Below are 144,179 nucleotides of genomic sequence, written 5' to 3' on the forward strand. Positions count from 1 at the left end.
TCCAATCACCGAGCTTAAACCATAGCTGAGTATCTTGGGTAATCAGTTCAGTGGGTGTGTATCGCAATGATGCTCGAAATGTCCCATAGAGGCCTACGTCTGTTTCCGGATTTTTTATTTTGAAATTCAGTTCCTGACGGATGCCAAAAAAGCCAGGGATTATAGAATTAAACAAATAAATAAAAACAAGGATAATTGTGTGTTATTGTTGAGTAAACAACAGTGTGTTATTTAGAAAAGAATAACAAATTAGAAGGAAAAAAAGATTTGAAAAATACAGATTTCAGTATTCTGAGGCTCTGAGCCCCATTTCTTTTCCTCGCGGACGGCAAAAAAGGTCCAACATTATACGATTTAAAATAAAACAATAATCGTGGCTTGATATTGAGTAAGAACATGTTTTTATGAATCACACAGCTTCCGGTCTTCCAAGACCCGACCGGACAAAAAGACGTGTTGCAGGCATGAAACACACTACCAATAGAAATACATTGCTTTTAAAATCGTTCTGTGTGACACGAAAAAAAGGGGAAAATCGTGTTGGTGAGCACGAATCAATAGATTAAATGTCGTGACTATAACACGAAATGCCATGAGACTGGGTTGTCAGAACACAGCAACGGTAAGACTTATTTTCCGATTTGGTCCTGTAAAGCTAATCTTTTTGTTGTTGTTTGTTGTCATTTCACCGCGAGTTCTGATCGCTCAGTGATGATACTAATACCTGTATAATCTGTGGAATCCCAGCTTGCTAATCGATATCTTGTATGTGCAGATACGATAAGTAATAAGGGTATTTTAACGTGAGTTCTGTGCTAAGTGTGTTTGCATTCTTTCGCTCAGGACTCATTTAGACGCTTCTTGTGAGACTTGTGTTTTGTTTCGGTAAAAATTGTTCATATCGTCTGTTAGCTGAGTTTCTTCCCGTTAAGTGAGTATGGAACATTAATAGTTTCATAAATGTTAAGAAGCCCTGAGACACAGTTTTGTGAAAAACAAAAAACCTGCAGCCCCCGATATCGGGGGCTCTCGGGCTTAGCAGGTTAAATAAAACACAAAAGATGTACAATGACAATTTTCTACTTAAGATAAATGTTTCCACAGCTAGTCAAGACTATTCTTTCAGAACCTGCAGCATATCACTCATACTTCTTTAACACTAGAACCGCCAGGGGTCGCTGTACAGGCTTGGAATTTCGTCATTTTAGGGGCAAGGTCATTTGGCCTTCCCGTTCACATTTTTTTTAAGGGCACAAAGGCCACATGACAGGGCACAAAGGCTGTTTGGTTAAATTACGCTGGTCAATCAACATGACTGAAAAGTGTAGCACTAACGTCAACACCAGTCATTTTACAAACGGCTGAATATCAATAGTGTTTCTTAAACGTATACGTTAAGTTCAGCCATAAACCACATAAGTCAGTCAGGGGTAGACAGTAAGGGTAAAATTGTATTGTCACTGGCCCCACCATTGTAACCACTGGCCCGGAGCATTCGTCCACCAAAAAAAGATTGACTAATAATGAAGAAAATTAACACATTTGTTGCAATAATTTATGCACTAACTACATTACTACTTGTACTACAACATTTTAATCATCAGTTCTTCCTCATTTTCCTCAATTGTTCATATTTGGTTTATTAAAATAATGATATTGTGGTCATTGTTAAAAATGTCTGCTATTATTATGAGTATTATTATTTGTATAATGTGGTGACACGTTATGGGACATAATTCACCTCTCTTATTGTGTTGCCACACGGACCCTTTAGTGCAGGGGTGGGGAACCTCCGGCCCCCGGGCCGTATACGGCCCGCGAGACCATTTGGTTTGGCCCTCGAGGTAATTTATAAACACACGCAAAAAAAGAAAAAAATTAAAGAAATCTAGACCGCAAAATAATTAAACAAGCGAGTGCCTGTTTTTCCTGGCAACGGTCATGGTCCTTGAACACAACACGAGCCTAACGTGTCATCACGTGGTATATGTCTCGTCTGACAGGGGTGCAGTGCTGACGGAGAGCACCAGAACGCCACTCCGGGACTTCAAAAAAATTGCAGTACCCATAAGTCCGTAGGCTACACATGCTGCAGTTTTTGCGTGGCTGTGTCTTTAGCTGAAAGCCCAGTGGCGATCTGTTCATCTGTCATTCTGATCATACAGTCAATAACTGTGTTGTTATTAGCATCTGGTTAGCTAGCTATGCTAACGAATATAAGAAGCTTTTTATACAACCAGTGAGGTAAAGGCACATCTTTATATGATCATTATAGTTATCAAAAAACAAGAGAATAAAGTAAACAGGTATAAAATACTATATGACAGTAAAAACAAGTTGTTATTAAAGGAATGGTATGCTCATGACACTCATTTTTAAAAAATGATCATCCGATAAAACAGACCAGTCTCTGCCAGTCTCTCTTTTTTTTTTTTTAATCCGATGACATTATCAGTGATTTTAAACTGATTATATACCGAAATAACATCAACACTGTGGGCGCCGCCATTTCCCGGACGTGACGTAATCCATGCGTTTGGTTTTCGAAGACACGTTGATCTCCATGTTATTTACTGTAGTTTCTCTCTTCAAATATGCCTCACTGTATCGCGAAATATTGCCATAATTCGGATAGGAACAATCCACGGAATGCTCGGTTCCATCTGTTGCCAAAAGGTAAGCATAAGAAGTACATTCGGAGGCAGTGGCTAGCGAAATGTGGCCGGCCCGAACCGAGAGATTTACAGGCTCATGTATGCAGCGAACATTTCACATTTCCGGACGACTACTCTGAGAGTATGATCAAACATAACATGGGATTTAAAGAACAACCATTACTCAATTGAGATGCAGTACCATCGGTCTTTCTGGTGTCATCACCGACCAGGACACCAGTTCGGCCAGTAGAGAAATCGCCCTCTGCAAGTGTGAAGCGACGGAGGAGCAGAAGTAGTGCTCGGAGTAAGAATAAGGTATGTTATAGCGCATTTCCATTGCAGCGGCTAGCCCCGTTTTAACGTCCAGGCCAGGACAGTTTTTGGTGGCCTTTCCATATAGCGTAGTACCGACTAGTGTGTATTTCCCCCCAGTTTTTCCGGCCCCATAAAATCGTGATTCTATGGCCAGGGACAACGAAGCTGAGTATGCTAAACTATAGAGAGGGAATCGCTAGCAAGGGTGGTACTACATGCATACATATAGTATCTTATATCATCTTCCCATTATACACACATGCATTTTCAAACATTTGGACTACCTATGTTGCAAATGTATTATCTTTTCAATTTATACACGGCATCTATTGCACGTCTGTCCGTCCTGGGAGAGGGATCCCTCCTCTGTTGCTCTCCCTGAGGTTTCTCCCATGTTCCCTTTAAACTGTGGGTTTTCTTCGGAAGTTTTTCCTTGTACGATGTGAGGGTCTTAGGACAGAGGGTGTCATATTGTCATACTGATATGTATGGCTGAATTCCCCCATCCAATCTCTTCACATTGGTCAAAACTTGTTCCTCTGCTGACGAGTCCGAACTGAAATACTCCACCATGTTTCCGTGTGTTGACAAAGTGAACGCATGGATGACGTCACGACCATCACGTGACTACTGAAAATGGCAAACATGGCGGCGGCCAGACGGAATATACAGGTCTTGATAAAAAAGAGCTATAAAATCATTATTTACCGGGGAATATCGCTGATTTCTTCAGGGTATGGTTTAAACATAACGTTTCACTAAATACTGAAGTTTTGATTAATTATCTAATGAGTGGACCATTCCTTTAATAAACAAGAATACAGTTTGAAAGGAGAATGATTTGTAAAATATCCATAAAGAAAAAGTCAATCTGCTTACAGTTCTGTTTCATATGGATGTTGAGAGATGTTTCCATAGATCCCCCTTGAGGAGGTTAGGCCCCCCCACTTAAATCATGTCCATGGATAGGAAACTAAATACATTTGCACACATCTTGTGTCCATATCTTTCTGTTTGGTGGTCATGCCACACCGTGCACGTGAATGCATGCGCGAGTCATGGTAAAATATCTGGATTAAGAGGTTGCTTTTTCTTTGCACAGCATGAAAGAAAAGGCCAAATGAATGTGCTGTGATTTTTAAGCAGAGGTCAATCATTTGTGCGGCCCTCGGAGGATGTTGAAGAAATTGAAATGGCCCTTGAGAGGAAAAAGGTTCCCCACCCCTGCTTTAGTGGGAACACCTGGAGAGTTAGCCTCCATTCCTGCTAGCTCGTTAAGCAGAGCAGACGATGTGTTGACCTCTCTATAATTAATGGATAATAAAGATCGGAACTCCGTTCTGAATACACCGCCTCCGACTCCCTTTTCCTGGCGCTACACTGGTGACCCTGACGTTTCCGAGAAAGTTTCCGGAAAATTAACGAGCATGGCTGAACGCGATGTGTTCGTAAAGCTGCCGGAATTCTGGGAGCACGCCGCGGAGGCATGGTTCGCACATGTGGAGGCGCGCTTCGCCTGCCGACAGGTCCGTGACGGGGACCTGAAATACTACCATGTGGTAGCAGCGCTGGGCTGCTCTACGTCGTCCAGGTTGGTGGGATTCATCGCAGCCCCCCCACATCATGGCAAATATGAGGCGATTAAGGCCCTTCTCCTTAAGACATTTAGCTTATCTGCTAAGGAGAGGGCCCGCCAGTTACTTGACATTCAAGGCCTGGGAGACAGCAAGCCATCTCAGCTAATGGAGAAAATGCTAAATATGCTAGGGGGGGAAGATCCCCGGATTTTATTCACGGAGATTTTCCTGCGTCACTTGCCTCCCCGGGTCCAGACGGCGCTGGCCAACACGCCTGTCACGGAGCCGCGTGCCTTGGCTGAGGAAGCGGATCGTTTTTTCCTGGCTACACAACAGCCCGGTGCAGAGACGTTAGCCGCGACGCGCAGCAGCCCATCTGCAGTCAAGACAGCATGGCGGGGGCCGGACACGGCTGTGGCAAGCCGGCGTGGAGACACCGGAGAGTGCTCTTACCACGCACGTTTCGGGACAAGGGCGAAAAGATGCATCGCTCCGTGCAGCTACAAACCCCCGGGAAACGGAGGGGCCGGCGCTCGGTAGTGGCCCTGAGCGTCGGCGGCACGTGCAGGCTCCTCTTCGTCAGCGACAGCGTTTCGGGGAGCCTGTTTCTGTGTGACACGGGCGCTCAACGGAGCGTAGTTCCCGCGTCGAGTGAAGACGTCACCCGGGGAGGGCACGGACCGCGATTGATGACGGCTAACGGCGGTCCCATTCGCACGTACGGCGTGAGGCCTATGTGTTTGTGCATCGGAGGACAGCGTTTCAGCTGGGATTTCGTGACAGCGGACATTTCTTTTCCCCTCCTCGGAGCGGATTTTTTGTGTGCTCATGGACTCTTAGTGGACGTTAAGAATAGGCGTTTGGTTGATGCCTTGACGTTTTCTTCCCTCGTGTGCACACTTGGCAGCGCAGCGTACGACGGGCTGTCGGGCTCGCTGTCAGGGGCAGACACGTTTCTCAGACTGTTGGCCGAGTTTCCAGACCTGTCGCTGCCCACCTTCTCTGCGCTTACCACTAAGCATGGCGTGGAGCACCACGTCACTACCGAGGGGCCTCCTGTCTACGCCAGGGCCCGGCGGTTGAACCCTTCTAAGCTGGCTGTGGCGAGGGCGGAGTTTGCAACCATGGAGCGCCTGGGCATTGTCCGCCGCTCTGACAGTCCTTGGGCTTCCCCCCTGCACGTCGTCCCCAAACCGAACGGCGGGTTCCGCCCGTGCGGGGATTACCGCCGACTCAACGACGCCACTACGCCTGACCGCTATCCAGTGCCGCACATTCAGGACTTTTCGGCGCATCTGGCCGGTACAGGGGTGTTTTCCAAGGTGGACCTGGTGCGTGGATACCACCAGGTGCCCATGCACCCCCTGGACATTCCCAAGACGGCAGTGATAACACCTTTTGGACTTTTTGAGTTCCTGCGGATGCCTTTTGGACTCAAGAATGCCGCTCAGACGTTCCAGCGCCTGATGGATTCGGTACTGCGGGACCTGCCGTTTGTGTTTGTCTACCTCGACGACATACTCGTCGCCAGCGCTTCAGTGCAGGAGCACCTGTCCCACCTCCGAGCCCTTTTCACACGGCTCAACGAACACGGATTAATCATCAATCCGGCAAAGTGCCAGTTCGGGGTGTCTGACATTGATTTCCTGGGGCACCGCGTCACCAAGGGCGGTGCGACACCTCTGCCAGCGAAGGTGGAGGCTGTTGCGGCTTTTCCTCGCCCGCTCACAGCCCGGTCGCTCCGTGAGTTTCTGGGGATGGTGACCTTCTACCACCGTTTCATCGCCCGGGCCGCACACATCATGCGGCCGCTGTATGAAGCGTTGAAAGGCAAGACCCCCGTCCAGGCGATCGACTGGACAGCAGAGGCGGACGTCGCTTTTGCTGAGGTCAAGACCGCGTTGGCTCAGGCGGCTTTGCTGGCACACCCATCATCTACGGCTCCCATTTCCATCACCACGGACGCGTCGGACTACGCGGTCGGCGCAGTGCACGAGCAGTGGGTGGAGGGCGCTTGGCAGCCGCTCGCCTTTTTCAGCCGCCAGCTGACGCCCAGGGAACGCAGGTACAGCGCCTTTGACCGAGAGCTCCTTGGACTTTATTTGGCCGTGCGGCACTTCCGTTTCATGCTGGAAGGCCGTGAATTTACGGCGTTTGTCGACCACAAGCCGCTCACCTTCGCCATGTCAAAAGTGGCGGAGCCTTGGTCGGCACGTCAGCAGCGGCAGCTTTCCTACATATCAGAGTTCACTACGGACATTAAGCACGTGGCTGGGGGATTTCCTCCCAAATGCATCAGCTCCCTGGTCTGCCACGGCCCAGCGAGTTTTTCTGCGTGACGAGGCGGAGGCTTTCGCTCCAGTCCCGACTACTCAGCACGGTGCGCCAGGGTCTCAAGTTCCCGCGGAGCTACGCTCAGCTGGGCACGTCTTCATCCGTCACGACGCACACAGAGGCCCCCTGCAGCCCCCTTACGACGGACCTTTCCGGGTTTTGGAACACGGTGAAAAACACCTGGTGGTCGACATGGGCGGTAAGGCTGAGCACGTCTCGGTTGACCGGGTGAAGGCTGCTCACTTGGACGTGGACCGGCCGGTGGTGCTGGCTCGGCCGCCGAGACGGGGCTGACCCCCGGCTTTGATTCCTGTCAGGGAGTGTGGACCTGTTGTTCCGGTCCCTCCTCTGTCAGGGGCCGCACGGGCGGAGGTCGCTGTACCGACTCCGGTGCGCAGGTCTCGTGGGGGCAGGCGGATTGTTCCTCCCCGCCATACGGATTTTGTTTACACGTGAATTCTGGGGGGGCTTGTGTGGTGACACGTTATGGGACATAATTCACCTCTCTTATTGTGTTGCCACACGGACCCTTTAGTGGGAACACCTGGAGAGTTAGCCTCCATTCCTGCTAGCTCGTTAAGCAGAGCAGACGATGTGTTGACCTCTCTATAATTAATGGATAATAAAGAGTGGAACTCCGTTCTGAATACACCGCCTCCGACTCCCTTTTCCTGGCGCTACAATAATGCACTTTCTGCCTTCCTGTCATTAGGAGTTAGACATGTAATGGCTATATTTAATTGATTTGATTAGAGCCTTCATTATTCTAAACTGCTGGGACATTTCGCCAATACCTTTATATTGTCTACTCTTCACTTACTTGTCAGCATAGGTCGGCATTGATGTACAGAGCCGACAGAAGACCTTGTTTATATTGAGAGGTGCAGTGACGCGTCCTAAAACCAGGAAGTAAGCTGCTGGTTCCTTCCACAAAAAAGCAATGGAATTTCTCCACAGGGTTTTGGAAAATAGCTGGAAATAAGGTCTGTGGAAAACAAACCTGTTTGATAAATGCACGTTTTGTTCAGCCGGATAATCTCCACATGTCTACCCTACTTTTATAATTTTCGAATCATAAATCTAATCGATAGATTATAAAAGGGTTTTAGGACGTGGCACTGCAGCCAACTCCCTGTCACTCCTTTAACTCCTCCGGTGACTTTCTTTTATTAGAAGATTGTTTTTTGCACGGCGCTTGGCCAGTTACCGCTCGTATTAAAAACATTTTGGCGAATGGTTAGGTGGCGCGATAGTCTGTGTAGTGAAGAAGAGCGCCCTCCCGCTCACGGGAGCCTGCTCGCGCTGTGCTCCGCAGCAAACAGCTGTTTGCTTTCCCCCCCAACAACGACAACCGACTCACGAAACGCTATGTTGTAGCGTTGATAAACGAAACAATTTAACTAAATTGCTAGTCAAAATACCAATACCACAGGATATTTTTTTTTACGTTTGACAGGGGCACAAAGGCCACTTTGGCCGTGAATTGCATTTGTGCCATGGCCGTCGTGGCCGTCGTGAAATTCCCACCCTGTCGCTGTATACCTAACCGCCAACGGGTAAAATATACCCGCTATTAGAATACCTTTTTCAAGGTAGGTACAATGTTCTTTTATTTATCATACTAGAACACAGGGTTAACAGTGAGTTTTGATCACCGAGTGGTGACCCTTATACCAATAGCATCTGTGGACTCTCAGCTTTCATATGACATCTAGTGTGTGCAGATAGCATGAAGTATAAAATATCGCTACCGTGAGTTATGTGCAAAGTGTCTCTCTATCTATCTATCTATCTATCTATCTCTCTCTCTCTCTCTCTCTCTCTCTCTCTCTCTCTCTCTCTCTATCTTTCTATATCTCTATCTATAAGGAACTGCAGTAGAAAACAGGCGTTGCTATAGCAACATGTCATGTTTATGTTTACGTCCAAGATCAATCATAATAAGGTAAATGTTACCCGCTGGCGCTGATTTTGTTTGCCTTTTTTTCAATCTGACTTCATATTGACAACAGAGGGTGCTATATAACACACTTTCAGGAAAAGTCACAGACTGGGAGACTTGAATATTTTATTGAAAAAAAGTTACATACAATCAAAAAACAGCTGCGGTAAAATGTACCCGTTGGCGGTTCTAGTGTTAAACATTTTCAACTTTTGACCACTACCTTGTTTTGCATACAGTGGCGGCTGGTGGAAAATATTTTTGGTGGGGCTGTTGATAGAGTGAGTAAAACATTTTTTTTTGGGACAAATGACCCCTTAAATTAGGACTTCTGGTGATGTAATGGCGCGTTTCCAGTGCAGCGTGGAGCTCGCTTTAATGCTGCGTTCAGACCGGACGCGATGCGAATATTCGCTTCGCTCTAAACGCTCCTATCGCATCGCTCTAGTCGCTCGAGTTTCACCGCAGCTGTCAGCTGTGTTTACTCGCATCATTCAAACAAGACGCACTGGCTCGGGAGCTACAACAACATGAACATATTTTACCGTGATTAAATTGTAATACACGTTTCTAAATGATGCCGACGTAACAACATACTGATACCGGTTAGTAAAAACCATGAATTAATGCTTTGACAAGTCTGCAGACAGACGGCAGGCGAAAAACCTTTTAGAATGCTTGTTCCCTGAATGGAGCTTGGCTAAGCTAACGCTATATATGCTCCGACCGTACACACTCACAACAACGGCCTACAGACATAAATAAACCAGCGACTGTATTCTCCATGACCCAGACAGTCTGTGGTTTGTACTTGTTTAACTTTTGTCTAGTTTCTGAACAGATCGTATCTGTCCCCGGCTGTTTGAAGAGCAAGCATGTGAAACAAAAGATAGCATTTACCTGTTTGCATCCAGCTAGCCAGAGATGGAGTACTCGAGTCCTGGACTCGGACTCGAGTCGGACTTGAGTGCCGATTTTCGGGACTCGTGACTTGACTCGGACTCGCGCACTGATTGACGTGACTCGGACTTGGACTCGTGAATTCTCGCACAGGATGACTTGGACTCGGACTCGTGAATTCCCCCCCCCCACGATGACTCGGACTCGACTCGTACATTGACGCTCCGACTTGGACTCGGACTCGTGCACATTTTCTCTGGAGTCTGATGTCCTCTATCCTGTATGGCGAGTTCACGTACTGGGCCCCGCTATTCCAGTCTAGAGATGTCTACAGACACACCCCGCATCATGCTGTATGCTTTCACACATTCTGCTTCCACATTGGAAAAGAGCAAAATGCTCGTTATGTGGAAACAATATAGAAGAGAAGGCTCCGTAACACATTACTCTAAGGATCGAGTTCAGACATATAGGCTGTCTTGAACACTATCATCAGAGTAACGTGATCTAATCAATAAATAAAGATTCAGCCGATAACACGAAAGCACATGGCTACTTAACATGCATAATGACATCATTTTGCATGCTAAGTAGCCATGTGCTTTCTGGAGCTAAATCTTTATCTGTAAACTAATTTAACCCGTAAAAGTTCCTTCAAAATAAGAGTCCCAATCTTATTACTATCAAAATAAAAGTGCAAAACGAAAACTTTACCATAGGAAAATATTGGCATACAAATATAATCACTTCTCTAAAAGGTAACTCATTTTAAATATAGTTTATTTATATATAATAATAATATTAATATTAGAAATAAGCTTTATATTTGTATAGCACCTATTACAAGAATTGTAGCCAAACTCGCTTCACAGCAGTTCAATAGACAGGATAACAGCAATGTAGAGGAGCAGCTACATTTCAAAACATATATCCACGAATATTAATACATGAAGACTTGTGACTCGGACTTGACTTGGACTCTTCTTAAGTGACTCGGAATTGGACTCGGACTCGAACACAGGTAATGATGACTCGTACTCGGACTCGACTTGGACACTCCTTGGGTGACTCGGACTTGGACTCGGACTCGACTACGACTCTCCCTTGGTGACTCGGACTTGGACTCGGACTTGAAGAGTGGTGACTCGAGGGTGACTTGGACTCGTGAATTGGTGACTTGACTACAACACTGCAGCTAGTCATGTGAGAAGCCTTGTTGATACGTTTTGTCTTTTTCACGAGCCTGCTGTGATATATACAAATCGGGTTGGTCCGGTCCAAGGTCTTTAAGTATCAATTTATCTCCCAAACTTCTCCTTTCAAAAGGATTGGAGAGTAGCTCTTGGGCGGACCAAGGTTCCAGCGACTCCACCTGCACACCATTCTCATCCAAATACTGCGTCACCTTGGTTACTCACGAGTCTAAAAAACAAATCACGTCAACGCACGTAAGCAACATGGGCGCCAACGTGAGCGCCCACGTGACCAACATATTTGACGGCGCTGATTGGCTGAAATTATGTTTCGGCGGCACAGTTTACTATTGAGACTTTTGCAACCTGCTGGTTGCTGCTGTTTCGCTCGGGGGCTCTGCCCCGTAATGATAAACTAATGCCATGGGCAAGGCCAGGCAGGAAACAGGTGACTTATCAGTAACTTTAGACATCGTAACACAATTTTAAACGAGATTGTATTGTAGATTATACATTTTTGTGATACTAATTGTATGATATTTACCTTGTTCATTACAAATTAAAATATAAAATATATATTTTTTTTAAATATATTTTTTTTAAATAATATTTTTTTTTATTTAATATTTTTTTTTATTATTTATTTTGTATCTGGCAAGAGGTGGGGCGGCGCCCCTATGGGCCGGCCGCCACTGTTTGCATAGCCGATCCTGCTACAATGCATTGCAAGGTCATAAGCTCATACCTCCAAAACCTCCCTTTGCATTGCACTGAGTTCAAGGGGCTTAAACTCAATCTTAAAGGTCTCCTATTTTACTATTTTTCATCAATATATTATAGGTCTCAGATATATACAAACATGTCTCTGAAGTGTTTGGCTCGAAATACCCAACAGATCATGCATTGTAGCATCCCATAATCCCCTCTGTTTCAGCCCTGTTTCAAAAGTGCTGATTCTCTGTCTGTTACTTTAGATGAAAATAACGTGCCACTCCCAACGCCCCTCTGAGAGATATTTGGTTAAAAAGAACACAATGGTGCTCTAGGAGGAGATTCAGGTGATGAGGTCATAATCACTTTATGATGTCAACGTTATGACATCATAAAGTGGCCAACATTTGATCAGCTAATTTTCAGACAGGTTTTTATATAAATGGATCAGGACAAAAAGTGAGCTAATCTTTTTTCCTGAAACGTTCAGAATCTCTTTACAAAGAGGGGACACATGTTCATGTATAAAATACATATAAAAGTGGATTTTGCATAATAGGTGACCTTTAAATGGCTAGATGACATAGTTTAAGGATAAGTGTTTTTATCAATCGATCTGCTTTTATGCACATTTTAAATAGGTGCATTCTAAAGTTGTCATGTAGATTTAGAAAAGATGCAAAAAAAAATACCAAATGCAAGAATTTTCAAGTTTCATTTCATGTTGTCGTAAACTGTTAGATTCATCTAACAGCGACACCATGGGGTAATTTTTTTTGCTCTGACAATTTTCAATCAGTTTACCCTAAAGTCTTATTGGATGTTTATTCCAGATTTGAAAAGATTCCCTGTGGCATTACTGAGAAATCCTGTAAAAAAAACGGTCACAGCTCACCCAAATTCTAATCAGTTCATCCATGATTTCATTTGGATGTTTTCAAGGTGTTCCTAAATTGCATTCACAAGAAGGGTACCAAAGGACAGAATTGTACAGATATAGAACAAAAAATAAAACTACGGACAGAGTTAGTGTATGTTTATACTTTGTATCACGTCAGGTCCAATCCCAGTTAAACCATGCGGTCCAGTGTTTGGCATGACACAGCTTTGAACAAGTCAGTGATTAATGGTCTGTGTTAAAGTCTTCTGATGTGCTGATTACATCACTCTCTGTTCCTGTCTTTCTCGCCAATATGACACCTGATATCTTGTCAAACCAAAAAGATCATGTCACTGGCATCAGGGTCTAGTGTTTCATATGTTTCAGTATGGTGGTCTTTGATCCAATGCTGTCACATTGAAAACAGACTCTATGGACATAGCATGAGAACACTAGTCATAAAAAGAGCCATTTTACTGCTATTGCGTATGCAGGCTTGACCGCATGTTTTCCTTGACACACACACAGCATTTTTATAGTATGAGCATAGTTATATGCCGTGAGCATATTTCCTTATGAAAAAAACAAAAGCATCATATAATACAATTCAACACTGTTATTTAGATAGATGTTCTCTGCTGAGCGATCAAAACCACTGATTCATACAAAAAAATAGCTCTATTAAAATAAAGTATGGAACACATGACTGTCGATTACAATGTTACCTCTCCAAAGTGCAGTACAGTTAAATGAAAGTTGATTTTCACAAGTATAAATGTCAATACTTTTCAGTGTTATTTGAAGGCAAACAATGCAAATAAATGCTGATATATTTTATTATAAAAAAACGTTTTCTATATTCCAATTACCTCTAAATGTATCTCAGCATCACCAGCTATCATTCTTAATTATTTTATTCAAAGGATAAATAGTTTAAACTCTCTGACTCGCATTACGTCATTGGACAGTATAAAGAGCCACCATGCATTTTCGGGTGGTTGTGTACATCCAGGAAACCTAAATTCTACGTAATGCTTTGTATGAATGGAATGTTAAGAGCCTATGCCATTTTGAAAACAGAGTTGAGGGTGGAGCAAAACTGTAAAGTCCAATGTATCCTTCAGGTCACAGTCAGGTCTGGCATCAATTTCCCCACAGTGTGTAAAGTTCAGGCCCTGAGAAACCAAGCCAATTATGAAGACATAGCTGGAGTCGGAGACATTGTTGAGCCTCTTTTGGCCATGTTTTTTATTTGTATCCCACAGCCCTTTCTTCTTCCTTCCAACAGCCTTTGCCGGGGCTGCGTCAAAATATATCAGTCTGATTGGCTATTCAGTTTATGTAAATGAGTGCGCAAGAAGAGAAACAGATGCGAAGGAAACAAGAAAACATTGCATTAAGAAGATGACACACAGAGTCTCTTTTCATTTTCTATCTACGTCTCATTTGATCATGTAATAAACAGATATTTGTACAACATGGCAGTCTTAAATTAAGGTAATTGAGAATGACGTGAAAATGGTCGGAAAATAGTAGCCTACTTTGATTTAGTATTGAATCATAAAAATTGCATTAATATCGACATTCCTATGTTTTCCAATTTTAATTAGTAGTACACACTACCGCTGCCTGCTGTCGCTGAACGTTTTTTCCTGTCATCAAGTGCAGAACGTACTTGGTTATGATCTTTGCACTGTGTTCAAGTTTTTTGGGCTAGCTGCAGGTAACAGGAGGCAACGCAACACTCTGCTCCTTCGAAACTAGTTCTTTCTGTGTTGGTTTAGTGTATCAGGGCATTTAGCAAAAGCTAACTTTGACAATGTTATGTGGAACACAGAGGTAAGTCCCCATCTTAAGAAAACATAGGCCTACTGTTAAAGGTATGCAAGTATGTTAGCGAGTAAGTATGGTAGTCTATCATACCGTTTTTGCTAATTATGATAATACTCCCAAGCACTAACTAGCTCTAAAATGCAATAGCAATGCTGACTTATATTTGTCTTTTTATTGACCATCACTTTGTGAGGATGGAAAATGCTACTCTAGCCTCAGGCTTGTTATATTATGGAAGTAGACATCACTTTGTTAAGTGTTTTGCTTTTACTTGTAATTGTGAAGTAAATCTTGATCACAGTGCAGTGGCTGTAGAATAATGACAGCATTAAAGTTGAAATGGGTTTTTATGAGCCATGCTTTCATGACGCAATTCTGCCACTATAGGTAAGATATGCGTTACTGGCTGGAAGTGAGAAGCCTGCTTGTGTCTACCTCTGTCTAAATCCAGAATTTGAAGTCGTGTGAGGAAGAGAGAACTTGATAGGCCTAGCATTGGCAAGTATGTGGGCCAGGACTTAGTGAACCATCAGACATTAAGTGTGCTTTACTTTATTTCTGTCAGTGTTTTTCCCTCTGTGTGTGTTAGATGTCCTCCAGATTGCTTCTCCTCCGTCTGAGCGACTCTCTTAGAGACCACCATCTGAAGTGCTGCCTGCCTCCCTTCAGAGAGGCTCATCAGCGCGGGGCGAGGCAAACCGCTCTAGTGTAAACCTGTTAAGCAAACACAGCGTGTTGTGATGAAAACCACGCTGTCTCACTCCATGCCTTTAACAACAGTCAGCGTTATTACAGCTGAGGAATAGCTCTCACTCTATTCCTTCCTCTTCTCTCACTTGCCTCCTAACCCGCAATTCCCTCCTTTTCTCGCATTCAACTATACGTTCAGTTCACAGTTTGAACATGGCTGTTGGCCAGAGTATAGCAGAGGCCGCTTTGTGGGATCAAAGCCTATTGGCATCTTCAAGCGGATTTCTGCCATCCATCGGTTGCATCTCCTTCAGATTACAAAAGGCGTTTTTGTTGTGGGAGAGCTGGCTAGCGTTTAAAATGTGTGGTCTCTGAGGGGCAAGTGAATCACTCATTGACAGGCTGGATCCCCTAGGTGCTGCTCTCCCTTTAACAGCAACTCAACCTTTTTGCTAACCAACTTTTACTCCATCTGTGCAAAAGTTAGACTTTTTGGATAACCCATTTCAATGTATCAAGATATTTTTTTGTATACATGCAGTATTCACAACATGTGTCCAAACACATTTGTTAATGCGGTAAAGCTGTAAAACTAAGTGGACCGGACTGTAAAGAGCTGTTTTTTGCTGCTTTTCATTACAGCCAAGATGATTGCTGAAACATTAGGAGAGCAGTTAACTAAGCCCAACCCTTATTTTGCAAGGTCTCCATGGCAACTTAAATCTATATAGGCGCTGGAAACTACCTCAAGTTGGTCCCCATTAGTTTTTTTTATTGAGGGGAGTATGGCGGAGGAAGAAGTGAGAGAAAAAAAAGGATACAGACTAGAGAGACTTTAGGTTAACATGAAGGTAGATCAGAGTCGGGCTTTTGTAAGATTTTGTGTGTGTGTGTGTGTGTGTGTGTGTGTGTGTGTGTGTGTGTGTGTGTGTGTGTGTGTGTGTGTGTGTGTGTGTGTGTGTGTGTGTGTGTGTGTGTGTGTGTGTGTGTGTGGGGGTGGGGGGGGGTGGGGGGGGGTGTGTGTCATTGGTGGAAAGTAACTAACTACTTTTACTATTGGTATGTTAAATTCATATCAATGCCTATGCTTTTGTACTTCCATCAGAGTATTTCTTTAATGCAATTTTGCCATTTTAATGTAACACTGTGTACCCTAACAAATGTGTTCAGTTCTTGTCATCATTCCACCACCATGAATGGCATCTTCTCTATTACAGGCACGTCCAGAAAATATCTCAATTGGTGATCACCGTCACATAAATATACGCTTTTCCAATGCAGTCATATAACATGCTTGACTGTCATGCTACCAATGATTTATAGTTGTTTGTGATGTTTTTCCAAGAGCCTTAAGGCAAGTATATATATCACAGTAGAGGATACCTGGATACTGTGTTGTTCAGGAAGACCCTGAGAATAGGTTTAGGGTTAGGGTTATGGTTGTGGTTAGGGTTAGGGTTAGGGTTAGGTGTGTTATAAAGTGACAATGCTTTAGTTATAGGACATGACATATTATAGAAAGGGAAAACCAAGATGGATGAAATCAGACTTGTAGTGGTTCATATAAGCAGAACACTTTTAGTTGTATCTTAATATATCTGAATTTTAACTTGTAATATAACTAATATTGTATTTTATGTATGTTTCTTTACATTTTTGGGCCTTGATCTGGTGTTCTCGTTTCGGTTTCTTCTAACCCTAACGGGTTCATCCATTACATAGCATTAACATTGACAGTATTTACTTTACTCATTACATCAAAAGGATATATGTTTCTTGGAACGAACCTGAGTCTGAGCAGGTACAGTAAAGGACATTCTCTGTAACTGAACATGTAAAAACGGCTCAACATAACTCCATTAGTCAGAAAAAACACATTATCATGAAAGGACGACCCACTAAAAGCAACAAACGTCAAACAATTCATTTTCCTAGAATGGTAAAATCTGTCCGTCTTTGCCTGTAATGGAAGAACTTCAAGGCGAGTGGAGCTGCTAACCAAGGATTTGTAGGTCTTATGAAAGCACAAATTCATTTGTCACCCTTGGGATCCTCTTGGATCTCATCAGACTGTTTGGCCTGAAATGGTGTTTGGGAAAAGCTATCGTTTAGATCAGTGGTTTTCAAAGTGTGAGGTGCGCCTCCCTGGGGGGGGGCGCCAGAGAGCTTCAGGGGAGGCACAGCGTGAGAAAAAAGAACAAGAAAAAGATGAGTAAAGTGTCACTTGCACACTTGGCTGTCTGTGGAGACCGAGTTCCCCCACCTCGCCAAAAAGGCTGTAAAAGTGCTCATTCCCTTCACCTCCACCCAGGGGCGGACTGGCCATCTGTGTTCTGTGTGTCAGCGGCTCGGGTCGCTGACGGCCGGCAGCGCCCTTTATTTGTTATGTTTTTAAACGGCATCATTTAAGCTGCGCTGACAGGTCCGTTCAGTGGGCCGTTTCCCCCCCCCCCCCCCCCCCCCCCGTTGACAGTTCACGAGCACCCCCCCTGTTTTTTAGTCCCAGTCCGCCCCTGCCTCCACCTACCAGTGTGAGTGCGGGTTTTCCGTATTGACTTTGATCAAAAGCAATACCGGTCAAGGCTGTCTACATTGCATCCCCGCATCATCCGCCTGTGCGCATCAAAGACACATACTCATTGTTCCCACTAAAATAGGGGTGGGTGTAATAAGGAGGCAAGGTTGACGTTCAGTGTGTTGCCGGTGGCATATAAAGATTTATCCACAATGTTGAAAATGTTAAAAATGTTTAAAACATAAAGATGAAAAGGTTTTAAAAAGTTAATTTTTCTTATGTTCTAAGGAGGTTGATTGGCTACTCAGTCAGTGAGTCAGCACGATAGATTCAAACACACACACAGAGAGACGAGACAAGAAGAGAGAACCAGTCTGAGTAATTTCAAATGGCGTGCTCAAAAAGGAGAAAGGTAGACAGTGAAAACAGAGCATTTAATGACATTTTCTCTTCCTGGACCTCTTTGAAATGCAATTAAATACCCCTGCAAGATGGAGAGCGTTTGTCATTAGGTCAACTAATCAATCTTTGCCTGTGATAGTTATTGCCTTATTTAAAAGCAACATAATGCATAAATAAATCGATTGCATGGAATTATTTTAGATATTGCCTAAATGCTGTGTATTTTCCCCACAAAGACCCTTTGTTTAACAAGTGGTGACCTTGATGTATTTCCCGACCCCTTGGCTTAGCAAATGAACTTCATAGCCAGTTGTTTACAGCCCTCCAAATGCATTTAATTCCGCAACGCTGGTCATTTTGACTTTGCAGTTCAGTCAATGTAAAGAAAGGCCAACTTAAAGCCTCAGCGGTTCCCATGGACTGGGGAAAATTAACCCTTTATACTCATTAGCCACGTGAGTGGTGTCTGAATAGGTTGACAGTCCTCAGGGTGCAGAAGAGGAGGGGGGAGAGTAAATCAAAATGCACTCAGCTCTTGGCAGAGGCCTTGTCAACTGCTGTGTTGTTGTGCAAAGCAGATAATGTGATTTCCGGACAAGAGTTCCCTTCACACCTCCCTACAGCCACGGCCCACTGTGAAGAAAAACTCTTTAAGATGAACTCCAAGAGGGTGATTTTGTTAATAAATTGGACCAAATCTCACCTTCAATAGAGCTTGATCCATTCAGGAAGCGACAGGGACAGTCCAGGTCAATTAAAGGGTCTAAAGATTCAAACAGCGATGAAACAGGTCTATGCTTCTTTGCTTTCTATTTTTAAAGATGGGTGAGAAGATGAAATGGGGGGAGCATCTGTGTATAACCAATGGAAAAAAATAGTATTGCTGACTTAAGAAGGTTGTTCTAAATTCCAAACACATTAAAATCATATTTTTCATGTAGTGTCAAGAAAGCATCCCTCATACCTTAATATTTCAGATCACAGTCTTACTTCACCCTTGTGTTAATCATGGTTCCATGAACCTATTCCAGCCTGCCACACCCATCACATGTACTCGTTTTATCCAGTAATGGACATGAGGTCAAGGTAAACAAATTGACTATAATTCACGAGTCAGACCAATTCCTGCAAACTGGGTTGAAAAAACAAGAGTACATGCCAGGATGCATTGCTCACAAGCTTCTGATGCCTAAGGTCCCAGATGATTCTATCCTCTGGCTCAGTGATGGGAAAGTACCTTAGTACATTTACTCAAGTATTGGACTTAATACTTTTTTTGTCATTTTGTACTTAACTTGAGTATTTCCATTTGATGCTACTTATTTTTCTTCTAATCCACTACATTTCAGAGGCATATATCATACTTTTTGCTCCACTACATTTATTTAACACTCACAGTTACTCGTAACTTTGTATAGTATGCTGCAACCCATTTACATTGGAAGTCGGAGGTTGGACGAAACATCCGAGTTGACTGCCTTCCAGTAGCAATAGTCGGGAAAAGATGGATGCCATCAGTAGTTTGCCATACAGCTGTTACAGACACATTGGGTTAGTCATTGTGAGCAATACCGGTTGACAATTACCTTTTATTTTGTATTTTCTGAATACAACCATCCTAGCAACATATCAACAGATAGCAGATGAGCAGTACCATATGTACAGTTGATCCAATGTGACACGATCAGTGGCGTTTCTATATGTACAAAAGTGGTGGGGCACAAAAAACTTAGATGTCTATAGCTTCTGCAGTGAGGTTCATGGCTGGTGAGGCACTGGCACTGACTCTTCAGGTTTACAAATATATTTTGACCTAAAGGAAAATATAATATTATTTTCAAAAGGTTTTTTTGTCTGATGCTTCAATTAATTTTAAACAGACAGTTCAACAGAAGGATACCCAAAAACTGTAATTATATCATTTAAATATTGAATTGTTCTCTCTTAGTAAGATCCCATTTTCAATAAAATGGTGGTCTTACCTTGACTTGAAGATTAAGTCAATTTCCCTATCCTTCTGGACAAAAATCTCTATTACTTTTTTGTAAAAGTCCTCCTTATCTTCTTGTAGTTTCAAAAGTCATAAATCTAATCGATAGATTTATGATTCGAAAAGTATAAAAGTAGGGTAGACATGTGGATATTATCCGGCTGAACAAAACGTGCATTTATCTAACAGGTTTGTTTCCCACAGACCTTATTTGGAGCTATTTTCTAAAATCCTATGGAGAAATCTCATTGCTTTTTTGTCGAGGGAAGCCATGCGCAGCTTACTTCCGGGTTTTAGGACGCGTCTCTCTCCTCCTCTTCACCTGCTCTTCACACACTTTTCGCGGCACACGTACTTACAGCCAATCAGCTCTGAATTATGTGAGATGACGTATGGTGGGGATGGCAGCTCAGTGCCCCTATGGTCATTATTTTTTTGCCACACACATTAAATAGGAAAATATTCTGAGCATGCGCAGTGTAGTTTTTACAGTCACCGTTCACTTAGACAGTGAGAGGGAGGGGCAGGATCGGGTTTTGTCCCACATGGCTCTGAACAGCTCAATAGGCACACACTGTAGACACTAATTAGAAGAACACAGACTAAAATAGCAATGTACAGACCAATCAGATGATTAAACATGATCCAAAATATATTTTTTAATTTATTTTTTTGTAATCATTATTTGTAATACCTTCAGCTGACACTAGGTGGGGCTGTGGCTGCCCCTAATGACCAGTCGCCACTGGACATGATTAATACAGAAGAGCAAAATTATATATTATAAGTTTTCTCTTAATATTCATATGCGTTGGCTCCATTTTGAATGATGATCTCTGGTATGGCGAGGTATCTCTTAGTTTCCAAGTTGGAAGTCTGACCTCAGGGGGAGTTGAAATATCTGACTGGGAACTCGGATAATCCCACTTCCCAGAGTTACTTTATAACGCGTTACTGTAATAATATTACTTTTGTTGGTAACGGAGTAGTGTAATGCGCTACTTTTATAATTCAGTAATCACACTACAGTTACTAACATTGCCCGTCATCACACTGACAGACAAGAGGGGTTTCCGCCGCAGGTTTATATGTACGTAATCTGCACGATTTGTGCGTCTACATATCCACGTGCAGTGCTGCATAAACATGACTGAGCGATAACTTTCGAGGGGTGGAGGTATGCCCATTATTTTGAGTTCGTCCGAAGAATAGACAGGAATGTGACGGTGAGGTGCAAACTGTGTCCAGGCCAGAAGCTGTTATCCACTGCTGTAAACACCACGTCAAACCTCAACAAACACCTGCAAAGAACACGTGCTAAGGTGAAGCTAATAGCTAAGGACCCCCGAACCCAGAGTGAGGATGGCCGCCGACTCCGAAGCAGCAAAAATTAGAATTTGGAGGACCTGTAACCAAAGCAGAGATGGACAGGACAGGCTTGTAGCATCCTTCATAGTAGAGGAAATGTTGCCCATTTGCACAGTGGAGAGTGGAATCACCATCGTTCAGAGATACACTGCGCAAAATACAGATAGCAGGAGACAGAGGACAGCCATGGTCAGATAGGAAAACATTCAGGAGCTATCTGGCTCAGTCTATGCGACAATGGAAACTGAACTAAAGAGAACATTTGAAACTTTAGCAGTCTGTGTGATCTGCCTGTAGGGAGGGGCCCTGCGAGTAAAGTAACGAGTTACTTTATGTAGAGAGTAATGAAGTAGTGTAATATATTACTTCTTTTTTTTATAGTAATATGTAATAGATTACTTTTTTTTAGTAACGACCCCATCTCTGATGCTGACATGCTACAGTATAATGCAGTACTGTTCTACAAATACACAGTGTTTCAATTATCCAAACTTGGTTGAGAAGCTAAAACACTAAAATGCACTTAAAAGTTAGTGATACTAACAGGATCATGTAATAACCATAATAATATAATACTCTGAAAAGATCCATTCTGCATAAGGAGTACTTTTACTTCTTTTGATTATATAATTACATAAAAGCTGATCAAAAAATACTTTATATTATTCTGAAATGGGTTGTTGTGCAGAATAAAAACTACCTTTTATACTTTCAGTATATTTTGATGCTAATATGTTTGTACTTTTACCTAAGGAACATCAGGACTTGTACTTGTTATGGAGTATTTTAAGACACACATATTTGTATTTTACTTAAGTAAAGTATCTAAGTACTTCTTCCAACAATGCTCTTGTTTGGCTAATGCAGCTGCACTTCTTAAGGCATGTGTTCTGTCAAAAAACAAATCCATCTCTATATCTGATCCAGCCAAAACACTCTAAATTGTATAAAACTCCATAACATCTTCTGCACCCATTTGTCATAAACACTTTTAAATATTGGAATCCAATGAGTTTGAAAAAAAACGTAACTTAATGTGAATGGAAATTCATACAAACTCAAACTGAAATGTAATGTATGCAGTTTTACACATGTGAATTGCTGGAGAGTAGTTTATTTGTTTGGTTTTGTTTTTTTGATTCAGGCTAACAAGTGTGGAGATTTGGATGAAAACCCCAGTTCAGCTTTAGGGAAAGGCCTTTGAATGACTAGGACATTGTGTTTTTAGCAAATAGCTGGCTTCTTCTTCAATTTGAATCTTGTGATAGCAGTGCAGTGTAAGACAAATGCACAATACAAGTTCAATATTTCACTCCAAATCACATCCCTCGTTGGCGATAATAAAGTTTAAGGGGCTCTCCCTGTGAAAACAGTTGGGCCTTTCTGTGGCTCTGGAGGAGCTCTGTCAAGTCTGTCAAGTCTGAGAAGATAAAGTAATATCCCTTGGCAGGTGTGTCCAATGAGGAATGGCTAATGTTGATAAATTGAGTGAAGGAGAGAACTTTCAATTAATTATCCAGCCTTTTGGTAGCCTGCCTCCCCTCGCTACCCATTCCACCAACAGTAACATCAACATTTTTCCACCTGGACGATTCTTTTCCATTTTCTTGTATCCATGTACTGTAACTAATGTGTACAACAGTTATTCAAAATGGTTCAGTATTACGTGAGTTTGGTGTTGACAGCAACAGCTGAAGAGACTGTGAGTAATAGCCCGAAGCTATTTCATTGCAGTCACTGAACGTTTACTTTAAGAGATAGTTTTTGCCACTGATAGGCTAAGATTGTTATTGCTTCTGACAAAAGTATGGAAAGGAGTTTACTAGGAGTCCACTTTTAGAGGAATGACGTTGCAGAATTGCCCGAAGGATCAAATGGCAGCAAGTTAAGTGGCTACAAAGCTCTTGCTCAATACTGGATTAAAACAATTATTGTCACCATTAGTAAGGCACCATCAGCATGCTATACAACCCCATAAAGGGTTAGGGATTTTACCTGACCTTTTAAATCCAAGAAAATCAATGCTAGATCATTTTACTCACCCCTTTTAAACCTATATATTTTATCCAAATATGTTGAATTTATTAGTTGGGCCTCAATATGGGTAAAATCCTTGGAGTGACTGACGGTGTGCACGTCTGAGAGCCATCTGTCCAACAGAGCATCTGGCTCACTGGGCAGGCAATGGCCAGGCTGGGTGTGTTATTACAGTCCAGCTGGGATAACAGAGCTTGAATCAACCGAATACCAAAGTGGATGAATAAAAACAATTTCATCTGGGGTCATGCTTCAGTTGGAGCTGAGATATCAAGACTGACTCATCTCATGTGATAGAAGACTGCGTGGCACAGCAGAAATCTGCTATAACAGAAACTGCTGATGCAAAGGAAGACGTTCAAGACACAACAGATATCCATACAGTCCATCATTCAAATATGTCTAATTTACAGTAGATTAGTATCACTTAAAGAGCCTGTGACAGCATCCCAACAACTGTTGTGCAATGAAATATTGGGCTACTAGTAATCTCGAACCGTCAGTTTAAAAAAGAAAAAGCGATACCGTTCCGTTAAATATCAATAATTTCGAACATCGCGGGGAAATTCCTTCGACTCATTTTGAAGTTTTGGGGGAAGCCGGAAGTGACGTCAATGCGGGAACGCTTCGAGAGCCAAACACGGACAAAGTGTGTTGTCATGCGTAGAAATGGTGAATTACTGAGATTAGGCACGTTAATAACGTTTTAATGAAGTTGACTACAGTATTCATATTTGTCAGTGCTTTCATGTCAATTCGGCGACATAAACATAAATGATCGTGGTGAAGATGATGATTACATTAGGATTAAAAATCGGGAGTGAGAGCTGCTGAATTTCCTTCCGTCGGATGTGATATAAAAACAAATCGATTATTTTTGTGGTTGTAAACTCAAGTGGATGAAACTACATTTATTAGTGCTTTCATGTCAATTCGGCGAACATATGATACATTAAATGATCGTGAGGATGATGATTAAAAATCCTTTGTTTGAGCCGGTCTGCATTTCCTGATGAGAAAACAAACCGATGCTTTTTGTAGTTGTAGTACACCAACGTGGATTAAACGTGTGGTTTTTTTACCACAATGTTGGGGAAATTAATGGATAAAATGCACGGATTATTATTATTATTCCCACTCCGATCGGGACACTAGGTCCACCGTTTCCCCGCAGCGAGGCTCCCCCCGTTGACAGTTTACGTGGGCTGGGTGCAGTGGCGGACTGGCCATCGGGACGAATCCCGATGGGCCGGTACCGAAGTGGGCCGGTCGGATAAGTACAGTAACTAGCACATCCCCCATAAGCGGCGCGTGAGGCTCAGGTTTGAGAAGGCTAAATAACTTATTTTACCTGACGCTGCCCGCCTCCGGCGTCTATAGAAAAGAGATCAACTCAGTGTGCGGAGTTTAAATCTCTCAAGTCATATTACAGGATAAAGGAAATACAGTTTAAACTGCTGTATGCAGAGAAGACGCCGACGTGTCGCACTTATCATTCATATTACATCATCAATCAGATCATCGATCATATAATATCATAATATATCATATATTTCCTTATCTGAGTCAGCTTCTCCAGCCTCATCTGGCCGTGCAACACTCACAGTGTCACAGACTGTATGCAGAAGTATTATTTAACACATTATGTTGACGAAACACTCGAGACAAATGTAATTAAAGTCAGATCCACTCGTGTCTTAGACGTGAACGCGCTCTCAGCTGGAGAGAGAAACCCTGGCTTGATTTACCGAGTTGATAACCAGCGTCGTAGGACCGCTTAGCGAGATCTCGTTTGTTAGTTTGTTGTTGTTAGTTTGTTTGTTACTCAAACATATCCAGGGTCTGTTGAACTGGCTTCGTAGTACAGGGCACAGGTGGCTAGCAGCGCTAATGTCAAAGACACAGACATTATACATTATATTTGTATTTTACCAGGATGCAGTGACACAAATATTTACATATTTACATTTACTATCTACAGCACCCGCCGCCCCTGACATCCCCCACTCCCCCCGTGGACAATTTACTAGCGGTACCGAAGTGGGCCGGTCGAGAGTCCCGGGATGATTTGTAGTCCCAGTCCACCACTGGCTACATGACCGTATGATCGCCCATATTGACGCACCTCATTCCTAAACTTAGAAGATACAACATAAACCGATCCTTCAGCCTCATATGAGCTCTCAGACACGTTCAACATTAACCTGTCATCGCTGTCTGAGCTTGCTGCTGTGTGCGCCGTCGTGCGTTTACATCTGACTGTATATATATAAAGGTTTACATGCAGATGCTGGGATCCTGGACGGTGCAGCTGGAGCGCTGTGCCCGCAATGACGTCACCCATCATTTGGCGGGACTTGAAGAATCCGCGAGAAGATCCAGAAAATGGTCAACATTGAAGGCAGATTAATGGTTATCAAAGTACAAATATCCAAAATCAGTTCAGTAACGGTTTTCAAGGGGACAATATGTACTCAAATTGATGGGTTTGGATGATGGGGGAAAACCGTGTCACAGGCTCTTTAAAGTATCAGAACAATACTGTGTTTAGCGACTATCATGTGTGTTCTGCAGCTTCCAAAGTGACCATGTCGATGATGGGTGATCAGTGAGGCAGAGACTTTCTCATTGACTTTGCATTCAAAAGTATCTTTGACATTTCTGCCTCCTATTCAAAGATTAAAGCTCCTAACGGAAATATTTCTGACTTTGAGCATCTGGGATGACAGATGTACTATTTGCATGATTATATATGCAATATTTGAAAACCTGACTAATCAGAGAAAACATCAATCATGACTCAGCATATGCTTGTATTCTTATATATATACTTTATTTAATACAGCTAGATGCATGTATACATAGTATACAATACAAAAGACAACTGATAGCATTATCTGTACATGAATAAAAACCACCAACTGTACAATGGCACCTTTCAGACATTATAATTGGTCCTTTAAAGGGGACCTATCATGCAAAATGCACCTTTGTACGTCTTTTATAGATGAATATGTGTCCCCGGTGTGTCAGGGAACTCACCAAGTGTCAGAAAACACAACCCTCTCTCTTTTCCTCCATACCCAAATCTCTAAAAACGGGGCTGCAACGGATCTGATACAGACTGATACAGATTTAAAAATAGTCTGATGTCAGTGACGAGGTGCTCCGCCTATATGGCCAACTCTCCACCAATCAGGGGAATGAGAGTGGCATGGTAACAGCATGGTAACAGCATGGTAACAGCATGGTAACATGACGCTCGTAACTCGGCCCCCTCCTTTGCAGAGGGGCGTGGTCAGCTGCAGCGCATGCAAAGACAGGGTGGAGGAGAGCAAAATAGAGCGAAATGAGGCATGGCTAAAATGCATGATCTGTTGGGCATTTTGAAAAAGAAAACATATAAATATACCTTATAGGTATGGCCCTACAATATATTATTCAAATATAGTATGATAGGTCTCCGTTAAAACAAATAACACTGGAAATTAGGAATTCAATTGCATTTCTGTCGAAGGACGTCGTGGGTCCATCAGTTTAAAGTACCATCTTAAAAAACAAATAGTTATCTATTTTTCTGGGATGTTATATTTTAAGTATTTTGAAACTTTGAAATGTTCCATTCTTAAAGATGATACAATTTAGTTTCATTATTAAACTTTGTAAACATGTACAAGTCCAGACAGATGCCCTTGCACTTTAAGTCTTAGGGTGTGAAACCCAACGTTACTTTCACCAATTATTTTTAAGACAATTGTTCACCTGTAACCCTATATTTCTTTTGCTGTGTATATTAGTTTTCAAATGTAATCCTTTGATAAAACAACAAAATGAAATGACACCAATGGGTGTTTGATTGAATATAAGGGTGGGTGGTCCATTTAATTTGACCATAGATATGTATTATCAACCTTTTTCTGAAAAAAGGGCTTTATATTGATAGTCTGGCATGATGCAATATGTCTGTTCATTAAGGGCTGAAGGTGATAAAGCAGCTACTGTATGTACCCAAAGGGCTGAAGCCTATAGAGGTCGAAGAAATAACAAAAGCCAACACGTATCCATCACAACATATATTGAACTTTTTGCAAAATATAAGGTCTTCTAAAATGAAAAAAGAACATAGAGCTTTGAGGAGGGTAACCTTGCGTTTTTAGTCAAAATGTAATTTACGAATTAACCCTTATTCTATATTAGTATTATTATTATTATTGTAAGGAATATACCTTCTGAATATATAGATATTCAGTAGAGAAGTTATCAATTCTACAGAAGTTTTAATAATCTATATTTATCTTTACTATCTTCAAAACTGACAACAACCTATTTTTTAGAAGGGGCAAACTGCAAACCACCATGGTTTGGTCTATATCAAATGTTAAATAATATTGCGCAGTATCCTTTATGTAATGGGCAGACAGTGGGTTTTCAATGCTATTGAAGAGTAAAGAGCACACTAGCATTGGTCTGGTCCATTAACAGTATCATTTACAGGTAAGTTTACATGCTGTTTAATATGCTGCCTTATTTGATTGTTACGTTACAACTCTTTGGCCAAACAGAATCAAAACAGCTGTGCTCTAGTCAGTTTGGTTTTGCACAAATTGTCACAGACACATTGCGCCACTCTAACAGCGTACATTCAATAATAAGAATAGCTAACATCTTGACACATTTTCGTCTTTAAAAAAATATTCTAAATGCTTTGGTAACAAGTACAGTCCAGGAATGCTTTGATATTGATTAAAACTATAAAGATTGTATCAAGTACGTAGGGTATATTGTCGACTGTTTTCATTTTGTAAGGTTTGTAAAGCTATGGTCTGACTCAAACAGGCAGTGATTGGCTACTGACTTTGATTATTCACATCGGACAGTCAAACAGTCAATAGTACTGAATCAAGAAATAACTGCATGGAATACAGTTCTTGAATGTTGCGTGAATCATACAGTACCGCGTTTCACATTTTCATTAGTTTTTCAGTGAAATTAGAAAACTCCCAGGTGAGATATCTGCTTTTGATAAATGCACAGTGTGAGTGCTGAGGTTATATCTCACTTTATCTGTTTGTCCTGGACTTTTGTTTGCCCTTTTTTCAATTTCATCCCATGCGGGTAGCTTTACCAAGAAAGTATGTTTATGGGCAGATGTGTGTGTTCACTGTCTCTGCATCTTTCTCATTTGTTTCTGTCAGTATATGCTCAGGCATTGTGTCATTGTTCCTAGTCGAGGTAGACTAACCACAGGTCGAACCTGATGCGGATGGTTTGACGGTTCAAAAGAAGACTTTCCTTCTTTTCTGTTCTCTAGATGTCTGTCTTTTCAAACAATGAATGGAGATCCTCTCTTTCTCCATTGTGTTTCTTTGCTCTAACAGACACCACTTGAAACACTGTCAGGCTGCATCTGAGAGTACTTCCACCCAACCCAGTAATAGGGTCATTAAAATGCTGATTTGGTTTCAGGTTCATGTAAAATTGTCACTTTTACTGAAGCAAATAGGTCGTTGGGCTGTGCCTGTTCTGCTTTAACATGGCTTCAGATTGCAGAGGTCCAGTTCCTGAGGCTTCCTCCTTCCAGAGCAGTGGTCTCTTGGCAGATTCAAACCGTTCTCAGTCATACAGCGCACCGGCCGCCTTTTAAAACCCCTTCCACAGGATTTGGAGCAGTGAGACCAGACCCCTACATCCCACATGGGACATGGATCCCCACATGATCTCAATGCTACAGGTCTGTCAGCACTGTCACAGTCCACTGCTGGACGCCCCTCTATGCTCTGACACTCCACAAGCCTCTTCTGCAGCCCATTCCCACAAGTCACTGTGCACGAATCCCAACTTCCTGTTACCCAATGACTGACGGGCCTCTTTGCCATCATCAGCTTCTTAGCCTCTACCCGATTACTGTCTGCCAAGACACTATTATGCGCTTTGTGGCTTTTGTCCTCTTTCCGCAGAGTCTTCTCCTCCTTGCTCTCCTTGGAGATGTAGAAGGAGTAGCGCACCCTGGGAGGAGTCATCTTCCCTACAGAGAGAACCTCCACAGTGAGAGGCTCCTGCAGGGGTCTGGTGGCCTGAAGGATCTCTACAGAGGTGGAGGTGCCGCTGTAGCGCAGTAAGCTGCCCTTCACCAGCAAGTCTCGCTCAACGGCTGAGACCACGTAGTTGCCGTTCAGCAGGTACTTGCCGTGCCGATTCTTCACCGCTAAGTAGTTTTCGTCGCTGACCATTCCTCTGTAGCCACGCTGACGGATGTCAATGTTTGAAGCTCCAATGGGCAGCATCAGCACAAAGTTGTAGCCATGTCTGAAATAGATGTAAATGTAACAGTTTTTCATGTATTCTTAAACATCAGTAGATAGAGACAGAGTAGATAACAGTGTGTTAGTATACATTGCTATCTGATTGTGTTTTTCTTTTAAATGTGTATAATTACCATTAACCATGATACTATGGTCAAGTGAACTGTTATCGCCGGTGTTATTTCATTTCATTTCATTTGTTTATTTTATTTAAAGGACAGTGCACATTAATTCACATTGCTGTAAATGAGCCAGTATTAGCCAGCAGGCTAATTTTCAACTGTTGTCCTTGGCAAGATGTTAACTGACCACAACAAGACTAGAAAATAAAAACATAATTAGATAGAGTACAGCAGACAACATCAGTACACCAATAAATAAATAGCAGTACAACAATAAATAAATAGCAGTACAACAATAAATAGGAACAGTAGTACAACAATAGAGAGGAAGAAACACACATGCAAACAGATGAAATATCATCATACCTTGATTCAGTTAAAAGTGTTCACATTTTTGATTGTTTAAAAGCCTGTTCTTATGATTGTGGTTAAATGTATGATAAGAGGTGTTATTCCTGATCTGTATTGGTATCGTGTTCCAGAGTGTAGGTGCCCTCACAGAGAAACAGTGTTTGCCAAAGGAACTGGACCTAAGAGGGACTACACAGTCCCCTCTTAGGGCAGACCTTGTGGTTCTACTGTTTGAATTGTTCTGTTGTATAAAAGTGCAGAGTGGTGGGGGTGCCTTGCCGTTTAGAATTTTAAAAATGAGAAATGCATCAGTGTGTTTTAATATATTTTCCCAGCTGAGCAGGTTATGTTTGTCCAGGATTTTGCAATGGTGGTATAGCTTTGGTTTTTTGTCAAAAACTTTGAGAGCTTGCTTGTAAAGTGACAGGATAGGCCTTAATGTTGTGCTATTCGCCTGGGTCCAGCTGGTCATACAGTATGTTAGGTGGGGAAGGATCATGGCAGTCATATATAGTTTTGCAACAGGTGTTTGTATGCCGTGTTATTATGCCCACTGCACCTCGCGGGAGCGCACACAGCGTAAAGCAAATACTCACAGACATTTCAATGATTTCTACGGCAAAGTTAGGTTTGGAAACAATATAATTTCCTTTTTGGCGGGCATGCATAACACCGGAGCCTCGCTGCGGGGAAACTTTGCCGCTGTTCTGAGTTTGTTCTAATCTGTCAAAATGACGGACTGCTTTCAGATTTTTCCGTCATTGTTAAAAGAAATCCGTCAGACGGAAGAAATTCGCTTAACGCAACCACTGCACCAGCATTACTCCAACAGAATTGTTAAATATGTTAATACCTTTGTGCTTAAACAGTATCACTTAGTCTAGTTAAGTTGCCTTCACATGACCAGCGGTGAAACGGCTCTGCGCTGATGTTGTCGTTCTCTCCTTTGTAAAGAGCGATACCTTCTGCCCTTCCCTCTGCGTTGCACATTGCTCAAAATAGTTGAAAAGCACTCCACTAAAGCTCAAATGATTTAAACTTTGACCTTGTATACGGCTGACCTTTTGACTTTCAACCAATGAGCTGTCAGCTTTATGAAGCGGCGCAAGCTAGCAGGGGAGGTAACGATAGAATCAAAACATAACTAGCACAAAGCACTGCACCCGCTGTGAGCAGAGAGCAAATTGCGTATCATGTGAAAGGCAGCTTAACGCAATCGAAAAACATTCACGGCTGAATTGCAGGTGGTTGTTGGAAACAACATATAAGCTGAAACATTTTCTATATGATAGTCTCCACTTAAAAAAATATACTTGCCCTTTTACCAAGAGTCAAAAAGGAACATGACAGCCACCTTTTCCTTTGAGGTATTCAAATGTTCAAGGTAACTTGTTCAACCACAATGTTTTGTATTTGTAAATGTGTAAAATACGTCGAGGAAAATTTGAATGAACTAAAAGGCTTAGACAGGCTAAAATATCTCAGTTATCACCTCCCTTCTGTAGATCCAATTTAGCAAAGTTGACATCAATGTTGACCTCGACCTGTCCCGTCACCTCAACACTTAGAGGTAATACAGTATCTGCTGACGTGCGACTTACATAGGTTTGGTGAACATTCCTGAGACCTTCTTGCAGCCCTGGTTGTCGCCGCCACACACCCCGCACTTGTCAAACTTCCTGTTGGAGTCCAGCTTGCTATCGCAGCCTGCCTTGATGCATTTTCCTTGAACACATACAGCTGAGGTGTCAGGAGAGCAGGGGGTCCCATCCACAACCTGCAAGGATGAAGACATTATATTATGACAATCTTAAGATGCATAATAAAATGAAAGGCAAGAGTTTGTTGCCACATGTGGTCTTCCATATTTACATTGTTAAATGTAAACAAACATAATGAACTGAAAAGCTTGATAAAGGTCAGATGTAGAACCAGAGGAAGTGCACAGTATTCTTAAGTGGAAAAGAGATGTTGGCTTGTATTACTGCTACAAGCTTGTTTCCTTTTGGCTGAGTAAATAGTAGCTGACAAGCCCCAGCTGTGAAGTGATACTGTCCCTGCATGTTTCCTTTCCCACCACACCATCCATCCAGCAGCAGCAGCCACTCTCTCTACTGCCACCAACAAATGACCTGTCATTGCTTTGCTGTGGAAAGAACTAGCAGTCACTTCTTTCATTCCAAATAAGGGCCAAAAGATACAGGGAAATTACACGCCAAACCATTGTGCATCAGCAAGTAAAGTAGTTGATTACCATTTAGATCAGAATATTGAAACAATGTACTACAGTCAAGTCCAAGCTTTTAGACAGATACCATCTAGTGGCTACAAGAGCTTGAATCTTGCAATTATCATTCTCCGATCAGCATTCTGTCAAAGTAGTCAAGATTTCATTTGGCTATAATTTGTTTCTCTACTTTATTAACACGGCATACCCACTGGGTTGTAACATGGTTGGTTGTCATGTTATTGTAATCCTGGTTGTTCATGTTTTTGTAATACTTTTCATTTGTTTAATGACTAGAAAAGTAAACAGTTCATTTAAACAGGTGTTTGTAAATTACATACCTTTGGAGCAAGGACATAGAAGTACCCAGTACCGTTGGCGCGGCAGATAAGTTTGCATTTGTCCTTAGGAGAGATGCCTGAATATTTAGGAACCCAAACCGCAGACGGACCCAGTCTGTTGGTGTTCAGGTTTATTCCATTGAATGCCTCACACTGCTCCTCACGGAAACTCTTACCTAGAGATAGAAACAACGTCAGGTTAAATATAGATCTACTCCAAAATTGTTGACCTTACAGACTGTGGCTGGAGTTTTGAAATTGAACATTCACCAAGAGCGGCATAGTTGCTACTCATATAAATGATGTGCGTTTTTGCACAGCACATGCATTTCACTTATGATAATGGTGGAAGATTTCCGGCTTCAACTTCCAAGTAATTTTCAAAACTATGGGTCCATGATTCTTTTAGACAGTGATAGACAACAGAAACTTCTACTTTCCTGACAGTCTGTATCTAGCTGTAGCTAGCAGGCTAATTAAGCTAACGTTAACTTCAAGGGAGCTTAAATACACACTTGCTGTCTCCGTACATACTTGAATACATTTTAAAAGAGTATGTTTAACTTTTAACCTCACAAGAGAATAGTATTTCAGGATGAAAACTATCCAATGTCTTATATGTCAAATAACTGTAGCTGGGTTTTTTGGAATGTTGATTTTCCCAAACCAGTAGGAGCAGGAAACAGCTGCTAATATGCTACTCTCCAACATGGTGGGGAGGCTACACAGTGGATGTGCCAGTAATGAAATTAGGCTTTTCTTCACTGTAACTCCTACATCTTACTATTGGGCTTAAATTAATGCTTGGTTATGTGTTCTACCATATTGGTAAACTAATTAGCTACACCAAATTAAAACACTGTTCCATCCATTCCTTCCAATTTTGCTCAGTTGCTTTGGGTTGCTTCAACTGTTTCAGCATTCAGAGAAAGCTGAACTTGTACAGGCCTGGTGTGTGTAATTACCAGAGGTTGCGTTAATCGAATATATTTTTTAACAATGACGGAAAAATCTGAAAGCATTACATCATTTTGACAGAGTAGAACAAACAGCGCCAAAGCTTCCCCGCAGCGAGGCTCCGGTGTTATGCATGCACGCCAAAAAGGAAATGATACCGTTTCCAAACCAAACTTTGCCGTAGAAATCATTGAAATGTCTGGGAGTTCTTGCTTTACGCTAACAGTTCACGAGCGTGCGTTGACAGCTCACAAGCGTGCCCCTTCCCCCCCCCGGTTGACAGTTGTTTACGAGCGTGCTCTCTCTCCCCCCCCTCGTCCCGTCCCCCCCCTCGTCAGAGTTGTGTAAAGGTCGACGGGTAATAGTGGATTTTGACGGAAATGTTACGATCCTGTCCGTCAAGTCTAGCGCAACTTCTGGTAGTTACATAAGCTAAAGTAACTGTAACTGTAAAGTAACTGGACAGTTTTTGGGACATGTTTAGTGAATGGTCAATAACAGCCATTATTGTGTGTCTTTGTTTGTGAACATACTGGAACAGCGACTAGCGTACCTGTTTCAGGACAAGGGTTGAGGTTACATGAGCGATATTTGATGCGAAGGCCATAGCAGTATTTGCCTCCATTCTCAGGAATGGGGTTGTCACACGCTCTCTTGGCCAGCTGAACTCCTCCACCACAACTTCGAGAACAGTCCCCAAATAGTCCCCACTTCCCCCACCGACCATCCACCTGAGACAAAGGAAAAACAGACACAATGGTACATCAATCTTTACTGAAAAAAAGGAAGTTTGACAGTGCTGTCTTTCTGCATTCTCTCACCTTGATGTGCATGGTGGTGTTCTTATCAGTGCAGGTTCCTCTGAAGCATATTTTACCGTTACCACAGCTGGTGCCGTCCGCCCAGGGGAAGTGTCGGGTTTGGCAGACCAGCTGGCCGTGGGCCCTTCCGGTGCACCACAGCTTGGAGCAGGGTTGCATGTATGGGCAGGGCTTGGAGCCAGAGCCGAAGGCAAGCTCACATTGACGATGCAGGCTGTAGCTGGACCCAGGCAGGTTGTCGGTAAGAGACAGCTGCCTCTGAGGCTGTTCCAGCAGACAGTCTCCTGCAGAAAGACCAACAACATTGCAATTACTCACAAGTTGCACTTATTGATATGGTAATATTTACTATAAGGATGGGTACTTGGGGGTAATACGAGAGGTGTTGCTTTTGGAACCCAGAAAGAATTGTCACCAACTCTCCGGAACGTTTGTGCATCTTAAAATGCTTCCCCCCCCCCCTCTATTCCTGTCTTTCAGTCTCAGAACTCAAACAACAATGTTTCCAAGAGCAGCAGGCAGCTGTTTTCAGTGCAATAAACCCATTTAATTATACCTGTCCGGCACCAAACAACACACCGACACAGTTATTGACCAGCTGATGGGAAAGTCCTTATTGTAGTCAAGAGTGAATATTGAACTTTTTCTTGTGTATAGGCAACTCATAGATAATGTGGTTATATGCTCATTCTTTGTTTACAGCTTGTTACACAGCACCCATATGGCAAATAAATCAATAACTATAGCTTTAAGGACAACATTAAAAACCTAAATCCTTTCTTTAACAGCATTTATTTTTGCTAAATTCTTAGCTAACCAAAATGTCTTGCAGTTATACTCTCTTTGTTAGGGAAGTAACGAATGAATTGTTTGGATTGTTTGGTTGATCTAAGTTAATGTAAGGAAATACCAAAGAAAACAAATAATAATAATATGACTATTAAACTAGATATAACATTAAAATAATGATAATGAAAATAGTTGCTACAATATATTTGTCTTCAGTCTTTCAAAAGCAGACTCTTAGCCGTCTTTGAGACAGCACAGGCACCATATTATATTTAGATAAAGCAAATGAATCATGTAGAAAAGGACTGTTAGCAATGTAGTGTTTAATTTAGTAAATGCACATTTATTTGTTACAGTAAGTAGGCTGGTTGAGGGGAAGTAATAATGTGGTGGCTATTCCACAGAATCCACTCACAGTCACTTACGGGAGTTTACACACGGACAGAAAAAGACTTGGCACATAAGGGCTACTGCGGAGAAAGAAACCAGAATGATATATTCATTCACTTATGAATGTTATATTTAATTTGGATACTGGAAGTGGATACTGTCATCATAGTACAAAATAACATCGCAAGGAAAATACTTTCTTAGATGTTCTTAAGTGATTTATATTGCACTTCTTTTACATTTTAAATTTCTGCCTTTCTTGTGGAATCTGATATGTTCCAGGATTTTTAGTTTTTCTCTTAAAAAGCTTTATATAAATGTATAGGCTCTGATCAGCATATAACATACGCTGTTTGTCAGTTTGCACTTCAGGACTGGGTGCTGCATCACTTCGAGTTTGTTGTTAAAACAAAATAGTCAAGTTTAGAGAATTCTGATCCTATGTATGCCAATACTATTTCACATAGTGATTTGACAAATTGTTGTTTAAAATATGTATATAAGAACAACTTTAAGAAATCTGCTTTTTTAATTACATGGGCCTTTTTATGCTTTTGAGGTTTTCCCTTTCCTGTAGTGTGTTATATAGTAGGTTTGTGTGCATGTAAATGGTTTGCAAAGGCTAAAATCTTAATGTTCCCTCTTGAAAATTACCATTAAATGTCATCTTTAGTTAAGTTATTTGATGGACTCCCTTATCAACATACTGTAGATACAAAGTTAGACTTTGTAATACTAAACGTATGCAGTTTTATTCTCTTGATATTGGATTTATGTGTGTTATTTATTGTGAAGTTTGTTTTTAAAAGTGTTGAAGTACAGTAGGTTGACCCCAGGCTGAGTAATTGACTTTTCTATTCCAAGACCCCATTTTTGAAGGATAAGGATAAAAAAGTAACTCAAGAATAAACCTTCGCCTCGTCCAAGAAACATCTAACACAGCCAGCAATATACTGTATATTAACAAAAGTATCAGGGTTAAACATAAAATAGTTGTATGTGATCACTTACAATTAAAAACTGAAATTAAAAATGTAACCATGAGAAACCAAAGCCAAGGTCTGTTTTTGCGGGTACAATTAGATTAGAACCAGCTGAGCACATGAAGCCTGGACAGAATTAGTGGTCCATCTGAGTCCAGAGACATACACAGGAAGTGTTTACTAACCATGACCTCTGTCCAGGAACTCAGTAATGATGGCTGCGCTGCACACAGACCAGGGCCTGCTCCTGTCGATCTGAATCAGTGTGGGAGACATCATGTGGTTGTCCTTTAGTTTCCCAAATACCTCCTCACATGCCTTCACATTGTCGTGGGGCATGTTGAAGACGTGGCCTGAGGGATGAGAGAAGAGAGACAGAAGATTACCTCTTTGTTAGAGTCAGGAACCTCTACTGTTAGTTGTCCCATGATTTGAAACAAAGTTAGCCTTAAGGAAAAGTCATTGGGCAGATACTTCTGAGGGGATTTACCCAAAGAGAAACTCAGAAAGACAGCACAACACACATGTTTATATGGCTAAGCAAGCTCAACTTGGACTGATTTGAAGCTGATGTCATCGCACAGAGGAATGCAGTTATGCATGGGAATATACAGCATGGCGTTCGTCCATTTTCTAGACCAGGCCTGACAGGGGAATTTAGTTCCCAAGGAAATCATTTCACTCCCTAAATAGGAACATGTATTACTTTCCAAAAATGAAAATAAAATACATAAACTGTGTTTCGGGGTATTCAATCATGAGACAGGACCATGTTGGTAGGAAATTGTGTGATTACTTAACATAAGGGCAGTGTAAACCAATGCCTCTCTTGGGGGCTCAAGAGTGACTTGTGCATCTGGTTTCAGGCAAGAGTCTTACTTATTTTACAGCCCAAAACACTGATATTTAAAATATGAAAAAAGTCACATGTATTATTAATATAATCAGCTTTAATTAGACAGTGTTAGTGTGTCAAACTACAGTGTATAAAGTTAAGCACTACACATTAGATTTCATTGGAAAGCGTGATTAGCAGTGTTCAACTTCACCTCCATTTACTTAAATCTGCAATTTTTTATTTTGGGTTGGTGGAATAAAACCACATCCAAAGCCTTTTTTTTTTTCACGACACTGTGTCTCAAGGCATCTTAACATTTAAGAACCTAGTAATGTGTTATACCAGATTAACGGGAAGAATCTCAGCTAACTGACGATACAAACAATTTTTACCAAAACAAAACACAAGTCTCATAAGAAGCATCTAAATGACCCCTGAGCGAAAAAGGCTAACGCACTTTGGCACAGAACTCAAGATAAAAGATACCCTTATTACTTATCGTAGCGTCACATACAAGATATCCGATTAAAGCTGAGGTTCCACAGATTATTTAGGTATAGTATCATCACTGAGTGATCCAAACTCGCGACAGGGGAAGCAAACACAGACATCACAACACGTACCTTTACGGAGCTTTTACGGGAAATCGTCTCACCGTATAGCTGTCAATCTGATCAAAAGACGTGTTCAATGGCATTAAAACGAGAAAAAACGCGGCTGAATCGGTTAATCCATAGGTTGATAATGTTTCTGTGGATTTAAAAAAAATATTTATAATCCATAATTCCATTTTTATGTAAAAATCGGAGAGTAAAAATTAGCTGCTAATGGTAGCCACCAGAGTTATCGCAGCTTCCGGTTTTGGCTATGCGTCAGTCTCACACACACACATTACCAAATAAGCAGTATGTGGGAGTTCCCCTCGATTCCATTGGCTCTGACGGTTAGAAAGAGATGTCAATCAGCAAAATCGAGCAAGGGGGGCCAGAGATATGGAAAATCCACCCAAATGACCCCAGAAGTGTTTTTTTTGTTGCTAAATCTCTCTAAAAAGGTCAAATTTCACTTGTTTTGCATCAATCTTAATACAGGGTAGTTATTATATGTTGTAGTTTGGATTCCTAAAGCTTTTTGTCTACCATCCCATCATTCAAGGGTGGTTTTCACTAAGTTTTTTTTTTTTTGGACGGACACGATAATTTACATTTTTTTTACTGTGTTCAATCTGAATTTACTTTCAAATAAAAACATCTATATTGATTCTGACACTTCTACATCCAACTCACAGGTGTAACCTTGCTTTGAGAAAAAAGATTATTAATTTAACCCTTTTAGAAGGGAAGATATTTGTTGTATTTTTTCTGGGAATGTCATTTTCGAGCCTAAGACCTGAAAAACAGGCTCGGGGCTTAACAAGTTAAATCAGCCTAAATTCCAGATGAAAAGAGAAAGAAATGCGTCCCTGTGGATTTGTCCCAATTTGTCCAAATTTCCCACACAGACAACACACGCAGGGAGTAATAAATCCAATTTACACCTCCAGTTTAAAGTCAGAAATCTGGGAAACAAGAGCATGATCACTTACTATGATGACTGATGTAATGCCAATCAATATTTTGGTCTTACCTAGCTATTTGGCAAGGATATAATAGACTGTAATTTGTCATTTAAAATAATAATTAATAATTTAAAAAAGTGCTCTACTTGGATAGCTCCCTTAAAGTGAAAAGAGAGAATTGACATCAATCTGTTGGAGCTAGTATGTGGTTAGCCTAGCTTATCGCTAATTTTCAACACATTTTTTATCTAAGCAGATCTTCTGCCTTTCCTCTGTGCTCGTCCTTAATGCTAAGCTAGGCTAACCATGCACTGACTCCTGTACTTACAACCCAGTCTCACGGCATTTCGTGTTATAGTCACGAAATTAATCTATTGATTCGTGTTCACCAACACGATTTCCCCCTTTTTTACGTGTCACACAGAACGATTTTAAAAGCAATGTAAATAATAACAAATTAGAAGGAAAATAAGATGTCAGTATTCTGAGTCTCTGAGCCCCATTTCTTTTCCTCGCGGACGGCAAACAAAGTCCGACATTATACAATTTAAAATAAAAACAATAATCGTGGCTTGATATTGAGTAAGAACATGTTTTTATGAACCATACAGCTTCTGGTCTTCCAAGACCCGACCAGACAAAAAGACGTGGTGCAGGCACGAAACATACTACCAATATAAATACATTGCTTTTAAAATCATTCAGTGTGACACGAAAAAAATGGGAAAATCGTGTTGGTGAACACGAATCAATAGATTAAATGTATTTCGTGACTATTACACGAAATGCCTTGAGACTGGGTTATGTATATAGTCTTTTAAAGAGACAGTTAGGACTCAGAGAAAACTGTACATGTGTTATGTTGCCTATAGTTCAACCCCTTTTCCTTGCTAACACTTTCTTTCTCGCAAAAAAAGCCTAGCTGGAATGTTGAAGCTAATAGTACATGTGTCAGTATCATTTTATCGTGTGAAATAATTGATGATGCCTGAACTGTACCATTTGCAGCTGCCAGTGAGCAAAGTTATGTCGTGCAACTGTAATACCAAACATGAAAAAATCTCAACCTCGCCCAGAGACCTGCTGGTTTTGATTTTGCCCATCTAGCCAGGGATGGATTTTCAACAAGAACATGCAATTTAATAGCTGGTAGGTTTGAGACCCAGCATCGTGCTGGGACCAGGATGAAGAACCAACATCACACAGATTTTCATGAAAGTAGCAAAGCCCTCCGGCCAGGACAGTTTGCAAACTGATTGTGCGCATAAAAGTCTGTCAAACTTGAAGTTAAGTTATGCAGCTCTTGCCTTGAGCATCTGTCTCTGAGGCCAAGTGTGCATTAGCATGAATCCAAAATGCATAATGTGAGAGTTAGTCATCGTTAGATGTTCAACACATTTCCCAAACCACACAATTCTTACCAAGTTCATGGGCGGTTGTGAAGGCGGAGGGCAAGCCATCATCTTCGATGACAGAGCAGCTTCTCTTCGGGTCACACATGGTCCCAACATCAGCCATCCCCAATGTATCACAGGTTGTGGCCCCGCAGAGATCCTGGTGACACAGACACATAAATGTTCATTGGGACACGCCTTTCATTTCATTCTCATAAAAATGTTGGACTAGGACACTGTTCTTCTTGGTGAGGCTGTGCCTTGAGCTACAGATTGAACAGACCATGAAGAGCACTAATACAAAGCACATGGGACTGTGGTTTGTTTATTGTTGCTCTGTTCTTCAAATATATTGAAGCAAAAGGTCAGTGTTTAGGTAAAGAGAGTTTGGGAGCACGAGATAGGTCCCACCTGAGGTACACAGCCCAGGGGAAGTACAAGAACCATATCAACACGGTCATTATGTGTTTATCTGCAATTCTCTCAGTATCATGACTTATCTATTTACTGTACCTCCATTTGTACTTGACTGTACTTAGCTGGGTAAGTCAACAACACAATTGTCCCCCATTCCGTTCTGCTCATTGGATTCTTTTTGAATATATAACATTGTCAGGTAGTAAGACCATAACTTATAGGGCTGGAAGGAAATATTTAAACAGCTTTGAAACATACTGTATCTCGGAAAATGCATACAGACATTCATGATCACAAGAGGATGAATCTCAAAGATGTTGTTGATCCCCCAACTTTTATTTTGGCACTACAATGATGTTAAAGGACATATTATGCTAATTTGTTTCAGGTTAATATTTGTAATTTGTGTTTTTACTGTCTTTAATGTTAAACAAGTTATTTTTGTTCTCATACTGCATGTGCTGCAGCACCTCTGTCTAAAACCTGATTGGTTAGCTGGCCGGCTCTGTTGTGATTAGTCTGTTTAGGGATGTATTGGAGATGTCCCGCCCATTAGCCCATCACGTTCAATCTGTTGGAGCGCTAGCCAATAGAGGCGCGAGTGTCACACAATGATGTAATTATGTGACAGAAGTAAACAAAGGAGTACAATGGAGGTGATTTGAGCAAGGCAGTGTGTGAGAGAGACACTCCCTCTGGAGGGAACACTGGGTTTTAGCCTTTGCAGACCATTTACATGCACAAAAACCTACATAACACACTATAGGAAAGGGGAAACCCCAAAAAGCATAATAGAGACTCTTTAAAGGTCCCATGTCATGCCTTTCTGGTTATTACCCGTCCCCTTGTGTGTTATGAAGCTTTTCCTGCATGTAAACGGTCTGCAGAGTCACAAACCCTCAAAGTACACCCTGTAGCGAGTGAAACTCTAACACAGAAAAGACCTGTCTATGCAGCCGTTTAGGACAGAGAGTGAATACACATACTATACAGAGATTCTGTTTGAGAAACCAATGTGAGTTTGGAAAATTACACAATTTAAATCTATTCTAGTAGAGCTCAACAATGGAAATATCAGTAGAAATGGCCATGACATGGGACCTTTAATATATGTTTTGTTAGTATTGAAATTACTCACTATCGGTCCAAAGTGGACGATAAACTTGTTAACCCAGTGTTTCGATGAGGCCCGGCGATGCCAGAAGCCCCCTCTGCCAGCCATGTGTATTCCACACCACCAGCTCTCTATAACCTATTACAAGATTTTTTCCATCTCTGCAGCTGCGCTCATTGTGCCCTACAAGGACAACACCGCCGGACTTTCCTACATATAATTACCCTTAGTGTAAATAAAGGGATCTTTCCCGAGTACACTGTGATTTTTTAAGTCGTTTTGACCTTGAAATGTTTTTGTATGTTGCTGTGCAGTGAAGGAGAGAGGCCGTGTATCAGATGGCCAAACTGGACCCTAATGGAAAGCAGGCACCATGAAACAGGCATCAGTGAAGTTGGTGTAGGATGTACTGAACAATGGTTACAGCTCTAGTGGCCACATGGGATTATCTGACAGCTGTGACCACACTGAATGTCGTAGATAGTGTCAGTTACCACCACCTTGAATGGATAAAGAAGGAGTTTGGATTCTTGTGATTCATATTGAAGGTTCCTATATGCAGATAATGACCCAGTTCTTATTCTGCAGCTGCAGACAGAGGTGAAGACTTTTTATGGAAACAACTGGCTCTGTTGCTCTTTTACAGTGACTCGTTGAAATACAGAAGGAGGACTAGCAGGGCTGCATCATCACATAAAGGATGCCTAACCCCACAGGGCACAGACCTGTATGAAATTATTGCAAGTCAAACAAATGACTGCAAACATGCCTGTGTCGTGTCCCTGAGTGTTAGTTTGGTTCATCTGCAGAATATGACTGGAAGAGTAGTCATCTTGTGTCCTATTACTTGCATATTAGTCTTGCAACATTCTCTTGCACTATTTTATTTGTACTATGTTTCTTCTTGCACTATTTGTATTGTTTTTTTATTTGCTTTATTGTTTCATGTCTTATATATATATGTATGTTTCATTGTTGGAGGGTGGTAAGATGTTCATTGCCGTAACTACAGCTACTGTGCATGACAATAAAGCCTTTGAATCTTGAATCTATAGTCTGGGTTTCTTTCTCATTTGTAGAAGAGACAGGGGCCCTTAAATATGTGTGGCCTGGGGCCCATTGTTTTATAATCCACCTATGAGTGTATCATTTCTAAGTATTTCTTTCCCTGCTGATGCATCACATCTGTGTGTTGACTAAGCTCCCTCCTCCCCTGCTTACCTGTTTGGTGAACAGTATGGCAGTGTCCCAGTACTCTGGCTGCTTGTCATTGTGTTTATTCAATTTCTTCTGCCAGGAACAAAAGTTGCGCAGAGTCAGGGCTGCATTACTGGAAACCTTTGGTCCCTTGTCAGCGTCACTTATCACCATGAATCCCACCACCACTATGTTTATGGAGTTGAGGATGCTGGGGTGCTTGTAAAGCCTGGCTGCCACTGACATCAGGGTCAGGAGGTAATGCTTTAGGTCATCCCCGTGAAATGTTGCCATAGATTCGTCCGCCACCACCAGCACCTCCACAAACCTTGGGATGGAGGCAAATCTCTTGGACCTCCCCAGGGTTTTCAACACAGTTTCGGTTAAGCCATCAAACTCCAGTTGGCCCAAGTGCTTGTATTTCTCCAGGGAAATGTTAAAGTTTGAGTCAGGTGTAACTCCACACCTGCTGGTGAAGTTAGTACCCGAGTCCGCAGCGCGTCTCCGGCGGCGGATGATGTGCGTCCTGTCGAAAGAGTTTCCAAATCCTGACGCAGCGTCTTCACTGCCAGTCAGGCTAATGAAATACTCCATGCCGTTATAAGAAAACCCCCCATTGAGACCTTTACACAGGCTGAGCGCGGCGAATGAGTCCGGTTCCGCGTTGACATTCCCGGAGTAGAAGCATTCCCGTAGGTCAGAGGTTTCGTTGGATGCTGAGGAGCTGCTCTCAAGTGGCAAGCTGCCCGGTGCAAGGAAACTAGAGTCCGGCGTGAGTTGGAGGTAAAATTCCTGTTTGAATGCACTTAGTCTGAAAACAATCTGTCTTTCCTCAATCTCCTCCGCGCGCCGGTGCAGATGTTTCTCGTGCCTTTGATGATCCACACGCACAGGGATGCAAAAATCTACCTCCATGCAATATGCTGGGTTCAAATAAAGCAGGAACTTTGTTAATATAATCAATGAACTGATGAGTATAGCCATCTTGCTCAAGAAAGTTCACTCTATTTCAGCTTCGGTGCAGCAAAAAGTTATACGTAGTGGCACGGAGCGCAGCTTGCGTCTGCACTGACTTCCAGCGTCTCTTCCATCTTGCACCGTTTCCACTCTGGCCACCAACTTGTCTGCACGGCTGATCTTTAAATTCGCACATACAGTATAACACCGATGATGTATGTCAAAAGAAATCTGGGTTCGTGCGCAAGAGAGAGAGAGATCTCATTGGTCATGCGTCTCGGTTTGAGTTGCAGACCGCAGCCACTTGTAACTCTCCAAATATTATTGTTGCTGTACCGCATGTATGACAGGAGCTATAGAGCATCATTCCCCTCCCACCGCCTGACTCACTGTGAGGAAGACAGACAGTGAGCAAACACACAAGGAACAAAACCCAAAATACAAGAGTTTAAGTTTTTAAACGTGCATTTCAAACTAATCCACCTGCATCATAACTTTACACAATCTAAAAATAAATCGTAAAATGTACTTTCCATTTGTTTTTTTTCTTTCCAGAAAATGTATTTTTAGACGTAAATATTTGAATTGGTCAAATAAAAAATAAAAACATAAAAGGAGTATCCACTCACATGCACAGAAACACATACATTTTGTTCTGCATATCCTTATGCATAAGAACAACGTTTAAAGGCACATGCAAAGTGGAGTGCAGGCAAAGAGCGACACCTGTCTGCAGCACCTAATGTTCACTGCAGCTTCAGTTCCTCTGAGCGCCTGAACAGGTGTGTTGTACTCTGGCGCCACCTGGTGGTTAATGTGCGAACATGCACCTCCAGAACCATTGTTATTGTTTAAAGAGATGGCACTCTCCTTACACACAGTATCAATTTAGTGAATTACATGGTTCCAGGAAGAACACATTTTTATTATCGTAATACAGCAGTAGCCCTTTAGAAAAACCTTAGTTAGCATCATGAAGAAAAAAAGGAAAATCTGCAGTAATAAATCAAATATAATTTCACTTAAATCGATTTTGTTTCAGAAATTGCTCCGTGTTCTTGCACCTATATACTTTTAAGAATTGCTTGTCTATCATTTTTTTGTATGTTTGAATAAGTATGTTTTTATTTAGGTTTTGGTTGGCTTTTAGTTCCTTTAATTGTCCTCATGATTAAATTGTGTTCGTTTTTTAAATCATAAAACACTGTTGTTTTGAAAAGTGATATATAATACATAATTATTTTTATTATAATTACTGTGATTATTATTATCATTTAACTTTTTCTATGGGTTATGGTATATGAAAACATAACTAAATAATAATATTCTTTGTAACTGTATTTTTATAATAAGGTTTATATTATTATTATTATTATTATTGTTATTATTATATTTCAAACATGTGCTTTTTTGGGGGGTTATGGTTAATGAAAGAATAATAACATCATAATTCCTTTAGCTTTACCAATGTGTTTAAACATTTCCCAGGGTTCAAGGTGGCGGTCAGTTCCATGTAAACTCAGTTTCTCTGTCCAGCGGTGCTCCTTTGTGCAGGGATAAAGCAGACCGGCCTTGGGGGGCTCCGGGCTCTGTCGGGGCCTGCCACTCACACAAGGCTCCGAAATAACCCAAGCAGCGGACTTCCAGCTATGCGTAGTATAGATGTCCTGCCGCTGCGATATAGCACGCTGGGTTAATAATAGGAGCATGGTTGTCAAGCTATTTCAGAAGGGGGGAGTGTCGGCCTATTCTCATTGGATCCGTTTTATACGCGAGTATCTCATGAAGTGCGAGTGGGAGGAGAATTTCCAGCAAGCGAGGATATCAAAAATAAACCCCCTCATGTCCAGGGAAGAGCAGAAAGTATAAATACCCCCGATGTGTCCAGACTGCAGCGGTGCTGGTGAGTGGCACAACAAGACTTAGCTTGCTTGGTGAATTAGAAACGACAACTCAGACAGACTGAACTTAAATAGTTTGACCAAGATTTGCTTGCAGCGCTGGACAATCTATTTTATTTTGAAAAGATTCCCGACCTGAGGAGATATCGATTGGAGAAGACGCGCCACTTACCAGAGATCAAGGACATTCATTTTAATAAAGTATTTATTTTTTACCACTCGTCAGTGTAATTTCCATTGCAGAAGATGTGCTCCTCCACTGTGTGTTTGATGTTTTTACTCCTGGGCGTAATGAACGCTGCACTTTCAACTCCTTTTGAATCAGAGGATATTGTACCTGTCCGGATAAATGGAAGAATCAGTGGTCGCTTTTGGAAAAGGAGTGAGGAGCAGCCGAGGTTTATCCTCAGTGCATTTGGCAATGATTTGACACTTAATCTTATTCCAGATACCAGCTTTATCGCGCCTTCGTTCACCATACAGCGCATCAAAGCCAGAGATGTTGGCGCGTTACGCAGCGCTTCAGGTGCCCAGCCTGTCGCAGATCTCCACAAATACATGAACCAGACAGAGGAGAGTGAAGGACATCTTAGGAGCTGTTTTTACTCGGGGAATGTAGACCACGATGAGAGCTCGGTGGTGGCTGTCAGTTTGTGCGCCGGCATCTTTGGCTCCTTTATAACGGAGGGGAAAGAGTATTTAATTGAGCCCAAACTCCGCGGCGGCCTGGGGCCAGACGCTGCCGAGCATCTCCATGTCATCAAGAGGAGGACACTCACACACAGCCACGGTGTTCCCCTCCTGTTTGATCACGCGACGGCGGCGGAGCACAACGGGGAAAGGAGGGAACCTCGCCGGAGACGCTTTGTTTCCGCACCACGGTTCATAGAGACCCTGGTTGTGGCAGACTCAACTATGACCCAATTCTTCGGAGATGAAATAAAGGTCAGACACGATCAACTTTTTTCCCGGCACACATTGTTGATAGGAACCCACACAATCGTTAGATCTGTCACATAAACAAACGTTCCATCATCCTCCTTGCAAGTATTCAAAGCCAACACACAGTGCAGGAATCGGATTGTGTGTGCCTCTTTATGAAACACATGTTGGCATTAAGGGGGCTTGGGAGGAAACCGATGGGCTCCCTGATTTCAACAGGCTGAGAAAGAGGTCAGGCAACAAAAATGCAAACAATGCTGAAGCACATTCCTGAGAACTCGGTCACGATTTGGCAGCAGAGCCTCAGCGTCATGAAGTGACTATTCACAAGGCTTACACTATCTAGCATTTGGATGAACTCCTATTCATGACTTTGTTTAATTGATCCAAGTCATCCAATATTTACATCGAACAAATACGTATGATGGATAGTGATAGAATACAAAAACAATCCTGAAATGATCCTCCATCCATAATATCAGTCCTCTTTCAATCCAGAGCTTAACTCTAGATTTATTTGAACAAAAGTAGAACAATCTGTGATCCTGCCACAGTCTGGAGTCTGTTTGCACTTAGCAAACTCCTCAGCTGCCAGACCCTCTGCCTCATCCCAAAGTCAGTTATCTGAGTGAGTATCTAAAGGCTAGAAAACAGGTTCAGCTGCACAAAGGTTAGACGGACAAGTTGAATTTCAATTTGCTTTTTACAAATTACAAAACAGACTCGCTCAAATGTCATTACCTTTTGTTTTTGTTTGAACAGGGGTGTTTTAGTGATTAGAGTTCCCAGGCAAAAATCAACATCATGCGCACATGTGGAAAAACTTTTCATGCGGGAACGTCATCATACCCTAAGAGAAGAGTGAGTGCAGCTAGGCTGATGGAAGACGTTGCGATACATCATGGCACAGTCTCCCACATTGTGATTTACCAGCTCCCCACTAAAACAACTCTGACAGCTCTGTGGAAAACCCAGCCCGTCGGGACGGCCCATGACCCAATCATAGTGAAGTGCACAAAAAATGTGGAGGCAGAGCTTACAGATAATACAGCCAAAAAGTTACGCTACTGAATTCTTTACAGAAAAAGACAAGTTGGCCTAAATCTTGCATCTGTTGTCCTCAAACTGTCGCAAGGCGAAGTGACATGACTCGAGTGTGTCTAAACATGTCTGGCCATTTTAAAGCTTAAATGCAATACTTGTGAAGTAGGAGCAGTATACTGTACGGTGTATATATACCCATACATATCATGAGAGTCATAGTGAAAAAAATAATCATACTGTATACATGGAGATTGTTTATTTGCATTTATTGTTTTAAAAAATGTCTCCCTTGCATTAGGGTTAAAGTTAGGGTCATTTCTGATAAGAGGTGCTGTTCACTTGTGCCAGACAATTCTTTGATTACCAATTTCAAGTCTCTTAAGAAACACAACATGTTTGTCAAAGCAATTATCCTTCAGTCGAACACATCACTATCGACTGCCAAATGTGTTAAAACAATGGTGATTGAGCGTACGGCCCACTAATGAAAGACTAGCATTTGTATTATTTTGAACTGAGCAATGCTCTGTGGGAAGTTAGACCCAAACACTCAGATTATAAGTCTATTTGGAAACAAATAATGACTAATGATATACTATAACGTTTTGTTGCCCAAATATCATCATCTTACGACAGAAAACTTTCAATTGTTTGTTAATTGCTTTGGTCTGTTCAAGCAGAGATCCAGACATAACATTATGCAACATTGATAGAAGCAGGTCTTGGCCGTCATCCGTTTGGTTCTTTAAACAAACATGGATGTGAACACTGTTTAAAAGCCTTGAGCAATGACGTTCATGGAAGTTAAACTCTTTAAATGTTGTGTCCTGTCTCTCCCCTCTCGCAGCACTACATTCTAACCCTGATGTCAATGGCTGCCCAGCTTTACAAGCACCCCAGCATAAAGAACTCGGTCAACATAGTGGTGGTTAAGATGTTGGTGGTGGAGGAAGAGGAGGTCGGCCCGGAGGTCTCCAGCAACGGGGGGGTTGCTCTGAGGAACTTCTGCTCCTGGCAGCAGCTCTTCAACCCGCCGAGCCAGAGGCATCCAGAGCACTATGACACTGCCATGCTCTTCACCAGAGAGGTGAGGGCCAATGACAAAGCTGCTTTAGCTTCTTCTCAAAGCAGTAGAATAATGTCACAATCATTTGAGGAGAGACATTGGGGTGAGTTTGAGAGTTGATTATTCACCTCTGAGAGGTAGTTTGACTAAAGGTCTACTTAAAGGCCCTGACACACCAACCCGATTTTGGGAGTCAGAGGCCGTCAGAGGCTGTCGGGCATTCGCGGCGCCGTAGTCAGGTTGGTGTGTCCCGCACCGTCGACCGTGACACGCCTTATTTGGACTGCCAGACCCGATGCATGGCCGATTCAACATGTTGAATCGGCCATGCATCGGGTCTGGCAGTCGGACCAAATAATCACTCTGATTGGCTGTTCAGCTAGCAAATCAGTGCATGAGAAGCGAAGCGGAAGTCAGGGACGTAAACAAACGATTTAAGAAGGCACACACACACTGCTATTCATTTTCATCTCATCATGGCGATCTGGAATGATGCAAACGAAGACCTGCTCATCACCTTGATCCAGGAGAGGCCAGCTCTGTATGATATTACGGAGAAAAGATACTCTTCTTCTTCTCTGTCTTCCGGTTGTTGCCTCTTTTGAATGACGAATACACACTACCGCCGCCTGCTGGTAAGGAGAGTTATTGCCACTCATGCACTGAAGTCGGTGCGGTGTGTTCCCGTGCGACACATGGCCAAAACGCAGGAGAACACGGCCAGGCCACAGCCGACTTCAGCGTCGGCTAGTCCTCTGGTGACTGCTTGGTGTGTCAGGGCCTTAACGTCAATGCTTGCACTATCTTCTTCAGCAGATGCATTTGTCACATTAATTACATTGTTGCATTTGGGTTCACACAGGACACAGACTTTATCAGTCTTCACTTTAATTAAATGTATTATGTTAGTTGAAAGCCATGCTATTTAGTTAAATCAAAAACATAAATTAGGTTAAACTTGAATTCTATTGCTTTAACTGACCTGATTTGTTGACATAATACATTTGACTCAAGTCAGCATTTCAGTTTTCAGTGTGCGTCCTGGACTTCCTTGTTAACCCTTCCAAATGACTACATCCATAGCAAACATTAAAATGACACAGTTTAAAAAAAACTAAATTGATAGACTGTACCTGCTCAGCAATAAACAGCAGGCGGACAAAGTTAGTGGTAAATATTGTGTAACATTTAGCAAATAAAGAGCAGATATTTCCCTCGAGAGTTGGCAGAGACAAAAACAAAATAAAGTGAGTATTGGAATCACATTCTTTTGACTAATCGGTATGAGTAAAAAATATCTGATATGATTGTTGACTCTTTCTTCAGAGCATACGCCGGACTGTATGAAACAACACAAACAATGTTGTGAGTGCTTTACAGTGTACTATAAGATGGATAAAGCACTCACCCATGATAGTCTGGAATATTTTGTTCTCCATTCAGAAGGAAATAGCCCAAGGAAGCAAGGATGAGTCACAAATAAATCCCTGCTGGATTCAGTCCCAGGCCAGCTGTGGTACATAGTGTGGTTTCTGAACAGCAAACTAAACCACACAACAATGACTTGAAGCCAAAGCATTTTACAGTAACGCAGGTGCATTTTAGGGCAAGTTGCACCAGATTCTCTGCTTTGGGACAATTATAAACATATTTTCTTTAAGCTACCCAAAAAGGGAAACAAGGTGTGGTTAAGGAAAGCCTTTCTGGCTCTTTGGGTGAACTAAGGATGCTGAAAAGGGATCGTCAAGATGGAATAGTTGAAAACTTTTCCAAGCTGGGGAAATGTCAGCAGAGAGTAAACAGTGTGCTTTATGGATGCTTCAACAGGAAATAAGTTCAGCAGTCCTAAGGGTTGGACTTGTGATTGGCTTGTTATGACTGTATTTGGCTGCTTTTTTCCACCCGGTAAGTGCATGTGGACAAGGTGTTAGCACACAACACATCAGCCAAGTACATTTCTATAGCCCTGGATGCAGCTTGATTCGATGACAGGTAGAAAGACATTAGATCTGACCCGGGATCGAGCAAATGATGAATAGAACATATGGGCTTCTGCAGTCTTGTGCTGGATTTGTTGCCATCATTCACATGAACCCTGTTTGTGTTGGTTTTCCCATTTCAGCGGAGATGTGCTTTGAAATGTGGAGGACGGAAGGCTCCTTGTGGATGAGCTAACTTTAGTGCCGCCACAAATCAGCCATGACATGATTAAGGCTCTTTAAAAATGATCTGCTTGTCTGGGTTGAAACAGTGTGCCATATATCCCACTGTAAGAATGCTGCTGCTAATACTGGCTGTTTTGAAACTGTACACTCTGTTGCATTCAGTGGAAACTATAGGTTACTTACGTAACCCCAGACCTCAGAGTAACATGAAGTGAGATGTCTCACTATGGGATGCGCCTCATCGCAGAGCAAACAGAAGCATCAATCTCATTACGCCAATCCTGATTGGCTGGTGATCTTGACGTCAGCGTCAGGGAAATCACCCCCTATAAGTAGCTTGCGCCACAACGCATGCGTCATTCAAAATAAGCACCTCTTCTCGCTTCACCATAGCAAGGAGGGCCGTCTGGTGAGACATCTCACTTCATGTTACTCTGAGACTGGGGTTACGTAAGTAAGGCAGAGGTGGAGTGCCTCGTCCTCCTTCTTGTTCGTCTCACACCTCCTTTGCATGGAGGCGAGAGCGGAGCCGAAAATTCCCTCGGGAACGATGGGCATATCCAGCACATCCTCCTTTTCCCGGTCAGGGAGGGTGGTGAGGTTGAGCCATCTCGCTCTTTCCTGCACCACCATGATCCCAATTACCTTGCCCGTGGCCTGGACGGCGCAGCGCTGGACACGGAGGCAAATGTCCGTGACCGCTGCCATCTCGTCCAGAGTGGCTGCTCCCGGGCTACCCGACAGGTCCTCGCAGAGCTCCGCTTGGTAGGCGGTTAGCAGCGAGGACACGTTCAGGGCCCTGGCGGACAACGCTGCAGCTTTGTAGGAATTTTCAGTCATTGCTGACTGAAAGCGGTCCGACTTTGCTGGCAGCGTGGGGTTCCTGCTCGGTGACGGGCCCACCTTCGGTAGAAGGTGGGCCGCTACCAGCGGTTCCATGGGCGGTATGCGGAGCAGGCCGAGCTTCTCCATTCCGTCGCAGTCTCGGGAGGAGGCACCCTGGATTGGGACCTTGTTGCTGAAGGGCCAGTCTCTCCACGAGACCGACACCTCATCCAACATCTCCGGGAAGACCGGAAGGAGTTGCCTCTTTTTGCCCGCTGCTTGAGGAAGATGTTTTCCCTCGTAGCAGGACCTGGAGGTCTCCTTGGCCATTTCAGGCCACGGGACGTTGAGTCTGGCCGCAGCGCGTTTGCACACGGCCTGCAGGTCCATGCTCAGACCGGGCGAAGCTGGTGCGCTATCGCCCGGGAGAGCAGCCCTCGCTCCAGGCTTTGCAGCCTGGGCCGATGACATGAAGGTGTCCTCTTCTTGTTCATCCGACTCGGACAGGAGGAACGCCAGGGTGTCCTCCTCTTCATCCTCCTCGTAGTCCAACTCGAGGACATCCTCCACGGGTGAGACCATGGTGAGGTCTAACCGGGAGCCCCAGCTTGGTAAAGCGCGGGAATCCGTTCCCGCGTGTCTTGTCGTCACCGGGTCCCGGCCTGCCAGGGCGCGGGATTCCGGTTCTGTGGCCATCGCAGATAATGAGCCCCAGACCGACACGGAGAGGGGTTCACTCTCTGTGGCAGACGGGTCCATGGACATGGGGGGGTCCTGTTCCGACAGGCTAGCTTGTCGTGCTAACCGTCGGTGGAGGCTCTTGACAGTGAAGCGGACACAATGTCCGCATGAGCCGGGGTTGTCGATAGCGCCTCGGGCGTGTTCCAGCCCGAGGCAGGACGAACAGACCTGGTGTGTGTCTGTGCCCGAGATCTTCAACCCGCAGCCGCAGAGTCGAGACACCGAGTCCCTGACTCCTCTGGGGTGAGGGAGAGGGGCGTCCATTTTGTGGCGTGGAGAGGGCGGTGGGTCTTTTATTCCCGGAGAATACTGACTGGTGTGGCAGTATGCTCCTTTAATCCTTTTCCTCCTCCGTGGAGAAGAGAAAAGAAAAACCTTCCTCGCTACCGTGGTGTCGGTAGAGAGAGAGCGAGCTAGCAACAGGTGTGCTGCTAGCTTGAAAAATCGGACCTACCTTACTTTCTCGGGAAGAGAAGGGCGAGGTCGATTTTAAATACTAACAGCGTTAGTACTACCGTCTTCCTGCGAAGCAGAAGGAGTAGCCGGCGAGCGCCCGTCGACCGAAATAGGTATTTTGGTTCAGTCTGTGGACAGTGAAGCTTGCCCGGATACTGTGAGATGTGCTCTGAAGCGAGAAGAGGTGTTTGAATGACGCATGCGTCGTGGCACAAGCTACTTATAGGGGGTGATTTCCCTGACGCTGACGTCAAGATCACCAGCCAATCAGGATTGGCGTAATGAGATTGATGCTTCTGTTTGCTCCGCGATGAGGCGCATCCCATAGTGAGACATCGAACGGAGTGTTATGAATGAGAACAGTTATTCTTGTGCATTTTTGTGGTCTTATGCTGCATTCGGCAAATGTACATATGTCTGCTAAAGCTATACAAATGTAAATGCTTGTGCTTCGACCCTACATCTTACTTTGTGTCTGTGAGTGACCGATGCTATTGTGGAACAAGGTGTACGAACAGACGCTGAGCAGTGTTCAAAACGCAGCTCCAAGTCCAGATGTGTTTTGAATCACAGAGGGTTGTGCCTTGTGGGTTTGTTTTGGGCTGAGGCAAAGGCCATGGACGTGTCCGTCTTCGTCCAACACAGCCAGGTGTCTTATGGAGCAAGGAAGGATTTTTGATAAACCACAGTTAAGGTCATAGCTGCATGCTGAGTTTATTTATTTGCTTTTTTATGACGGAAACACTGAGCAACATGTTTTTGATTTGTCTCTTAAAGAGTGACAGAAAAACAACTGGACACAAATAAGCAATGAGGGTCGGCCATCCGAATACTTAAAATAACAATGAAAGGGCTGCCCATACTCTTAATATATTTAACATTTGACAGAATAATGTCTTAACTCTTTGATAGTTCACTTTGCCAGCTGTTTCTAAGCAAATGGGCACTCCTTTTAAGGGAGATAGTCCTTATTCAGGGTTAGAACAGTGGTTAGAGCCAATATTTGTGAAAGCTACACTGGTTGACCATGAAAATGCCCTGGCCTACACTGATATGAATTACATTGTTGAATTGGTTCCAATACAGAAGTGTCTCATCATAAGTCTATTCTACATTAAGTGATATGTTTGTCACTGTTCATTTTTGCAATGCCGCTGTGGTTCTACTGGCTTATGGTACTTAGCAATGGTATGTTACTCATGGTACACAGGCAGATACCATTCACAGTACTGTTTGTAATTGACATACTGTATGCCACTGGAGATTATTGTCCAACCCTAATCCTAACCTGTGCTGTGCTAAGTGTACATAGCCAATGTATAGCAAAAGCCCTATAGTAGCGTTCTGGCAAACACATTTGTTCTAGACAATAACCTTGAAAAGACATAATACAATATGGGTAAAGAAAAATGTTCAGTTTTAAGAAATGTCAAGCATACAAATCTGTTTTTGCAACGTAACCTCAAACAGTGGAGTAGTCTATGACATCTTACTGAGTTACTTATAGCAATACGAGTGAAGTGCAAGCCGCTGCAGTGCTGAATCAGTTTTAAAAATAAATAAAACACACCTATTCTCTCAGGCTGCATTTACTGTTTTTATGGATGTGTTCTTATTTATGTTATGTATTGCATTGAGAGATGCCAACTGAATTTCGTTGCACTGATGTGTGATGACAATAAAGATATATTCTATTCTATTCTATATCCTGGCTTTCTGCGGACTGCCCATTGTTCCAAAGGCCCAATATTACGAAACCACAATTGTCCAGAAAATGTCCTAATAGTCAAATTTTTCCAAAATCCCCTTGTTTTCTGAAAACAATGCCCATCGTTCCAAAGGCCCATCGCCCAGAAAGTCACTCTCTCCCTGCAACAAACAGAAGTCATCATTTGTATGCAGAATGACAGCAATATTTTTATTTCTTCATTCTTCATAATATCAAGCCATATGTTTTTCTGTTTGTTGTATGTATTATAGGTATAAGTATGAACAATGAATAAGAACAGTATGTATATATATATATCTTGTTTCTTCTATATGACCTTTCTTGCTCCAGCTTTGCAGCGCTTTGAGCACTGGAAAAGCGCTATAATAAATGCAAGGAATTATTATTAAATTATTAGTTTCAATGTTTTTTCTGTGTTATTTGTGTTGAAGGACATCTGCGGACAGAAGAGCTGCGACACGTTGGGTGTGGCCGATGTTGGGACGATGTGCGATCCCAAGAGAAGCTGCTCAGTTATCGAGGATAACGGCCTGCAAGCTTCCTTCACAGCTGCTCACGAGCTCGGTAAGCTTACATTTATTATTTAAGGGTAGGTATATGGCCTTAAAGTATTTTACAGTCATTCAGAACCACTTTTCTGTGCATCTGTGAAACTGTGTCTCCCATTATCACCATTGCAGGTCATGTGTTGAGTATGCCTCATGATGACTCCAAGACCTGTGAGAGGCTGTTTGGAGATCTGGGAGGTCATCACCTGATGGCTCCTCTGTTTGTCAGCCTCAACAAGACCGCGCCTTGGTCTCTCTGCAGCGCTCTCTACATCACAGAGTTCTTTGACAATGGACATGGTAAGACATATTTGAGGTTTTTTTCCCAGCATACTAGAAATTACACACTGATTACATCAGAAGCAAAGCAGCCAGTATGGGCGTCCCTTTCACAATACTGACTCTCTTAATAGGGCTGATTCAGAGACGAATAAACAATGTTATTCCTCTTCTGCTATAACTATGGCTTTCTTGTGCAAACATGTCGCTCCCCTCAAATGATTTTGTAGGGATAGTTTATCGTGCCCTCGATTTCCACATCCCCTTCTCCTAACTCCCTTTCTGTTTCTTAATGTAGCTTCCCTCTCTCCATCCCTGGTTGTGTATGTTACATTTGTTTGTATCCTTGCTAGACCTATCAGTGAACCTTCTTTCCCTATGAGTCATGCAACGGACTTCTTCCTGTTCTTCACCTCCTTGGCCAAGAGCAACAGCTGGTGTCAGCAAAATATGTTCTTTATCAGTTTGAATAAAAAACGTGTGTGTCTAAGAGTGTTCATTCCAAACTGCGGACGTCATTGAACATTCAAGAAACAAACGTTTATTGAATGTAACAGAGAATCATGTGAGGACAATGAAAGCTTTCTGATTTGAAATAGCGACCAAATGTCAAGATTCAAAACCCGAGGATGCCTATAAAAGTGACGTTATCCATTTTGGCCCTGAATCATTTCCCAATGTTGTCATGCCACCCAAAGTCCTTAATCCCCATAAACCACACTATAATCTCATGCAGTGTTTCTTTTCTTTGTGTTGTGACCATAGGGGACTGCCTGCTGGATGTAACAGAGAGTACCATGCCGTTACCGAGCGAGCTGCCGGGCTTCAAGTACAGCCTGGACCAGCAGTGCCAGCACATGTTTGGAGAGGAGTTTGTCCAATGCCCCAACTCCTCAGATAGTGATATTTGTAGCCAGCTGTGGTGTCAGGAGGACGGGACGCAGCAGTGCTCCACCAAAAACGGCAGCTTGCCCTGGGCGGACGGGACCCCCTGCAGCCTCAATGGGTCCTGCCTCCACGGAGAGTGCATGCCCACTCAGGACGTGATGCAGCCTTTGGTAAGTCTGCCTGTGTTCTTCCATATGTTGAAGTCATTAACGATAAAACTCTCCCTTGCTTAATTCAACACACTCTGGGGTTCGGTGCTACAGCTTTAGTTGGTCTGGTATGACTTATGGTGGCTAATGTTAGCTAATGTTCGCAAACTTAGAAGTTTGCTGACTTCTGAATTTCTTCCTTCTTGTGCTGTTATCCCAACTTTTAGCCCTCATAATTTTCCTCTAGACTTAAATTGTAGATACAGTGACAGCCATTCAATACAATGTACAAATCGGTGTTTTAGTTACGTACAAACTTTAAAACCATCTGCTATTTTTAGTCTGATAATGATATGACTCAGGGAACTACAGCCAATATTTTGGAGGTTCTGGTGTCTGTTTAAAGGATATTCAAGCCAAGACTGTGTCAGTCATTGATTAAGGTCAGATAATCAATTTAAGATGCTAGAATAAAGTTTGAGTTGTCAATGGGCAAAGTCTAAAACCGATTAGCTATAAGCTAATACAAAGCTAATTCCTCTTGAGACGACTGTAAACCTGGGCTGAAGTCGAATAGTCCATTTAGCTTAGGAACCTTCCTAAAGGAGTGAAATGACCCGGAAGTCCCTCAGTGGCAGCCATGATAAGTGCCGTTCGAATTCTCTAGAATGATGAGAATGAAAGGAAAGGACGTTTCAAACTTCCTTTATAACCTCCTTTAGCTTAGGAACCACTGGACCTCCCTAACCGACAGGAGAAGCGAAAATGCTGCCCCACAATGCCTTGCAGCCGCAGCATTTGCCGTCACTCAACAGTCGGCCGTTCACGGAAACAACCGATTATGACCGAGAAATTATATCATGAAAGTTACGGTGCTTATTAAGCATTTTAAAACATAGGTGGTAAGTGCTTTGTTTTGAACGTTAATCAGTATTATAATCAAAAAGAGAAATATGAACGTTAGTTTTCACTGAAATTATCAAATAAAGTCAACATTTCAGTCTTCACTGAGCTGTGTGGAGTTTGTTCAACTTTTAAAAGATGTTTGAATGGTGATATACTCAGTGATAGATGTTAAGGACTAACGTTTATAATAAATACATTTGTATTGATTTTAAGATCTTTAGTTCATACAATCATACGTATTGGGATCATTGGTATTAATGTGGACCGGAGGGAGAGGGAGACGAGCATAAGTTTCACTTTCCTTTTTTATTTCAATTCCAACTTTGGTCATGAAGAATATGTTTCTCTGTTGTCCACATTCATAAAGCAAAGCAGCAGCATCAGAGCACGGTGCAGAGTCTCTAGATGAGTTTACAGTAGTCCCTCGTTCTTATTAAACATCCATGTTGTAGTCCGCTATAGAAAACTGTAGTTTCCATAGTTCCCCCACAGCAGCAGACGCACATTCATGACGTCCGCTGGTGCATCATAAACACGTCGGATAGTGAAAGTGCAGTCGGATTCTCTAAAGTACCGCAGTCTCTTCTCCTAAGTCCTTTTGAATTCTCCTGTCCACTATCCCTTAACCCCGTGACGTTTCACTCAGAGGTCAAGGAATAGACGATAGGGTTAGAACTTAGGAGCTGATCTTTGGACTATTCGACTGCAGCCCTCTATTCAATCTGCTTAACCGTGATTGGTCAATAGGCCTTGGCCTACTACTTAGAATTCTAAAGGAAACCCGAACGCTTCTAATACCAAAATCTTGTCCTTTTTTTTTAGATGAGTAACTTCCTTTGAAGTGCACTGTATTTTACGAAAAAAGTTACCAAATGTGTTGGCAAAAACCTGTTGTATTATTTTTAGACCATTTTTTTAGACAACAAATACAGGTTTTCAATGTTTTAAGTTTTCACATTGGGTTTTTGATACAGAATTATTTTTGACAAATGTAATAGGTTTGACCCTCTGTTCTGCAACAGAAATCCTGGAAATAGTCTAAATGAACTTGCAACCTACATGATGTAGTGAATGATAAGAAGATGTCCTTTTTGTGCTAAGGAAACATTTAACATCTAAAACGTAATGCAATGTAAAGCATCAAACCAACCATACAAGGATTCACTCCACTGGCTGCCCGTTCATTTGAGGATTCATTTTAAAACTCTTTTATTTACTTTTAAAGCCCTGAATGGCCTGGCCCCGCCGTACCTCTCTGAGCTGTTACACAGCTACACGCCCACTCGCACTCTCAGGTCAGCTGATCAGTTGCTCCTGAGGGTGCCAAAAACAAAGTCTAAGCGCAGAGGGGACCGTGCTTTCTCTGCTGCCGCCCCTAAACTGTGGAACGACCTGCCCTTGCTCATCAGACAGGCTCCCACACTGACTGTTTTTAAATCCCGTCTTAAAACCCACCTCTTCTCCTTGGCATTCAAAAACAAGTAGATTGTTGCTTTTATTTGCTTTCAGTGGTCTATTGTTTTTTATTATATGCCTGTTATTTATTTTTTAATTATTACGTTTATTCTGGTTTGTTTTGTGTTTGTATCTTTTATTTATATTATGTTGTGTGAGCTTATCTCTCTGTACAGCACTTTGGTCTGAAGGTTTTTAAAGTGCTATATAAATAAAGTTGGATTGGATTGGATTGTTATTCACCAACGCAAAACAACATTTATATTGGAAATCGGTTGTTTTAGGGGGAAAAAACATCCTAGTTAGTCTGGCTGTCGCAATTCAAAGACACAGAAGTAGCAGTTTTAAGTAGTTTTACATAAATGAAAAGCACAAGTGACTTTTTATGAATATACTTACTTGGAATTCAGTAAGTTTAAACCAAGTTGCTTCATAATGTCTGTTTATATTTCCTAAAAGAACATGTATAAGTCTCAGTGTTTCATTTGACCTTGCTCACCTTGATATCTGCTCCTTGTGTTATGATCATACATCTGTTTATCAACCCAGACGTGCTGGCAGTTGGGATGTTAGCTGGTCCAAACTCATAAACTGCTGGAAAAGGACACTAACTCTTCAAACACATACACATATGCACACACACTTTCAATGATGCCTTCCAAAGCTGCAGCATGGCAGGTTCCACTAGTGGTGAGTGACACATGTGGCAGGAATGCAGGCAGAGGCAGACAGCATGCGCGTGCCGAATTTCAACACAGATTTAGCCTGGAGTCGCGGCACGCCAGCACACTGTGCGGCCTCAAACCCAGAAGCCCAGACTGTGGTTAAGGCTACACAGCTGAGATTGCCTTTGGCACTGAGCTCTAACCACCTACTCTGACTGCTCTTTTCCCTCCTCTTCCCTCGCTGTGTTGTACCGCAGGTGGCTGTGGACGGCGGCTGGAGTTTGTGGGGACCGTGGGAGCAGTGCTCCAGGACGTGTGGAGGGGGGGTGGAGTTCTCCCACAGGGAGTGCACTGAACCTGTCCCGCAGAACGGAGGGAAGTACTGTGAGGGACAGAGGGTTCGGTACCAGTCCTGCAACACGCAGCCCTGTGACGAAGACGAAGGTGAGAATAAGCAATAGGCAGGTTTTTAAAAACAAAGCTTCAAGCATGCTGAATGATTCTATACACTCCATTACATTACATGTGATCCAAAGCGACTTACAAGTGACTTACAAAGTGTAAAAACCATAAAGATTCAAACTCCAAACAACAAGGAACGTGCAGATATATTCACTTCAAGGAAGTCATACCGTTTTAAATGCTAGTGAATTAGTTTCAAGGCCTAAAGTTTTCCATACGGAGGTGTGTGGTGCAGTGGATTAGTGCGTTGGTGTTCGGATCAGGGGAGCACAGGTTCAAACCCCACTGCAGTCAGCATGTCGTTGTGTCCACAGTATTGAGTATGTAAGTCACTTTGGATGAAGTGCAAGTGACATAAAAGTAAAGTAACTTTTTTGGTGCTTTTTTCCCCCCCCTTTTTTTTTGGCAAGTTACAATCAAAATTGATGGGTTTTACATATACATATCATATATTCAATATAATAACTACAAGGGCAAATGTAGTGTGCAGACCTATTTCCTATTTTGCAATGTTAATGAAAGTGAAAAATACTCTGTGAATCAGATCCACTGTATCATTTAACAGGCTATATCCTCCCAACAGATTTCATGAATTGTTCTCCACTAGTTTTTTTCTGTAATCTTGCTGACAGAGAGAGAAACAAACAAAGCTGAAAACATAACCTTCTTGAAGGAGGTAAAAAAAGATGTCTTGACAAATATTTAATGGTTTAACCAGACCTTTTTGACAAGGTAGACCAATACAATAAAACCATGGAAACATGCAATAATAATGAAATGATAAAGATCATGCATTCTTGTGTAGAATCAATTCACGCCCTTTCTGTAGAGATGATCAATTCATTATAAATAGGTTACTGATTCATTTATTTTGACACTTTTAGTATTTCTTAGCATTTTAATAGTGACATTTACATTTTACCTTTTAAACGATATGCTTTATATTTCTTCTTGTGATTCTTATTTTTACCGAAATTATCTTGTATAATTGTCTTAAATGCACATTAGGTTTTTTTATGAATCTGAATGATTTCATTTCCATAGTAGACCTCAGTGTATTGTACACTAATCTTTACTCCTTTACCTTAGGAAAGAGTTTCAGAGAGGAGCAGTGTGATATGTACAACAGCCCTAACTACCTGGACTACAATGGGAATATGAAACAGTGGATCCCAAAGTATGCTGGCGTTTCTCCCAGAGACAGATGCAAGCTGTTCTGCAGGGCCAGGGGCAGCAGTGAATTTAAGGTGTTTGAACCCAAGGTACAGCAGATGCACTCACAGCTCAAACGCAACCATTATACTTTTCACATATTCACATTCGATGGTGAAATATATCTTAGAACTCAGTCTGACATAAAAGCTTGTATTATAATTGATTGAGAACACAACCATCCTTAAAGTACATAATCGTGAGTATCAGAGCAGGAACAAACTCATTTTTAAGCTATAGTGAAAATAAATAAAAGAACACAGGTTGATGGTCTCTAACCTCTTTCCATTGTGTGCTCTCCACAAATATAATATTAATACAATGTATTCCATGGTATTCACTGATGGAGGAAAACTAATGTTTAGTGTTCACAACTGACGTAAAATTGACCATACTTTCTGCGGATTGATATGACTGCACATTAGTCAGAGCGTCCTCCTTAGTGGAGGTCTGAATATTAAACAAACCCCTGGAATGTCCAAATGTCACCCACCAGAATTGAGTGTTCAACTAAGCAATGTAATAATACACTGTCAAATCTAAGGAATCCATTGCTGTCAAAGGTCTCCGTAAGCTTCTCGAGAAGTGTACTGAATAAAGCTCTAAAGTAAGGCTGATTTCTGAGACGCGCAGTCCCGATCGACTGTATTGTTTTCAAAAAGCTGTGGCCAACTAATTTCTGCTAAAGTAAAGAAATATATGCAGATATAATATGATATCACATGAAACTATAAATGTATTAATACATTTTTATTAATGTTATTATCTGTTTTGCACTGACAAATTATTTCACATGACACATGGAAACCTGGCCTTTCCTGAGTTAATATAACTATGACATTTGCATTATTTGTGTGGAAGCTCAAGCGAAAACCCCATTCAAAGACTTATTTGAACACAATTATTCTTTCAGTCAAGATTATCTTGACCTACGAAAAGGAGTTTGACCAATAACCCCAAGTCCACATTCTCTCTTTTTGTGGACCTGTTAGAGTCATTGTTAAAAGCTTTTCAACAGACCTTTGTTAAAGGAATACTCCACTCCTATCAATTCATCATCCTATTTTTTGATGAATTAAAGTACACAAGGGGTGGCCTAACAACATCAAAACTACATCAGAACAACCTGTCACACAACCTGCTGTGCAGTATATCCCAAGTCTCATGTTTGTCGTCCTATTCTCACTACTTCCCAAACACATGCATTTTTACTTCTATTTAGAACACTTTGATAAAAAAACACTTGACTTTTGTTAAAATAATTAACAACCACTACTTGCTGCGTTCCTGCAGGTCATTGATGGGACGACCTGTGGCCCTGACACCACATCGGTGTGTGTCCAAGGCCAGTGTGTGAAGGCCGGCTGCGACCAAGTGATTGGGTCCAACAAGAGATTGGATAAGTGTGGAGTGTGTGGAGGGAGTGGGCTCACTTGTCGAAAGATCACAGGCTCCTACAACAAAGCAACGTAAGTGCTCCGAAAATCCTTGGTATATGAAAATGAAAGTAATAACAAATGCAGTGTAGATTGATTTCATTTTTGAGTGAAAAAGGCTTTTAGAAGGTTTTGCCTATCATTTGTAGTGAAAAACGAGGGCAACGCACTAGCAGAACAAGAAGCTAGCTACTAAAAATATTTCTTGTTTGCACACAATGATCCGAATCTGCTCCAAACTTAATTATTGATTTATTCCCTGGAAAATGATACACTCCTCCACCATGATTTATGAAAGCAAGCCAGCAGTTTTCCATAACCCTGCATAGACAGACACACAGAAAAACAAACAAACAAACCGATTCAAAAACATGGTCTACTTTATGTAATTTGGAAATGATTTTTCTTTTTATATTCTCCGGTTTCCAGGAAGAACAATCAAATTCCTACACTGCCAACAACCAGTGGCCAATAAAACAAATAGTTTCTCTATTTACACTGAACAAAAATATAAATGCAACACTTTTGTTTTTGCTCCCATTTTTCATGAGATGATCTCAAAGATCTAAAACATTTTCTATAAACACAAAATAACCATTCTCTCAAATATTGTTCACAAATCTGAAAAAATCTGTGATAGTGAGCACTTCTCCTTTGCCGAGATAATCCATCCCACCTCACAGGTGTTGCATATCAAGATGCTGATTAGACAGCATGATTATTGCACAGGTGTGCCTTAGGCTGGCCACAATAAAAGGCCACTCTGAAACGTGCAGTTTGCTTTATTGGGGGGGGTCTGGGGGGGGTCCGGAAAACCAAGCCAGTTTCGGGTGTGACCACCATTTGCCTCACGCAGTGCAACACATCTCCTTCGCATAGAGTTGATCAGGTTGTTGATTGTGGCCTGTGGAATGTTGGTCCACTCCTCTTCAATGGCTGTGCGAAGTTGCTGGATATTGGCAGGAACTGGAACACGCTGTCGTATACGCCGATCCAGAGCATCCCAAACATGCTCAATGGGTGACATGTCCGGTGAGTATGCTGGCCATGCAAGAACTGGGATGCTTTCATCCTCCAGGAATTGTGTACAAATCCTTGCAACATGGGGCCGTGCATTATCATGCTGCAACATGAGGTGATGGTCGTGGATGAATGGCACAACAATGGGCCTCAGGATCTCGTCACGGTATCTCTGTGCATGCAAAATGCCATCAATAAAATGCACCTGTGTTCGTCGTCCATAACATACACCTGCCCATACCATAACCCCACCACCACCATGGGCCACTCGACTCACAACATTGACATCAGAAAACCGCTCACCCACACGACGCCACACACGCTGTCTGCCATCTGCCCTGAACAGTGAAAACCGGGATTCATCCGTGAAGAGAACACCTCTCCAACGTGCCAGACGCCATCGAATGTGAGCATTTTCCCACTCAAGTCGGTTACGACGACGAACCGGAGTCAGGTCGAGACCCCAATGAGGACGACGAGCATGCAGATGAGCTTCCCTGAGACGGTTTCTGACAGTTTGTGCAGAAATTCTTTGGTTATGCAAATCGATTGTTGCAGCAGCTGTCCGAGTGGCTGGTCTCAGACGATCTTGGAGGTGAACATGCTGGATGTGGAGGTCCTGGGCTGGTGTGGTTACATGTGGTCTGCGGTTGTGAGGCCGGTTGGATGTACTGCCAAATTCTGTGAAACGCCTTTGGAGACGGCTTATGGTAGAGAAATGAACATTCAATTCACGGGCAACAGCTCTGGTGGACATTCCTGCTGTCAGCATGCCAATTGCACGCTCCCTCAAAACTTGCGACATCTGTGGCATTGTGCTGTGTGATAAAACGGAACATTTTAGAGTGGCCTTTTATTGTGGCCAGCCTAAGGCACACCTGTGCAATAATCATGCTGTCTAACCAGCATCTTGATATGCCACACCTGTGAGGTGGGATGGATTATCTCGGCAAAGGAGAAGTGCTCACTATCACAGATTATTTCAGATTTGTGAACAATATTTGAGAGAAATGGTTATTTTGTGTATATAGAAAATGTTTTAGATCTTTGAGTTCATCTCATGAAAGATGGGAGCAAAAACAAAAGTGTTGCATTTATTTTTTTGTTCAGTGTATATATGTATAGATGCAAGCTAGGATACAAACAAACATAGCAATAAAAAAGTCACCTGATAATGAAATCGAAAAAACACTTTCTGTATTTCTGAGAGATACATCAGAGGACCAATACTAATCACTTTCTAGGATTGCTAATAAGCATTTATTAACATTTATTTAGCCTGAATGCTTTGACGACCTGAGTATTAGAAAACATTCCTACCACTTTAATAGCTTAGTAGGGATCTCTGGCACTACTTTAACTACTTCCAAGGTGCATGGAGCGGGGGGAAAGTCTCAAAAGGTTAGGCTACAGCAACACGTAGTAGTATATAGGGCTGCACGATTTTGGGAAAAAATCCAATTGCGATTTTCTGACAAATATTGCAATTGCGATTCGAATTGCGATATTTGTTTTTAAGCGACCCAACGGAAGTTTATAGTAAAATGCGGCCATATCTCCGGCTAGGAAGGTCTTATCAACGTACTCCCATCTCTAGCACCCCCACAGCCCGAGCTACGAGTGAAAACAAAACTTACATGAAACTTCCGTTGGGTTGCTTTAAAGTCAAGCATCAGTTTAAGATTCACCCTGGAATAGATGTAAAACATGTGATGGAGCATTACTAACCTGACCCAGATGGTTTGTTTCACCAAACATCTAAGCTCCATTGGAAGCCATTTGGAAAGGGCAGGCACTTTCAAAAGCACTTGGCAGGTGATTGGATCAATCTGTCTATCACCTTCTATCATGGGCCACTTCTGATTGATTAACAATGGCTGGTACATGTGGAGCACAGCACTTCTGATTGGTGTGGATGACTGACACACAAGAAGAAAGAAAAATGTTAAAAAAATCGCAGGCTTTGCGATTTCATAATCGCATCATTTCAAATCGCGATTTCAATTTCAAATCGATTAATCGTTCAGCCCTAGTAGTATACAGAATTACTTTATTGTTTGACCAACAGGTTTCAGTTTGTGGCTTTTGATCAGGGTCATTCTCGGTAAATGAAAGTCTACAGCCTGGGGGTCAGCTAGCCTAGCTCTCTTTGTTAGCATATTTGCTAAAATCTAAAAGGAATTCCATAAAGTAGTTAGATTTATATAGGTGTTGCCGTATTTTTGAGCATTTCAAAGAGTCTAGGGAAGATAGCTATCAGACCCAAGTAATGAACTATTCATTTAAGGGAGGATAAGAAAGAGGGTAAATTATCTAAATCCAGTTCTGTCTTTTCTCCACCAGCTATGGATACAGCGACATTGTCACAATTCCTGTTGGCGCTACGAACATTGACATCAAACAGCGGAGCCACAGAGGAATCAAACATGATGGGAATTACCTGGCTGTAAAGAGAGAGGGTGGCGGTTACATCCTCAACGGTAACTTCTCTGTATCCAGGGTGGAGCAGGACATTCCTGTGCTGGGCACTGTGCTGAAGTACAGCGGCTCCTCCACCACGCTGGAGAGGATACAGAGCTTCAGGCAGCTGAAGGAGGCCATCACCATCCAACTTCTAGCCACTGCAGGGGACGACAACCCTCCCAAGGTCAAATATACCTTTTTCATCCCGAGAGATGTGAGCTTCAACAAATCAAAGGAGAGGAAGGCCTTTGCACCGTCTTTGCATATGATCCATCCGTTTGGCGTACCTGACTGGATGCTAGGGGAGTGGTCTGAGTGCTCCAAGAGCTGTGGCTCCGGATGGTCCCGGAGGAACGTTGAATGCAGAGACAACGCAGGCTTCCTTTCCAGCCATTGTGACAGAGACCTTAAGCCTGTAGACATCAGGCCCTGTGGGGATGTGCCATGCCCCATTTGGCAAATGGGGCCTTGGTCCGTCTGCTCACGAACTTGTGGCCAGGGGGAGCGCCGCCGCAGCGTTGTGTGCATAGACTACACTGGGAAGATTGTTGAGTCAGAGAAGTGCGATCTGAACAAAATCCCAGATCCAGTGTCCGGGGACTGTCTCAACCAAGAATGCTTATGAAGAACATGAGTATACTGAACTTTCCCTGATTGGTCCGACTGCATTTACCAACCATGGATGGAATACTGGATGGGCTCTCCAGGCACAGACAAACAACCAAAAAGGCACACAATGACAACACAAAACAACCGTAGGCTTAAAACCACCCAAAACATATCACAAAGGGATGCAAAATTACGAAAAAGAAACACAAAACAAATACCAAAAGACACAAGACGAATACCAAGAGACACAAACAACCACAGAGACAAAAAACGACCGCATATTGACACAAAAATACCACCAATTAAACCAAAGGGACCACAAACAGAAGCAAAATGAGCACAAAGATAAACATAAACCAGAAGACATATACTAAACACTAACTGACAAAAACAACTACAGACACTCAAAATTGCCACAAAGAGACATATAAAAAACACAAAGAGACCCGAAACCACTTCAAAGAGACACAAGTTGACATAAAGTGACCACCGAAAGAGCCATACATGTCTGTGCCCGGGGGTCCCGTGCTTGTAATCCGTCCATATTACTAACTGGTAGCATCTAGTCAGATCATGGGAATTTGCCTGAATATTGTTTTGTCATGTTTTGTTGACATTAGACACCACTATTGAGACACAATGGAAATCTACCTCAGGATGTACATGTGATGCTATGTATAGTTGTTAGACGAAGGTGCTGTGTGTGAGTTTCTCCAGAAAGAGAAACAAAAAACGAACTTTTTTGGATGAAGTCTGGTATAATCTGCAATATGTCTTTCTAAGTTTGCTTTCATTTATTGTGGGGCTAAAGCAATGGCATGAAACCTGCTGTCCAACACCAGCAAAGTGTAAATATATCTCCAACTGTCCTCCACAGAACTCAAAGCCCTTCAAAGCTCAAAGGAGCCATTTGTCTTGTATTGAGGCCGGTACGTATACGATTGATACATTGGAGTATTAAGCCTCTGGGAAATGCGTTTTTGTGTGTGTTGAACTGTAGGAATACTAATCAGTGACACTCAAACAGGATTCTTTTGGACTTTAAAATGTGCTACTAAGGACTACAGATTTTTTCAATGCCAACTAGAGGTATAGCATGTAATTCAAATTGATAGAATTTGATTTTACACATTGTGTAAAGTGAATTAGCCTTGATAATGAGAAACCCATGACAGAGAAATTCCCTCTGCCCTGTAGTTTAATTGTATTCCAAGGATTACCATTTTGTTGAGAGGAACAGTGGTACAGACAATTTGCCATGCTACAAATGTTTGTTTGGAGGTGTAGTTACCAAGTCGTAAGCATACTATCTATCGTGTATGTGAAAAGTATCTTTGATTTGTTTCCAGACTTTTATTTGTTAATGCATCATATGCAAACACTCACAGATGTTTTCAGAATCTTGTATGTATATTTGATTTTTTATTCTGATGTTAATTTACATAATGTTATAAAACAAAACAGAATGAGCATTAGGCTTATACTGTATCCCTTCAGTGAAGGACCATACTATTTTATTATTACAGCTTCCTTTTTAAGCTATTTATTTTTGTATTTTTTTTTACCTTGGACATATAATTTGGGCAGATGCTACTGTCTTTGAGATTGTTGTCTATAAAAATAGTCAAATAAACACATTTATGTCAATACGTGATTCTCTTTTTCTGATGCGTATTCTCTATGATACTTTTTGTTTTCTCTTTTGTGCAAAAAAGCTTGATTACTTGAAGATTCCAGGGATTCCAGGTTGGTGGTTACATATCAACAAACATGTGCCAATATTGGGAGGAGCCATACTTCAAAATAACCCTTTACATGCAAACAAATATTCAAGTTTTCCATGTTTTCCAGATAACTCTTTAAACCCATTGTTGGCCACTTAAACACACCAATGAAAGCCAGATTATTGGAATCCTTTGAGTTGGGTCAACAGCTTGTAAAAGTTGGGTGAGGTATTTAATTGCAGGTTTTACGACTAGCACCTTAAGATCTTCTGTAAAATCCTCAGACATGGGAATCACTTCTCTGCTCAGGCATCTTAAATAAAGACAGCCATAAAAGCATACTCAGCAGCAGAAGAATGGGAGAAACCTTCATTTAACATGAATGAACAGTGACATACTTTAACATATATCAGATCAGAATCAGAAACAGGTTCATGTGTAACAATATCCTATTTAATACCAGTCTTATTCTTTAACAGCTAGCGGAGCATATTAGATTTAAAGACCAAATGAGTTACAAATTAATATATTTGTTGGACTGTTGTCTGTAACCTTAATAATTTTTAAATACAAAATGATTAAGGTTACAGACAACAGTCCAACAAATATATTAAATATAACATATCAAAATCTATCAGGAATAGAAATGTATATCCATCACTGTCCCTGGTGTTTTCACAGAGATTCATCAATATGGAGAAATGCATTCATAATAATAGTAATATTCTTAATGTCTGGCATTAAAACATTACAATAAGAGGAATTAACATCATACAATCATCACTTGTTTCCCCCAGGAAGCATATAGCTACACAGTAACAGTGTCATAGACACCTACACATTAATATAATTCACCTTACTGAAGAGAATGGTTGTATGGAAAAGTGAAAACAACATCTATACATCCATATTTTACAATACATTTAAAAATATAATTAAAAATGAAATATATGTTAGTGTGTATGATATGAGCATGTTATGATGAGATTACCAGGTACATAGAAGTGTGAATAAATTTGATTTTTATCAAATGTCTGAGCAGTGCCTGAGTTAAGTTGTACATGTTGAATGTGAGACTTCCTGTTACTGTACAGTACCGTGAGAGATGCGCGTTGCATTGTGGGGATACAAATAGAGCGCAGAAAAGACAGGGGAGCACAAAGGAATGATAACAGCACCTCAACAACTTTTAACTTTAGCCTGTTGTCATGTTAATTATTGTGAGCGTTAATTCAGATGTAAGTTTGGCGGCTGGCAGGCTGACAACTGCATGAGAAGCGCAGGGAATGTGAGTGGCCGGAGCGAAGCGGCAGGGCGCACCGCTGTCTCCCACCATCGCTGCTTTTTGTCAGCTGAGCTTTTGCATCCCGAGGCCCAGCAGATACCAAGGGCCTCATCACAGAAGGTAAACCCCCTTCGTGCTGTCTGTCAGATAACTGTAACCCTGCGGTGTGTACTTTAATATGGATACTTTGTTGTGTACACATTAATAATGTCCAAGTTGGTAAATAATAATACTGTGTGTATCGGCTAGGATAGCTTCGTAGCTAAGAGTAGTTAGCTAATGTGGAGAGTCTGCGTCGATGGTTATTCACGGTCAAACCGGAAATGTAGCTAATTCGCCTTAAAAATAAAAGGTTGTTTGATGGACTTCTTATTTATTCCGCCTTTATAAAACGTTACTGTTGTATCTATAGTAAGGGTTGTATCGATTTATCAATTCATTGAAAATAAACAGTAGTATTTATTATATTAAATACATAATTTTGAAGCTAAAATAATTGGCGTGGGCACCTGTCTTTTATTTTGATAGTTACAGCCGGATGCACATTTCGTCTCCTGGCCGACTTGACGTAACAGCTTGACACTTAGCTAGTGTTTGCTAAACTGTGATTGTTGTTGCAAACGTGTTACGTGTACAGCATCACTAGTCACTTAGCCCCATGCCTAACATAAATACATTAAACAATCTTTGTGCCGTTTGTGTGCAGCCCTCGGCAGTTTGTCTCAACCTTGCGCTTGTTGTCACTTGCTTGCGTACTTGATGTAAACAGAGTAAAAGTACCAGGTTGAAGGATACGCCTCCTCTGCTATTTCACCATCATGATTATGAGTAGTTTTTTTAACTGTTGTTGTTGCTGTCTCTTAATTATGTCGTTTGTTGATATATACGTATGTAACATTGTTACAACTAATGCCATTCATTTCCAGTCATGCCTTAAAATAGATTTTTTGTTTTTTAAATAAGAAAAAAAACAAGGTACATTTGTTCAATGTAAGTGAGTACTCAAGTTAAACCAAAACAATCAACAGATCCTTATTTGAGAAGCTAAAAGATGGTTCTTATTTTCCTAAAGAAACTCAATATCGAAATAATCAATATATTGATTTGTTGCTATAAGGTTATATGTCAGCCACAGCATTTCCTTTTAACATTTTGAATTGTCTTTAAGTTACTAGGCATAAGACCAAAGTATAACCACTATTTTTTTTGTAAAAGATAAAGCAACATTATAATTGTTTTATTGTACACTGCACAGTTTTATTCCCTTTAGTAGAATACTGTTATGTATCCTCTTTTCAAGTTGTAATTCATATTATGTTGTATTTGTATGAATCATCGCTCAAATACTCCACATTCTTTCTGATCAGGAAGAACTTAATAGAGATCATGGAGCAAAATAATCCTCCTAGAGGAGATATGTTATCCTTTAGAAACCCCCACAGTGGAAATTAAGTTTTTTTTCTCCAAGCCCAGTTTCGTGGTCGTGTTGCACCTCCGCAGCCCTGGTCTATAATTCACTTTGCCTTTACTGGGCCAACAGTGTGTGTGTATATAAAGGGGATTGCGCTCTCCCTGCAAGAGCCCCTTCACTTGAGCTTTTGTTTGATGGAAAATCTCATGCCTCAGAGAATCCACATGTCTCGCAGACAGCTGCTGAGCATCCTGTAGTGCACTGGCCTCCACATGGGTCTGGCTCACATCGCTGCGCATCTGCTTTGATTGTTGTTACATAACTTGGCATTTTGTCCTCCGTGCTCCCTACCCTGCTTTCACCCCCCCTTTCCCTCAGAGGGAACCTTAGTATTTTTCTCGACTGATACCCACTGCCTTCCACAATGTGGTTGGCTTTAATTAATCCCATCTTTACCATGGTGCTGGTGTTTTGTAGTGTGGGATATAACAATTCATTTAGTCTTTATTGATTTCTAATGGAGGAGTTTAGTGAGAGTCCCCTGTGATATCTGTCATTTGACACTTGGTTCTTAAACCACAAGAGTTTTCATTTGTTTAGTTAGGTATTCACAATACATGCTATTGCTATGTAAAAACAGTAATCATGTAAAATATTACACAAAGCTTAATAAAAAAAGTTTTTGTCCAAACAGCCAAATGTTTTGTTTTCCTACAAGAATAGTTCTCCTGAGGTACAGCTCATATGGTTTTGTCTTATTTTAAATGTTCTTTTGTTTCTTTTCCCATCTCTCTGCAGGACGTATTTCCTGTACACAGTCATAAACTGACTCTGACATGGGGGTGAAAACCTTCACCCACAGCTCCACCTCCCACAGCCAGGAGATGCTTGAGAAGCTCAATGCTCTACGCAACCAAGGTCACTTATGTGATGTCACCATTCGGGTCCAAGACAAGCTCTTCTTGGCCCACAAAGTGGTCCTCGTCTGCTGCAGTGAATTCTTCCGCTCAAAACTGGTGGGCCGGCCCGAGGAGGAGGACAAGTTTGTTTTGGATCTTCATCACGTGACCGTCAGTGGCTTCGCTCCTCTGTTGGAATATGCATACACGTCTACGCTCTCTATTAGCACAGAGAATATCATCGACGTCTTGGCAGCTGCGAGTTACATGCAGATGTTCGCCGTTGCAAGCACATGTTCAGAGTTCATGAAGTCTAGCATTCTGTGGACGGCGAGTAACAACAGTAATAATAACAACATTATGGCAGATAAACCGCACGAATCGGCACCGGAGAGCGCCTCATCGAACTGTGCGCTCACGCCACTGGACGGCAGTGTGTCGCCTGTTTCGTCCGACTGCAGCGTGATGGAGAGAAACGTTCCTATATGCCGCGAATCGCGACGGAAACGTAAAAGCTTTGTGACAATGGCATCGCCTGAGAGTCCGCTCAAATGCACTACGCAGATGGTCAACACCTCCCCTCAGATCCCCAACCCTTCCCTGTCATTCTCAGACAGCACTGCGCAGCCTGTGGAGTCCTCTCTGGCCTTCCCATGGACTTTCCCCTTCGGTATCGACCGCAGGTTCCACTCGGACAAATCAAAGCTCCCCGAGAGCCCTCGTTGTTTGGATCAGGGCACCGCGGAGACGTCAGGGGTGGTGGTTGGCCGGCGGCTCAGCGACTTCCTCACGTGTGAAAGCTCCAAGGTGGTGTCGTCACCAATGCCGGCAGAGGATGTAAATGTGAGGGTGAAAGTGGAGCGACTCAGTGATGAAGAGGTCCAAGAAGCGTCTTCGCAGGCGGTCAGCGCCTCCCAGAGCTCGCTGAGTGACCAGCAGACGGTGCCAGGGAGTGAACAGGTCCAGGAGGAGCTCCTCATCAGTCCACAGTCTTCTTCTATAGGTAGGGCTGTCCTCCTTACCTGAAATATCCACAGCATTTCTTTAATTGACCTCCCTAACCGGCGGATTTGTCTTAGCAGAATTAAACACCCTTTGGATTTGTCTTGTTCTCCTTTTTATATATTAGGAGTTTGTAGGGAAGTGTATGTTTAGGCCTCTCCAAAACCAAGACAGACATTTTGTAATTTCAGCACTGTTTGTCTATATTTATGAGCTGTAATTTTTAGCATGTCCGACTAAAGGTCCCATGTCATGGCCATTTCCACTGATCATAATTCCATTGTTGAGGTCTACTAGAATATATTTATATTGTGCAATTTTCCAAACTCACATTGGTTTCTCAAACAGCATCTCTGTATACTACGTGTATTCACTGAATTTCACTCTCTGCCTTTAACGGCTCGTTGTAGCTCCAATAGAGTGGCAAAGTCACGCCCATCTACCTCCGGTCCATGGGACTTTTTTCCGAAATAAGGGCTGAAGTCGAATAGTCCATTTAGCTTAGGAACCTTCCTAACGGAGTGAAATGACCCGGAAGTCCCTCAGTGGCAGCCATGATAAGTGCCGTTCCAATTCTCTAGATGAAAGGAAAGGAGGTTTCAAACTTCCTTTATAACCTCCTTTAGCTTAGGAACCACTGGACCTCCCTAACCGAAAGGAGAGGAGAAAATGCTTCCCGACAATGCCTTGCAGCCGCAGCATTTGCGTCATACAACAGTCGGCCGTTCACGGACACAAACTATTATGGCAAAAATGGCAAAAAAATAAAAATGAAACCGCAAGTCAGTTTCAACATTTTCTGAGTGAATTAAAATATGTATTTTTCATTTTTGCATGTGCCCACTGAAAAAAACACACAAACGAGAAGATTACTCTAATATTGAATCCAATCAAGTCCCATCCAATTAACAAAAAAATCCAACACTGTCCTGAAGATAGAACCCAGAGTAACCACTAACCAGCAGTGTGAGAAAAAGTTTTTAGAGAGTACTTGTCCATGGACAAGTGAGTTTGGCAATTTACTTGTCCGAATACATTTTTCACTTGTCCAGAATGGACAAAACTTGGGGCCACTGGAATCTTCTTCTTCGTCATCGTATTTTACATTTTCCCACGTTTTTTACGACACCGTTAACGTAAGTGAGCGGTAAGATTTTACTGCATCACACATAGGGTTGGGTATCGTTTGGATTTTAACGATTCCGGTTATGTTTTTCGATTCCGGTTATTTTCGGTTCTCGATTCCGGTTCTTTGAGAGGGTAAAAATAAGTCCCATGACAAACTGGGAGAAAAATATATTTATGAAAACATTAAGTCAAATCTGTATTCCTATTTACAAATCACTTCATACTGTTTAATTTCTTACAGTTATTGAATACAATTATATACAAATAATCTATGCATTGTTTAGTTAGTTCTAAGTGGTGCAGTTTGAGAATGTACAATTGGCCCAGTCTCCTCTGATGTTACACTGCAACCTGCCTGTGAGACAGAGTCCAACCACACATGTCCAACACATAGGACATAACCTAATAATAATAATAATACATTATATTTATAGCCTATAGGCCCAGCGCTTTTCTACAACTCAAAGACGCTTACACATGTCCTGCAATACACATGCTGCAGCTGCTCACTGTTTGTAAAAGTAAATAAATAGTATTTTCATTTCAATAATGTACTTTCTATACCCTGCTTCATAAACAATACTGACATCTCTGTGCTCCTCCGAGTCTGGGGGTCCAGGGATGTGAGGACAGCGCGAGGACAGACAGGGAGGCTGCTTTACTTCATAAAGGAAATGGCGGTCAATATTAACAACACAGGAGCTAAAACGCTTAATAACCTTCATTACGTGTTAGAGAAAGAACATAAGAAAGTTTGACAAAGATGAGGCTGTTAAACGGGCAGCGGATCCGCTGTGTGTAGAAAGAGACGCTGAGCTGCACCGTGCAGCGATCAGCTGATACGGAGCATATAGAGAGAGCTGCAGTCCGCGGGGCTCGGCCTCCTGTCCTCACAACTCTTATTAATCCCGGTACCGGACAATTGTTATTTGTTCCAACTCGGAACCGAGTTTTGCTTCCCCACTGTGCTACACTTCCCGCCCCCGTCTAACTGTACAGAAAGCGGCGAGATGCATTTCCTTAGGAATCGACAAGCAGAACCGAAACTAACATTTCTAAACAAACAATGGCGGACATGTACAATTTGCGAATGAGTTCTGCCTTTTGTAAACTGAATGTATCAATAATTTGTCAATAAACGTCACTTGTCCGCCGGACAAGTCAATTGACAGATCTACTTGTCCGATATTGTAAATAACACGTCCCGGACGGTGGACCGTGTACTTTTTCGCACATTGACCAGGATGACAGTCTGTAACACACTCAGGAGACCTTTACAAATGGCCCCGCCCCCTCGCACACAGACAGAGAGAGAGATCTCTCGTCTGGATTGGAAAGCTCGAAAATACATCATGTTGTAGTCTTATTGCGAAACTAAAACTGCGATATAATGTGTATGTAGCAATAATACATATGACATATTTTTTAAATGTCTCCAGTACCGATAAAAAGTCCGATAACGTCGGAGCTTAACGTTACCACTGTCTTTAATAATTCCGGCCCGGGGCCCGTTTAATACCGGGGCTCGGTACCCATCCCTACATGGGGAGAGGCCATAGGGAGAGGCGCAGGATATTGCTAAGGACTAAATGCGATGGAGAGTTCTCATCTCGGCCTTATTACCCATAGGGGATGAAGAGGAGTAAGTAAATAAAGAGGCCGGCGCTCCAGGGTCTGGTTCTGCTGTGCGTTTTTGTGATGTAACGGTAAAACATTTCAGAATTCCTCCACGGGATGCCATTGTCATTGTACATCACTCAACCCGCGAAATACACACACTCAGTACATAGCTAGACCCGCGAATTTGCGGGCCAGGAATTCGGGTGCACAGCCAGCGGCACAGCTGGAGCTACGTGTGTGTGTATTTCGCGGGTTGCTAAATGTTTTGTGCGTGTGTGTTTATGTTGACGAGGAGGTTTAATAACTGTGTGCTACACAAAACTTGCAGTCGGTTTCATTTTCATTGCCGTTTGTAGTGTTGTATTTTGATTTTAACTCTCGTCCCAAATTCGTCCCAAAATTATTTTTGCCGTCTTTCCTGCAATGGCAATTTAAACTGTATTTCCTTTCTGCTGTGACTTGATCGCTTTAAACTCCGCACACTGAGCTCTGATTGGTCAGCAGGCGGTGCTTTCACTGAGTTGATCTCTTAGCCTGCAACCTAACCTGCTCCGGGGCAGGTTAGCCGCTCAGCATAAGTTACCATGGAGATCTAGCCCGCTAAAAAGAGAACCAGCTTCGTAAGACCGGAAAGCCGGAGTTTTTTCTGAAGTTAGCCGGCTAAGCGAAAATCCTGCTTCGTAGTACAGGCCCCAGGACTGACATGTGGAACAGAGGATAGGCATGGTTCTATGTACAGGAAACTGGAACTTTGAACAGGTGTTTTCATCTTTTCTGCCTGAAGATTCACAAGTTCTTGATCAGGTGTTTGATGTGGGCTGGCATGATCCTTTCTGCAGCGATAAATAAAGAAAACCATTTTTAATAATGGTAACAACAATAATATTAGTATAACTATGTATATAGCACTTACACAATTACAAAGTGATTCTCACAAGAACAATAAAGAACAAAACAATATCAACAATAAAAAAACTAATTATTACAGGAATGTTAAGAGACAAAGAAATGTTTTTTCAGTCTTTACAATGCACTGTTGGAAATTACCTTCCAAAGGCTAAATTCAAACTCAATACCATAAATAACTGGGTACCAAAGTGCTTTACCTGATAGAACACGCAATAAAAATACAAATACAGATTATTTCAGTTCATCGAAAAGCTGCACCTTAATGTTTATTTTATTATATTTTATATTTATTTGAGTGAATATTCATAGTTTAATAATAATTAAAAACCCAAAACTAATAGTTTGTTTTGTGAGTACTAGTACAGTAAAGTTCAAATACAGATTATTTCAGTTCATCGAAATGCTGCACCTTAATGTTTATTTTATTATATTTTGTATTTATTTGAGTGAATACATTATTCACAGTTTAATAATAATTAAAAAAAATATGTTATGTTTTGTGATAATTTTTTCTGCTGTACCGAAAACGTACCGAACCGAACCGTGACCTAAAAACGGAGGTACGTACCGAACGGAAATGTTTGTGAACCGTTACACCCCTACTCAACACAAAACCTTTAATGTGCATTACATTGACGATTTTAAACACAACTTAACTCTCTCTACTTGTTTAGTTAACTTACCCTTAAATAACTACATCACGTTTTTCAGTGGAAACACAAACTGCAGAATACGTTAGCTGCTAACTGTTGTTAGCTAAGACAGCTAGCTCTTAAGGGAAGTAACATAGCCTCAAGACAAACGTAAGGTTAAGTTAACGTAACGTTGTAAGAAAGCAAAACGAACCTTCGAGAAAGCTTTTACTCTCTCTCCTTAGCGGGCATTGTTGATTGTTCGAAACACGATCTCTCGATGTGCTGCCCACACATCGTCGGTTTCATCGACCCCGGGTTACCTGGTCTAGCAAAAGTCCGCCTCATACGACGCACTTGTTTTGTCCATATACGCAACATTTGATAATTTTTTGGCCAGAAAAACATCCGATAACCAGATGTTGCGACGGCCCCACATCCCCATACAACATATCGCTATTATTCTTGGCGTCTTATTGCTGTGCATCCTTTGTCATAATATTTGGCCCTTCAATGCATTCAAACGGGACTGAGCTCAGAGTTCTACTCATGACGTCACCGCCGGAAATGGCCGACATTGATGTTTCCAGGGCAACGAACGATTGTTACTAACTGACAACTTTTGTATGCTGTTATAATCGTGATTTATTAAAAATAGATCAATAATAAAAAAATCATATGGCACATTTCACAATACAAATGCAACCTCTATCATATACTAAGCCCACTAACAGGTGCTAAAAGCATTTCGTAAGCTCTTTAAGCTCGAGCCCTGGTTGTGAATCGTGCTGAGCTCCGTGGAGGTGTGATTTCCTTGTTTAGCGATACACAGCTAAACACAGCAAAACTCATCCTGAGCACACACAAAGTCACAGCCGAAGTAAAAACAATAAGTGTGGCTTGATATTGAGTAAGAAAAAGGTTGATAAACGCTGTGAGAATGGGTCTGCAGAGAGAATTTTGCCGCGATCCCAACTGTCTGTTATCAGCCTGCAGCCAGGGAGGAGAGATCAGCAGAGCTGCATGCACTGAGTGTGTGTGTGAGGAAGTCCGTGGATTGGTCAATTTGGACCAATCAGCGGGGGCTTAACGTAACGGCTCCGCGGACGTAACGTAACGGCTCCACGGATTGGTCCATTTGGTTCCGGGTACCGCATGACCGTATCGCGTCATAGCTCTGGGCGCGGCTACTGGCCATTCCAACGTCACGATACCCAGGAAGTAAACAATAGACAGTGACGTATCTCCAACGAGGCGTTTTGGGGAGGTATTTTCTGTGTTAGAGTTTTACTCGCTACAGGGTGTACTTTGAGGGTTTTGACTCTGCAGACCGTTGACATGCATAAAAACCTTCATAACACACAAGAGGACGGGCAATAACCGGAAAAGCATGACATGGGACCTACCAACCCTCCAAAGGGGTGTTATTATCTCATTTTGTGGGGCAACAGGAAAAATACCCATTCATGATTGACAGCCTTTATATTAAAGAGGCCCTATGATGTTGTTGGATTTTGTTCCTTTCCTTTAGTGTGTTTATATAGGTTTTGGTCCATGTAAATGATCTGCCAAAGCTAGAGTTTCTCTCATACACTCTACCCCCCTTGCCTGAAACGCTTGTATTGGAATCTTTTGTTTACTTTCATAACAAAGTGACATCACTAAGTAACACTCATGCATCTATTAGTGCTCCAACACATTGTATGTGATAGGCTAAGAGAAGGGACATCTCTAAGCAGTTGACCAATCACAACAGAGCCAGCTAACCAATCAGAGCAGACTGGGCTCTGACTTCAGACAGAGGGTGAAAAGAGGTGCTGCAGTATGAGGAAAATAAAGACCTTTTTTGAACATTAAAGCATAAAAACATGTCACAGTAGAGTAGAGGCACAAAATACAAAAATAAACCTGAAAAAGAGCAGAATATGTCTTCTTTAAAATGTATAGTGAACAACAGGTTTGTTAGAAATATGAAAATCTGTGTAAACAATGTTGCTTGTCCAAGTATGCTGTTATATAGCAAGCATCCAAACCATCCAAGGATTATGTTAGAAATAAATAACATTAATTATATTTTTATAAATAATACAGAGGATCACAAGTTCCTACCTGCAAACCAAGAACAATGCTGTTGCTTTATCTCCCTGTCCTGAGCATGCCTCATCAACTAGTGTGTTCTATTTGTATTTATCTCAGGGGAAAGCTTTATTGCCCGGTGGCCCAAATGCTGTTTGATAAAAACATAAATACATACCATAAATAAAAAAGGAACTTGAAAGACTTGCATGATTTTCCTAATCTGTTGAATAGCACAGTTAATTGGAAACTGAACTAACCCCATCCAACATGCTCTAGACCTTATCCTGTAGTCAGTAGAGCTGCTGCCATATGACTCACTCCTTTCTTCCTCTCTCCAGGGTCGATGGATGAGGGAGTGTCTGAAGGCTTGCCGTTGATGCAGGGCACCTCTAACCCTGGAGGACACGCAGAAGACGATGAAAGGTATCGTGATTTGTTCCAACTTGCAGCCAGGCAAGTCATAAGCAGTAAAGCATATATAGACGTAGAACTCACAACTGGAAGTCTGAGACACACCTGTTTGGATAATACATTATGTGGCATGTTGAAATGTCAAAGACGTGATGTAGTTTAATATAAATAATGCTGGCTGCATATTGTAAAAGCCTCGAGCCACAAACATGGGTGATGCATTTAATGTGAAAGCTAACGTGGCATCTAACTGGAAATCTTTGAACGTCAAACAAAGCTGATGCATTATACTACCTTAACTATGGTGGTCTGATACTCCCGAAAGCCACAACAATACACGCAACATTGTGGCTGATTGTTCTCCCCGACAGGTGCACTAGGGATGCCTGGTATACTGCAGCTGGCCATATTTTATGGATATAATCTGTTTGTACATCTGGTTATTATTGCAGCTGGGCAGCTTGTTAGGCATTTACACCACAGCAACACTAATAGAGTGGTGCAGTGATGACATCTTTTTATAGGCCGATCCAGAAGTTGGCATCAAAAGGGTTCCCTCGAAAACAAACATTGGTATTTTTCATTAGATTTTGGATTATAAAATCTGTGGCAAAGACACATTTTGTTCAGCAGGATAATCCTCACATATTAACACCACTCAGTCTGTGATGTGGCAAGGGGACAGGAAGTGGTAAAATGCTAACTCATGTCTGGGTTTTAAGTCTTAATCCTGCACCACTCTATTAGTGTGGGTTAATAATGTGTTAACAGCTATCAGTTTAGTTTAGTTTATTTGTTTATAGTGTCGTGGACAGTCCCCATTGATCAACTGTCAGAAACAAATCTGAATAAGCATATTTATCTACTTTAAGTATATCTAGATTCGTATAATTGTGTACACTTACTTAAAGGTAGGGTAGGTAAGAATGGAGAAACCAGCTTGACTGCGCTAGAATTTGAAAGTACGCAGCCGAAAAAAATCTGCCCCTTCCTTACAGAGCCCCTCCTCCAACACACATGAACGCGCACATGACCAATGAGGGCACAAGATAAGTTTGTGCACATGGAAGGCTGACAGGCAGGTAGGCCATCCAGTTATTTTAGCCGGGCCGGCTCAGATGATTGGTCGTGCTTTTTACAGTACCACAGATGACATTTTTTTTATGTATTTGTTGCCAAAGCACTTAAGATATTCAATGCTATCGGGATGTTAAGAACATTCCATGGAATATAACAAAAAGGGGTTTTCTGAAGTGAATTACCTACCCCATCTTTAAAGGGGACATATCATGCTCATTTTAAGGTTTATGATTATATTTTGGGTTTCTACTTGGACATGTTCAAAAACTTTAATCATGGAAAAAGAAAATGTTTTTTTCTCATACTTTCCTCCTGAATATAGCTGTATTCACCCTTTGTCCAAAACGCTACGTTTTGGTGCCTGTCTCTTTAAGACCACCTCCTGATGAAAACAAGTCTGATCTGATTGGCTTGTGAGAAATTAGGCACCTTTGCTTAGTGCTGCGTACCGGTACGCCGAACCGGTACTGGACTTGTAAAAAGTTTCGGTTCAAGTCCGGTTAAAACCGGAACGTCGGGTACCGGTACCTGGACTCGCAAAAAAACTAGCACTTACGTATATGCTGGTGTCTGTGGTTATTTAAACATTCCCTGATAAACGTTATTCAGCGTCAATCAATGAGTGCTAATCCCAGTGTGCTCAGTGTACAACATCACGTGTCATTTCACCTTCGATTCACTGTTTGAAAACGTAGCATTTCGCCACATGCTAATGCTAACCGGAAGTGAATAATTTTCAGAATAAAAGTATTAAGTTAAGTGTGAACTTCCGTTTTTTCAGAATAAAATTGATTTAAATTAAATAGTGTATTTAATTCAAAATTACGCCATATCAACATTGATTTTAATTTCTAACAGTATGTATGTACATCACTATGTATGTAGTATGTACTGTATAATGTACACATGTAGAGTTGTAGAAAAGACATGGTGTACAGTCACAGTGTAGCCTATACTGTATAGTAGGTGTGTAACAGTGTAATGCGTATAGTCTACTCTACACTCTACCTTTCAGCAAAGTTTTAGGGATTTAGGCTCAGTCAGCTCAGGGACTGTTTGGTTACTTTAGTTTGGTAATTAAATAAATGTTTGAACTTTGTAGTAGTTCACTGTAGTTGCTGTCATAAGTCATTTGTAGACTAAGTTTACATTTGTACTTTGTAGAGAAATGTAGACACAAGTTGGAAGGGAGCACAATAAACCTGACGAGTTTGAATTTGAGTTGATTATGAGTTAATTTTCAATTGATAATTAGCTCACAATAAGTTCACTTTAGTCACACAACTTGACACAAGCCATGGGTTCAGGTCCGGACTTATAAGTCTGGACCTGAACCTGAACCTCTGGACTTGAGTCCGGACCTGAACCTGAATGTGAGTCCAGGTACGCAGCACTACCTTTGCTATATCTCAAACCCTGGGTGAAGAGACTCTGTTGAGAGACTTAAGGCCCTGACACACCAAACTGACACCAAAGAACACGACCCGATTGTTGTATCGCCTCACACGTCTCCTGCTTCTTGGCCAAAAGGTCGCTCTGGAACACACCGCAAAGACTTCAGCCGACGGACAAGTAGCACGTACGCACTGCGCATGCGTGAGTGGCAATAGCTCTCCTTGCCAGCAGGCGGCGGTAGTGTGTATTTGTCATTCAAAAGAGGGAACAACCGGAAGACAGACTGCGTGATACAAACTTCAGCTCTCTGAAGTAGAAATAAACTATTGTGGCTGGCAACCTTAAAGTACTGCTGCTACCACATTCAATGCATCAATAATTATAATTGGGGATGCACGATATTGGTTTTTTGAAACCGATACCGATAACTTCCTGCTTCTCAAGACCGATACCGATAATCGATAATAATATAATATATATATATATATATATTAAATGTACCTGTAGTTTTTGCACACCTGGTGGTAAAAAAAAGACTAGTAGTGAGTAAATGACATGAGCATTACTACTATGAACAAAACAAAGCCAAGAACAGTTTTGACTCTTCAAAGTGACCATATTTATTTTCCCAAATAAATATAATTGAGTATTTTTTTGAGTATTGCCTTTTTCAAAAGCCTCGTCGGTAGGTAAAAGCCCCGGTGCCTTTGCAGCTGGCTTTGGATTTGCCGCTAGTTTAGCAGCGCAGGCGTCTTCGTGCGCTGTTAACACACCATCGTAGCGATGGCGATGTTTCAGGTGACTAATCAGGTTTGAAGTATTATACCTCGTTGCCTTTTTCCCTCCTCGTGGAACTTCTGCATTGTATTTGTTAATACAAATAGCAAGCGAACTATCTAACTCTGAAACTTTGAAATAGTCCCATACTACCGACGACATGTTTGTTTACTGTCCTGGCTTCACGGCAGCACACCATTTACGTCACAGCCAGGCATGAGTTAGGGAGCGCTGGATTTGTGAAACACTCCCCTCTTCCTAAACCACTAATACCAAAGTACTGGCAAAACGGGAGGAGCCGAGTGAAAAACAAGCGCCCCTCATCCCAATCCACCCACACCGAAGTACTTTTTTCTTTTTTTTACCCAAAAAATATATTGTATATTATCGGGGCTATTAATACTTTTATCGGGTTTATCGGGATGACGTCATAATTCCTAATATCGGACCGATAATTATCGGGCCGATAATTATCGTGCACCACTAATTATAATCCAAGATTATATTAATATACAACATCATAACACTGACAGGCAAATTATGTATCATCATGTACATCTGTATCTTCTGACTTTTATTGTAGTATAGCTAATTTTATACTCATTCTAATGTTGAGTTATCTAATGGCTGTAGTATGAAGGTACGAAATAAAGTTTAGTATGTTGCAGTAGCGGTAAAAAGTGGTTTATTATCAAATGTAGAACTGCACAATGTAAACAATCGACTAAAATACAATAAGATAAAAATAGTAAGCAATACAATAAAAAATGTTTTTAGCCACATCGTCCAGGGTCCTGTCCGTTAAATACTTGAAGAAGCTATTGTCCACCTCATGCAGGAAGTGTGGCAGCAAATTACGTGGCAACTGAGTTGGTCTTCGGTTTCCTCATTCCAGATCGCCATGATGTAAAATAAATTCTTGCATCCAGGTGAGATGAAAATAATAATAGCCGTCTGTGTGTGCCTAATCGTTTGTTTGCGTACCTCACTTCCGTTTCGCTTCTCATGCACTGATTTGCTAACGGCCGGTCCACACACAGGCATGAAAAAAATCTTTCAAAGCTTCGCCCATTCACTTGAATGGGGTGACGTAGAAGATTTTGAATCTTCGCCGAACTGCATTGTGGGGAGCGGAGCATGGCTTTGCAAGCATCGTGAGCATCAAAAGTTGAGCAATGTTCAACTTTTGATGCTCCCGATGCTTTCGAAGCTGGCATCAGCCAATCAAATCCCGTTTATGCAAATCCCGCCAGTACAAGCGCTAGCCAATCAAACCGCGTGCAAGCTGGGAGAGCCAGACCGCAGTTAATTTCCTCATATTCCAAACGAGAAATTACGGTAGCAAATCACCCGGTTCTTTACTACCAGAACTATTTACCGGGATACAAACCGGAGGAACCAGGCATGGAGGGTGGTGGCAGAGACAGTGGGTGAAACTGGTAGGTTTTCGCCTGTTTGGGGAGTTTATATCCAGTTTACTTCGTTTTAACATTGCTATTGCTTTGTATGTTGGGGGCGGGAGATTCATATGATTGGTTGTTGGTCGCGTTGCTCGCAAAAAATCGCCAAGCTTCAGCAGGGTATATGCAGGAATCCTGAAGTCAAATTTAAGACCTTTTTTAAGACCCTAAGTTTCCATACATTTTAAGACCTCATCGCAACTTCAAGTTCTAACCGGTTACATTGGCGACACACTTTACCTCACATTTACTATATTGATTGTAAGATAGCACAACTAAACAGAATGCAGACAGACTACTGAAGCCTCCTCTCCACATGAACTTCAACCTCTCTGTGAAGGTCAGGTTTAATGCAGTATGCTGCTTTGTTGCTTCTGTACTCTGTGCTCTTTCATTCCAGTAAAACTCCTCAGAAACCATTATTTGACCAATAAACAAAACAATTGACAAAACGTTGAACTATGAAATATATTAAACTTTGGTGAGCTTCAGCGGTAATGCCATATAGGAGCTCCCTCACAAATACCCAGGGGTTAAATTGGGCTGGGGCTGTCCGGGGCTAAGCCCGGCACATAGGACGATGCTCTGACGTCATCACCCTCACACATTTGTCATATGTTTACAAAAAACGATATATATGTTAAGACTTTTCTCGTTCTTAATATAGACTATATTTAGGGTCAATATGTGTTGACCTTACTTTAAAATAGCAGATCTCCGGATATAGTTTGGCTTAGAGCCCGGCCCCACGAGGACGCATACAGTAAAACGCATACGCAAACGCAAAAAAGTCTTCCGTTCACACGCATTCGATTCATTAACGCGTCCGTTCACACTAGACCGCTGGAAATGCTGGAAACGCTGTAGTACATATGCCAGGCCTGTAAGTGGCGCTGCTGCCGCCACAAAATACACCAAAAGCAGCGAAGAAGACCACAGAGCATGGTTGTCATGGTTGCCCTTCTGCTTATTCTCCGCAGTGGACGGCGTGTTCTCCTGCTGTATATCTCTCAGGTAGTCCACCAGCAGATAAACCCCCCCCCCACAGAGCGGAGCAAGGCAACGAAACTTAAAAGCAGCATTTTATGGCACGCTATGCATGGGGCCACCTTGAGGGGGTTTCCCAACATGTTGTTTCAGTAAATTAAAGGGTGTTTCATGTTGTCGTTGCTGTGGACCTTCTTAATACCTTGGAAAATGCCGTTTAATACTTTTTAATAGCCTTAATTTTCGCTAAATTGATTTATCAACTTTTAATACTTTTTAAGACCCCGCGGACACCCTGTTCAGACACGCCCAGCATCAAGATTTTTCAAGATTTTTTTTCATGCCTGTGTGTGGACCGGCTGTTAGCTGAACAGCCAATCAGTGATTTATTTTGCCAACAGCCACCGCGGCCGATTCAACAAGGTGAATCGGCCACGGAAGGTGTCGGCACGGCCAAAAAGACACGACGGTGCGGGACACACCAATCTGAGTAAGGAGACACGACGCTCATCGACGGCCAGATATCTATCGACGGCCGAAATCGGCTTGGTGTGTCGGGCCTTTATGTGACATCGGGCGGGGTGACACAGTGGGTTGTGCGTTTGATCATCAGATCAAGGGGGCGTTGGGGAACTCCAGTTTGAAACCCGTTGTGTCCTTGGCAAGACACTTCACCCGAATTGGCTCCTGTGGGTATTGTCCACAGTACATGTATGATATCAATGTGTACTTGTAAAGCGCCTTGATGACTTCGAGGTGTGCAGATGGGCGGTGTGGCGCAGTGCATTGATTATCAGATCAAAGGGGGCGAAACCCACCGCCGCTGCGTCTGTAAAGCCGTTGTGTCCTTGGGAAAGACACTTCACCTGAATTTGCTCCTGTGGGTATTGTCCACAGTACATGACCATTACATGTATGATATGTATGTGTAATGTGTATTTGTAAGGAGCGCTTTGAGAGTCATTGAAAAGCACTATAATAAATATAAGGATTATTATTATTATTATAAGAAGAAACCCATGATTTTGGACCAAAGCATTCAACAAAACTCTGACTGGGATGTCTTATTTCACAGTTGGTGAGTTGGTAGGAATCCTAGAAACCCAAATGTATCTTTACAAATACTGAAAAAGTGAGTTTTCATAATATGTCCCCTTTAAGTAACACTTTAAATGCAGGATTTATACTTGTAACAGAGTAGTTATACACTGTTGTACTGCTACTTCTACTTAAGAAAGTAGAAATGTTCTACTGAATAGTAGGGATTAGGGCTGCACGATATTGAAAACAACTGATGTTGCGATATATTTTTTCCCCCTGCGATATATATTGCGTTTTTTTTTAAACTATATATAACCGGATGAAGGATTTTAGTCACGGACGTCTGGATCTTAACTGGTTGACTCATCATACCTTAAGTCATGATCTAACATGTCATGATAATGCATGTTGCTTACCCTCAAATAAGGGGGTTCATCTGTGAATGAAGAAGAGAAGAACCTTTTTGGATCCAAAATAGTTCCAGATGGCAGATGTTGCTTTTCTTTTTGGAAGTAAATCTTCATTCTCGCCGGTATTGTCCTCCTGTGCCTCGCACATTTTTTACCGGTGTTTTGATGGTCTGCAAACTAGCGGGGCGGGGCCTGCTGTGATCTGATCAAGAATGATTATGATTGGTCGTTTGCTGTGCATGCAGAGCCGGCATGTCACTCACTCAAGTACCCCTGACATGAGCGCCGCGCAAGTTTTCCTTTTGTAGCAACCAGCAAAATAATTGTAACATGACGTGTTTGAGTTCATTTACCTACTTAATATCGCACGTCCTAAAAAAAAAAATGAGAAAAAAATTAATACATTTTTTTTATAAAATCGCACGTCCCTGCGATGTGAATATCGCGCATGCGCATATCGCGGTTATCGCCATGACACGATATATCGTTCAGCCCTAATAGGGATGCTCCGATCGATCGGTGCTCTCTATAAAGGCCGATCACATGACGTAAAATACACCTTTCTCTGTGTGCGGCAAAACAAGCTCGCCAAAATGGCTTCACCAGTCTGGCAGTATTTTAAGGTGAATCCGAAAATGACAATAAAATAGCGGTATGCAACGTGTGTGAAGCAGAAATCCTGCAGCTCCGCCCGCTGTGACGGACCGGTGAGCGGAGCAAAACACACACTAAGAGTTAAACCTTACACACTTAGATATTTTATCTACCTCTGGAACAAGCTAAAATAGTTATAAATATATTTATTCTTCACTGTTGGGTCACTCAGTACTGGATCAGTGAGCTGCATGAGACGATACTGACAGGCTGTCAGGAGGGGGAGAGAGGCTCCCGTTCTCCCGTGTTATTATCCAAAGTTAATGTAAACTTGAATAATGTAATTCATTTGAATGTAATAATTATGTTGGTTGTTGTTTGTGGAAGTGCCAGTGAATGAGCCCCATTAACTGAGTTTTAAACATCACTTTAAAGGGAAGATCCCCATAGCCCGCACCCACACGAGCGGATCGGCGATTGGTATCGGCCGATACTGATTCCGGTGATCGCCCCCACAAATTCCCGATCGGAGCATCCCTACTGAATAGCACTTTGATGTTTCCTCTCCTTGTGTTTCAGGTTAGAGGGTATTCAGTATCCGTACCACCTTTACATCAGCCCCTCTGCCAGGTCAGGCACCAACGGCCCCGACAGGCCCTTCCAATGTCCCACCTGCGGCGTCAGATTCACACGCATCCAAAACCTGAAGCAGCATATGCTCATACACTCAGGTATGTGGGATGGGGTAAAAGAAAACTTCATGAGTATTGATCTTGGGCAACTTAGTATTCATCCACCGATTTCACATGTAATTGTGTGTAACACTGTTTGACATGTAATCTCTAGGGAAAATACACATGTTATTTCGATTAATTTGTTTATAAAAACAGCAACCCCAGCAATCATTTTATGTTTTGGTCATTATTTGATGTACCAATGACACTGCAAATTAATGTTTGTCGAAAAAAAAAAAACTAAATGGCTAAATAACCCTTTGTCAGCTTTCAACAGATCCTAAAATCGCTAGATGAAGTTGAATAGAATATAAACGATTGGTTTATTTCCAAATACATTTATTTAAAATAATGTAATGCTTTCTGTTGATATGTTTATGTGATGATTGTGCCATGTGCTCGATTTTGAGTTCAAACGTCTTCATATGAGGGTTTTTTAGGGGAAAATAATAATTCAATAATGAATCCCAAAGCATGTCATCATTTAAATAAAAAAATGTTGTGAATAACACATGGTATAAAGAAGACGCAGACCTGAATCTGAAATCAGTTGGAATCCATCCCTTCACATTAACAGCACTTAAACATTTGTTAACTATATCAAAGTAAAAGACATTGATTTGTGGACTATTGATTTGAAATTATTGTGTGAAAGGGAAACCTCCCAAGCCCACATCACAAGCATAGCAAAACAAAAAAAGGATCTACTGTATGTATCTGCAAACTTTTCAAGATGTAGTGTAAGAGTTCTACGGTGGAGGGATAAAATATCACTGAAGTACTCATTCTTCCCAGTTACTCTGGGGGTGGTTTTTATTCGGAAAACAGTTAAGGCGGACTTTGTGGTACCATGTGGCACCCTCGTCTTACCCTCACCCACACACAGATACCAAGACATGTGACGCTTATGCACAGAACAGCTGAACTCTGTTGTTTTCTTCTCCCCCCCCCAGGCATTAAGCCTTTCCAGTGTGACCGCTGTGGGAAAAAGTTCACACGGGCCTACTCCCTAAAGATGCATCGGCTGAAGCACGAAGGTAAACGCTGTTTCCGGTGCCAGATATGTAGCGCCACATTCACGTCCTTCGGTGAATATAAGCACCACATGAGGGTCTCCCGACACATAATCCGCAAGCCGCGGATTTACGAGTGCAAAACGTGTGGGGCCATGTTCACCAACTCTGGCAATTTAATTGTACACCTGAGGAGTCTGAACCATGAGGCATCTGAACTAGCAAACTACTTCCAGAGCAGGTGAGGAGTCCGGGGGCGCTGACCCTCATCATTTACTCAGATCTCACCTGGATCAAAAAGTTACTCAAGTTTAGACTCTCATACCTTAGGTCCATTTGATCGTTTTCCCTCTATGACTTTTGTTGTGTAGAATTGTTTCCGACATGATTGCACTTGATCTTGATGCTCAGATCAAGAGTACCTGAAGTACTTGATGGTATTCATTGAAAATGTAACTTATTTTGAGAAATAGATTTACATTTCGGGAAGATTATACATTTTTATCCCAAACATTGGATATTGGAGACAAACTGCATTTCAATGAGCTGTTAGAGCATTTGCCATTTGGGAATAAATGTCAGGTGACCTTTGGAGACTACAAAAAGTGATTGAACCTGACCAGGAAGCTGTTATAAACCCAGAAAACGTCTTTGCAGATTAAACAAACGAGGTAAACAATGTTAAGAAGTGAGCTTTAAAGGTAAAAAAATATGGATTTTGTGACCTCTGCCAAGAAAGCCTTTTTCCCATTTCCAGTCCGTACGCTTTAGGCTAAGCTACATACATGAGAGTGCTATCAGTCTTCTTTTTTAACTCTCAAATAGAAAGTGAATAAGGCCATTTCCCAAAATATTGAACTATTCCTTTGATCTTATACAGAGATGGCAAACACCTGAAGTTACACTTGGCTCTGTTTACTGACAAGTAGACAATAATAAGAAAATTACTTTTTGTAATACATTGATCAACGGCCAATATAAGAACCCAACTGCGCAGTGATCTTAAAAACCTCACATAACTTCAGTTTATTTTGAATCCCTAATTTTAAAGTCATACTCTTCAGTCATAAATTAAAGTCAAATCTAAGATTTGTTTCTTAATACGAATCAGGTGAGAAGACTTTTGTACTGAATTGTAGAGTTGGACAGTTTTGTTTTAGGAATCTCTGGGCGGCCCAGAAATCCTGGGGTCATCACTTATAACATAGCCCTCCCCTAGGACTATATAAAGAGCAGTATTTATTGCATCAGTGGTTCCACCGCTCAATCATGAGTTACTTAAAGCAGTCTAACGTTTGCTAGCTAGCAGTGATGTACGGGCCATCTGTCGTTCCGTGAGAAATCGCCGTGGGCCACCGTATTAGTTGGCCAATGGACCATCTAAAAAAGTGGTTATAAGGAAATGTCGTTAATATTGTGTTAATTTGTAATCAACCCTGACCCGCGATTGTGCATTTATTTTAGGGCTGTCAGTATAAAATACTGCTTATTTTTTCACAGTTTTGCAACCTAATTTTACACTTGGTAATTTCTGTATCATTATAATGTGCATGGGTGGTTTAATAACATTATTTTCAGCAGTGTGACAAACCTAAAACACATGTTTATTTTTTTACCAGGGTTTTAACGAAATGGAGTGGGTTGTTTGTTTTTATCAGCTGCTCAGCCTGCCTCATGAAAGTCAGAACACAGTGTCTTCATAAAGTGGAAGAGTGTTTTTATTTCCCAGACTTTTCCACTTCTTAATCAACTCAAGCCCTCACAGGTCGCCAGGACTCAAACGGGCCATTGACTCCTCAAGAGTTTTATTGTAGAAGGTCCTCGCTGAGATCATAACAGTGTGGAAAACTATCTGGCATTACAGTCAGACTCCTAACTCCCATCCTCAGTCTGCACATAAAAATATATATGTTAACTACTCTGGTTTGAAGAGCAGTTTGTCAGATTCAGCTGTCGCTTTGTGAGGACAGTTCGACTCCATCTTGACTATTAATACTGGATACTGAGCTCTGATTCCTACTGTTCTTGATGGAAGCCGTATATGTTAGGAACTCCAATGGATGTGATGAAATAATTTCCGCGTCAGAAAACACAACAATTGAGATAGCAGGGAAAACTTTTTTAAAAACCAGTTTCCTATCTGACTACAGGATTAGTTTCTTAGCCGCCATAAATCAGATGTGTAAAATGACAGTAATTTAGTTTAAATGTTTGCCCTAAAATCGAGTTGTAAAGGGAAAAATCCTGCAGATACAATGTATGGGTATTGGTTACAGCAGTAGCTCCACAGACCAGAATATATTGCACCCACAAGACACTTTGTGTTCTTCAGTTTGAATCATTGACTCTTGTCTTAAGCTAACTTTCTATATTTCCGTTTCTTCATGCATACATCCTTGAGTAAAGACAACTACATTTTTGGGTGGCTGTTGAAAGGCATTCTGGGAAATGTACTAAATCACTTACTGAGATAAGAGTAAATTAAACCGAATGAAATAAAAACAAAAACAGTACTTCTTCACTAAACTGACACAAAAGCATAAGTGCAACTTGTCCATTAACACATGCCCATCACTTATTTATTCAAGCCCACATTTCCTCCTTACATTTCTTGGTTTTTGTGACCTGAGGCCTGTACTACAAAGCCGGTACAACCTAACCTGGATATGTTTGAGTTAGCCGGTTGGCCTACTCCAAAACATACGCGCTCTCGCTAAACGGTACTACGACGCGGGTTATCAAGTGGATCGCTCAAGCCAGCCGTGTCCTATCTAGTTAGGTGCGCGTTCACATGAAAGGGGTGGTATTTGGAGCATTCGACCAATCACAAACATGGACAAGCATACTGACAGCGCAGCGTCATACTTCCTGAATGAAAAGTCAACTATAATATTAGACATATGAAGAAGTTAAACTTTAAACATCCATGACTTAAACACTTTATCCAGGATCAAAGCCACAGAGCTGCACCTGCAAGGTGAACACAGCTGGGAACAGAACAAGTGTTTGAATGCGTACATTAACAGGTTTATGATATCACTGCCCCGTCTAAAACACGATCTGACTTTCATTACATTTGTCTCGAGTGTTTCGTCAACTTAATGTGTTGCTTAAAATAATACTTCTGCATACAGTCTGTGACACTGTGAGTGTTGCACGGCCAGATACGGCCCAGCTGACTCAGATAAGGAGATATATGATACATTATGATGCATGTGATATGATGTGACATGAATGATAATGGGACACATCGACGTCTGCACTCAGTGCCGCGGACTGTAGGCTACATAATGTTACTTTGATCCGGTTACTTATGTTGTGGCAGATATTTCATTAAGCTTTCTTAACATAATAGTATAATAATAGATTGCTCTGAAGATGGGAGGTGATGTTCTATTCATTTTCACGTTCACACAGTCGTGATTTTGGCCGGTCGTCTTTCCTGCTACGGCACTTTAAACTGTATTTCCTCCGCACACTGAGCTCTGATTGGTCAGGAGGCGGTGCTTTCACTGAGTTGATCTCTTATCCTGGAACCTATCCTGCTCCGGAGCAGGCTAGCCGCTCAGCATAAGTTATCTAGCCCGCTAAAAAGTGAACCAGCTTCGTAGGACCGGAAATCCCTGAAGTTAGTTTGCTAAACAAAAATCCTGATTCGTAGTATAGGCCCCTGGTTAGCCGCTCAGCATAAGTTACCATGGAGATCTAGCCCGCTAAAAAGAGAACCAGCGTCGTAGCACCGGAAACCCAGAGTTTTCCCTGAAGTTAGCCCGCTAAGCGAAAATCTTGCTTCGTAGTACAGGCCTCTGTAGTCCAAATCCCATAGATGTATTATTTCAGCAAATTGTCACATTTAAAAAAAGAAAAAGTCTTGACTTATTAATACATGGACTATTTGCTCCGTCATTATTGACTTATTAACTGAAATGTATTAATTTAGTTGAAACCTCTTGAGAGGGTCCTATTATTAGATGAGTCCTTGAATACTTTGAACTTCTATTCATAAATGCTGAATGTTAAGCTGTTTGAAAGCTAATTTCTCAAAATCAAAAAATGATTACCGGTAAATCAGTCGTGTGCATTGTTCTCATCCTAAAGCTGCACTCACATGATAATAATAGTAATAATAAGTTTATGTATTATAGCACATTTCACAGACATAGAATTCACAAAGTGCTTCACAAGTAAGAACAAAAGTTAAAATGTAAGACCACAGAAACATGACCACAGGAGGCATAAGGTCAACATAAGGTCAACATAAGGTCAACATAAGGTCAACATAAAAACAAAACACAGACCACGTGGAGTCCTGAAAGGAACAAACATAATAACAGAACATATCACACACATTTCAAGTAGAGACAAAAGCCAATGTAAAAAGATAGGTCTTCAGTAGTAAAACGATGATACAAAGTAAAACGATTTTTCACTGACGTTGCCGTTGTGATTCTATGGAGAAAGCGGTGCCGCCTGACTTGGTAGAAGTACTAACCTCAGTGATGCGTACTCGGTTCAAAAGTTTAAATTATTTCCAATTCGACCTTGTTTATGGCTAACGTTTCGACACGCAACGAATCAGATGACAGCTATAGCAAGCTAGCGGTTACCATAGAAATGAAACATAATTGGCTCTTTTCACTGGAAGGCTCTGTGCCCAACTTTGCGTTGAGGGAAGAGATCTGGCATATCATGTGAATGCAGCTTAAGGCACATATCTTTGTGAAATGCTAGCTAATGTACCATCATTTAAATTGTCAAAATGTACAGATTTAACAAATATATTGTTTTTATAAATGTAGCAAATGAAAAGCCATTGAACACCTCTCATTCTTTTGGTGTCTGCAGTGATTTCCTCGTGCCCGACTACCTGAGCCAGGTCCAGGAGGAAGAGGAGGCTCTGGGAGTCCATTATGAGCTAGAGGAGTCGGACCATCAGCCCGTGTACCCGGTAAGCACCTCCTCCATCGCAGCCCCCTCCTCCTCCTCAGTGCAGATGCCCGTCATCTCCCAGGTCTCCTCCTCTACCCAGAATTGCGAGAGTTCCTCCGGCTTTTTTTCACCCGAGCCCCTGGACCCCCTGGAAGCCCCATCCTCCCTGAAGATGGACGCCGATGAGACGGGCGCCACGACAGAGGAGACCAAGATGGAGAGCAGTGGAGGAGGCAGTTCCCCTGAGGTGTTTGAAGGAGAGCAGCATGCCCAGGCCAAGGAGCTGGCTTCCATTACCATCGAGTGATTCTAGCCTCCTGCTTGCCCACCATGTCTTACTCTGCAGTCATGTCATATGGGAATATCTGCGCCACGGCGGCTCAAAGGGGGAACTCGGACATGTTGAAACCTCATCATGTGAGGCCTTCAGGTCCCCCCGATGGAAGTTTTCCGGAGACTTCAGTTGCCTTGATGATGTTTTTTCCACAGATGCACTTATTTGACTTTATGTTTTACACCAAATCCAGCAATTTAAATGATTATTTTCTTTGTTTTAATTATTTCCCCCGAGCTTGAATGCAGCAATTTCCTCTTTGGTGACATGAGATATCTTTGGATAAAAAAATGGGCCCATCACCAAATCTCAAGTCTTTTTTGAGTCGAAGCAGTATTTTTTAAGTGAGTCATTTTGTAGGAGGGTTGTTTTATTTCCCATATGACGTGAATGCAGCACTAGCTAAAGTCGTTTCTGTCTTAGCCAATTCGAGGTCTGTTGAATCCAAGCCTTTTTGGAAAGTGCCTGAGAGATCCATTTTAACAAAGCAACGTGTAGAGGAAGAAGGAGAGGTCAAATCAAGTCTTTGCAAACTGAGCTAAATACAATAAAAAACATTGTAATTCATTTTAGTGACAACGCTAGTTTGTATGGGCAGAGACTGTGTTATTCCTTCAGTGCCGTCGCTATAGGCAAACTGTTTAAGCTCAATATTATGTATATTGCAATAGCTTGTACTGTAGTTTACTATTTGAATGCTGTGTTTGAATGTTGAGTGTCGTGAAATATGATATGTCAGGTGTGTGTGTGTGTGTGTGTGTGTGCATTTACTTTGATCTATAAGAACACAATACTTTTCTTTTCTTTGTTTTATCTAAGATTATATTGACAGAGTATTCCCTTAACACGTGTGCAGTATATCATTTCTGACCTATCATAAGTTATTTTTTTATTATTATTGAATACTGTTGTTTAATCAAACCTTGCATCTCCAAAAACAAAAAAAAGCTCAAAGTTTTTTTTTAATATAAATCTAACCAAATAAATCAATAGAAGACTAACATTTGGAGTAACAAGGTTTCACAATAACAATGTTCTATTCCCCAAAAGGCTTATGGTAATGTAGCATTTTATCTTATTTGAACTTAGGCCTGCTTGTCAAATGCAGTTTTTATTTTCAGTTTCAAGCCCGTTTTTGTTCTAAATATTGGTATCTCACATGGCTTTCAAAATCTGGTCGATATACCAACAGGTACACTGCAGATATGTTATGATGTTTCACTTAGGTACAACATGTTTCTTTTCCTTTTTAATCATTGTGTGACTTTTGTTTTATTAGAATAACCACCAGCATTCTGTTGTTTATTTTTTACCACAAAGGGAACAACTACATTAAAGAAATTCCCTGACTAAAAATAAAAGCTACGTGTGCAGCCAGGGAGCAGGAAGTGATGCTATCTGTGATGGCCAGTTTACAGTCAGAACAGATTACAAGTTGTTGGTATGTGATCATATTGCTTTAAAAGCAATGCAAGTGATTGAATGCAAATACTGTGAGTTGTATCATTATAAATGATAAATATATTGTGTATCCTTCACCTTAAACTGATAGCACAGTTTGGCAGTTGACTTTACTAATTTCAACTTTTTTTTTCTTTTTGTTTGGTCAAACTTCAAAGCCCTGTTATCTGTGTCGTGCCAACATGGTTGTAATTGTGTACTTGGACATTGTTGTGCCTGTATTTGGAGGAGATAATGATACCCGTGGTTATAATCCACGAGCTGAATGCTACTGACTGTGACTGGGTCGTTTCTTTTCCGTCGCCCCCTGAAAGTAGTACAAGCAGCCGACATTGAGAATGATCACAGCAGGATGTAAGACCTCCTAACACAGCGTTGATTGTAAAATGTAAAGATGATTATTGCTGTGATGATGATGGAATCGATATAACTCTGTCCTGATCATTCAAGTCGCTGAGAGCTGTCTTAATAAGAGCTTGCGCCACCCTATCAGTCAAAACGTTGTGCCATTTGCCCTTTTATCTGGTTACAAATCACGTTTCTTTCCTACAGGACCAAATGTTCTCGATCTCATTGGGGATTTGCCATGGCAATCAGTAGTTGCACATATTAAAAGAGATAATCATTGTAAGTGGTCCATGCTATTAGCAAAAAGGGGTCCTGCTGTGTTGCCCCTTAAAACACTGTATGGTGTTGTGCATTTAAGAGGCTAGCCTTAGTAAATGGACCTATTAACTCTAGTTGCACAATATCAACATTTAAAAAGAAAAAAGTTTTCTATTCTCCATTTGTACGCCATGCTTTTCATCTGTTGTGTTCAAAGTGTCTGTGTTCAAACGACTTTTTTATAATGAAATGCTGCTGTGTGTTGAAACGCAAAAGTGCCCAAAATATTTTCGTGAACCGATGGTGTGCAATAAATGGACAGGTGTCGTTTTAAAAGATATATATATATATATATATATATAGATAAAAAAGAATGTATTTTGTTTCAAATCAAATGTGACTGAAGGAGTATCAAATAGGCGAGGACCCCTTTTGATCTGTGAAACTTGGAACAGAGCTTTGACATCAAACAGCTCCTTTCTGTTTGTTTTTAAAGTTGCATGTTCATATCGTCCGTGAAGTGGAGAGCATGTTTTCAGTTCTGTCAAGGCCTTATTTCAAGATGACTCTTCATCCAGAGTAGCTTTGATATGTTGTTCAGCATGCCCTCTTCTTTTGATCCCTTTTCATGTGCAATGTTTTAAGATATCTCGATTATATACAGGACATGCCTTGTCAATGTACACTTGATGTTGTATACGTTTTCCAGTCCTTAAAAGTAGGAAAATATAAGAAAAAAAGATATGGTAGCTCTTCATAATGGCATATATTTTTGGTGACTTTTGTATTATGGTTGCTGTTTCATGGCATCTTTAGATAATCTTGTTAAATGTGAATAGAACAGCTTAGTTTGGCAGTACAGGGGGCCTTCTTCACTTTGTGACCGTCTGCAGTGTGTATATAAATACATATACAGTATATACACTCATACTATGTTGCATATTCTTTATACTGTTAGGCTACTTGATTACAACCTGCTTTGAGACAGATGTTGTATTTTGTGTCTTTGATACTGTATTTAAACTGTACAAAAACATCCCGGATAGTAATGCAACGTGCACATTGTTTAGGGAGAAGCAACGTTCGTGGTGTTGAGTGTTTTAACTGGATCATATTCCACAGTTGGCTGTTCAAATCTGACAAGACCACTCTGTATTTTAGAGTTGATGGTGTTCTTAATCTTTGCTAGCGTTCTGGCTTTGCAGTCCTGTTATTAAAGAGTCGTTTTTGTAAAAGTATAAAATGTAAATTAAAAAAACTATGTTTAAAACTTGTCTGAAGATGTTTTTTGGCTCTCTTTTGTTTATTATCTTCGTTATTACGTTACTTTACAAACACTACATCATCAAAAAGCAAAGGCTGTGTTTTTAACTACACATTTCACTAGCCTCTACTTGGTAAAGTAGCTTAATACTTATTTTTTATTTATTTATAATATATTTAACACAGATCTACTGGGCTCTTTTAACCCTCACTGATACCATATCGGTGTAGCACCGTTTTTCTAGGCCGGCATAATCCCTGTTGCCAGATTTTATACCAGACTTTGAAAATGACTAGACTTTTGTAATAGATTTTGTTAAAATGTGTGATTATACTATTGAAAATAAATAATCAGTCAACGGTCAAGTACTGAAAAGTTGTTAATAAATATTTTGTAAGACAGTGTTGAGCAAACCTTTTTTTCTTTGTGTGCTTATATATCTTCCCACATGTTTCCATTAATGTTTAAACCAAGAGAAATCTGTGTTTTTAATAAAGGGTAAAGGTCGTTTCATTTGGACGCATTTAATAGCCAGTTCTCCTTTAGCATTCGTTAGCAATATCATATCTGCCAGAAAATTATAAATATACTTTTTATCCAGTTTCAAGCCACATTTTGCAATACACTCTTTAGATTTTAAGAATTTTTAACTCTATTTTAAAGGTCCCATGTCATGCTTTTCTAGTCATTACCCGTCCCTTGTGTGTTATGCATCTTTTTCTGCATGTAAACGGTCTGCAAAGTCACAAACCCTCAAAGTACACCCTGTAGCGAGTAAAACTCTAACACAGAAAAGACCTGTCTATGCTGCCCCAGAACGCCTCGTTGGAGATTTTTATTTTTCCATTTTGTTCTTCCGGGGCCTATTGATGTCACTAAGTCCAAATGGACCAATTGGACCAATCCGCGGGAGGGCTAATGAGTCAGTATTGAGCTAAGAGGAGCGGGCCGGTGTGGTCTGCAGCCGCCGGCTCAGATGTTCCTGACACGGCCAAGGCCAATTTGTCTGTTTTGTTACTAACAGGAGGCTGCAAAGCCACCATGTTACAGTCTTATCAGCAGTGGTGTTAAAGATCTCCTATCATTCTATTTTTAGGCATATATTATGGGTATCAGATATATACAAATATATAAAAAACATAATATAGATGATGTGTTTTGCTCAAAATACCAAACAGATCAAGTATTTTAGACATCCATCATATCTCTCTATTTCAGTCCTGTTAGAGAATGGCTGATCTCTGCTGGCCCCGCCCCCTTTTGAGCACCAGGCACACTGTGAGTTCGGTGACGAGCAGGCTGTCTGCTCTGCTCAGATAAAGCTAAATGCTGCTGTGATTAAACGCCATATCATGTTCCAAACCACTCCAAGGATTTCCTGCTTTATTACACATACTCTCTCCAGTACAGCTTATCTCTGAGTGTTAGGATGCTTGCTAATGTAAACAAAGACCATATTACGTCCAAAACACGTCGCGCATTGTTTCTGATAGTGCTGTGGGTCCACATTTCTGATATAACGTCATATCGGACGCAAAACTAGATCAGCTCCGTTGTACCCCCTTTGTAAGAGATTTGGGTACGGAGGAAAAGAGAGAGGCTTTAATTTTCTGACACTTTGTGAGTTCCCTGGCACACCGGGGACACATATTAATGTATAAAAGACATCAAAAAGTGCAATTTGCATGATAAGACACCTTTAAGATATCATAGAAACAAGCTGAGCAAACTTTAGAGACAAGCTGCCTTGCACCCCCTCCGGGAAATGAGTCCAGCCCGTGGATAATTCTGCTCCCGGTAAAAATCGAATGAATGATGAATGAAGACCAACAGAAGCTGAGAGCCATTTTGGGGAAGTCAACAACTCCTATAATCCAATGTGTTTGGGAATAATTTGCCCAACACTTGCTTACCTAGCTGGAAGCAGCGGAGCTCGGCAACAGGACCACGCCCAAAGGATGGGGAGTGACGACATTGACCCGGTAGAACCTGGAGAATGTGCCAGACGATGCCCACGACGCCGCAGCGCAGATAGTCTCCAGGGACACCCCTCTCAGGACAGCCCAAGACGTTGAGATGCTCCTTGTAGAGTGACATCTCACCCCTGATGGCGGGGGGCGGCCACTGGCCCCATAGGTTGTATCCACAACCCAGTGGGACAGCCGCTGTTTGGAGAGAGCACAGCCCCTTCTTGTGCGGCCATGGCAGATGAAGAGCTGCTCTGACTGTCGTATATGGGCCGTAGCACCAATATACACCTCTAGGGCACGCACAGGGCACAGCAACTCAGTTGTGCCGTTCCCCTGTGGGACATTAAAGCGCACCAGCTGGATAGGCCGATTGGAGTGGGCTAGTGGAAGCACTTTGGGCAGGAACGCCACGTTTGGCCAGAGGGCAACACCCGAGCCATCGGAGTTCCACCTCAGGCATGTATCACTCACAGAGAGGGCATGTAGCTCTTCAACTCGTTTCCCTGAGGTCATGGCAAGCAGAAATGCTGCCTTCAGGGACAGCCACTTAATCTCCACCTGGGCTAGGGGCTCGAAGGGAGGAGATGACAGGGCATCCAGCACTAGGGGCAAGTCCCAAGCTGGAGCCCTCGGGGTGCTAGGAGGACGCTGCCGTAAAGCCCCTCTCAGGAAGAGGGACAATAACCTGTGGCGCCCCACTGTGGCGCCGTCCACTCCCACATGACGGGCAGATATAGCAGCCGTATAGACCTTCAAGGTGGAGTGAGAACGACCACTATCTAGAAGGGACTGCAGAAACTCTAAAATGGTGGCCACCGAGCAACGCTCCGGATTCTCGGCCTTACCCGAACACCAGTGGGAGAAGAGCTTCCATTTGTACTCGTACTGTACTCGAGTGGATGGTGCTCTGGCCTTCAGGATAGTTTCCCTGACAGATGCCGTGAAAACGCTCAACAGCGGGTTTGGCCCCTCAGAGGCCAGGCCCAGAGCTGAAGGCGGTGAGGGTCGGGATGCCAGATCCGACCCCCGAGCTGTGACAGAAGGTCCTTCCTGTCGGGGAGACGCCATGGTGGGCTGCAGCAGAGACTGCGCAGCAGTGGGAACCAGACTCTCCCCGGCCAGCAGGGGGCGACTAGAAGGAGCCTGTGCCCCTGAGTAAGAACCCTGTAAAGCATCTGCAATATCAGAGGCAGTGGCGGGAAGGCATACAGGAGACTGTCTGGCCAGTCGTGCACCAGAGCATCCTGCCCCATCGGGCTGGTCACCTCTGACCAGGAGAACCAGAGGGGGCAGTGCCTCGATTCTTCCGAGGCGAAAAGGTCCACCTTGGCCTTGCCAAAAAGGCTCCAAATTGTCTCCACCACCTCTGGATGAAGCCTCCACTCCCCTGATGGGGGTTTGTGCCGAGAGAGGAAATCCGCAACCTGATTTAGTCTCCTGGTAAAAAGGCTGCCCGCAGACTGGTCAAGCGGGGAGACGCCCAAGACAAGAGGTTCTGTGAAAGCCGGAGCAGCTGCACGGACCTGGTGCCCCCTTGGTGGTTGATATGGGCAACGGCGGACATGTTGTCCGAACGAACAAGCACATGCCTGCCCGCCAGTTGGGGTAGAAAGTGCTTGAGTGCGAGCAGCACAGCCCGAAGCTCTAGCACATTGATATGGTGCGCCCCCTCCTGGGTGGACCACTGACCCTGAGCAGTTCTGCCCTGCCACACTGCACCCCACCCAGAGAGACATGCATCCACAGTGACAGTCTCCCGGCGGGATGGGACGAAGCCCATGGGCGCACCCATCAAAAGATAGGCCCTGTCTCCCCAGCATGACAGAGAGCAGAGGCACAGCTGTGACACCCTGACTCTCCTGTGCCTGTGCCACTTGGCATCCAAGTGGAGGCTGTTCAGCCACATCTGTATGGGGCGCAAAGACAGCAGGCCTAAGGGCACAATGACTGAGGCAGCCGACAGTGTGCCCAGGAGCCGGAGGAACTGGCTGTAAGGCACCATCTTGCCCAGCCTGAAGGTGGGAAGAAGGTGGGAAATGTCGTCCACACGACGAGGTGTCAGATAGGCCCTCATGGCGACCGAGTCTAGGACCATCCCAAGGTAAATAACCTGTTGGGCAGGGTCCAGACAACTCTTCTCGATGTTCCCTCTCAGGCCCAACCGGGCTACGTGAGACAAGAGGCGCGCCGTATCCTGGGCCACTTGAGGCCGGGATGGCGCGCAGACCAGCCAGTCATCTAGATACGGCAGGACCTTTACGCCCTGCTTTTGCAGGGGTGTGAGAGCTGCCGCCACGACCCTGGTGAACACCCTTGGAGAGAGGGAGAGACCGAAGGGAAGCACCCGGAACTGATAGTGTTGGCCCTGAAAGGCGAACCTCAGGAACTTCCGGTGATGGGGTGCAATCGGCACGTGGAAGTAGGCGTCCCTCAAGTCCACGGTTGCGAACCACTCCCCCTGTGTGACAACACGAAGGGTGTCTGTTGTGGTCAGCATATGAAAGGGCAGCACCTTGAGGAATCTGTTGAGTCCCCTGAGGTCCAGCACTGGACGGAATCCGCCGACTTTCTTGGTTACAAGAAAGTACGCCGAGTAGAACCCCTCGGTCTGAAATCGAGGGACTACCGGCTCGATTGCGCCCTTGGCCAAGAGGACGGATAACTCTTGGGCCAGAGCTAAGGCCTTCGCCGGGTCGCTGACAACTGTCATTCTGACCCGGTTGAAGGCTAGGGGCCGGCGTCTGAACTGCAATTCGTATCCCCGGGTTAGGATGGAAACTAACCAGGGGTCGGAAGTACAAGCAGCCCAGTAACTGAGCTGCTGCTGGGAGAAGCAGCCGACGACCGTCCCCGGGGCTTCAGGGCCTCGCCCCCCGGCCTCTGGAGCCCCGGGTAAGAGGCTGCCTAGAAGGCCGGCGATCGGGGGCCCGAAAGCCACTGGGAGGCAGTTGAGTGGGCCGCCGCGAATCACGACCATACGCTGGTGGCTGAGTGTGACTGCTAGAGGGGCCGCTGGGCCTGCTGGGAGTGGGCAAAGGCCTATGAAGACCCGAGAGCTGCTGCCTGGTCTGCCTAGCTTGGGCAGCCCGCTCCAGTGCCTCCAGGGCAGCTGCTCCAAACAGCTCCCCTGGCTCGACTGGCACGCTACGGAGGACTCTCCTACATGTCTCCGTTAGAGGAGACTGCGCCAGCCACACCTGGCGACGAGTCTGCACCAGAAAGGACATAACTCGCCCCAGTTCCCTAGTCATTAACGCAAAGGCCTGTAGTGATGCATCACTGAGGCCCAGCAAAGGAGGCTCAGCCGGAGCCTGCTGCAGAGAGGTGGAGACGGCCAGCATTAAATGGGAGAGGGCCTTGGTGTCCCTCCAGCATGCATGGAGCTCCCTCAGGTACTCCTCTGAAGGAGGAACAGTGAGGGGGACAGTGGCAGGGCTACGCCTGAAAAAGGCGCTAGCCTGAGCCGGATCGGCCTGCGGAACCGGAAGCTGTAAGCGTGTCAGGGCCACACGAATAATGGCCGCCATAGAGGCGTCCTCCTCCTGCAGAGAACCCTGAGCAGAGGAGTGGGAAGCCTCCTCGGGAGTGAGCAGGGCCTCGTCCTCCACCTCTTCGTTGAAGAGGTTAGCCGAAGCCGCTCGAGACATGACGTTGTCATGTGAAGGTGCGACAACCGAAGGAGGGCCGGGCGGCAGGCTAGCAGCCCCTATACCGGCCCCTGGCTGAAGGGCCAAGAGGAGCGTCTTCATCGTACCCATGTCGGCAGCTAATTGATCCACTTTAGCGGACAGCCTATTTTTAGACCTCCTATTGGGGGGTGACCCCATAGCCGCCGTTCCCCCGCGTCGCCGGGAAAGGCTAAACTGCTCTGGGGGGAAATGTGACGAGGAGAGGTGTTCGTTGGCTGCTGCCAAATGCTCCACCTCTGCAACTCTAGCTACTCTGAGCGTCCAAGGCATACAGCTACAGTTCATGCAGGCGTTCTGCGTGAGACCCTCCCTCCAATGCTCGAGACCAAGGCAAGAGGGGCAGCGGTCATGGCCGTCCTCGGGCTCAAGAGGAGCTATACAGGCACTACATGAATGAGCCATTATGTAGGTGGCCAGATGCAAGGTAACCGGGAGCGGGTGCGAGGACACAGCCTTCACCAGCTACCTGCTGAACGGGAGAGTAGAGCAATGCTCCTACTCGCCGAACACGACAAGGGATGTAACTTTCCTACACCCAAGTCACCAGCAAAGGGAGCGGGAGCGAGAGTACTGCCTTCACCTAGCTGAATCAATAATAGCTCGGCAGTACAAAATAGCACAACAAGTGCAACTCCTGGGAGAGGGAGCGGAACCGCTGCCGTCACCAAGAAAAAAAATTAAGCAAAATAGTAAACAAGATAGCACGGGTAATCCCGGCGTCAGCCAACGCTGCGCGCCAGGACACAGTTAGACTGAGCGATGCTACTGCTAACTAATTAACAAAGAAACACAGCTAAAGCTGGAAACTCAAATGCTAATAATAGCTTGGTACAATGCCACGGTCAGCAGAGATACAAAATAGCACAGCAAGGCAACTCCTGGGAGAGGGAGCTGAAACGCTGTCGTCACCGAAAAAGTTAAAGCCAAGTAGTAAGCAAGACAGAAATCAGGACAGCTTGGCTGGGAGAGGGAGCGGAAACACTGCCATCAAGCCGACACCAACATGTCTGTCGAAGTTTTCCGCGTAGCCGGCCACAGCTCCTGGGGGACGGGTAGCCCGTAGCCCCGACTAGAATAGTCGCGAAACTGTACTCAGCCGGCTGTAAGCGGGGAAATCCTTAGATCCAACGAATGTTTGTAGGTTACAAAAATGCAACCACGGTACTCTCGCGAAGCGAGAAGATGAAAAGGAACCGATTCACTAATGACGCCGGCCTATGTAGCCGTAGTCACGTGGGTCACAGGTGACTTTGTTGTTATTTGGTACTCGAACTGCGCATGCGTGCGATGGACATATCCAGTGCTAAAAGCACCGCCTCTGGCGGTCATTAGGGACGAAATAGAACCGCAATTATGGCAGAAGCAAAAAAGCCCAAAATATATAATTTTCACTCCGAGTGGGAGGATGATTGTTTTTGTATCTATTCCAATTCAAAGTCCATCTGTCTCGTCTGCAATGCGAGCGTGGCTTTATTGAAGAAGGGTAATTTAAGAGCGGCATTTCAAAACAGTGCACAAACGCTACGAGACGGAATTCTCTCCTAATTCTGCCCTACATTCCCAAAAGGGGAGGGGCCTGAAAGCACAGCTAAATGCACAGCAGTCCATTTTCACCAGGCCCAACAACAAGAGCAAGGCTGCTACCATAGCATCTTATCGTGTCAGTCACGTACTTGCGAAACACATGAAGTCTTTCAAAGACGGCGAAGTTGTGAAAGAAGCATTCCTGGAGGCTGCCGACGCGCTTTTGGGGGACAGTACAAATAACAGTAGCATTTCAACAGGTTTTTGATATAATAAAAACTCAAGTTAGATACCGTTATTAATCAGCTGTAAGTTTTAGTTTGTTTGAACTTATTCATTATAATTATTGTACAAAATGGTATAAGAATGCAAACATTAAGATCTGTTCTGTTTAAATTGATTATAGTCTATTATCAATTCAGGTTAAGAAACTAGTGTTGCTTGCATCCTATTTTAAAGGCATTTCTTTTTATACTCGACTAAAATGCAACAAAAAAGGGTTTGATTCTATTAATTTTGTCTTTTTTATTGCACTTTGGCAGCAGATTCCTGTGTAGCTTCAGATCTAAGTTGTCTTAGTAAGCCTAATTTATACTTTTGTAGCAACACTATTTTTATATAATGGCAAAGAAAGGGTTCAGTGTCTTTTCTTTTTTCCCTGTGTCATATGTGGCAGCACTGTTCAATGTTTCTTGAAAACATTACCCACTGTAGTGACGTGTGAATAAACTCCAACTCTGTATCTGTTGTGTAACTTCAGTTAAATACTTGTGTGTAGATTAGAAAGAGGTAAGATAAAGGATCTGCAGTATTTTATGAAGTATTAATCATACAAAGGTCAGTTTTATACAAGTAGAAGTGTGTATTTACCTGGTAGTAGGCTGTCAGTAATGGCTACGTCTCTCTATTTGGACTGGTAGATCTCGGCAGACTGGCAACTTTAAAAGTAGTTCTTGGTTCAAAAAAGGTTGGGCACCCCTGGTTTAGTCTATCTATTGAAGAATGTTGATTATTAGACTCTGAACTAGTTAAAACCTGGAGCTACTGGAGGGTTCTTCAGAATTGATGTGGCATCTCAACCGTGAAGTCAGAACCTCTGACTCTTTGACTTGCTCCAAATAAACCCATCAGTGTTTGACATCAAAGCTCCAGCTCTCCCCGTGTCTCCTTTGAGTCGGTGACTCCTCCTGCATTGCTACACATAAGTTTCCCCCACCCAAAACTCTGTTTTTAGTTACTGTTTTAGACCCCTAGTGGCAGAAAATGACATATTGGGTTTTTAAAGTTTAATTAAAATCCTATAAACTCGATTTTAAAGACCATTCTAAAGACAGGGCCTGGGTTCATACACAAAAGCAAAAGCAACAGACAGTCCCAAACGTTTGACAAACTAGCAGAACCAGTTGACACAATAATCCTGAAGCTTTCAACGGCCCCAAGGCCAAATCCTAACTTCAGTGCGGAAATGTTTTCTATATAAAAAGTTGGTCGAACAAAATTGTTATGCTTATGAGCATTCAAAGTTTAAAATGTTTTAAAGTTCTGCACTCCCTGCTGGCAGCCGGCCAGCCGCCTAACATGAAGTTACTCAGAGTGCAGAGTGGAGAAAGGAGCCACGTCTGATATCTCCTCATCATTATTTCTCATCTTGAAGTGTTTGTAGTTTTGGATTCCAACACTAATGTTCTGGCTCAGAGAGGGTTGTCTTTCTTTTCAAGCCCCACACACGCGATAAGCAGTCTGAAGTGCACTTAGGCTTCATTCATTGCAGAGTTGTTGCAAAAGCTCAGGTCAACACTCATACATCATCATTTTGAACACCGGTTGAATGTATGAATGGGTAAACTCATACTGAAGACATGGTTAGTAGTACTTTTAATGAAGGCAAAACACTTTGGCAAGATTTCAACTATAAAGAAAGTTATCTCTATCTGTCTGTCTGTCGAATTTCTCGACAACCGTTCTTCTGACCGACATCCCCCATGTCCAGATGGTGGCGCTATACGGAAACAACAATCTTGGCCATGTGTATAACAGCCTAAAAATGTTTGGCCTGTTAGTTTTGAACCCTTAGTGTCAGAAACATTGCTTGGGTTGTGTGGATGGTTTCGTCTGTTGGACCACGTCAATATCTACATTTTGAGCAAGCAAGTTTGGCATTAAATTGAAGAAAATCTATTTCAAATATATTCGCTATTTACTGAGATAATGCCATTTTAATTCACTTAATTCTTAAAGTACCACCACACAATTGTCATGCTTTGTGTTGGAATAAGTGTTTCTGATGTGCAACACATGAGTTGCTGACACAACAACCATAACAATTGCTAAATGATTAGCCGGCTAACTTGTTAGGTTACCATAATTAAACAGCTAAGTGCAAATAATTAAATATCATTACATTGATAGTGATATAACACCCTTTAGTTGCATTAATACTAATCTACAAAGAAAATAATATGTTAAAACATTAGCAGTTCCATCCACAACAGACAGACTACACTGTTATCATTTTAGCTATGCAAAAGCTGGAGGACCTTTCAGGTTAGATTATTTGAATACAGCTGCTGTTTAAATAGACCAAGAATGAACTTCCACACTCAAATTGTCACCTGTGTGGTCTCTGCTGATCCTGTGAGTGTTTTCCTGCCAGGTCAGTCATTATCATTCACGTTAACGACGCTGAAGGCAACATCGGAGCTAGTCATTATCATTCTTATAATGTTGGATGTTTCTGTAAAGAAAATATAAACATTGACAGCACCAAATATTTTCTACAGTGTATTCATCTGTTTCTTCTTCAGCTGCATTTTTGTTGATGAAATTAGAGTTCTTTCTTTGCCTGATTTGATGAGAGCTGCTGCCAGAGCTAACTACTGTGTTTTTCTTTCCTTTATAACCAAAGATACCACAGTTATTGTTTCCGTAAACATTGAAGGGGTCACTCCCTGTGTGGCTAAGGTTTTCCTGACGAAGACATATGCTAACATTTAGTATTTGTTTAGAAAATAAATAACTGGCAAGAACTGGCTGCATAGATTGGATCAATATTTAAAAATCAGTGGTAACAAGTAAAAAATAGATTTGACATAATTACGTTTTTAAGTAGATTAAATTAATTGAACAATAATTGATTTTCCATGCGCTGCTCTTTGTTTACTTTTGTTGGAGTACAAAGACAATGTCTACGAACGGATTGTTTCTCAAGAAGCTTGATTAGAAGGTGGCTCAGAAATTGCATTTTACCAAATGGGTTTCACCTCTTTTGCTCTTAAGCTTGTTTTAACCACAGACCTTTTTTCAGGCTATCAACCAAAAACATGTTTGAGATGAAGGAACCGGAAGTGGTAACATTTCTGGGACTTAGTCCTCATTCCTGCACCATACTTTATCAACAAAGGGGATAGTCTGCTTTTTCATAGCAAGGCATTGAGTAACGGTTTGGAGAACAGGATGGATGGGTGTGTATCATGTCTGACTGTCATGCAGGAAAGGAGGATTCATACCTTGTCCTGCTATTATCTTGTTTTTGTATTGCCCTTATGATCTTTTCCAAGTGTAATTCAAAATGTAACCACTTTAATTATAGTTTATTCACTTATACCACTAAGCATAGTTTCCATTTCCAGATACTGTAGAAGGCAACTATTTCTATAATGTTCACTTTGGACGGAAACAAAAACCTGAAATTGCTAAATGTGTACTTCTTTGTACTGTTCAAAAAGTCATGGCGGTCAAGTCTTTGGTCAATCCCCTGGATGGTTTGAACAATATCCTTTCAGATAATTAATTGTTCTAATTCTTAAGATAAACCAACGTCAAATGTTTTGGCACTCCTCTGCAAAGGGATCAGAAACATCTGAAAATGTAAAGACTTTGCTTCAACTGTCCGCCGCAAAAAATTAGGGTCCCGAACCATTAAAACAAATATTTAAAGTTTAATTTATCATCTGGTATAAACAGTGGCGGCGCCAGAGTATTTTTGTTGGGTAATCTATGGTAGGGCTAACCCATACAGTGGTGGGGCTCAAATCAGTATTTGTAATGTAATTATTTACATACACGCTATATCGCACCCCTTGACAGTGAAACGCACGCGTGAGGCTTTTATTAATCTCCTTTTATCAGCTAAATTACATCGAGAACAACAGCTGTGAGTTAAACAATACAATAGCCTATTCTGCTAATTCCACGTTGTTACAACATGCTACGCAGCGGCAGAAACAAGAAAAGTTGGCATATATAATTGACACGGAGAGAGAGAGGGAGGGAGAGAGACAGAGACACAGGTAAACAGAGAGAGACAGACACAGCACACAACAGGTATTGTTGTGTGGCAGGCCTGTATCTCAGGCCTGTATCTCTATTGTCATACAAAACACTTTTTCAAATGACCCATTATTACAAAATATATTCAAAACTCACTATTGACTCTTCAGGTGGGTCGTGTGACTCTGGCACCTGTTCGACTTGTACCTCAATGCGAGGGTGTTTAAGAACAAATCTATCCATCCGAAATATACAATTAATCCTAGAAGTTCTGCTGTCTGTCTGCAATTTACTCAGCGCGAGTTTGGGGACTTTTCACTGTGAACGTGACGAATCAGTAATGCATGACGCAGCAGACCCAACGTTTCGTTGCTCTGATTGGCTGTAGGTCTGTTCAAATTGCATTCGGAGGCATTTTGATCTGACCGCGGCCGCGCTGATATTAACCATAGACTGTATATATAAATGGACGTAGGGTCCGTGACGTCACCCATAGGATTCTGCAGAGTTGCCGTGAAGCCCTTAGTAGGCGGAGTCGGCCACTAACGGCTCGACAGCGACATCAGAGTCTAACTCCCGCCTTCTCTCGCCTGCTCCAAATAAGGGCAAAGAGGCGGTGCTGAGGCGGAGCCGAGGTTGGACAGGGCGGGACCTGCTGCCACCGAGCGTGACGTTCCAGACCTAGCTCAGGCTAAGAAGCTAAGCTAACATGCTCTATTCAGTATTAAGCTAACAACCTATGCTAACAACCCAGCTTGCGGTCACTGCTCCTCGTTCCCGGCATGTTCTGAAGGTAAGATGCCCTGTAACTTTACAAAACTTGTTCTTTTGATTTAAATGTTCTTGAATCTACACTATACAATTGTTTTTTAAGTGCTTCACCGTTTTTCAAATATAAATGTCATTTGTAACTAAACTTTGTAAACTAGCAGAGATATGGCCAGTGTTGCGTGAATTAAATGTGATTAATGAAATATGACTGTAGAAAAAGAAAGGTGCTTTTATATTGATTAAACCATTTTTATTTATTTCAGCATTAAGAAAAAAGAAGATGGCAACCTCCTCCACGCCAAACTGCACAACCTGTAAGTTGATGGTCCTGGCTTACTTTATACATGACTTCAGATGGTTGACATTACACACACACATACTATACATATACATGTGTGCACAATTGTAGATAAACAGCACACAGTATATAAATATATATATATAAACTGTGTGCTGTTAATCTGTTTGGTGGAGGGCTGGTGCCGGTGGAGGGCTGGTGCAAATCCTGTCAAAATGGACAAGGCCCGGAAGTTTGTTAACAGTGTTATGGCTACTTTTGTTCATAGCCTAAATGGTGCCATTCTTGACCACTCCAACATTAGACATGACAGTCCTGGGCTGTTTTTGCGAGATGGAGTTAATTTCACCCCTTGGGGAAATGATATTTTTTGTAAAGTCACCAGCCAATTGCCTGAAAGACCACCTCCAAAGACTGTGAACTGCTAAAATGTCAGTATCACTGTTTTTGGATTTGGCCTTTAGAGTATGTATTCTAAGGCCCTTGCTAAGCCCAGACTGTCATGGCTAATGTTGAGTTAGATATTACATCTGTAGCCATAACACTGTTAACATGGCTGCTCTTCCTCTTCCCCACATCCCACCCCCCCCCTCTTCCCCCAATGGACTCTGCAGCTCTCCAGGCCCATGCTGGGCATGGCTGTCTGTCAAACCTTTTATTTTGTATTTGTTATGATGTTTTTTGTTATTTTATTTGTTAAAATAATTATGTATTTATGTAAATATTGAAAATAAATTACATTCATATTTTCACTTCTTTTGTCTACTGCTTACTGAAAATGTTAGCTATCACATCCAAATGGGACTATCAAATGAAAGGATAAGCTTACCATACAATACAGAAAACATTACACATTAAGGCTCAACTCTTTTCCCAAGCCGGAGCAGTCTGAAAAGAGTCCCAAGTTTAAAAACACAAAATCTTGACAATGAATACTACACTGTCATTTGTCAGTGACAATGCAAACAACAGGAAGGTCTCCCCTAGTCCCATGTATGTTGGCATCAATGTCATAAGCATACCATAGAATGTAATTATGAAGTGAAATACCCACAATCCCTACAGGGTCGTACCGTCACAGAAGATAATACCTTTTAGAGAGTTTCTAAATTGTTCAGTATGCAGATAAATATTTGTTTTACAATAGAACATTTTTTCTCTATAAATGTTCCCACATGTTGTGAGCATCTACTTTAAATCTTTTGTCAACAAATAAAAAACATCTTAATTTCCTTTAGGACAACATTTTGTTCATAACACCACTACATTAACAATAAGCATAGGAAAATGATAACTGTCAACATTTAAGATTGTGCTTTTACTCTTTATTTAAATCAGATCTATTTACATTGAAAATGTGATAAAGCCACATTGAAAGTTACATCTTGCATTTTATGAAAAGTAAAGGTTTCGAATCATTGTATGACTTAAGTACACTACAAAATAAATTAAAGATGTGCAACAACTGTATCAGTAATTAAAATGATATAACTTATGTACAGGGTTGGGAGGGCTACTTGCCAAAAACACAACCAGTAACTTCATGTGAGTATCAAGATATAAAAGTAATGTAACCTGATAACTTTCTTTTTGTTTTGGATTACTTCAATATCAAATGTAATGCAAATAAACACAGGAGAGAAGAAATATGAATATGATTTTTTTACTTAAAATGTATAATATAATACCATAAAGCAGATTCAGGCAGTAGGTGTAGAGATTCACAATTAAAGTATTATCCTCCAGAACAGTACGGCTTCCAGAGAAGAGATACCATTTGATCCTTTTACAACAACCACTATCTGCTCTTTTTAGGTTTTGAATAAGATTGTAATCCTGAGTTTCCCTATTATTAAAAAAAGTAAAACTAATCCGATTACATCTCTTCCTATGTAACTAAGGATTACACTTTCATTTTTTTCTATACGATCTTGATTCGTGTTCGATGTAATCCATTACTATCTAAGCCAATACAAGTCATAACTTTTGGAAAATTGTCTCAAGTTATAAATTATGCCTTCAATCTCTTTCACGTGGAGAAGACATCCCATTGGCCGAGGCGTTGCAACTTCCCTCAAGCGTCCTACATGAAAGAAAGATCACATGTTAGAAATGTGTGCACAAACTATTCAGTATGACCCGTCTTAGTTTAAAGCCCAAGTGTAAGAGTGAACAGAGGCGGAGTCTGCCTGTTTTCCAATTTGTTTTGTTTGTTGGCTGCTGCTGCCCAAACCAACATCCTCCTCACAAGCATTGACTGTTGGAATGTCATTATGCTCCACATGTGGAACAACAAAAGCTTCTTCAGGCATGCCTTGTATCATAATGATATTGCTCTGATCAGCAGCAAGACTGTTTTCACCACTACCATGGTCTACATCTGCAACCTCCTCATTGCTATTAACAGTCAAACTAGGAGTGTCACTTACCTCGTCATTGTTACTCACCCTGCTTTTCCTTCCAGGCTGTTGTTCTTTGCCATTGGTGAAATAAAAAATGGTGGGCACTGCAGTGTTTTTCAGGCATCTCCTTCCCTAATAAAAATAATAAACAAAAACACATAAAATAACTTTTTGAGGTCTGTAGATATTCAACTTTCTTTTGAATAATGTTGTTTTAAATGTAAGAGTGCATTATAAAAGACAATAGAGGGCCAACATGTTAACTATGCAGTTAATCCATTCAACAATTACGTGTTTCCAAGATTCAGATTCAAAGGATTTATGTCATAGCACATAGGCTACAGTGTGGGAATGGCAATGAAAATCATCTGTCCCGAGCTCCTCCAACAATGCAACAGTTATATAAGACATAAAACAATAAAAAAAATTAAAATTAAATTAAGAATAATAAATTAGTGCAGGCAGAAATCTATATACACGTAAATATAATAAGACATATGCAAGAACAGAATGTAAAGATAAATATTGTATAGTAAAATTAAATTAAATCATTTTTTTTTTACAGTGATAGCTGTTAAGATAAATAAGTTATAAGATGACAACAGATGAATGAATGTTGCTATTAAAATAATGTAAAAAAAAAGGTAATATAATTCATCTGTTTTTAACATAGAGTATGTGGGGGGAAATGGCAATTCTCTATCTATGATAAAGAGTCTTTGCATAAATTGAAGAGAAATGTGATGGTTTGCAAACAAATCGATTTCTATTTTTCTTTACTTAACTGGCAAAATCTTAATTTGGCCTTTAATAAAAAGAACATTACTCATCACTGATGTGCAAGCTGTGCCATAACAATTATTTAGCATTGTATAATGTATAACATGTATTTAATTAGTAACAACAATTTACACTCACAAATGGAACCAAGTTATTTTGTTTTTAAAAAAGGATCTGTACCCATGAGTCCGTGCTGAAGGGATGACTCTCAAAGTGTGCACTGCACAGGCGAGAAGAAACGTTGGGGGTCCATGTATTCCTCCGGATGTTCAGCACCGACTGGTCCAGCCTGTCTGGATCACCGAAAGGAAACCTTTATTCAAAAATACATGAAAACCGACCCAAAGACAACAGGAGGGTTAATGCCATATTCACTTAGTAACGCATGAACAACTTTTACAAATATTTCTATATAGTCTGTGTTGGTAAATGTAATCTAGGTTGCACATTTCCTGCTGAAATACATGCATGGGCCTACCAAGTTACTGCGTGGCACTTTGGTTTTGATAAAACAGTGTAGTTCCACTATATAAACGTTACATTCATAATCAAACGAGATAATATGCAAGATAAATGGCTATTTGTTGTTATTCTTAATGCTTGTCATTCACACGTTAATAAAATAAAAATAAGTACCGATACATAGCAGAACAATTGTGGCGATGTTCAGCTTAATAAGACTTGTTCAACATCATTTCTTTAGCTAATACTATAGCGGGCTGCAGGCGAACCAAGTCCGCGTTTCGCTGCATTCCTTGATCTCCAGTTATAACGCCGGGCTCCGCCGCTGGCCGAAGCTAACGGAGCCGCAAAGGGCTAGCTACGGCTCCGGTTAGCTTCGGCGGCGGACTCCGGCGGCCACCACTGGGATAATTGGGTCCCCTTTTAACATTTGCTCCCATTTAGCATTATGGGCGTCATAGCCATAGACTATAAAAGTCTTACCCAAGGCTGAATCATAAACTAAACTGTATATATATATATATACACATGCATAAAGGGTTACGTCCTTAGCTAGCTACATAACAAGCTAAGCTAACAAGCACACAAACACCTGCTAACGGGGTTAACATGTATAATATTATCATTTTACTCACCGAAAAAAGCTGAGAGCTGAGAGCAGACTTCTTGGAAGTTCTGTTAGTACATTCAAGCGCACAGCACGACATCTTAATTGTCTGGTATATCACCACGAACACGGCTAAAGCTAAAGGGTCAAGTACTATGACTAACTAACGTTGTAGCCTCTATGGTTGTAGCCTAGCAGAGTGGACAAGTTGCTGTTAGCTGACAGTGAGGCACGTATCTGTCAATCAAAGTGACCACGCCCTAATGTATGCACAAACTTTAAGACCTAATATAAATAAAAGGGTCGCGTTAGAAAACAATTCACTCACAGATCCATAATCATGAAGGTGGAATCTAACTATATCGATAATAAAATGTATGGAGCCAGGGAGAGAAACATGTTTTTTTCCGCTGTAAAGTTGGGCATTTTAACATGGGGGTCTATGGAAATTGCTCCTTTCTGCAGCCATCGCCTATCGGCCAATATATGAACTGCAGTGTGTGGCACTTCCGTATTGGCTTCCCGGCTCTTCCCCAGAGTTTGCCGCTTGATATTAACGCGAGAGAATGTCCACACCTCTAGTGCAGTGGTTCCCAAACGGTGTGCCGCGGCACACTGGTGTGCCGTGAGGCAAGTCCGGGTGTGCCGTGGGATTTTGTGACAACCATACCTTATTATTGCAATATACAACTACACAAAAATAAAAATAAATTAATTTACTATATCAGTACTTTATATGTACGTAATCTGCGCGACTTGCGCGTCCACATCTCCACGTGCAGTGCTGCATACACATGGCTGAGTCAGCGATAACTCTCGAGGGGTAGAGGCAGAGCTATTTAATAGAAGAGTTACGACACCGGAAGTCCAAAAACGGTTATCGTCACGTGGTTCATGTAGACGAGGGATCGTTCCCCGGAAGTTCATGGCGGGCAATGTGAATGCATTGATAACAGGAGATAGAACTACGATTTTTGGTAATTATTAGTGAATAAAGGTTTTGATTTGCAATATTTATACAACAAATCGATATGTGTATGTATTTACATCAATATGTTTTCAAAAATAAAATCGAATTTGCTAATATTAAGTGATAATATTAGGATTAGTGTGAACAACTAGTTTACATGTTACTAACAGTGCCTTGGTTAAAGAGCCTGTTGCTGTTTATTTATAGCTTTGAATTCTTTCAAACCAATATTATCTTCTTAAACTTGTATGGTAGTCAGGAGGATCACTTTCTAATGTTTATTGATACATTTAGAGGGAGGGGATCTAAAGTAATGCTTTAAAATTCAGATTGGATTCATTTCTACCATTTTCTTAAATTCATGGTAGTTTCAGTAATCCCCTGGTAATTGAGGACACAAGTTATCTAAATGACTAATGTCGTCTTTATGGCTTTCAGAAAGGACAGGAGACCGACAGGATATGATGATGATGTTAAATGTGATGCTTTAGGAACATCCATTGCAAATACATGGAATTCAATAAACATAGAAGAGCATATCATGCAGTTTGTCGGTGCCTTTTCCTCCGTGTTGACCTGGTTTGCTGTGCTGCCTCCTAGTCGCCACCATGGTTTGCTGTGCTGCCTGGGGATGCTCAAATCGCTCAGAGAAAGGAGTACGAATGTACGGCTTCCCCACTGACACAGAGCGGAGGAAAAAATGGCTGGCTCAAGTCAGCAGGAGCAATTTCACGACCAACAGCACCAAAATATGTGATTTATATACAAACACTGCATTTGCACTTTTTCACAAAACGAAAACCACACCATTGGGAAAGCTTAATGTTTTGTTTAATACAAAAAAACAGGGAAAGGCTTGAAAAACACTGAGAGTTGAGACTCAGGGTGCAGGGTGAGGGTCTCAGTGCAGGTATTCAGGCTCCATTGAACCCCCCTCTGGTTCTTGTGCTGAGAGAGGGAGTAACAGACAGGAGAAAGGGTTATACACACCTATATAGCACACCTATTGCCTTGGGGAGATAACATGTTTACTTATATAAAACAGTAGTATTAAACGTACCTTGTGTTTTCACTCTCACTTAAGTCCCTCTCCCTTTGCCATCAATCCAAAATCAGCTGTGCTGTAACATTATACAGACAGGTAATAATCAACAGAATCACAAGGACACAATATGGCTCTGCTAAAAACACTCACTCTTACACGCACCAAAGTTATATTTATCTAATATTTAACTCCCTCCACCCCCGCATACAATCCCGTTTAGAAGCCCCTCTTCTCTAATTCAACATGTTGGACGAAATGACATAGAGAGAACGGAATTTACAATTAAAAGGCTGTTCAACGTGTGTTGCTAACTTGCTTCGGTATGCTAGCTTGATCTGTTATCTGTAAACGTTCCCTAAATCTACTAATTTAGGGATAATCCACTGACATCCTTTAATACACATGTTCATTTGAATCAGATGTACTGATAATATCCGCAATATACATCTTTAAACTTCTTCTTACCTTTAAAAGTCCGTCACGAACGGTCTATTATGCAGCAACTCCACAGCCCTGCCAGCCTTGGCGCTAACTTCCGGGGAACGATTGAGAGGCTCCACGATCCGCCATTGCTGTAAAAAAGTGGTCCATTGGAGTGAACGGAGATGTCGTAACTCTTCTATTAAATGGCTCTGGGTAGAGGTATGCCCATTATTTTGAGTTCATCAGAAGAATAGACAGGAATGTGACGGTGAGGTGCAAACTGTGTCCAGGCCAGAAGCTGTTATCCACTGCTGTAAACACCACGTCAAACCTCAACAAGCACCTGCAAAGAACACATGCTAAGGTGGAGCTACCGCACACGCTATTTGTTGTTTGTTTATATCACAGTCTGTTCTTCTTCTCTGTCTTCCGGTTGTTGCCTGTTTTGAATGACGAATACACACTACCGCCACCTGCTGGTAAGGAGAGTTATTGCCACTAGTTCGTACGTGCTCGGCTGAAGTCTTTGCGGTGTCTGGTTCCAGTGCAACACATGGCCAACACGCAGGAGAACACGCCGACGCAACAGAGTGAGCAGAGATAGACTGCGCAAAATATACAGATAGCAGGAGACAGAGGACAGCCACGGTCAGATAGGAAAACATTCAGGATCTGGATCAGTCTTATGCGACAATGGAAACTGAACTAAAGAGAACATTTGAAACTTTAGCAGTCTGCGTGATCTGCTTGCAGGGAGGGGCGGGCCGGCCCTGCGAGTAAAGTAACGAGTAAAGTAACGAGTTACTTTATGTAGAGAGTAACGAAGTAGTGTAATATATTACTTTTTTTACTTTTTTAAAGTAATATGTAATATGTAATATATTACTTTTTTTTAGTAACGACCCCATCTCTGCTGAAATGTTACATTTATAATTTGTAGTTCAGGACCATGGACAATGCAGCTTCCTTGCATTGACAGTTCTCTGTGCTGAATTTCCTTTGTCTCATTTTTAATGTTGTGACCTGTCTGGTTTAAATGTGTTGTGTAAATGAGTGTGTTGCTGCTTTGATGAAGCCTAATTTGATAACGTTTCAAATTAATTTCTGAAATATTTCGTTAATAAATATTTCATGAGTAATATAGTTGTCTTTGTCACATTTTATTTGGCATTAGTAAATAATTATTCACATTTACAGATATTTTACATGATATCAGTGATAACACGTGTTATAAGGGCTATTTTGCACAATAGGTGTGCCTTGAGATTTTTACTTGTCCTTTGGTGTGCCTTGGGCACAAAAAGTTTGGGAACCACTGCTCTAGTGTATAAAACTCACCCACTACTTAGACTATTCCTTGCACCCCTCTAGCATAAGCCCGAATGGTCTCAACAAGCGTCAGTAACGTGCACTTGTTGTTACAAGCAGGATCAGTTTGTGTGTTGTGGACACGACCGGTTGATTTTCGCAATCCGTGTTCTTAACATGCTTACTTTAACATAATTTTTCATGGTCGGGCTAAGGTAGGGCTAAGCCATTTCTTGGTATGGCTGTAGCCTACCCCAGCCATACCCTGGCGCTGCCACTGGGTATAAATCTTTGTTTCAACTCTCTTATTTACTCGAAAGAAGAGAGAAATTGGTGGATGACAATGTTTCTGGATTGACCAATCCAGAAACATTGTCATCCACCAATTTCTCTCAGAGCTGCCAAGTCTCACCCTTTGAGAGTGAGAGTCACGCAATTTAACCTCTTCACGCCTCACGCCACACTTGCCATTTCACACGCTTTTCCCCCCCTCTCACTACTTTATAATTATTTTTTTATTTAATGATATATTTCCATAACTTGTTGCTTGAGGTTTGCCGTAGTTCGAGTCAGGGATAGGGTGAGCCCGCCCTATTCTGCCCCCGATTGGCTGACCGAGAAAGGCACCGTATATAAACCAATCAGAGGCAGCTTGGGGCGGGTCATTGCGTCTGGTCTCTATCCTATGAAGAACCCATTTTCATCTGAAGCGGGAGGTCAAACGGTAGGTAATCACTTCATTTTAATTTTACAAACACATTATTTTTATTTTTATGAAGTCAACGGTGAGTCTGACTACGTGAGCGTTACACAAGCTGCTGGTGAGCAGTGTGGCAGGTTGCTGCGGTGGGTTTAACAACAAACAACCATGAGTTATAGCCGTGTTAGTTAAATCATCACGCGTGTGTGAGCTAATGGATGCTTGCTATGAGCTAAGGGAATTTACAGTACTGTACCTGTGTTGTTTGCATTTCTGTCTAATAAAATATTCAATCAAACAGTAACATGTAGCTATCTTTTAAGACTGGATCATTCATTTCTTAACTGTACTTCGATTTATGTCTGATGTTTGTCTGTTAGTTTGAAAGTCTGAAAGATGTCAGATAAGAAGAAGAAGAAGCAGCAGAGAGATCTGCTGTCATTCTGGGCCAAACTTGCCAGGTCAGAGGAAACAGTGGAGGAGGCTTTGGATCTCTCAGTGAATGACAGAGCGGAGGAAAATGAGTGTCCAGAGGGCACAGAGAATGAGACTGCAGAGGAGATAGAAGATGATGATGTAGAAGACATCTACATCCATGGGTGCCCTGTCACGTCATCCACAACACTGCCAAACAGGCTGGCCTGGGCTTTTTGGAGGTGACTTGAATCATGTGTGATTTCTATGACCAACCATATCCGTTATGCCTAATGTCAAGTCTAACAGGTTGTTTGTTATGCTGTGGAGTCATGTGATTATAAATCATCATGTATTGCAGGTGTGTGGATTTGATCCAGAGGATCTGACTGTGGATGTGGGATACTGGTTTAAAGGAAGCACCAATCGTAAAGGTTACCTGACAGGTATGTGCAGTCCAAATGAAATGCAGAAGAGTTCAATTAAATTGAAAATAAGATGTTCCATTCTTGTCATAGAATTCTGTGAGCTCCATGGAAGCGAGTATTTAGAAATACTTATGTACGTTTCCATTCCATGGTTGAGCCTGGAGAGGTGTTTGACTCGTATCCTGCAGCAGTATGAGCCACTGGCCAGCTACTTCAAGTCATCAGGTAGGCATCACATTTCAATGATCCAAATGAACGAACGAGTATTATAACAGACTGAAAAGTAAATGTATGTAGTATGCACAACCTGTGTTTTTTTTATTCACAGATGAGAAACAACCAAGGTTCAGGAGGCTGTTGGAAGCATTCTCTAACCCAATGACAGAGGTGTACCTGCTGTTCTATCAAGCAACGTTGCCAGTCTTCTCCACCTTCAACCTCCTCCTCCAGAGAGAGAAGTCCTCCATCTTCCTTCTACATGATGAGGTACATTGGGAAGGTTGGGATACAGTATGCTAGTAATAATGTACTATGTTTGTTCCTTTTTTCATTAGCACTCTACTTCTAGATTACATTTAATTTTGAAAATCTTTTCTGAAATACAAATTTGTAGATACGGAGTTTCATCCGCAAGTTGCTTTCGAAGTTTCTGAAGCCCGCAGCACTGCAGCACCAGGAATTGCATGACATCCTCTATAAGGACCCATCAAACCAACTGCCAGGTAATCCTCCAAGTTTCACATCAGCAGATGCACATACACTTTCCACTCACTGATCTCACTCACATCGTACTGTTGGTGTTTGTTAGAGGGCTGCTTGTGCAGACAAGTTATGAGTTTGATAATCTCATCTCATCACACACGACCACAATGGAAACAAGTCCACAGGACTTTCCTATGTTATCCTTTTAGCCCAAATGAGTGACTGTACCTTGTGTCACTGATGTGATGAAGATACTTAAAGGGGTGCTTTCAAGTTAGCTATTGTGGTTGTTGATGATTGCTAAAGTGACTCAACACCGGTCTCATACTGACATGTTGGTGTTGGGAATGAGAACATATTGCATCAATCTTTCTCCAGAATCGCATACAGCACCTTAATGAGGTGACGTTGTTGATTTATTGTGTCTCTCGTAGGAGAAAAGCTGGTGATCGGCTTCACTACTCGAGGTACACTCAACAGGCTCCTTGATGCAGGAGACATTACACCGCAGCAAGTGCAGAGGTTCCAGCAGGCAGCAGTGGCGTTTCTGGTGAGGGCTGTGGAGTATGCCATGAAGAAACTCCCCATGAGAGAGCCCCTCATAAAACATGCCATGTTTCTGGATGTCCAGCAGAGGGTAGAGTGTGGAGTGGAAGACGCCTTGTACTTTGTCCACAGGTTAGTTGGGGTATCAAGTCAAGTACATTTATCTATAGTGCCAAATCACAACACAAGTTATCTCAATATACTTAATAAGTAGAGCAGGTTAAAGACTATTGGCACATTTTCTTAATAGATTGTAAAGTTTAATGACCACATCTGAAAAACAACCTGTTTCAGCTACATTACTTTACCAGATCAGTGCACATTGTGTTCTTTTTAGGTTTCCTGAACTTCTCCCATACAACGGACCTGATGAGCGTGACAAACTGGGTGAGGAGTTTCTGGACTACCAATCCATGGACATTGCCATGCCCGAAGACCCAGCCACGTTCGACATAGAGAACTTTTGGGGGAACATGGCATCAATGAAGAATAAGGTAAGAATTATTCTGCACCCTTTGAAATACCCATTGATGTAATCAACTTAATTCTATACAAAAATACTTGAGAGTAATTAGGCTTCCTACATTTTTCAAAGGTGACCGGGATGAGCAGATTTGGGAGGCTCTCTCGTATTGCCAAGTTGGTGTTGGTACTTCCGCATTCAAATGCTGATGCTGAACGAGTGTTCTCTGTGGTGGGACTGAACAAAACCAAAACCCGAAACAGTTTGGCTCTTGATGGAACTCTGTCATCCATCATGACTGTGAAGATGGCAAACCTTGAGCCACAGTGTTTCAAATGGGAGCCCCCTCCCTCTGTCATCAAGGCATCAAAATCAGCCACAAACACCTACAACATGAGACATGTCATGTAAAAGAAAAAAACATAAACAAAGACATGCACTTTATTTTTTTATAATATATATTATATATATATTATTCAGGTTCTAATGTTGTTACACTTAAAGAAAAAATACACTAAAGGAAAAGGCTGCTATTGGTTCTTAAAAGGCTGCTATTGTTTCATTATATTGACATTTTATAAATAAATGTATTTTATTTGTTAAACTTTTTCTTGTTACAATTGTTTTCATTTCTACTTGTGCTGGTCAATTATTAACACTATATAAGCATGAGAAGGCCGACAGTGCAGGGAGAGCAGCTGGCATGGGGGTGAAGACATCACAACAGTCTTAATGTTAATTTAAATTGAGATATTCCTCTAAATCGACGTTAAAAAAGGCCAAAAAAAAATCGCCGTCGAACGCATCAACCCCAAAAGTCTCACTCCTACTTTTTACTGAAACTTGGCAGCCCTGGGTAAGATGAACCTGATTTATTCAATTTTACAGAGCCAACTTTTGATGATTTGGGCCGCTAGAATGTAGACCGAAGAGAAAATTATCTACCACGACTTTTGTTTTCAAATATGAAGCCAATTGCTCAACATTCAGAGAACAACAAATGTATTTTTTTCTTATAAGTAATTAAGAAGAGTCTTCTAGGTGTCCATATTGTTGATAGAATAATGTTTTCAGAATGTTTTCAACAGCTGCAGGCTTATCATTCATTATAAAGGCTTAAACAAAGCCGCAGTTTATCTGTTGGGAAAAGACAGGTGGATAGTGGACAGGTTCTGCATTATTGGGTGATGGAACACCCTGCATGCATCGCCTCCATTACAACCCTATTGCGTGACGCTGGCCTCTTACTTTGTTCCTTGTAAACCTTTACTGCAGAGCCAAAAATGTGTTTGCTGATGCATTTATGACTTGTTTACATTTCGGGCTTATCTGTTGGAAGTGCGGGCCGGAGGGGGATTTTAGACAAACAGCAGTTTGTGAGGAGAGTGATAATGCTGTGGTGCGCGTGGCTGCCAGGAAAAATAAAACACACTGCATGACTAATACACATGTCATACATTCCCAATCAATGGAGGGGTTGGACTCAATGGAATATTCCACAAATCCAATCCATGCCAGATTCATTAGGGTTTTGTATTCACAGAAAATAATAGTTAGATATTTTAACTCTGTAGCCTACTAAGTGACCCCAGGACCGGGGTAATGTTACCGGCCGCTCTTGAGGCTGAAGTCACGCAGTTATGTTAAAAGTGAATACATTTATTTTGTTATTTTCCAAAAAATCAGGGACAGCGATGACAGATGTCTGAAAGTACTGACCATGTTGATTTCTCCATTATCTACAGCCCAGCTCAAGGCGGTCCACCAGTAGCAAATACCTGCTAATAGAAACATAATAAAATCACTTCGTCCAGCTCCAGCATTATGTCAATTTCCATTCATTTTAATGAGCGTCTCAGAACTTTGCTTTCGCTGTTTGATTCTTTCCACTACTGCTCAGATTTTAAGCCGCTCTCTAGTGTTGGAAAATAATCGTTTTAGCCAGACATGGAACATTCAGCTTTCATTCCAGTGTAAATTCCTTTGAATCACGTGATGTCTCGTGGATGGAGGAAGGAAGAGGAGTTCAACATGTGAGAAGGCTTTCCAGATCGCCTGCAGCAATTAGGCAACAACTATCACCTTGCTCTGCTGCTCCACCTTGCATTTAACGCTTGTAAGGATTGATAAACACACACTTTACCATTTTCAACATCCAATTATTTTGACGCCACTTCATCCAAGGGGTAATACGTCACAACGGCAGAAGACAGGCAAAGGGACTAGCACAAACACAATTGTAAGAACTAAATTACTAACATAAAACTTATAAGCTTTTCCCATTTAAGTGAAATTGCAGAAAAGTATGCAAAATGTGTGTAATTATAATTACACACATTTTGCCACCCTGTCTCCCTCAAAATTACGTTCCCATAAAATTGAACGGCATTTTCAATAATGTTTTGGGGGGAGCCTATATCCTCCTGGATTATGGAAGTTTTAAACTAAGTACATTGGAACGAAACAAAAATAAATCTTCTTGGTTTAGGGTTAGGGTTAAGTATGTTTGTAATGTTGATTAAACCCCAGATGCAAATTAGATTTAGGATTAGAGTTGTTACGATTATTGTGTTATGTCACGTTTTCTATGTCTTGGTTTGGGTGTTTTGCTGTTCTCCCTGTCATGTTTTCCTCTGGGTATATTGTCTGGTCCTTTTCCCTGTGTTTTTCCTCCCGTCGTTAGTTTCCCTGGTGTGTCTAGTTGTCTGATTGTTTTCACCTGTGGCCCTTGTGTTTCTCCTCCCCTGCCCGGCTGTGTCTCGTCTTGTGATTACCCCTCCCTGTATTTAGTCTTGTCTCTTCTGTGTTCAGTGTCGGTTCGTCTTGTGATTTGACTTGGTCGTCGGTGAGTGTTCTGTTCTGTCTTTGTGTATATATAGCCTTGGAATAAAGGAATTATTTTTACTCTGGTCTGCATTTGGGTCCTGCTTCCTGCACACCGTAACATTATGAACCGACCAAGAATGGACCCAGCGGATTCAGCTTTTTTGATGCTACAGGCGGCTGCTAAGAGAAGGAGGCGCAAAGCCAAGCTAGCAGCCATGCCTCCATGCTCCAGTACCGGCCCACGCAGCTTTGCGTCCATACTGGATTACCTGGCTTACACAGCCAGGGTCCAGGCTTCCGCTCCGGACCTTACAGCCATGTTTCCGGCTTCAGAACCGGACCTTACAGCCATGATTCTGGCTTCAATTCCGGCTCCAGAGGCGGCCCATTCAGCCATGTTTCCGGCTCCAGAACCGGACCTTACAGTCATGTTTCCGGCTCCAGAACCGGACCTTACAGCCATGTTTCCGGCTCCAGAACTGGACCTTACAGTCATGATTCTGGCTTCAATTCCGGCCCCCGCAGCCATGTTTCCAGACCCAGCTCTGGCCCCAGCTGCCACAGTCCCATCTCAAGTTTCCTCTCGAGTCCCCTCTCCAGTTTCCTCGAGTCCCCTCTCGAGTCCCCTCTCTAGTCCCTCCTCTAGTCCCTGCTCTAGTCCCTCCTCGAGTTCCCCTCGCGAGTCCCCTCTTGAATTCCCTCCTCTAGTCCCCTCTCTAGTTCCCCCTTGGTTCCCCTCTCGAGTCTCCTCTCGAGTCCCCTCTCGAGTCACGTCTCAAGTCCCTACCCAATGTCCTGGTCCGTTGGAGGTTCCGCTGGGGGTCCTGCCAACTCCATGTCCTGTCCCGTTGGAGGCCCCGTCGACAACTCTCCTGCCGGGGGTCCTGCCAACCCTTTGTCCTGTCCCGTTGGAGGTCCCACCTTCTACTCTCCTGCCAGGGGTCCTGCGAACCCTATGTCCTGTCCCGTTGGAGGTCCCGCCGTCTACTCTCCTGCCGGGGGGCCTGCCAGCTCCTTGTGCCGCCGACTACTCTCCTGCCGGGGGTCCTGCCAACTCTTAGTCCTGTGCCGTTGGAGGCCCCGCCGACTACTCTCCTGCCGGGGGTCCTGCCAATGCTTTGTCCTGTCCCTTTGGAGGTCCTGCCGTCTCCTCTCCTGCAGGGGGTCCTCCAAGCTCCTTGTCCTGTCTCGTTGGAGGTCCCGCCGACTACTCTCCTGCCGGGGGTCCTGCCAACCCTTTGTCCTGTGCCGTTGGAGGCCCCGCCGACTACTCTCCTGCCGGGGGTCCTGCCAACCCTTTGTCCTGTCCCGTTGGAGATCCCGCCGTCTACTCTCCTGCCGGGGGTCCTGCCAACTCTTTGTCCTGTGCCGTTGGAGGCCCCGCCGACTACTCTCCTGCCGGGGGTCCTGCCAACCCTTTGTCCTGTCTCGTTGGAGGTCCCGCCATCTACTCTCCTGCCGGGGGTCCTGCCAACCCTATGTCCTGTCCCGTTGGAGGTCCCCCTGACTGCTCTCCTGCCGGGGGTCCTGCCAATCCCTTGTCCTGGTCCTCTTCCGTGGGGGATCCTACCGAGGCCTGTCCCACCAGCTCCGACACCGGGTCCTGCCCGGCCTCCGGCGCTGTCCCGTCAGCGCCTTCCTGCCCGGCCTGCGGAGCTGTCTGGTCTTTGCCCTCGAGCCCTGCCCCCTGAGAGCCACGGCCTTCGCCCTCGAGCCCGCCCCCCTGACATTCCCGGCCGCGGCCCTCGCCCTCATGCTCGGCCCCCTGAGTTTGCCCGCGGTGGCCTTCGCCCCTCCATAACCCCCACCTTGGACTCTGTCTTGCCCCCGGGCCGTCCGCCTGAGTCCCTCTTCTCGGCTTCTGCCTTGCCCCCGGGCCGTCCGCCCGAGATCCCTTCCGGGTCCTCCGCGGTGCTCCTGAGTTGTCAGCCCAAACCCGTCCTCCTGACCCCCTCCACCCACCCTGCTGGATATTGTTTTTTGGACGTTTATTGGACTGTTTTGGTGTTTTAGGGACGTCTGGAATCCGTCCCTTGGGGGGGGGGTTCTGTTACGATTATTGTGTTATGTCACGTTTTCTATGTCTTGGTTTGGGTGTTTTGCTGTTCTCCCTGTCATGTTTTCCTCTGGGTATATTGTCTGGTCCTTTTCCCTGTGTTTTTCCTCCCGTCGTTAGTTTTCCCTTGTCTGATTGTTTTCACCTGTGGCCCTTGTGTTTCTCCTCCCCTGCCCGGCTGTGTCTCGTCTTGTAATTACCCCTCCCTGTATTTAGTCTCTTCTGTGTTCAGTGTCGGTTCGTCTTGTGATTTGACTTTGTCGTCGGTGAGTGTTCTGTTCGGTCTTTGTGTGTATATATAGCTTTGGAATAAAGGAATTATTTTTACTCTGGTCTGCATTTGCTTCTTGCACACCGTAACAAGAGTGACCTGACCTCCTCCATTTGTGGATGTGCACAGACTTTCATTTAAAACCTTAATGTCTTATATCAAAACCAAATGTAATAAAGGAGAAAATATGTTTCAATCAACATTTAATTCATAACTGATTTCATTGTATTGGATTGCAATTTTTACGGGACAAGGCAGAACATGTCCTTGAGGTGAGATGTTGTTCTGAATGTCCACCTATTGGACAGCATCTTCTGTTCTATGGAGTCCAGCTGAACTCTGTTAGAAATTAAAATCAATGTTGATATGGCGTAATTTGAATTAAATACACTATTTAATTCAAATCAGTTTTATTCTGAAAAACCGGAAGTTCACACTAACTATTAACTTAACACTTTTATTCTGAAAATGTTTTACTTCTGGTTAGCATTAGCATGTGGCAAAATGCTAGGTTTTCAAACCGTGAATCGAAGGTGAAATGACATGTGATGTTGTACACTGAACACACTGGGATTAGCACTCATTGACGCTGAAATCACGTTTATTAGGGAATGTTTAAATAACCACAGACACCAGAATGGTGTAATTTAGCAACAGACAAAGGCAGGAATTTCATTGGACCCGCCCCCGACGACGCCGGCCAATAGGAGAAGACCTCAGATGACAACAGGAAGGGCAAGCCAGGAATCGACCTCTTCTACCTGCTGACCTGGGCTAACGGGAGATAGGGAGAGGGTCTCCGCTTGCAATTTCATTTTGTACACCACCGCATTAAATGAAATGCTGTTAACTTTTATAAGCTTCCCTTGACTCTTTTCAGTCTCTCCTGCCTTCAGGGTTCTAGAATTACTTACAACTCCTCTACCCATCATCCAACTGGTTTGTTGAACTTGTTAGCATCTCACGCTTAGTCCCCAACACATAACAGCATTAAAAAAAGAGTTGGGTCTGGCCCTAGAAGTAGAGGGCCCCCTGTGTCCAGCACACACCTACCTAGTACACTCTGAGATATTTATAGCAGTGGACCATCTCGGCGCCAGAGTTGGGTGTAACGCGTTACTGTAATAATATTACTTTGTCGGTAACGGAGTAGTGTAACGCGTGATTACTAATTCACACACTACAGTTACTAACATTGCCCCGACACGCGTTACTTCGTTACTTTCTAAAATCAGTCATAATCTCAACCTCAACAAACACCTGCAAAGAACACATGCTAAGGTGAAGCTAACGCACATAGCTGTTGTTTATTTATATCACACACGTAGTCTGTTCTTCTTCTCTGTTTTCCGGTTGTTGCCTGTCTTGAATGACGAATACACACTACCGCCGCCTGCTGGTAAGGAGAGTTATTGCCACTCACGCATGCGCAGTTCGTACGTGCTCGGCTGAAGTCTTTGCGGTGTGCTCCAGTCTGGCTCCAGTGCAACACATGGCCAACACGCAGGAGAACACGCTGATGCAACAGCGTGAGCAGAGATAGACTGCGCAACATATACAGATAGCAGGAGACAGAGGACAGCCACGGTCAGATAGGAAAACATTCAGGATCTGGATCAGTCTTATGCGACAATGGAAACTGAACTAAAGAGAACATTTAAAACTTTAGCAGTCTGCGTGATCTGCCTGCAGGGAGGGGCGGGCCGGCCCTGCGAGTAAAGTAACGAGTAAAGTAACGAATTACTTTATGTAGAGAGTAACGAAGTAGTGTAATATATTACTTTTTTTTAAAGTAATATGTAATATATTACTTTTTTTTAGTAACTACCCCATCTCTTCTCGGCGCCCACACCCTGGATAGATACAGCGGTCAGAGGAAGTTCAGTCTTACGTAAGTCCACAATCAGTTCCTTCATGTTGCTAATGTTCATAAGGTTAGATTGTACAGTCCCCTGGAGGCTCCCCATGCTTGCTCATCTCGTCATAAAAATATGTGGCCTGCTAGTTAGAACATCTGGATACAAATATTACCTGCATGTCCCTGAGCTTGTCTCCCTACATCAGAGTCTGTACAATATGCTGTTAAAAGCACAGAACAGCACTGTAAGCCCATATGATCACTGTTAGGAGAGCTATTTGATTTTTTAAATTGTCCCCTAGCCCAAATTAACATTAGATCAGCCAAACCAAAGTGCCTGTACCTCAAATGTCAAAAGGACATTAAAATGCCAAACAATGTATTCCCAGTGGCTTTCCCTGCAGAACATCTCATATTGCTCTCCATCTGTGTTATCTGTCAGAGCATGATGTTCATGACACTTCCCTATGCCATTTAAAATAATTTCTCAGTTTTATTACCAATGTGTTTGCAATTAGGTCATTACTCCAATGTTTTTTATACCCGCATACCCATCAATCAAGCAGTGTGTCAGTTCTGTGATGCCTATTTGTGGCAGAATAGGCAGAGGAATTATGACCCTATTTAATAAGTCTGAAACTCACGTTTAACCGCCATTGACAATACAGGTACAAGTGTGCCAAGATGAAAAGTAAGCACACTTTCAGGTCTTGATTATGCGTCCTTGTACAGACTTAGAATTACTGTTTGGTTTCGTAGCCATGCCAACTGATACCAGTGTTTGATTGGCTGGCTGGTCCACCAGTTTGGTCCAGAATTAAATAACTTTTGGATGTATTGCCATGACATTGTGTGTCTCTGCAAGATGTCATGGTTATACACCTATAAGTCGTTTTGCTGATTTTGTTGATGCCCTGACTTTTACCTCTAGCAACACCAGATTGCTGTCATTTTTCGCTCCAAGTGAAATGTCTTGACAGCTGCTGTAAGGATTACTTTAAAATTGGGTACAGATATTCACACTGACAAAAATGATGAATCTTGTTGACTTAAGTGGTCCTGTGGTGTATCAACGTCAAAGTTGTTACTTCTGCAGTAACATATCATGGCGTCTACTTTTGATTGGCACACAATATCAAACAGACTAATGTTTCCCAGCATGTGTATTTTAATGACCTATTTGATAGCCTATTATGTTTCTGATGAGCCCTCATCTAGTAGACATAATGTGTCTTTGGGTAAAATGGTTTGAAACATTGAATCAGTTGTCATGACATTCGGTAGTGATGGTCATGACACCCTTAGGTTGAATTATATAACTTCTTGTTTCTTTTCCCTTAAAGTGGACCTATCATGCTATATTTGACAAATATATTGTAGGCCCATACCTATAAAAAACATGTCTGTGAAGTTTAAAAAAAAAAAGAAGCCAAACAGATCACCCATTGTAGCCATCCCTCATTCTGCTCAAACCCTGTTTTGAAGCCCTGTTAGAGAAAGGCAGATTTTAAGTCCTAAGCTTGAAAAAAAAGAAGAGGAGGCGGAGCTAATGCCTGATCAGAATTCTACCGGAGATAAAGTTAAATTCGGTTGTGATAAAACGCCATCCTGTTTAAACCACGTCAAGGATTATTTCTGAAATAGTATGGAGCTCAAATGCTTTTTCTCTTGCAGGTTTATCACAAGCTGAGTTCTTTTTTTATTTCCTGCTTTTTAAACACATGTGCTCTTCAGTACAGGTTAGCTCTGAGTGTTAGCGAGGCTTGCTAATGTAAACAAAGACGAGATTACGTCCAAAACATGTCAGGCATTGTTTCTGATGGCAACTTTCTGTGGGTCCGCCACAAGCCCCCAGGAAGTGCGCTGGACTCAGATGAAAATATTCGTGCTGGCCAAACGGCGGTACTACACTTCCGTTTGGTTGCCAGGCCCGGAAACACTTTTTCCCATTGACTTACATGGGGAAAGAGTGGTCTGTAAATCGTTGGATAATTTTTTTTAAACTAAATAAACTACCCAGTATGAACATTTGTATAGCCCTTATTAAAAACATTCGTTCCTCAAGTTGGAAAAATGTGCTAATAACGTTATTCTGAGAGTTATTTCCCTCTTCATTATGAACGCGCATCTAACCCACGGGACCGCGCTGCCCGGCACGTTCATGTTACGTGTCCTGACCAATCAGAGCACACAGGGAGGGTGGGGGCTGGAGCTATTGGAGCTACAACGAGCCGTTAAAGGCAGAGAGTGAAATTCAGTGAATACACGTAGTTTACAGAGATGCTGTTTGAGAAACCAATGTGAGTTGCGTTTATCTTTACCCATGGATGCACAATAAGAACGGACCCATATGTATTGTCTTACTGCCATCCCACGGAGCTGTAATAATGGATATATTGCACATGTTTGGTATAATTCATTATCATACTACATGGGCTGTATGATTAAATCTTGTACCGTAAATGTTGTATTAAATAAAGTTAATATTACTTATTATTATAAGTATATATATTATATATATATATATATATATATATATATATACAGTGCAATCATTATTTCATGCTAAATGAAGCTCTGTTACTTGGATATCACTAGATCCTGTTACAGCATAATTACTAGCTAGCCGCTAGCTGCTAACTGCCGCCTCGTTAATATCAAATCCATCATAATAACAAATCATTACCATGCTGTCATGAATGTGCGGTGCTGTTACGTGTATGCAAATTGACGTGCTTGATGTGAATGAGCATTTTGGTTAAAGTTGCGCATGCGCTATGAGCACACATACGAGTACTTCTCAGGCATGCTGGATAATCTGTGATGTTTCGCTCTCTCAAAAGTTGGGCCATTTTATCATTGTCACTACCCGATCTGCAGTGCGCATGTGCGAGATGGTCCGCCAAATTGGACAACTCCGGACGGCAACCCAAGTAGGACAACATTGACACAGTGGCTTTTGGCAAAGCTCACAAAAAAAACGAGAGAGAGATGAGTTATTGTTATTACAACGTGACTTCACTATTATTTAACAACTCTTTTTATTGGGTTCTTTTATTTGGGGTTAAGTACATTGTCAGAATAAGTGAGAAATGGATTTAACTTCTGTTAGACAGCCATATGCCATACAATTTTGCATACATTCACAGTAAATATGTATTCAGTATGATAGCTGTCTAACAGAAGTTATATAGTCAACAGCCAGGCGAACAGAGATGAGAACTGTACTTAAGTACAGTACTTGAGTAAATGTACTTAGATACTTCCTGTGTCACATGCGGAGACGCGCTGTGGGCATGTTTGTGTTGTTACTAACAAGACTATCATGGCGGCGGCGGAGCTCAAGTCTAGTTTCTCCACCTGGAGATATTCTCACTATTTCACTTTTGTCGAGCACAAAGAAAAGAAAGGTTCTGTTAAATGTAAGTTGTGTCCTGGCGGGTCAAAGAGCCTATCTACTGCCCAAACCAGCAATTCAAATCTCTTAAAAAATCTGCAAAAACAACATGCTGGGACGAAGCTAGTAACTAAGACCGGCACAGACCCAGACTCATCCAACGCTACTCCACCTCCACCTAAGCAACAGCGGCTGGATTTTAACCAAGGGACTGCTGGCCAGGGGAAAGTCGATAAAGCCATTGCACGGTATGTTGTAGAACACATGCAGGCTATTGCTACAGTGGAGTCACCCGCTTTCAGGGAGCTAGTTAGCATGATAGCATGTCCGGGCGGCACACGGCATATGGGACAGAACACTTTTTCCAACTACCTGGAGAAAGAATATACAAAAATGGAAAGCCAGCTAATATCGATGCAATCCAGATTGCATATAATGCATGTCAAGTTGATCAACAGATTGTATTATTCTCCAATGCAATAACAGTACTGAAATTAAGGCTATAAGGGCATTAATGGGAGCCCTTTTTTTAAGTAACTAAAAAGTTACTTTTTACAGTAACGCATTACTTTTTGGTGTAAGTAATCAGTAAAGTAACTGAGTTACTTTTGAAATGAAGTAACTAGTAATGGTAACTAGTTACTGGTTTTCAGTAACTAGCACAACACTGGCCAAAAGCCACTGTGTCAATGTTGTCCTACTTGGGTTGCCGTCCGGAGTTCTCCAATATGGCGGACCATCTCGCACATGCGCACTGCAGATCGGGCAGAGCTGCAGATCGGGTAGTGACAATCATCATGCGCTAATGAGCAACTCTCAAAGGAATGAATGAGGCCCCGCCTCCCACGCTGTATCCAGTTCTTATTATACATCCATGGTCTGCCACCAATAGGCTCTGTGCACAAGATGGCGTCTATCAACTTCCGGCGGCTGGGTGTGCGGCTGAGTACTTCCGGTTTGAGTACAGAGTTTTGACAGCTTGACAGTTTGTTATGTCACACCGAGAGCAAGAATGAGCGGATTTCGGGGTAAAGAAAAGCGATTGGCCTTCCAGCGTGTAAGAAAGTCGGCACGACATTGCTGTGTGCCCCTTTGTACAAATTCGTCCCGTTATCAGAATCAGAATCAGAATACCTTTATTAGTCCCACAGAGGGGACATTTGCAGCGTTACAGCAGGAAAGAGCCAGAGACAGCTTAATGTTGAATATCTTACATGCGTTAAAAAGTACTAAGTTATAATATAATAAACAATATGCTAAAAAAAAAGATAAAAAGTTACATCATTTTCAAAAATACAGATAAAAAACAAATCAAATCTACAAATCAAATCATGTAGCAGTTCTTAGGATTTAGCAGCCCGGTATATATATTACAGTTATTAAAGATGGCATATGTATATAAGTATATATATAAGTATATATTGCACATAAAGCACATATTGCACATAGTTTGACGGTATTTAACAGCAGCAAGTTACACAATGTTATAATCGGGAGATAAGTTTCCATTCATTACGGCAAGCCTGGGCAACAACGATTAAAAGATTTCTTGCTCCCAAACCAATTGTGTATTTCATTACAAAAAGCAGTTATACCATACTATGTTTAGGTAATAATGAATTATCCTCAAAACAAATGCACACATAAATAACAAAGGAAAATACATAATTTAATAAATCCACAATATGATAACATTTTACAGATTAATTTAATAAACTTTTACAAAACATAGGTTGATGTTATATCGGGGGGGGAAATACATATTTAAACATTTCAATTAGACTCTGCATATTTAAGTAATGCTAGTTTATATAACAGATGAACAGATGTACAATATCCAGAAAGTAGATGCAAAAAATATATATAATGTGTGCATTTCCAACATATCCTCTGAAAGAGTGTTAGTCGTTGAGTTGAGTAGTGAGCCATTCGGTTTTTTTTCGTGGTGCGATGTCTGCTGAGAAGTCCTTGTTTGCCTCGCTGACTTTGAGGACATCTGGGTCTGGCAGCTCCCCCCGCACGGCCTTGTAACGTGTACTCCTTTGAACATGTTTATATGATAATTAGGACTTTAAGAACAATTTTACACTCAGACAACAATTACAAAGTTGTCGCAGGCTACATACAATTACTTAGGACAATATATATTACCTTACACCGTCAGCAACTGTAAACTGCTTTGGCTTAGTGGAAATTAACACCATGTCACTCACTCTGCCTGGTTTCACACCCTATTAATTACACAAAAGAATTGTCAAATTAATTGAAAAGGTCGTTGATGCAACATACTAAATCAGCTCTTGGCACAAAGGAAGTACTCATTAAACCGTGGATTGGTTGTGAACACATACTGTACTTACCTTGGTTCTTGGTAGGGTAATGTTGGTAGGGTAATGTTGTGAATCGAGTTGCCCATGGTGGTGGTGGGGTTATGGTATGGGCAGGCGTATGTTATGGACGACGAACACAGGCCACTCGATTCACAACATTACCCTAACCCTAACCCTACCCCTCACACCAGATACTGACTGGTTTTCGGACCCCCCCCAATAAAGCAAAAATGCACGTTTCAGAGTGGCCTTTTATTGTGGCCAGCCTAAGGCACACCTGTGCAATAATCATGCTGTCTAATCAGCATCTTGATATGCCACACCTGTGAGGTGGGATGGATTATCTCGGCAAAGGAGAAGTGCTCACTATCACAGATTATTTAAGATTTGTGAACAATATTTGAGAGAAATGGTTATTTTGTGTATATAGAAAATGTTTTAGTTCATCTCATGAAAAATGGGAGCAAAAACAAAAGTGTTGCGTTTATATTTTTGTTCAGTGCTAGCTACCAGTTGATGTGAGCAAATGTATTGTCACTATGTAATCTGTTGCAACACGTCAGATAGCTGGGCTTATTTGAATCCTAAATCACAGGTTACCTCCTCTTGCCACATCAAAACCTGCAGAACATGAACCTGATTGAGGCTTTGAACCGATTAACACCTTTTATTTTCCTCCCTACTCTGAGATCGTGAGGCTTTTCATGCTTTCTCATGGACCTGTAACAGCTAGCCCTGACGCTCACTCTCCCTGAAGGTAGATCTTTGTTTGAAACTGTGGGGAATTGGATATCATTCATGTTATCCAATAAAACGTAATAGTACATCATTAAAACGCTTTACACTGTATCAAGACTGTCAATTTGTGAAAGTTAGCCAGTAACTACAGCTTTGTTTGTCACTTACCTTCATAATTGTCGACGTAGCTGGATATGTAGCTACATCTTGAACCCCTTTTCTCTTTTGCTCCTCGGGGCTGAGCCTGCCGCTAGTACCAGCCGATGTACATCACTGATGTTAACCTTCGGTAGGTCTTGGAGACATGGAGTGTAAAATAGTGCCTATATAATATCTATACGCTATCTCTACGCTATCTATCGCTCTTCCCTCTACCGCTCTACTGTAGACCGGAAGTTTACAACCGCACACCCAGCCGCCGGAAGTTGATAGACGCCATCTTGTGCAACTAGCCCATTATTCCGGGTTCACGTCAGCTCGGATGGAATCTGTATCCGCTCGTTGTACACCCGTTTTTAAAAGATTTGGGTACGGAGGAAAAGAGAGATGGTTTTATTTTCTGACGCTGCGTGAGTTCCCTGACGCACCGGGGACACATATTTATGTATAAAAGACATCACAAAGTGCATTTTGCATGATAGGTCCCCTTTAAAGAGTTTTTTGGCCTGAATCCTATTTGTCAAATAAAACAATCATCCCCATTTGTCTTTTAGACACAGAAACATAAAATAGGGTCCAGGTTGAAAAATACAGTAGTTACCCTTTTAAAATGTGCACATGAGCCATCATCAGATTAAAACTGTGTTCAGTCTGCGAAGACCTCATCCTTAGTTTGACCTTGTGATAAGCAATAATTAGCTAATGCTAGACTGCTAACATGCTAACCCAACATGAATATAATGTTGTACTTAAGTTAAACACTTCCCAAACCTGTAAAAACATTTAAAAAATCAAAGGCGAAAGGTGCTTTTTTCATTGCATCTTTGCTCAGTAGAACGAGAAAACACCAAGTAACCTTGTAAAGAAAGTTCACAGAAAAAGCTAATTGCCAGACTGCCTCCTGGTGTCCAAGTAATTGACCACTGTGGCTCATGTGACAGTATTCCTCTCACATAAGTAACATTCCCTTCAAAAACATATTTACATTTGATCAAATATACCCTTAAAGTTGACCAAACATTTTGTGTGCGTCACAGTAGCATGCTGATATTAGCATCACAGTAAGCATCCTTACTGGGCCAAGTGTTTGGTGTTAGGGTTGCTGGGATTTGTTGCCGCTTGTAAGCAGCAGTATCTCTCTGTAAGCTATCAATAATGTTTACCCTAACTACCCGTTTCTCCTCCGTTTATCAAAAACAAATCTTTCTGTAGTGTAGGCCAATGCCAAAAAACTTCCTCATGCAAGGAAAGGCTATTTGCATTTGCAACAGTCAATGCGAAAGCAATTTTCAAACTTTATACAACAGCTCCTTACATCATAGGGATCTTTTTCAACGAAATCAGCAAGCCATCCCATTCAGTTACATACCAATATCAACCTTTTTTGCTTATCCTGTGGCTTCCTGCCCTTGGACTCATTTGATTTATTTGTAAGGAGAACTGTCTCACATGTACAATAGAAGCTAGTGCTGTCAAAGCAGAGCTCCTGCTGATTGATTCAGTGGCAGCTGGCTGCAGGTCCAACACATAGAGCTTGTATTTTAAAATAATCATGTTGAAGCTGCCCTGCCTGGACCTGTTGTTGTAATTGACCCATACGGTCAGGCTGCAAGTCTTTGTGTGGCTTTCAGGGTTTGAATGTTTTTTTTAGGAAAATAGTTCCATGTGTTTCAGTGTTTTGACAAAAGTAATGGCAGACAGGAGCAATTAGTCTTCAGTATTAACCCTGCAGTGACGAGTCCCAGCAGAACATTTGTGTCGTTAGATGATTACTTTTGTCTCCTGTGATTGAACAACAGCCTTTTCTGGATACCATCCAGCTTTTATACTACTTGTTTTTCCATTTCCTTTTTTGTCTTTTTGTCCTTTTTTTGGTTTCTGCTCATCAGTAAACAGTACAGACTTGCCAAGCTATGAACTGTAAATAGCTGCCAATGTTTCCAGTTTCAGTTTACTTTCTTTAACCTGTTAAGCCCCGAGCCTGTTTTTCAGGTTTCAGGCTCGAAAATGACATTCCCAGAACAAATGACCATATCTTCCCTTCTAAAAGGGTTAAATTAATAATCTTTTTTCTCAAAGCAAGGTTACACCTGTGAGTTGGATGTAGAAGTGGCAGAATCAATATAGATGTTTTTATTTTAAAGTAAATTCAGATTGAACACAGTAAAAAAATGTAAATGATTGTGTCCGTCCAAAAATTACTTATAGTGAAAACCACCCTTGAATGATGGGATGGTAGACTAAAAGCTTTAGGAATCCAAACTACAACATATAATAAGTACCCTGTATCAAGATTGATGCAAAACAAGTGAAATTTGACCTTTTTAGAGAGATTTAGCAAAGAAAAAACACTTCTGGGGTCATTTGGGTGGATTTTCCATATCTCTGGCCCCCCTTGGTCGATTTTGCTGATTGACATATCTTTCTAACCGTCAGAGCCAATGGAATCGAGGGGAACTCCCACATACTCCTTATTTGGTAATGTGTGTGTGTGTGTGTGTGTGTGTGTGTGTGTGTGTGTGTGTGTGTGTGTGTGTGTGTGTGTGTGTGTGTGTGTGTGTGTGTGTGTGTGTGTGTGTGTGTGTGTGTGTGTGTGTGTGTGTGTGTGTGTGTGTGAGAGACTGCCGCATAGCCAAGACCGGAAGCTGCAATAACTCTGGTGGCTACCATTAGCAGCTAAATTTTACTCTCCGATTTTTACATAAAAATGGAATTATGGATTATACAGTAATGCAAATTAGTCGCTTTTCGGCGCCTCCCGCTTTTTTAACGCTGATTTGGGTGACTTGTGTAATTCGTGGAGAACCGAAGGGTTTTAGTTTTGGGGGGGGGGTTTGGAGTCCGTCAACTTTTCATTTAAAGAAAGAAGAAGAAATCTAGACCGCAAAATAATTAAACAAGCGAGTGCCTGTTTTTCCTGGCCAATGACAGGTTCCTTGAACACAACAGGAGCGTAACGTGTCTTCACGTGGTATATGCATAGACCAGTAGTTCCCAACCTGGGGGGCGCAAAGCAATACATGATTGTCACTAAAAGCCTTGTCTCTACATTACAATAAAATATCAAAAAAAATTGATTAATTAATTTGAATACAAATTCAAGTTAGTAGCTAAAGGCATAAAAAGACGGAAATGTATAAATCTTTCTTTAATAGAAATGTTTCTTCTGCCCGTAAAGTGTCCAAACCAGGCTTTTCTGGATAAGCGCATTTTTAAAAACATAGTCATTGTCCATGCCGGTTTCAGTTGGATTATTTGTCACAGTTGCTCCGATCAGATCGGTCTCCTCCATTTTGTAGATTATTTACAACTTTTGAATCCACATAAACACATCGGCAAAATCCGGCTTACTTTGATTATGTGTTTTAAACAGTTTAATCCCTTTGTGAATTGTTACCACTTCCGCGCCGTCCTTTAATTTCTTCATACAGCGGGAATCCAAATGAATTAATCCAGAGTCCAATAACCATCAAAGTCACTCCAATAGTGCTCCTTAATTACGCTTTCATCCTCTTTTAACAAAATACTTCACATTCATCTAGTTTGTGACAGTAGTTGTAGCATTGTTGAGAGTTTTAAACTTTAATTACCGCTGTTGCGCCACCCCCCCCCCTTTGTGTGTGTGTGTGTGTGTGGGGGGGGGGGGGGGCGCAACAGCGGTAATTAAAGTTTAAAACTCTCAACAATGCTACAACTACTGTCACAAACTAGATGAGGTGCAACTTCCAACAGGAGTCATTTGGGGGGGGCTCTTGGAAAAAAAGGTTGGGAACCACTGGCATAGACTTTATATGGGTAGGCTATATGTCTGAAAGGAGTGCTGACGGAGAGCACCGGAACGGATGGAAAATGATTTATATTGCCATGGTGAATATGTTTTGATGAAATGATTGTTAATTTTATATTGTAAATATGATCTGTTTCCTTGTACCTTCCGGTGTGTATTTAATTGAGGACAGCCGGCGTGCTCGGAGACCTGATGAGACGGGGAGCGGAACAGTTTTTCGACTGCAAATTGCAGACATCATCATCATCATCATCATCATCATCATCATCATCATCATCATCATCATCATCATCATCATCATCATCATCATCTTTATTTAAAGAGACTCTTGGTCCATTATTACAAAACATACAACACTCAAATACAAACTAAAAAAAGGCAGCCATACCAATGTTTCCACAGAGGTGACTGGTATCGTGTAGCACTGAAACACGGATTTGAAAGCAGCATAATGACAGAGTTATGAGAAACATTCAATCGACAGATGAATTTGTACATCAGACCTCTCAAAAGAGCATGGAACGTGTTGACTCGTGCATTACAGAACATTTCACTTGCACTGCACCACCTTGGTTTTCTAAGCAGTATACGCAAACAGTCATTATATGCAACCTGGAGCTTCCGGAGGCTCGCCTTCTTATACTTGACCCACAAGGGGGCAGTAGAGAGAGGAGTGCAATAAGCTCTAAAGAGGTTCACCTTAGCCTCATCTGAACACCAAGAGAATTTTCTAGCCAACATGTTGGCTTGTATATATAAGACACGCCGCTGTCTATACATGTCATCATCATCATCAGCCATTTCATCTGTGATGATGTGTCCCAGATACTTAGTGTTACAGCAAACAGACAGCACCTGTCCTGACAGATAGAATGTTGGAAAACAAAGGTTCTTATCCCCTTTTGCTCTACAGATCATTACAGCGCTCTTCTTAGCATTGTATTTAACGTCAAATTTGACTTCGTAATCAGAACAAACATTTAGCAACTGTTGAAAACCAGCACTGCTAGGAGAAACAATTGCCAGATCATCGGCATACATAAGATGGTTTACAATCACCTGACCAATCACACACCCTGTGTTACAGACACTTAAATCATCTGATAGATCATTCATATAGATATTAAAAAGGCACGGTGAGAGGAGCCTCTTTGTCTCAATTTTAAAAACAGTTTATGATGGTTAACTCGGTCAAAAGCCTTAGAGGCATCAATGAAACCAATCAGAACAGTGGCATTCTGTCTTCTATATGTTTCTACCATTTCCTTCAAAGCATAGATGCATAGCTCAGTACCATGCTTAGCCTTGAAGCCAAACTGGTTATCTGAGGTACATAAATAAGAACATAGTCTATCTAACAAAATTCTTTCCAGGACTTTGGATAACACACTGGCCAGAGCAATTGCTCTATAGTTATCCAAGCTCCTTACCTTGCCCGCTCTGTCCTTAATGACAGGGACCAAAGTAACAGTCAACATGGAGTCTGGCAACACACCATGAGTCATGAGGCCGGTAAAACAAATGGCAAGAAGAACTGCAACCTTCGGGCTCGCCAGTTTAAGGTGCTCTGCAGTGATTCGGTCGATCAACCACTTTAGCTGTGATTCCCACTGTGTCACTTTTCACAACACTACCGACTTCGTAGGGGTCACTTTTAACACCATTAAGTATAGTAGAGTAATGTTGCCTCCACAACTCAGCTATGTTATGGGCTCCAGATACTCCCTCTATGGTACACGGTAGCGACGTACTGGCCCTGTTCAGAGCTCTCACCTCCTTCCAGAAGCCAGTCACATCATTATGAAGGAGCTTTTCAGCCATAGAGTCCGCTCTCAATGTTTCTGTATGTTTGTTGACATAACGAACTGCATATTTATATCTAGCATGTGTACGCTTTTTGAGATCCAGGACAGGCCCCTCTCTGGGCCTTCCTGCCTGGACCCAGGCCCCAAAAGCATTCTTGGCTTCAGCGTATTGATCAGCCACATGTGTATTCCACCCTGGCTTGACGTTGTGTCTCTTCCTAGAGTAGGTACAGCATACGGCCTCCCATACAGCTCCCACAATACAATCATACATGTTACAGAGGTCTTCACGGTGAGAGCTTTCATTACAACCCACATCAACACACAGAGTTGCCACTTTGGGTAGATATACATCACTCAATAGGACATCAGTTCTCCCATAGTACAATAGCCTATCCTCATTTGTGAGCTTGGACCAGTCCACTTTAGTGGTACAGGCATTTTTAACCTCCTGAGACATCTCAGGGAGACTATCATAATCTAGTGACATTATAAAAGGAATGTGATCTGACATTGATGCCTCATTCACAATCTCAATTGATCTTACAATGTCATGGGCATTAGCAGTGCTTATGCAATGGTCAAGCCATGAAGTTGTATGCCAGGCCTCGCTTATATATGAATAGCTATCTGTAGGCAGAAGTATTTGGCTTGATAATATAAGATTGTTATCATCACAAAACTGTAGCATATGCTTAGCAAACAAGGAACTTTTGTCTGATATGTCAGCATTCATATCACCCACTACATAAACACTGGAGGAATGATTATCAACAATAAAAGAATGTATAAAAGCAAGTCTGTTCAGGTATTCATCTTCATTATGCTGTGACTCATATGGTGTATATACATTGAGAATGCTAAACTCCTTGTTATTCATTTTGATCTGTACAGCAATACACCAGTCAACTTCAAGCCTGATGACATTAATGACAGCGTCCAGCTTTTTGTGCCACAGGATAGCCACGCCCCCTGCTATCCTTCCTCTCACTATTCCCAGAGATAGGTCCGTAGTGGACTCACCAGCCCCGTGAAAATTGTCATTAAGAGAGTTCAACTTTCCCAAGTCCTGCTTTGGTAAGAAAGTTTCTTGCAAGCATAAAATGTCACATTTTTGTAGCAAGTTGTCCACCACTACACTTCGGGTCCTATCAGCAGCGCTGTTGCCCAGGCGCAGCCCGCGACAGTTAAATGATCCAACCCGCATAACGTTTAGCTAAGCAGCTCAGCCGTAGCCCCATTCAGTACCCTCGCACCAGCAAAAGGTCTAGCTCTGCTAGCCCCTATCACCTCCGCTTTACGTGGTTCATAGTCGCCTCACAACTGAGCCTTCAGGCCAGAGTTCTGGGTTAAACATCTCCGCAACTTCATTGCACTCAGCACACACTTTAAATGAGCTATATCTGCTGCTCGCAGTGTCAATACGGTGACAGTTAAAGGGGAAAGGAAACACCAATTACAGTTATAATATTCCGGTAGTTTATTCATTTTACAATGGATATTGATCGTAATATTTATTGTATATGATATTACTCGCCAAAAGAAAATTAATTATCCGCTGGCCAGGTGGGGAATTCCGGGACCAGGCCGCCGCCATTAGGGGAGTCCCAAATGGTGACGTCACTGGCTGTGTTTTCGCTCCACCTGAAGTCAACACAACGTAGCAGATATGGCAGCGATGGAGGAATTTTGCAATGAGATCGACGTTTTGAACGATGAATTTGACTATTCGTCGGGAGATGACATTGATGTGGAAGCATCTACAGTTACCAGGCATCCCATGGCCTATGCTTATAAACCGATTCGGTCGAATAGAGTGGCATACGATCCGGAATAAAAAAATTAAAAAACACAATGCGGTGAGCCTCTGAATTAGCCCCGAGCGAAAATGCGAACCTATTACTGCACCGAAAATCACTCCTAGCTCCCTTATTACTTATCCTAGCCGCACATCCAACACATCGTTTATGATCGCAAGGAGACACAGAATCTAACGGTGCCCACCTCAACACTGAAAGATACAAACTCGCGAGGTTATCCACAAAAACGTACATCAAAACAAGTGGCGCTAGGTACTAACATACGCCAGGCTAACGGCTTACCTTCCTCATTGTCTGGTCTAAACTGGTCTTCAATGGCATTACAACGATAAAAACGATGATGTAGTTAATCCATAGGTTAATATCCAATGGGGCTGTGTCCCCTTTGAAATGTTCTGATAATCTATAAGCAATACAACTGCAATTCCGTTATCTGCTGTCCGCTCTGTGCTCCGTGCGCTCTGGGTCCTGCAATACCATCCATCAATAGCAATACTAGCCTTTTTAGGGCTGTTTTCGACAGATGAGCGTGTGTATGCCAGTTTAATTAGTTGAGCTATAGAACACCCCCAATTCTCTATTGTATGTCATAATAGCTACCATTTAGTTTGGACGCGATTGCGTTAATTAATAAGGTCACACTGTCAGTAAATACATGTGTGAGCTAGTAATCTGGTAGTGCTGCAATATTTACCTCTCTCTCGGCAGCTGAAGCAACTCGTTTGGTGGCTCGAACTTCACGTTTGTTGACACTGTCATTGTCTTGCGCGGCCGACGTGCTGGGACGGTCGGTGTTCCCGACTGCATACGTTGAGAAATCGAATATTGTGGGAACAGATCCTGGCTTCAAATCCAATGTTTTGTATTGAACCAGGCATCCAGACTGGACTTTGAGCAGCTTCTCATCCTTTAGTGGCAGCCTATGGAAATGTACTTCTTCCTTCTTTGTATAAAATCCATTTGTGCAGCCTGGGGCAATACAATAAACTCCTGACGACGACTGTTTTCTTGTAATGTAAACTACTGGTGCATTGCACGCCATGTTGTTTGTTATTGAGCTTTGGCCCAGGAAGCCGTACCCAATCAGTGACGTCACTGGGAAAGTCCCGGAGC

The 144,179-nt window shown here is 42.2% G+C and overlaps 4 protein-coding genes and 1 long non-coding RNA gene across 9 annotated transcripts; 3 read left to right on the plus strand and 2 right to left on the minus strand.

Moving 5' to 3' along the window:
- Nucleotides 1-26,194: 26,194 nt before the first annotated feature.
- On the minus strand, nucleotides 26,195-44,170 carry LOC117457507 (A disintegrin and metalloproteinase with thrombospondin motifs 15-like). Its single transcript, XM_034097644.2, has 8 exons — nucleotides 43,170-44,170; nucleotides 40,445-40,577; nucleotides 36,813-36,980; nucleotides 34,466-34,749; nucleotides 34,198-34,375; nucleotides 32,688-32,863; nucleotides 31,721-31,896; nucleotides 26,195-29,650 (listed from the first exon to the last, which is right to left on the minus strand). Exons 1-8 carry the CDS (start codon nucleotides 44,127-44,129, stop codon nucleotides 28,873-28,875), a joined length of 2,853 nt encoding a protein of 950 aa, XP_033953535.1. The 5' UTR covers nucleotides 44,130-44,170; the 3' UTR covers nucleotides 26,195-28,872.
- A 1,820-nt stretch (nucleotides 44,171-45,990) lies between these two features.
- Nucleotides 45,991-68,710, plus strand: LOC117457508 (A disintegrin and metalloproteinase with thrombospondin motifs 8-like). Its single transcript, XM_034097645.1, has 9 exons — nucleotides 45,991-46,948; nucleotides 48,837-49,076; nucleotides 55,403-55,535; nucleotides 55,652-55,819; nucleotides 56,564-56,856; nucleotides 60,119-60,305; nucleotides 61,413-61,585; nucleotides 62,829-63,004; nucleotides 66,335-68,710. The coding sequence occupies exons 1-9, from the start codon at nucleotides 46,250-46,252 to the stop codon at nucleotides 67,077-67,079; spliced, it is 2,814 nt and encodes a 937-aa protein (XP_033953536.1). The 5' UTR covers nucleotides 45,991-46,249; the 3' UTR covers nucleotides 67,080-68,710.
- A 1,190-nt stretch (nucleotides 68,711-69,900) lies between these two features.
- zbtb44 (zinc finger and BTB domain containing 44) lies at nucleotides 69,901-95,484 on the plus strand. Of its 3 annotated transcripts, none has more exons than XM_034097305.2 (6): nucleotides 69,901-70,192; nucleotides 72,282-73,385; nucleotides 80,091-80,205; nucleotides 88,487-88,638; nucleotides 89,595-89,895; nucleotides 94,500-95,484. In XM_034097305.2, exons 2-6 carry the CDS (start codon nucleotides 72,320-72,322, stop codon nucleotides 94,888-94,890), a joined length of 2,025 nt encoding a protein of 674 aa, XP_033953196.1. In that variant the 5' UTR covers nucleotides 69,901-70,192; nucleotides 72,282-72,319; the 3' UTR covers nucleotides 94,891-95,484. The 3 variants fall into 3 exon arrangements, with proteins under 3 accessions (XP_033953196.1, XP_033953197.1, XP_033953198.1); XM_034097306.2 differs by having other exon boundaries at nucleotides 80,091-80,175; XM_034097307.2 differs by having other exon boundaries at nucleotides 89,595-89,678; nucleotides 94,500-94,626.
- Nucleotides 95,485-116,804: 21,320 nt separating this feature from the next.
- Nucleotides 116,805-117,563, minus strand: LOC139434974 (uncharacterized). Its single transcript, XR_011644254.1, has 3 exons — nucleotides 117,501-117,563; nucleotides 117,051-117,111; nucleotides 116,805-116,938 (listed from the first exon to the last, which is right to left on the minus strand). It is a non-coding gene; the product is annotated as an uncharacterized lncRNA (long non-coding RNA).
- A 2,473-nt stretch (nucleotides 117,564-120,036) lies between these two features.
- On the plus strand, nucleotides 120,037-122,485 carry LOC117457743 (uncharacterized). 3 transcript variants are annotated; one of them, XM_071205237.1, is made up of 8 exons: nucleotides 120,037-120,122; nucleotides 120,242-120,326; nucleotides 120,399-120,533; nucleotides 120,637-120,794; nucleotides 120,922-121,030; nucleotides 121,445-121,688; nucleotides 121,894-122,050; nucleotides 122,152-122,485. In XM_071205237.1, the coding sequence occupies exons 3-8, from the start codon at nucleotides 120,440-120,442 to the stop codon at nucleotides 122,428-122,430; spliced, it is 1,041 nt and encodes a 346-aa protein (XP_071061338.1). In that variant the 5' UTR covers nucleotides 120,037-120,122; nucleotides 120,242-120,326; nucleotides 120,399-120,439; the 3' UTR covers nucleotides 122,431-122,485. The 3 variants fall into 3 exon arrangements, with proteins under 3 accessions (XP_071061338.1, XP_071061339.1, XP_033953855.1); XM_071205238.1 differs by lacking the exon at nucleotides 120,242-120,326 and having other exon boundaries at nucleotides 120,497-120,533; XM_034097964.2 differs by lacking the exon at nucleotides 120,242-120,326 and having other exon boundaries at nucleotides 120,500-120,533.
- The last annotated feature ends 21,694 nt before the right edge of the window (nucleotides 122,486-144,179 follow it).

This window comes from Pseudochaenichthys georgianus, chromosome 13 (genome assembly GCF_902827115.2).
Source record: "Pseudochaenichthys georgianus chromosome 13, fPseGeo1.2, whole genome shotgun sequence".
Taxonomy (NCBI): Eukaryota; Metazoa; Chordata; class Actinopteri; order Perciformes; family Channichthyidae; genus Pseudochaenichthys; species Pseudochaenichthys georgianus.

Bases quoted from the DNA above. Each gene is read 5' to 3' on its own strand.
- LOC117457507 (XM_034097644.2), bottom strand. From the start codon at position 44,129: ATGGCTATACTCATCAGTTCATTGATTATATTAACAAAGTTCCTGCTT. The intron at 40,578-43,169 runs GTAAGCAGGGGA...CTGTGTCACCAG, and splicing joins CCATACTGTTCACCAAACAG to GATCTCTGCGGGGCCACAAC. The intron at 34,376-34,465 runs GTGAGAGAATGC...CCTTTGTCTCAG, and splicing joins ACACCACCATGCACATCAAG to GTGGATGGTCGGTGGGGGAA.
- LOC117457743 (XM_071205237.1), top strand. From the start codon at position 120,440: ATGTACGTTTCCATTCCATGGTTGAGCCTGGAGAGGTGTTTGACTCGT. The intron at 120,795-120,921 runs GTACATTGGGAA...ACAAATTTGTAG, and splicing joins TCTTCCTTCTACATGATGAG to ATACGGAGTTTCATCCGCAA. The intron at 121,031-121,444 runs GTAATCCTCCAA...TGTCTCTCGTAG, and splicing joins CCCATCAAACCAACTGCCAG to GAGAAAAGCTGGTGATCGGC.
- zbtb44 (XM_034097305.2), top strand. From the start codon at position 72,320: ATGGGGGTGAAAACCTTCACCCACAGCTCCACCTCCCACAGCCAGGAG. The intron at 80,206-88,486 runs GCAAGTCATAAG...CTTGTGTTTCAG, and splicing joins TTGTTCCAACTTGCAGCCAG to GTTAGAGGGTATTCAGTATC. The intron at 89,896-94,499 runs GTGAGGAGTCCG...TGGTGTCTGCAG, and splicing joins GCAAACTACTTCCAGAGCAG to TGATTTCCTCGTGCCCGACT.
- LOC117457508 (XM_034097645.1), top strand. From the start codon at position 46,250: ATGTGCTCCTCCACTGTGTGTTTGATGTTTTTACTCCTGGGCGTAATG. The intron at 46,949-48,836 runs GTCAGACACGAT...CCCCTCTCGCAG, and splicing joins TCTTCGGAGATGAAATAAAG to CACTACATTCTAACCCTGAT. The intron at 55,536-55,651 runs GTAAGCTTACAT...TCACCATTGCAG, and splicing joins CACAGCTGCTCACGAGCTCG to GTCATGTGTTGAGTATGCCT.